Source organism: Cinclus cinclus, chromosome 1 (assembly GCF_963662255.1).
Source record: "Cinclus cinclus chromosome 1, bCinCin1.1, whole genome shotgun sequence".
NCBI classification, from domain to species: Eukaryota; Metazoa; Chordata; class Aves; order Passeriformes; family Cinclidae; genus Cinclus; species Cinclus cinclus.
Genome location: NC_085046.1, coordinates 43,639,836 through 43,782,943, shown reverse-complemented (window position 1 = coordinate 43,782,943; position 143,108 = coordinate 43,639,836). Strand labels below are relative to the sequence as shown.

The following is a 143,108-nucleotide window of genomic DNA, read 5'->3' as shown; positions in this document are numbered from 1 at the left end:
CATATTGCTATAATAGCTTTGTAGGCAAACTACTACCACTTTCTTTTCTATGAAATATATTTTTTTATAAAATACACACACACAATTTGTAAGGCTGGGCCTTAAGAGTTTTTTCATTCCCTTTCCATTGTTTCACAAGAACTTGGCTAACAGAAGTGTTTGACAGAGTGCAGGATTATTTTGGGAGGCAGCCGAGTCAGAGATCTAAAGTAATTTCATTTGTGGTGGCTACAGAGCATGCTGACTTGGCCTGGTATAAGGACTATCAGACTCAAAAAAGTTCAGCAGAGCTTTCAAAAAGTACTTTTGAGAAATGGTCAGTACTGGAGGAAAAGATGATGGAACAGCTACTGCCCCATTGTGCTGGAGAGTTCCTGAAACAGACATGCAGCCAAATAGCTCTGCTTTCAGGCCAAATGGAAATGCTTCCATGTATACACAAAGCATGTAGCACAACTTGGCTGGTGCTTCAGCACAGATGATCACAGAGAATTGAAATGAGGCCTCAATTAAGTCCATGTTTGAAAAAGTATTTTGGAGCTACTTGAATTGGGACGTACTGGATCGTAGTACAAGAAAGGCCCTTGTCTGACATGTCATCTTGACAACTTCAGAGACAGAGACTCCAGAAAAACATGTTTCCACACAATGTGTCATTGATGTGAAGCTCTCCAGCTGTACTCATTGCACTGTATGGTGTCATTTGATAAGTACAGAAAAGACATTTCAAATATCTCAAGAGAAAACTGGATTTTATTGAGGAAAAGAGAGAAAAAAAGGATGTAGAGTCTTGCTGTTTAAATGAGATTCCTTCTGGCAACATTTATTAAAGTACAGTCCTGTACTTTGGAAATGTCTTCATGTTACTGTAAAGAATATTTTGATCCATTGCAACAGAGACGGTGAATTGCAAGACAATTATACTACAGGGAGTCAAACCCAGACCCAATGAATCCTGTTTCACAATTTATCACTCAGAGGACTGCAGTTCCTGTGGCATTTTACAACCAGCCCTTTTATTAATTATTTGCATTGCAGTGATGAGAGATCAAGGGCACGCTAACTGAGTCACTGTATATTTCAAATTCAAAAGAAGAAATAATTCTTGCCCCAAATATCTGAAAGCTCTGCAAATCTATGCAGAGGGGCTCCTGAAAAATTGTGTTAAGTAGAAGAAAATATGCAGCAGAACTGTCTTGCAACTCAGGTCAATTAGTCCATGGAAAACAAACAAGGAAGCATCTCAGTATCTGGCAGAGCTTTTAACCCATGCCCCAGGGGAAGTTCTCCAGGCCAGCTCCCCTCTCAGTGCTGCAGCTCTGCATTGCACCCAAGAATGCAGAAACCTGTGGTAAATCTGATCCTGTAGGAGAGAATACTGACTGTCCACACCAGTCTTTTGGCCAAGACTGGAGTGTCATCCATTTAGTCTCATCACTTGCATCCAGCAGTGCAGCGAATTTCTTCCCAGTACTTTAATCTATTCTAAAGGACAAAACCACTCTTACAAGGAGCCAATTCAGCTGAGATAATGAATCCTACATGACACAGTTTAGTATTTAATAGACATAACACCATCTGTTCTAGCTTTAAACAATAAAATCTGAGACAACAGAACCTGAAGCTGCAATCATTAAAATAAAAAAAAGCAGCCAGAGGCAGAGGAAGGAAGTGAGTGAAGACATTCAGTACATGCGTAGAAAATGATTGCAGGGGAAACTCTCTCAAGTTACTCTGCAAGAGAGAGCATATATATGCCTTCTGTATTCTGCACAGCATGTAGCTATATTTTTTCTTGTGTTTTAGAAGCAAACCAGTGGGGGACAGAAGGGAAAAGAGCTCTATCCTGAAACAGTGAATCTCTATCAATGCTGATTCCTTCACAGCAAACAGAGATTTAGAGACAGGCCTTTCTCTGGTACTGGAGAGATGATTAAATGCAGTGGGCAGGACAGTGCTTATCTCTCTGGGCAAGACAGGTCTGAGTTGGACCTAGGGCTTATTTCCTGCTAAATCCAGGGTCTGCCTTTTCCACAAGGCATGCCTTTGCCAGCAATGCAACACCAAGGGGCAGCAATGTTTCTGGAACCAAGAACAGTACATTGAACAGGCGCAAGATAGTATTTCTTTTCTGCAGCTTTTCTAGACACCTCTGCCAGTGAGCTAAACCAACAATTTGACTGTTTTCACCAACCCTTACCCAGAGTGTCTCTTGTCAAATAGTTATAGCCTGAAGTAGATATTTAGTTGTGTTTGAAAAGGTAAAATTACATTTCACACTATTTTTTCTAAGGAAAATTTTAAAGCTGAATAAAAGTCAACCAAATAGATGGTCAGTCTTTATGAGTATGGATAAGACATGACTGTGGAAAGGTCTGTAAGGATATGCAACAGAAGAACTAAGATTTTGGATCTGATTTTAAACTTATGTCATTTTTTACCTTCCTCCGATGACATGTGTCAAAATCAAGAACATAGCTACTGTCAGGAGAGTTAAACTCATGCTGTAAAAAAACAGCTGGAATCAGCCTCAGTGTCTTGATGTCTCACACATTCAGTTTACTCCTATTTAAAAACAAAAGAATTATACTGTGAAAGCTTTGCCAAGGGATTCAGAGGAATACCGTGAGAGTAACACTAGAAAAGGGATATCAAGATCCACTTTAAGAGGAGCTGTGAACAATTTTTGTTGAAATACCTGGGAAAGAAAACCAATGAGCCATCTGAACAGCTGTCCCTACACAAGAAACACACTGTAAATAAATAGCTACTATATAGTCCTCCATACAGTACAGAGAGTTTGAAATAGAGTCTTATTCTCCAGTTAAATCAGCCTAACAGTACTGAAAGCCCTGCAGCCAAGCCTATTTGTACAATTTTAAGAACAGCTGAGTGTCAATTTTGTTTTTTTTTATTTTTTGATTTTCTAAATCAATCTAAAACCCTAGTGAAATTTCATTTGAAGATTTTCTCAACTTGGGTCTCAAACATTCGCCATAAGGATTTTTCTCTTTTCTATATCCCTCTGCACTTTCTCCTGGAAGTCCTCCCTGCCTCCTTGCTTGAAAGGTGTTTTTTTGAAGAGTGTCTTGGGTCACCCCACTTGCCTAGAAGAGGTGATCCTAAATCATATCCTATGCCGGCATCACACAAAAATTCAAAGACCGGAATCGATAAGTGAATACTTGCCCTGTGCTGTCATTATAAGGTATCTAGTGCAAACACAGCTGCCTACATCAGATTCTGACAAGATGGTCCAGACATATATTTTACTTACATGCCAAACACATTCTCCAAGGAGGTTGTAACTTTTTTTCATTATGTCTTTCGTCTTGAAGCTTTTTCTAAATTCTCTTTGCTCGCTGTTCTTTGGAAACCTGAAGGGGAAGCCTCCAGCTGGACTCAACCTCAGTAAGACATGCTGTGGGACTTTGTAACTGACAGGATCATGTGGAAACAGATGAGCAGCAAAATTAATTAGAATATGAGGAATATAATGTAAAAAAACTATGCAAGATGAGCTAACCTACATTTAAGAATGACAGATTCTGGAAGAATTAGCATTAAGTTAGAGCAATATCTTCAAAGATGGCAAAAGCTCCACTGGACAGATTTATTTCATTATTTTAACATAGTTTTTGTACATAGAATAACCTTTTCCTGTGAAGAGCATGTTTAAGGTGGATGCCAAGCTGAAACTTGGATAGCACAGTACTGGTTTTGTTTGTACATCTGCTACTACTGCTCCTATTTACATGTTTTTGGTGAACATTTGACTTGCTTGCAATAAACATGATTGTTACTGAAGGTCTGGAGCATATGCGTCATGTCTATGGAGCTAAGTGGTGAAGAACTTGGAGCTTGCTGTGTGTACTTTCAAGCAAGCAATGAAATCCACTATTTCAATTCTGGCTATTGCCAAAAACATTATTTTAGTGAAATAATATGTAGTCTTTCCAGGCCTGAGGAACAAAAGAATAATCAGTACATATAAACTTCTTTTCATTTGCTTGTTTCCTTTATGTAGTTGTAACAGGACAGATGGAAGGCTTGCACTGATTAGCCAAGATAAAGCCATTGATATGCTCCTGAAGAGACCTGTTATTCTCTCATGTGGAAAAGAAAATATGCTGCTGAAGCATGTTTTCTTGCCATGTGTTGTGAAATCATTAATAAATTCTAGTCATTAATACTGACTAGATAAAGACAATCTGGTATTTAAATTGTCTTAAAATGCCACACTAGATAAATCTTATTCTGGTATTTAAATAATAACATAATTTTTTTATAACCTCTCCTCTGAGCTGCGCCTTGGCTTGGGACAGTATTGGCAGACATGTGAGGACCATGAGTGGTAGAGGAAAGATGTCCTACCCTGTGAATGGGAATATCTGTGGAACCCCAGCCACTGAGGAGCTGCCACCATGTGCCACAGAGAACAAGCAGAGTACATCCAGCATCCCAGTTCAACAACAAGTACCAGCAGGTACCAATATCAGCTCCTCTGTGCCACAGCTGATACCTACCAGGACATAGGGAAACATTGCTGCTGACAGAAAGGAGCGGTGCCTCCTTCAGGACTGTCCCTTCTACCCGGGCTGACATGGCTGACACACACAATGAGCAGACAAACCTGCTTCCTAGCTACTCTTGTCTTAGGCTAAACTGTGAGTAAACATGTGAGGAGTTATCCCATCTGCCTGAGGATACACAAAAATTGGCAAGGTTAATAACCTTTATTATTTCATGGGCAGGGAACCTCTGTTGATCCCTCTCTGCCCCAGTCAGTGAAGGAAGAGGAGATCCTTTCCAAAATGGAATCAGTTCCTTCTTTTGACCTTCATGTACAATTTCAAGAAACTTTCAAGGAATGTCCCTAGAATGAGGAGAAAACCACTTGTGACAATCTTTAAAAGAGGAAAAGAAGAACAACCTGTGTACTTGATGAAAAACCTTAACACTCTTCATGAGGGGTCAAGAAACAATAAATATAATATACATAAGGCACATGGAGTGGAGACAAATTCTATCTTATTATATGCTGAATAAGAAATTAAATGCAATTAACTCAGAAGCTTTGCTTAACTCTTTGTAGAGAGCTGGGGTTGTGTACAGAAGAGAAACTGCAAGTGCACCAATGAAAAAAATAGGAAAGCTTCACCCAGTAGTGGGGCTGTTCTTTTATTATCTGTTCCTTTATTATCTCCTGCACAGGTTTTGCCTGGGGTAGACTTAATTTTCTTCACAGTGGCTGGTACGAAGCTGTGCTTTGGATTTGTGCTGAGCACAGGGTTCATAATGTAGAGACATTTTTGTTATTGCTGAGGAGGGCTTGCACAGAGTCAAGGCCTTTTCTGCTTCCCATACTGCCACAGTGGCTGGGAATTTGGGGGTGTGTGGGAGGTAGAAAGAGACACAGCTGGGAGAAGGTGACCCAAACTGACCTAAGGGACATTCCAGACCATGGCATCATGCTCAGTGTATAATAAAGGGGGGAGGGGGGGAAGGAAGAAGAGGGGATGTTTGGAGTGATGGTGTTTGTCTTCCCAAGTCACTGCTGTGTGTGATGGGGCCCTGCTGTCCCAGAGTTGGCTGAACACCTGCCTGTCCATGAGAAGCAGTGAATTAATTCCTTATTTTGCTTTGCTTGTATGGATAGCTTTTGCTTTCTCTATTAAACTGCCTTGATCTCAGCCCATGAATCTTCTGGGTTTTATTCTCCTGATTCTTTCCCCAATCCTGTTGGTGGGGGAGTAAGTGAGTGGCTGTATGGGGCTTGGCTGATCGCTGGGGTTTAACCATGACACCTACTAAAATAAAGCTACCTCATCACATATAAAGCAAGCATATCTTTTTGGTTATTTGTGATCAGGCTCATTCAGCTGTCCATGCTTCTAGGAAATCTCTGACTCAGTCTGTTGGTTCTATATTGTCCTTATTGTAATTTGATGTGACTTCAGTTTTGCTCTCTATTGTCAAGGTAAGACCAGTGTGCTCTGTACATTCATCACGAAGACTGATAAATACTTTTCTCAAAAAAGTGTAGCTGTATTTCAACTCTGCTGCTGCATAAAAGGGCTAGAATCTTGTCTGTAAAACACTGACTTGCCCTCTGAAGAGCCCTCTCTTACTGCTGTGACTCTACCAAAGCACAGGAATGGAAACAAAGACAAGTTCAGACAGATGTATCAAAGCTGTAAGTAGGCAGACTCAAAGGATACAAACTCTGTCTGTCATATCCTTCAACTGCCTTATGGTACCTGTCACATAAAAGGTCAGTGTTGTATCAGAAATGTATTCATCATCAACTAGAAGAGTTTGGCATTAAGAATGCAGTTACGTTTTCTAAGGTAATCCTCAGTAAAGGTTAAATAGGTAAAAGAACCCCACAGGTACAGAAGTCTTCAAGAAGCAGTGCTAGATACTGCCAAGTAAAGTGGTGTCAGTAGCTGGAACTTCAGAACATAAATTTGACAGGTAGGAATAAAACTGAGAACTCAGGGCTCAGAGACTCAATAAAGCATTGTATCTGCAGGCAAAAATAAGAAGTGGAGAACTCTGTTCATAACAGTAAGAGGACCTGGAAAGCAGGAGGGAAGATAATTTAAAACTAGTAACTTAATGATGAATAGCCTTATCAAAAAGTGAAAAGCAGATAAAGACTGGCTCTCCAAGACTAGCTTGGAGATACGTCAAAAAGTGTTGCTTGAACAACTTCCAAAATGCTTCTATGGTCCCAAAAGGCATGATATCAGGAGAAACAAATAAACCAAATTAAATCTGTAAATATGGAAAAATACTCCAGGAAAAATACGAGGAAATATTTGGCAATCTTTGAAGAAAAGCAAGAAGTGCAAAGCAAGAGTGATAGGACTTCACAGCAAAACACAACTGAAAGCTAGTAAGAGGCTTCCTTGATCACAGAATCATTAAGGTTGGAAACAAGATTACCAAGTTCAAGAGTTCAACCTTAGATCACCATCTTTCAACTGGACCATAGCTTAAAGTGCCATATCCAGTTGTTTCTTGAACAACTTCAGGGACAGTAGTGGTGTTCCACTACCTCCTTGGACAGTCTGTTCCAATTCCTGACTGCTCTTCCAGTGAAGAAATTCCTCCTGATGTCCAACCTGAACCTCCCCCCGCACATTTTGTTGTCTTGTCCTGTCTCTGGTTGTCGGGGAGAAGAGGCTGACCTCCATCTGGCTACAATCTCCTTTCAGGTGGTTGTAGAGTGTGATAAGGTCATCCCTGAGCCTAAGCAACCCCAGCCCCTTCAGTTGCTTCTTATGTGATTTATGCTCCAGAGCCTTCACCAGCTCAGTTGCCCTCTCTGGACTCACTCCAGCCCTTCAATGTCTTTTTTTTTGTTGCAAGGGGCCAGAACTGGACACAGTGCTTGAGCTGTGGCCTCACCAGTGTAGGGGGGAAATCACTGCCCTGGGCTTGTTGGCCACACTATTCCTAACACAGGCCAGGATGCCATTTGCCTTCTTGGCCACCTGGGCACACTCTGGCTCACATTCAGCAGCCGTCGACCAGCTGATCCTTTTCCACTGTTCAGCTTTCCAGCCACTCTTCCCCCAGCCCGTAGTGCTGCCTTGGATTGTTGTGACGCAAGAGCAGGACCTGGCACTTGCCCTTCACGAGCCTCATGCAATTTGCCTCGGCCCATTGACCCAGATAATGGAAGGTAATATACATCTGCACTTGTGTTAAGGAGAGACTGAAACACTTTCTCCCCTGGTAAATGACTTTATAAGACAGACAACACAAACATCCAACATTTTGTTCCTCTTAGTGACTGTACTGGAAGGAGAGAAAAAGCAATAAAATTTGACACAACAGAATAGTTTGCCATGAGCCTTTCAAACGACAGAAAAGCCTGGAAAGACAAGGGAAACCAAACCATCTTTTTGTATGAGCAATCCCTGCTAAGAGAGCATGGACAAGGAGTTGCCATGCAGGGGCACAGACACAGGAGGGAAGCTGCTGGGGAACAGTGATTTAAAACAGTTTTTACTTCTCCAATAGTCACATATAAAATGGGGGCACTGCAGTAAGTTGAGAGCAAACACTGCTGGCAACAGCTCTGCCAAAGAGAGGAGTGGATGGTCTCAAGCCAATACAGCCATATTCTCCTATTCCTGGGGAAGGGGACTGCGGGAACATCAGAGCAGTGGAGGAGCTGAAGCTGCCCGCTGCTGCTCCAGGCAAGTGCTTACACAATTTCACCTCAGAGGAGGCTGTGCCCACTCTCTCACTGTGCTGGATTCCCATCACCGTTGCCTCAAAGCACTCCAGACAGGAGCTGCTCTCCAGGAGGCAGAATAACATCTGCTTAAATTGCCAGCGTTTTACTGAACTTGTAACACAGCAGGCAGGAGTGCACGGGGAGATGGCATTTCAGTCAGAGGATTCACTGGTTGCTGGGACACGGCTTGGCAGGGAGCACACACACCTTGCCGAGGAAGTGGCCCGGACAGGAAGGACAGGTGCAGGCACCAGGCTCTCCCTTTCCAGGGTTATGCAGCAAAATCATTGTGGGTGCTACAGTGGGGCATATCTGGTAAATATCAAACACGGACCTGATCATCTTTTCCAGTAGAAACTTTTGCTTTTGTATGAGTATAAAAGTACTGCTAAGAGAAATTGCAACCCAGAAACATCAATTTTGATCTGAATTGCACAGGGTTGAAGCGAGACCAGAATTTGTGTTCATTATAAAATTCTTGCATTTTGTTTTTTTTTTTTCCTGCATGAGTTCTGTGCAGCAAATTTCATCCTATGAAGAAAGGCAAACAGGACACAGAATAGAATACCAGGACTAATTAATGGGTTTGCATGCCTCCAATTTTCAGGTACCAAAGTCTGAAATACCTTAAAAGGTAAATGAATGATTTTAAGAAACAGCTTTTAGTGTGTCCTTTCTAGAAATCAGATTTCTTCACAGATTTTGAAAATAAGAATAAAAAGATCATTCAAAGTTCTTGAAAATCTTGTTTTTAATGTCATCTCTGTGAGGAATAGTCTCAGTTAGCAAGTCTCTGAAATTGCAGCTTCAGTCAAAGCAAATTCCAGAGCAAAAGTTAAAATTTTGTTCACACTTCTGAATATTCAGTTACACTGATGTCACAAAAACTCTGTCCTGCAGACAAAAGGACTAGATCCAGGGCTGTAACCCTGGTTATATGCAGGCTCCTACAGATATGTGGATGACTGAACTCATGACAAACTCTATCAACGAAGGTGTAACTGAGGATACCTGTGCCAAACCCACAGGTTTTAGGAACCAGCAGGTGCCAAAATGACAAAGTTTTTGTCTGAAGACTGCATGCAGCTTTGAGCAATCACTGTCACTACTTTAAAAACAAAGATTAGACCTGCAGTAGTGGAATAGCAGACTTAAAACAATTACAAGAGGCTGCTGATCTGGAGTAGTTCTAAAAAGCATTCAAACGGGGATGTAATGTAAGCTGCCTTTGTGCAAAATTTTATTTCAAGGGAATACAATGCTTTTACTTTATAGCATCCTGTAGTCATACACCCTTTCATGCCAAGGGGCATTTGCTTTATTTCCAGGAGATGCCAGAGAGAGAGAGAGAGAAAAAAAAAAGAGGGGAATAAAGCTTTTAAGCCTTCAATTTCACATTTTCCAGCCTCCTTTGTACATTGTGTTTCACTTTGACACAGCATCATTGATGACAAGGAACTGGCTCTCACTCTTGCTGCATGCCCAGTTCTCTGCACAGTGATGACAGTAAATACTCTGGGCTACCCCTCCCTTCCTCCAGCAGCCCAAAGCTCTGAGATCTAGAGGGAATCTGTTTCCTAAAAGGCAGTGAGAAATGTTCTTCAATAAGGATGCTTTCCCTGAAGCAGATCCATCTCTGACAGCATCATAAGGCATTTCAAATGCAATGGGTACCAGAGTTGCTGTCAAGAGTAATGCCAAAATTGTTCTGCCTGAACCAAAATGAGAATGAGAAAAGAGGAAGGAGCCAGTCTCTAGACATGGTCAGCACACCCCATCCAAATCCGAAATGATCTGTGCTCAACTGGACAGCGAGAGTCAAATTGGCAGTTTATCTGTCAATTTAGGAGCTTGGGGTCAGTTTAATTTGACTTTAGCAGTTCACACATGGGCACGTCCCCATGACCAGAGGGCCAGGCATTTGACAAGTTTAATGCCACGGAAGGAAGCACAGAGGATTTTTCTTGAGTTCTCAGCAATCCCTTGCCCCAGTAAAAGCCCTTTTTATCCCTGATCATGGAAACACTTTGAAAACGCAGCCAGAATATCAGAATTTTCAGATCAGGTGTGAAAATAACAGCCTCTTTTCTCTAACGGCCTGTGAATCTAGGCTAGGCAAGATAAGAGATTTTATTGCAGTGCAAGATTAAATAAACACATGAAGTTAAATGTTCCAAGACAAAACTACAGTGAATGAAAATACAATCACATCAGCAAATTGCCCTAATCTGACAAATTCAACAAGTCATCTAGGCTTCAGTTAATGCTATTGCCTCTTCAAAATTAGCATGATGATATTTTACAACTGCAGTAGCCTCAAGCTGGTTTAACCACTGTTGTTACTGAGCTCCAGGAGCCTTGCCAAGAAGCTGTGACCTTTTGTTTACTCATCACTATTGACATGATTGATGTCATTACAGAACTGGTCCCATTTCCTGTCTTCAACATGAGATGTTTGGCTCTGTACTGTACCCTCTGACACCTGGCATGGAAAACAACCAGCTACATGCAGTGCTTTAAAATAACTTCAGCTGACATAATTGCCAGGTAGTTAGAGTGTCTCCTCCTGCCAAGGAACTGGAGTGTCTGCAAAGATCAAGTCCTGCTGTTAGGCTGGGCATGACAGTGAAGACTCTGCTTTGTGCATGATCCCCCCTTGGAGGTGGGTGTCTGAATTTGAGAGGTGACAGACAGCAGAAGACACAGGCACTGAGCCAGCAAGAACTGATGATCTTTTAAAGTTGGGTTTGGCACTTAATAAAGGGATTGTGAAAGACTCACTTGAAGGAAATAGTCTGGAATGGAGAAATCCTGAGCTGTTTCTCTTTAAAGAATCAAAGAGACAGATGGGAGTCTCTTACAATGGCGTATATGGAAAAGTAAAGAGATCTTCCAGAAATACAAGTCTGCTGGACGGAAAAACTTGGAGCCTTTGGAATGCTAAAGGCTTGATATTTCCATATATCCAAGGGAAAAAGAAGTGCTCTCTGAAGTATCCACACCAAGACAAGGAAGAAGCCTGTGGGAAAGCATTCCCAGAGGGAAGGAGGACACATCATTTGGCCTGCTAAAACCAAGGATGCGATAGTATGGGATTTAGAGCCTGAAAACATTAAGGAGTATCTAGAAACGATCCAAAAATCTAAGATGAGATGGTTTTGCCATTTTCCAGACAATCATGTTAAAGAGGCAAAAGCAGCACAGTGACCTCCATCACTGGAATTTATGCAGCAGTACGTGGAAGAAGAGCAAACAGAGTTTGTTTTTTCTTTGAGAAAGGGATGAACAGAAGTTTGAGAAGAAAGCAGAGAACAAAAGAGTCATTGAAGATAAAAAGGGGGATAACATTTAGCATACATTTAGCAATTCCAGTTATGTCAGACTATATTTTTGTCTTTCTTTGATAAAAAAAATATTTTCTAGATGAAGGAAAATGTGGTAACTTGCATGCATTCGTTAAACCGCTGTGGAGCATTAAGACATAAACTGAGAATTAATACAGGAAATTTCAAGTAATTAAAGTGACTGCAAGCAGCTGGGCTGAAGAAAGGCCAGAGGTCGATTATAAGAAGAATTCACTACTGATCAATCTTTTCAATCTTTTTTTCTATTCATATTCATTAGTGTTTTCATTGTTTACATTGTGCAATCAGCACATTTCTTACCAAGATTTCAAAGTGAGAACTCACAGTTAGTAAAGATGACAATTAGAAAATTGTCTAAGAAAAACTACAGAGCCCTGGAGGGAGAAATAATGGAAATTTAATTATAAAAAGTACTACACTGTGCACTTAAGTGCCATAGTGAATCAGATACTTCTCAGTTGGATGCCAAGAAGAATAGGGAAGAGGGAGCTGGTTTACAGTTGCCATCTAAGGCTTGGTTTGTTCTAGCCATGAGACAGGACAGAGCAGAAACACATCTGCCCTCTGGAAAGAGGAGTTGGAAACACAGAGATTAGCAGAACAACACATGAGTATAAACTGGCCAGGAATAAATGTAATTTGGGGACTAGAGCACACTGGTGTTAAGGCAGCAGCCAAAATTAATAAAATAAGACAAATTATTTGGACTACTATATTTTCAAATTTAGAGCACTTACATGATCTATAAATATTCTATAAATCAGCAACTGTGGGGGCTGCAACCATGCACAGCTCATTGGAGAATCTGTAGTAGTTATCTGCACTCTGATTTCCCCTTTGAGTTGTTGAAGGTTTCCTCTGGAATTACTGTATCTTTCCACATGTAATCCAAACTGCCTGAAAAACACTACTATGCTGAAGTGGATCTGAAAGTGGGAATTATTCAATGTGGTAGTTTGCAATGGTAAAGGCTCAGGCCTGTGGTTGTAGAGTCCTGTTTTACATGCTAACTCAATCTGCAAGTGGTTGTCCCAACATCTCTAGGTCAGGAAATGAAAGGAAAGACATAGGAATGGCTGTACAGTGTGGGACCAAAGGTGACCCAGCTCCTCCCAGAAGGTTTTTGCTATAACAAGTGCCCAAGGCAGAGTGCAGAAATAGGGCAAGTCCATGGAAATGCTCCACTGCACGGTCTACTGGGAAGCAGGAACTGAGGCAGTCTATAAAGGAGATAAGACATGGAAGATTATCCCTTTATACAAGGTGATAATATCCTGCCCTCACTGGAGTCACTTCCTTGTCCATTAGCTAAGCTGAAAAAATGCCATTGAGCACAAACTGTGAGTTAGAAAATACATTTGTGACTATAGTCATGGGATGCTGCACTGTGACTTCCCACATAATTTATTTCTCCTGTCCCCAAGGCTTTTTCTCACAGATGCTGTTCACAGAAATTAGGGAAACTCCTACCCTAAAACTGTGCTACTACATGGTATATAGCTACTTGAATTTCTCTATATTATTTCTGTAAGAAAAATATGAATAAGTTACAACAAGTTGACCTTCTTGATAGGATACTATCAGCTTTGCCTGACTCCTGCTTTGTTAAAAGTGCAAAGGTATTTTAGATTTCAGATAGTCCTAAATATGAAATTGTATTGGGTTTAAGTAGCAAGGTTTTGGTAGTGGGAGGCTTCTGAATTACTTCTGTGAGAAGCCACTGGAAGCTTCTCCATGTCCAATAGAGCCAGAGCCAGTCTGCAAGATGGACATGCCACTGCACTTATCTCAGTGCACAAGGCTTTTGTTCTTTTCTCTCCCCTGACCAGTTGAGGAGGGGAGCAACAGAGCAGATTTGATGTGCACCTGGCATGCAGTCAGAGTCAACCCACCACAAAAACAAATTCACGTAGTTTTGCATTAAGATCCCATGCAGATATGAAGTAATGAGCCCTCAGCACCCTGAGCATATTTCCTTTTGCACTGTAACACTGGAGTGGAGCATACTACTGCCGACCATTTTGAAAACAAGTAATTCCATTTCCACAGCAATAAATGCTGCACTGTGCAAATCTGAAACATATATCCAATGCAATTATTCTCCCAGGTGTTCTGTAATAAAGGGGATTATTTGAACTGCTGGCCTCCCAGGCAAAAACACCCCCAATTTCCTTGACTGTCCTGCCTGGTTCTCTTATTATCTTTGCTCTATTCCCTGAAGAAATTTAGATGGAAATTTCTCTAATTCATAGCAATGTACTGGCAAGTTGGTAGCAGCTCCTGTCAGTAGTAGGGATAGAAATCATATTGATTTAAACACAGATTTTAGATTTATAACACAGCTTTCCAGTGTGCAGGCAGCAGGAACATAGCATGTAAGAGGAAAATCAAAGCTGATGGCCCCAGGAATGATGCTGTTCCAGCAACTGGCTCTTTGCCAACCATCAAGACAAAGGAGAGGGGAGATCTTCAGTAAAATAAAGTATAAGGGAAACTGGAAAAGTGTATTAGAGAAAGCCAGACCCATATTCATCATGTACACAGTAAACAGGCTGAATAACAGGAATTTCTATGAATTTCAAGTAGGTGCAAAGGTTCATCAGTGGATGACTGGAGTAACAGAGTTCATCTATCAAAGCCTCAATTACTCCCAGTTATCCAGGAGGGGGTATAGTTTAAATATAGACTGATGCTGGCTTCACGTCATCTTTATACCCCCTGTGTCAGAGGGTTTGTTTTTCTGGCAAACTTGACAGCTCTGTAACAGCAAAAATGATGCTCTCCAAAAAAGTTTGGATGGGGGGATATGTCATTGAGGCTCTTCTGCGGCCTGAGCCAAGGTCAGCACATTAGAAAGACCTGGGGAGGCTCAGAGGAAGCTGGAAACAAGCACATGTCCATAAAAACAAACAAACAAACAAACAAACAAACAAACCACAAAAATATATTAATACATCTGAAAAGTAATTTTCCTAGATCTGCTTTCAAAATCAGGGGAGAGAGGAATTTTTAAATCTCTCTATCCTGTCCCTTCATGTTTTGGCACACAGGGAGTCATCTCTGCCCATGGTGTCAAGGGATCCCTCTACTCTGGAGGGGAGTAAGTACAAAAAACAGCTCGGTACACTGTCAGTTGTGAGATAGGATCAGACTGAGTCTTTTGTAATCTCTTCAGTGTGGTATTTATGCTTGTCCTGCTCCTCAGAAAGAGAGCACCAAGATCTCCAGGAGATACTCAGTCCAGGTAGGCACAGGGAACTGGAAGAAGGAGCCCTGCACTTAAAGACCTCCATCTTCCTCCAGACTGGTGGTGGTGTCTTTTCTAAGATAATGAAAATTATTGTGACTCATAATTTTCATGGCTGGTGCGTCCTAATTACAGGTGCCTGTTTGTTTTGTAAGCTCATTGCACTGAATTACATCTTAGCTGGAAAGTTACCATTTTTGTCTCAAAAAACAAAACCAAAAAAATTCTGAAGAATCAATCAGTCTCCCACATGTTTGAAACTCCTCAGCGGTATCTTTCTGGAAATTTAAGTAGTTGTTGAAAAACAGTGTAAATCACTAAGAACAACAAGAGATATTTCAGCTGGCAGCCCTGCTAGACAAAGGTAAATAATGAATGTGAACTCCTGACTATGAAACCAGATGTTGTAGGGGGCACCAGAGTTCTGCTCCTACTAGAAAGAAAATGGAGGCAGAATACAACATTTCCCTTCAGTGAGACTGGAAGGACAAATCAATAGAAATATTCATATTCCTTATGAAATAATCCCACTAATAAACATAGTAAACTAAACCCCCTCCAAAAAATATGACCCCCCCTCCCCCCCATAAGAGTTTATGCTTCTAGTCACTCATCTGGAAATAAACCCAGATTTCTGGATTTCTTTTGCCAACCCAAAATAAGACAGATGATTTAAAGTAATTTCTGACTTTATAAGGTTTCTAAAGTTTCTCCTGACACAGATTTGCACCAGCTCAGGTATTGTTGGCTCACGCCAACAAAAGCTTATCTCACAGAATTCCATCAGCCTTCAGCAGGTTGCGCATCAGATGAGGACCCAGCTGTCTCTGAGTCACATTAATTACTTAAAACTATGACTAAAAAATCCAGCTTGAAGTTAAACTTCAATCTGCAGGCTTTTCCAGCTCATAAAACTAGTTGTCGCCCCCGAACCCTGTCAAATAAATGGAGAGCAGTATATGTGATACTATACTCAATATCTCTACTACCTGCACAGTCCAAGGCCATTTTATGGCCTTAATGTTTCAAAGATAACAAACAAACAATTTGTCAAATGTACAAAGCTGACTGAGCTTAACAAATTTCACAAGTTGGAAACTAATTCCCGATAGATTCACTGCCAGCATCCCACAGTTGTAGATGTCGCATAAACAGTCAGACTAATCTGCAGTAAATCTGTAGAGTAAAACAGACACCATTATGGGACTAAGACATTGAGCAATAGCTCATATCAGGTGTGTATGCATGCCCAGGCAAATTCTTGGGAAAACAACCAGATTGAAAATGTGTGATGATCCCATATGCTGCCATTTCCAGTGGTCTCCTTATCGTAACATCTACATCTTCACTGGTGCAATGATCAGACTGTGTCTGCTGGCTCTGGTGTGACTCCAGGCCTTGACATCTGCCTTCCTCAAAATTCCCAACTCCCCACCTTGTATATTGCAATCTGACAACATTTAAAAAAAAAAAAACCAAAAAAACAAAAACAGTAAAAACAAGTTGATTATGATGGGAAGGGAAAGAAATCACTTCTTTTCCTGAGTATTTTGGTGTTTTTTCCAAGGTTGTTGTTGAACTACTTTGTAAACTGCAGAGATTAAATAGATCCCTGGGGTTCCCAGGTGTGAAAGATCAGCACTACTGAAAGTAGCTGAGGGAGGGAATGTTCACAAACTATATCCTGTCATCATTAAATCATTTCGCTGAATACATCAAAATGCTAAACACAAATATTTACATATAAATCATTTCATCTCTCTGTGTTGCTAGCACAAATACACAAAACTTATGAAGAAATTTAACAGGTCCCTCCAAGGTTTCTCCTCCCAAAAAAATAATCAAAAAAGAAATTCACAATGAGAAAAAGCTAGCTCATAACCTGAAACATTACTGAGCTGTCACACCAGCAGCTTGAGTTTATAAACAAGCAAACCCAGCAGTTCAGAGCAGCATGAATCACCTCTGTTCATCTCAGTGGGGTATAAGCGTCCCCTCATTAGTAATGAGCCACTAATACAATAACACTGGGAATTATTTCACTGCTGACCAAAGCAGGACAGGTGGGAGCAAAAAACGTATGTACTGCATGACTTACTTGGAGCAATACCTTATTTTGGCACCATGGTGATGGAGAAATGCCAGCTCCCAGGTGATCTCCAGAACATAAGGGAGCTAAGTCCACAGCTCTGTGAAGTTGTGCCAAGGAAGAGCCTATCTCACCTATCCCCAAACAGAATTTTCTTTCTCCATAGGGAGGAATTCAGAAGTTCAGAACTATAGGTAATTACCATGATCATCTGGGTCAAATTCTGGAACCCCTATAATCCTTATGTTGTGATCTGTCTACACAGTCTTTACTGCTGCCAGCAATCTTGACCAAGACTGATAACCTTGCTAATATTTTGGTTACGATTCCCAGCAGTACAGGCTTTGCTCCCCTCAAATAAAAGCAAGGGTTACAGAATTAGCCCTGCAGCATGGCAGGATAAAGCCTCCACCTATTTAAATTAAGGTATGGCATTAATTTGTCAATGCACAGGGCCCAAGATGGGCAGGAAACAGCACAGAGCACCCACAGAGATTTTGTTTTCTTGCAGAACCCATCATGTCCGCTCTTGTAAAACCTACATGACAAAAGAGGACCAAACTCCAAACACACAGTGCAGATTTTAGGCAATTATTGATTTTGCTATTCAAGTAGAAAGAGCAGTTCCCATGGCAACGAGCCCATCACTCCCTATCTATGGCATCGCTTGCTCTCATAACATGAGCTCTTTATTTAAAGAAATATGTATATTCACAGAGCTGCCCCTTGGAGACTGATTTCCTTTCATTTCACCCTGGCATAAGTGATGAACCACTCTGCATCTGGCTGCTTGAAACCACACTGCAAGCTTTTCCCACATGTCACAGTTTTCACAGGGAGAGCAATGGTTGCAGCCTGGGGGTGGCTGGCTGGCTGCCTGCCTGCCCCAAGGGGTGACCACCCAGTGGTGCTGGGGCTGATGCTGTTTGCAAAGCACTTCTAGGTGAGCCATGTCAGGGAGCACCCCCTTGTGCTGCTGAGTGCTTAGTGAAACCCTTCTCCTTTTGTATCAGCACTGCACAAGGATAGAGGTGCCACCCCCAATTTGTATTAGCTGTGTTGCAGTGAACCTGGCATTGGTGGGATGAAAGTTTACCTTCACAGTATTTCTTCAACAAAATAAAACAAGTAATTAATTAACTAATTAATTAAAAGTGGTATCACATCATCACAGAAAATTATGGCAGTTCTGATTAGGAAAAGTAAAGCATTTGTGATGCTTTCATCGTTTAAAATAATGCCCTGGCAGGACAGGCTGGCTCCTTGGAAGGTGCAAATCAGCACAGCTACCTGCAGTTTTAAGAGCAGTCAGGTTGCACAGGCTGATGAGCAAGCTCCACATCACAGAAACAATGCTCAGAAAAAGGGGAGAGAGCAGGTTGTCTTGGGGTGGTTGGCAGGGCAGCACTTGAGGAAATCAGGTCACACCACAACCCCTGGCTGACAGAAGGGCTTTATGTTCATCATGTCGCCCTCTCCATGCTGGGAAAGGGGAGGAAAAGGTCCAACCTGCGCCTGTGAGCAGCACCATGTCTGGGTGGCAGCCCCATGCAGCTGCCAGGGAAAGCATTTGGGCTCAAACAAGAAATGTGAGAAGCACATTTGATTCACCTGAAAGTTGAAAGCAAAGTCTAGTCCAGATGCAAGATCTGCTTTCTAACAATTAGCCGTTGAAAAAGAGGAAGTGGGGATTGGTGTGTCAGGGCAGAGAAAACCTGTGGCTGGGATGAAAAGGCAGATCACTTTGCTTCTGATTACACATGGGAGGAATATAGACATACAGACACTGAAACCAGTCACTTGTGAGCAGGGTCTTTCAGGTGACGTTCAGTCTCCTGGCAAAATTTTATAAAACAAGATATTCCCAAACTCTTTTCTCACACAGCTCCAGGCCCCTTAACCATAGCCTTGTGCATCCTTGCTGGGGCTACCAGTGCCTATGCGAGCAGGACGCTGGCCCTGGCTGCATTTCCAGCTGTGGTATCTAAGGGATTTGCAGCAAGATGTGTTCAAGTCTTTGCAGATCAAAAGAAGCATGGTGTGCACAAGCCCAGCCACTCATCTGAGTTACAGACAGTGGCACTGCAAGAGGTGCCAGGAACCTGGACAGGGGGACCTCAAACCAGGCACAGAGGAAGGAGGTGAAGATACCCATTTGGAAGATGATAGAGGAAATCATGGAGAGAATTACAGTGAGGGGGATCAGAAAGACCTTGGCTTGGAAGAAAGAGTGGTGTTAGAGCTGGAAAAAAACAGTGGCTAGACTGAGGAGAAGAATAAATATTAAAAGCAACAGCTGAAGGAAACAGATCAATTGGAATAGCTGGAAGTGAAAAGATATGAGAACATCAGACATATTATAGTGCCGAGCCTCTAGAGATGCAACAAAGACTGATAAGACATTAATAGATTTCAAAAAAATAAAAAATAAAAAAAAAAAGAGTCCCCGAGAGATGTTGGATACAAGAAAATATGATGTGAGGAATCTTTTTTGCTTTCCTATGCTAGTGTCCAGGTCTGTAAAATCCCACTCAATACAATGGAACATCTATATCACAGATACAACTGGTTCAAGAGCATTAGTAAATGTGAAGTAAACCAAGGGGTGATAGAGGGTAAGACTTGTACTTTATCAGCCCAATAATTCAGCAAAGACAAAACTGTATTTCCACTACTAATTTGCATTTTAGTCAGTTAATATAGCTGAACATATGGTCCTAAGTCATGATAAAATTATTAGAAATAAGACAGGAAAGAAAGTCACTGATGTCTTATATCATGCCCTGCTTATCTAATTCCACTGACTACTAGCAAAACTTCTTTGTTTACCACCAAGGCATAGAAGCTTGAGGTTCTTGCTATTTTGCTTCCTTTCCTCTTTCCAATTTTCCACTGATTTTCATGGTGTTGAAAGCACCATATCACATTTAAGGATCAGCCTATAGAGAGGCATTAAAGATGGATGAGAGAATTATATCTTTCTTTACGGCAGGATGCTTTTATAGGAATTATCAAATCTTTTTCCGTATTCATTTTTGCACCTGCGCAGAATGGCTAATGAGGACTCTGAAATAAATTCTCTGGGAATAACTGTGGGCATCAAAGTATTCCATACAGAGCCCCATCACATCACAGCCAGCTGTTGCCTACTGTAATGGAAAGGGAGCTGTGCAAGACAGATATCCATCTACATAAGAATTGCCATCAATTTTATGCAGCCAATGTAGGAATAACAGAAGGCTTCTCCCTGCAAATATGATCGCTGCACTATTCACAGCAGAAAAGGGCATGAGGGTTTTTTTTTTACTTCATTACTGAACAAGCCTGGGATACAATAGGAAAATGACCTTGACATCTCTTACAAAGACATGCAAACAACAATAAGCATCCTTGATGGCCACTGCCTTATTCATGCCTTTATAGTGCAGAATTGAGAAAGACTCCTCTAAGTATAAAAAGGAGTAAATAATCTGTTTCACAATCACATTCATTAGGATAGAAAGAAGGGGATTAAAAAGTAGACATTCCTGATATCTAATCTTAGGAGAATGGATGACTCTTTCTGTCAACATAGAATTATTCCATGAATTAGTCATTATGGTTCAATTGTGTCCAAATATGTAAAGCACAACCTTCTAAGTAGACTAATTTTCAAGCTTGCTCCATGGCCCTCTGCTTCAATTTACCACATAGTCCTAGATTAGAGGAAAATTTTCCTTGGTGAGGTGTAGTGGAGGACACCATGTGTGACAGCAGTGTTTGTCTCTTTCCTCCTGCAAGAGCAGGGTGCTTCTTTCACATGTCATGGGATTGGAAAACTTGACTGCTTTTTCCATAGCACAAGTTCAGAAAGAACAAGATTGTCTCCTGTATTGTCGGAGAATGAGAGAGAAAAAGACCAGAGAGGATGTGAACATGCCGGGGGTTAAAATTTGAAAGTTCTGATCTTCTCCAAAGCTGCTCTGAGTTTAATCCACTGTTGAATGGCAGCCCCAAGCGTCAGTGTTCTGTGGGGATGTTACAATTCATATGGTGGGCAGTTTAGTCACCCACTTAAACCAGGCCATGACTAGCAAAAACACCACAGGGTTTATGTTCAAAGGTAAGCCCAAGACTAAAAACACAGGCACTTGCAAGGACCAGGGAACTGTGCACCCATAAAGTACTCTTCTGCTGTGCCTTCCCCAGGCTGTTTCACTGTCTCAAAGCCCAGCTTGAGCTGCCACTGCCACAGAAAGTTCCCTGCACTGCACTTCCTAGAGCAGAGGACTCCCATGTTCCTTGCCATCACAAAGGACCCGACTTGAAGGGGCCAGAAAAGTTGTGAAGAAGGTGGGAAATAATGCACTTATGAAGACAGCAAAGGCATATCTGGAGAGAAGGAACACCTGAAATTGAAATAAGCTGCGAACATTTCTATGCACACCAATGAAGAAGGTTGCAAAACAGGATGATTCAGGGTAGATATAACAGGACACTCCTTCTGCACACATTTGAAAGATTTTTTATTAATTGGAAAAAGCTCAGAAAATAATAATTTTTTGAACTCGCAATTTGTAGATTAAATCTTTTGATGAATGCAGTTCAATCTAGAAACTGTATCCAGAACTTCATCTGCATCTGATTTGGTAAAAGTCCTCTTGGACTCACAAAGAAAAACACACATACATTTACAGATAAACCCAAACTATCAGGCAAAAATGAAAAGAATGTATTCATGACAACAAGATTCATCCCAAGTAAAGACTAAAATGAAGGAGAAAGTTTTTTTCCTACAATGATTGATGGAATAAGGTGGCTTGAAACGTGCTGGATCTTAGCTGTGCAAAGTCTTTAGATTTCAGGAAAGAGATACTTGAATCCAGCCAAAAATGTAGGCATTCAGTTAGAAGTAAAATGAAATTATTTGACCCACATCACATAGAAAGCCAGATTCAAGATTCATAATTACTTGTCAGCATTTGACATGCCTGTCTCCCTGACGGTCAGGATTTGGACCTCTGCCAGAAGAAATTCTTCAGGGATGGGAGGTCCTGAGGCTCTAGTTGCAGTGGGAAACCCCCTGAATAGGGCTACAATAGGACTTTTTATTTTTTTAGCACCTCTCCATTCATAGATAATAATTTACAGCTTTGCAATTGTGAAAACCTGTTCACCCCTTAATGATCTGGGAACTACCCAAAACGAGGATTTCTACCATCCCCACAGATACTATTTCTAAAAGTCATCCTATGCTAGGTTTATGCAAGTTTCTATAGAAATGTTAATTTTTTTCAGTCCATGGTAAGTCTTCTTTTTGCAGTAGGAAACCAGATACTAACTGATTAATAGATATTAGCTGTTTAAAAGACAAGCAATGTGAGAATGAAGCCAGATGTCTGTACTAGTGAATGCACCAAGAAATGAACTTTTAACCATTGATCAGAAAATAAGACAACTTCTGATACTTTCCCTAAGGCAGAGGTCAGACAAGAAGCAACACAGAAATTCCAAGATTGAAGAGCAGTTTCTAACACGAACTGGAAAAGCAAGATTATGGGGGTGGACACACCTCTCTGGGCTCTTTGGTTCCTAAGCTGTGTGTGGGAATATTTGATATTGAAGATATTGATACTTCAGAACTCAGAAACAGATTGCCACAAAGGTGCAGGAATAGAGCCCAAGACAAATTAACAGATGCTCTCTCCTTTTTCTGAGTCCCTCGGGGCAGGCAATTTTGGATTTAACTGCTGAAAACACAGTTAACCATAATCTATTGCCAGATGCTTAAGAATTGAGTGGGATTCTCATGGAAGGGTTTCCATGGAGGAAGATCAGCACACAACTTTGTGAATTATGTGCCAGTCAGCAGGGTAGCAGCCTCCTCCTGGGATACACAAATCAAAGGTGGTGGGGCAGAAAGGTGGAGGCTTCTGCTAACTTCAGTCAAGATTGCTGATTAAAAAAAAAGGAAAAAAAAAAAAAGAAAAAACCCATATTAAGTAAAAGCACTGCTTCCTATACATTGCAAAACATAGGAAGATAGCACAGAGGTAAGAGGGATGAAAAAAGTCCTCTGCAACTGGAAGTCAGGAGACCAGCCAAAAAAGTGGTTTGTGTTTGCAGAGCTTCTTGAAATCCACCAGTCTTCCCATATTTTAAATCTATGGGGATTTTCCCTTCCCAGGGAGCTAATTAAACTACACAGCATGTTTTGCTAGATCAACAAGAAGCTTTTATCCTTTATGGGACTATGAAAAACTCCAAAAAAGCCACACCATCACAAGCGAGTGCTGCACAGAGAGCACTGATATTGCCAGTGTTGTGTAAGGCCAACATGCCAGCACTTCTCAAATGCTTTTCCAGGCTTTCAGAGTTCTTTTTTCCCCCTAATTCCCAGTTTCCATACATTTCCACCTGATGCTGATTTTTTAATTTTCCACCCAGCTGACCAGTTGCAGGCACAGCCAATACTGCTCCACACGAGGAATGTTGCCACTCCAGGAGTATTTATGCAATAACCAAGAGAATAATTATGGATCTCATCTGCTTAAATGCAGGTAGAATCGGAGGAGGTGGGTCTGTAGCCACGTAAGTTTGGGAGGATAAACAATTCAGAGGGACTTCTGTGCTGCCTCCTTCCCTCTGGGAAAATGACCCAGTCGTGTGCCAGCAGCATCACAAGCTCAGCCCCTTGAGCTGGGCAAGTTCCCTGCAGACCATCCCCCTCCAACATCAGGAGTTGACTAATTCACACTATTGTTTTCCTTGGCAATTTTGTCCTTCAGCATGGTCAACGTTGCATTTCAAAATCTGCCCTTCTTGCTTTGCTGTACATGACCTTGGATGTTTCATCACAAGCTGCCCACATCTTAGCCCTGAGCTCAGCATTCAGAAAAAGACCAGGATACAGGCAGTGTCCATGGGAAACTTGTGAACTACAGATGAAATCTGTATACAGCCTGTGCATACAGCCTGAAATCTTTCTGCTATGTCCCTGCAGCCATGGGGCAGATCCTGCCATAGTGCAGCTCAGCCTGAACCAATGCCAGCAATGGAGGCTTCACAGAGATGCTTAGATCAGACTCTACTGTCTGTATGGCTGGGATAAGAAGGATGAAGTGGGATTTTTAAAGAAATCTAGTCTTTCCAAGGTGCAGTGATGGACCAAGACACATGGTATAGAAAAACAACTGATGGCTGAAATAATTCTTGGCTTAGGTTAGTTTTGTAATTCAGAAATCTTGCCTCTCACTTCAACCATTCTCTCTAATTAGAGATCAGAGGGCCTGGCCATTAAGAGTGACAGTAATTTTTCAGACACTGGGGGAGGGAAAGGAAGAAAACCAGGATGCAGCAGGATTCTTTCCAATAATTTCCTCTTTTCTTTCTCTAACCCTCAAGTTCCACATAGAAACTTCTCCTGAGAAAGAGATGTGCCTGCATTAAATGCACTGAACTACGATCAGAGGTTTGCTTTTTCTCTGTTGAGAATAAGGAAGTGCCTCACAGGCCATTTTGAAATACTGGATACTGTAATTATTTCTATTCCATTTTAAGAATAACACATCAATAGTCAAGCAGCAAATACTCCCTCCACAGTAAACTGAAGGAAGAGCCAGATAGCTTGTTTAATATTCAACACATCAACCAGGAAAAGTGCAGCCAGAGAGAAAAGCCTGTGTGCATTTCTGCTAACTGTCTTGAAAGAAGACAGAAGTCAGACACAGGCCACATCAGAGGTGCCAGCAACGACCCAGAGTGAGTTCTGCCCAGCCAGCTTGCAGAATTCCATATCCTCACTGCCATGGCCCAGCCAGCCTGCACCTCATCCTGTAGCACAGTGTGGTTAAGGCAGCAAACAAACACATGATCAGCTTTCCTTTCTTCTGGGGAATGAAGGGGCTTCCCTGCTTCATATGGTGTTGGGAAGTTAATTTATTGATACTTGTAAGTGTACAAAAACTGCAGGAGTTCTACAGTGCTTAACAAGAGAGCTAACACCTCCACTTTTCTAGACTGTACCCAAAGCTGATTCTTTTTGTGTTACCACTTATTTAAATTCCACCCAGGAACCTTGACCATGGCTTACCCTAATGCTAAAAAAATGGCCTGGCTGAACTATGGACTTGAACATTTGACAGTGATTTATTAATGACATCTCCTAAAAACACCGACTGAACTCAAACCAACATTTCCTCTAACCCTGGTTGGCCAGCATTTCTAAACTAGACTTGTCTGGGGAAATGCATGGCTAACAAAAGGAGGCAGCATGGGTGTCTGGATACAGACCTGGCCAGGTTTCTAACACTGAATATGAATGGTAATGATCTACTGTTCTTCAAAACGACAGGATGATTTATACTTTCTGAACCTCTAGGCATCATTGAGGTCATCATCCTTATATATGAATCACAACCTTATTTCCACATGAATGAAATAGATATATATATATATACACAGAGAGATGCACAGATATATGTATATATTCACAGAGCAAGGAATCTGCAAGAACTCAGAAGAATAACCTTTCTGTTTTTCAGTTCTGTGACTCTTGAGAAGAATTTCCAAAGCATTTCATGTCACAGCAAGTTGGTTGAACATGTACCAGAGCTCTCGATAAGAAGCTCAGGAATAAATAAATTCAGATAAAAGGACAATGTGTCCCACCACTATGAAACACAAAATTGAAAAAGCCCAGAGGTTTCAGAAGCCCCATAGGACATGCTTGTGTCCCTACTACTGTACATGTATGTCTCTGCTAGTGTTCATGCTTCACACTGCGGATTTCCAAGTGCTTTGTGCTCACTGTGAAGCTCACTGCAGAACTCTTTGTGATGGTGTGCTTTCCTGTGACTGCTTTCATTCTAGCATAACATTTTAACTGAGAGCAAATTAACAAAACAATACTCCATAATATCCTTATTTCCAGCAAGTAGTACTGAGAAGCCAGTAGGAGCCCCAGCATATTCTTGCCTGTACTCCAGTACAGTGCTATGATACATGGGCTTTTGTAGCATGGGCATTGTAAACTGTAATTGGATATTGATGGATTTACTTGTGATCAAGAAGTGCCATTGACTACCGGGGGAGGTTCTTCAATTCAACTTCTATGACCTAGCATACACTGGCCTTTTTCTGCTTCAGTCTTACATACATTAAAATTCTGGCTTGTGTTAGTCAATATAATATACACATATGCCATTTACCTTCCATTAAAACGAGATGGATTACAGATTCTTAAAGTCAATTTCCTATTTCCTCAAAGCAATCTTCTCTTCATCCTGCCCTGCATCTTCCAAAAAAATATACATTTAGAAACAGATTCTTTTCAAAGTTTAATTTTACAGATCATGCACAAGTGCTTGTTCTGATTTCACACAGGATCTCTGTTGTGCTTTCAACCTCTGCTACCAGTTTTCATGCTTGCAATTTTTATTTGTGAAATCGAACTGCTAAAACCATGCACAAGCAATGCTTGTGTGCCTCAAAACTGAGAGAAGTATATAAAAAAAAGATCCAGCAAGTCAATCTTGTAAGAAACTCAAGGGAGTGAAGAAGAGCAGACTGAATTCCATCCTGACAGCTGCTGCTGGTGGTAAACACAGCAAGGAAGTTTGCTATGTGGAGAAAAGGTTGAATTTTATCTGTAGGGACCAGAGAGGGCCCTTCTGACAGGTAGACCAAGATGTCTTTTAAGGTGTGAATCTATTCAACCAACTTTGGAGAGGCCTGAAGATTTGAAAACAAATATCTTCCTTTTATCTGGCAAATATCACAGTTTATCTTCCTTTTATCTTGTCTGAAAACTTACTCATCTGTTAATGATATTCTAATTTTCCTTTAAAAATGCCTTGACTGTTTGACTTTCATGGATAGTTCACTACACAAATCTACTGCTGTAATCATTCTCTCTCCTCTGCATTTATAACGTTGTATCCATTAGATTTGCATATATATATATTCAAATAGGCACTTGAATCTCTGAGTTTCTTGACAAAGCAATCTAATTTTTTTAATTTATATATTTTATTATAATAGCACCATTTCATTCCCAGTAAATTACCAGGTTGTTTTCAGCTAGTGCAGTAATACAGTTCAACACTATTTCTCTGAGAAAGCAGCAAGAATGCTCCCTCTACCTCCCAGTGTAACAAAACCCGCTTGATACAACACCAATTTGCAGCATCTGGGGGAGGCAGGGGTCAAAAGTGAAACCCCACTGAAGGGGTACACTGCCATCAATGAATATATTGACTCAAAAAGGCACATAAATTTACTTCTTGCTTCATCTAGGTCTGCCTTGGTTGAAAAGTCAGTAGTTTGCCCTCCTGGGTCAGTGTTGGAGCTGTGGAAATAATCAAATACCTCACGTACCCAAGGACAACAAGGGATCCATTGGCTGTTACTCATCCGCCCCAGTGCCCCACCAAAGATACAGCCAGGAGTGACAACACGCCTGAGGTATTTGCATTTTTAGTTCACTCTACTTTAACATCTCCTTTTGGTCAGCACTGCTCTCACAGTAGATGCTGCCCCTCAAAAAGGTGCTGGGAGTCAGTGGAGCTCCTGGCCCCGAGATGATGATTCCACATTCACTTCTCCAGATACCTCTCTGGCCATGGTCAAATACTGATAATATTGGATAATAATATTTATAAATGAAATTTTTGCTCTACCTAGTTTGCATTCTCACCCCGACCTATTCAGCAGGGAAATGTCTTAATAATGGTTTTAGGAATTGCAATTTAATAAAAACAGGAATTTGGTCCTACTTAGAAATCTGTAGCAGGAAGAAGACATGTTCATGAAAGCAAAGGTGAGATGCAAAACCTACAAGCAGGTGTGGGTAAAGGAAAAATCTGGGAATTAGAAGACCAAAGCTGAAGACATTCATTAACCTTTTCAGACTCCTAGTTTAACACCCTGCAGGCTCAGTTTCCCTATACCAAAACAAGAATAAAGCTAGATTTCTCCTGGGGTAAATTTTGCTGATATTTATGTACAGAAATACAAAATATATGAGCAGCAGTATTCTTGTAATTTAAAATGCCACACACTGAAAATTATTTTAGCATAACTTAACAGGATAAAAATTTGAGTCTTAGGCAAACCCCAGAAGGATTCTGAGTTTTGCGGGTCAAAATTAAGGCCTTTCAGATCTTTTTCAAATTCATAAAGGCATGAGGTTTGGAGAAAACTCTTTAAATTCCTATAAAGCCAAAGAAAACAAACAGTCTGGTGCTCTGGGGAAACAGGAATAGGTTTCAGACTGGAAACAGCAGCTGTAATCAGCATTTTTCTGTGTCACATACACAGAACCCTGGCATCCTTTTTGCAAAGAAAAGGAGGGTTTAAGAACTCTAGCCCAAAGTAAAGGTTTGGATTATACAATTTGGATTATCAAACCCTCCTTCATGCCTACAGAACAGTTCCCATTAGCTCACAAGTGCATTATATTTTACAGTAAGACTGTTCAGGCTGAAAGGACACCTCAGGATATCTAAAGTTCAACCCCTTGCTCAAAACAGGGTTCAAGAGCTGTTCAGACTAAGTATCTTAGGACTCTGTCCATTTGGTATTGATAGATGCAGTTTAATCTCTCTCTTCAATGGCTAGAGCAAGTTAATACTGATTTTGACAAGAGTCCTGCAGTCATAGCAAGCAACTAAAAACCAGAAGGCAGGTTATTAAGGCAAAAGCACGACTGTGGATTGACACTGTAAAGGAGCACTTGATAACAAATTGCCTCAGGAGCAGGCCAATGCAGTTAAAGCGAGAATAAAAACCAAAATCCATTCTGCACTCCACACACAGATTAATAATTTAATCAACAGGGGTTTGTCTTGTTTAAACAACTTATCTTTCAAACCCTCTTATTTGGATCTTCATGGAGTGAGTTCACCTGATCTCAATCCCACTCAAGGGTGACTTAACAAATTGTACAATAGAAGTTGCTGATCAGAGAAGCACCCAAAGCATGGAGTTTATGTGACTTAATAAAATTCAAAGCATTTGGGTAAATTTCCCCTTGTTACACTACCACATGAGCCAAGTTTCACAGCAGTGGCTCAGTGAAAACATTCAGGCTGATCTGCTGACTGAACAACAAACATTTCTTAGGAGTATGCCAGAAACTGTTTTTACCAGTCTAAAGCCAGCCTGTTTCAGCTTCCAGAAGATCGTGAATTGCCCCAAATGGTGACACAGACCAAGATGATGGAAAGAGTTGCTTGCACACGCCTGCATTCAATATTTATTTTAAAGTTTTGCAAAAAATCCAGTTTGATTGTGGAACTGGAAGCCTCATCCATACCAGCTCAATTTTAGTTTTAACACTTGATTTACCCAACTCAAAACCTGAATCCTCCAGAAGGTGAAGGCAATTTATATATTTGTAAGCTCAAAAGAATGTGAACATGAAGCCATGGCCATACAGTAGGAGAGGCATGCAGATACATTTTACATTACACATTATATTCATTACCATATACACTCTATTAATGATAGCCATGAAGTTTCAGCACATAAGCACACACAAAAACACATGATCACGAATATATAGGCACACACACGTTATTAATAATAGTAACAAATTACCCTCTTCTTATTTCTCTAAACAAAGGGAGCTTCCTCACAAATTATCTTAAGGGAATAAATGCACCAGCAGATACACAGCAACTTTAAATAAACCCCAGATAAAACCAATAACTTCTCATAAGCCAATTATATTTGCCACACCTTCTGGGCTAGCAAAGGACAGACTTTTATAATTATATTTTTCTTAGTCGCTATTTAATAATACACAGTCATTTTTAATAACAAGTATGGAAATAATTAACATTCAAAAATCATGTAACCTGTTAGTGATTTTCTATCTTTGCTACTTATTAGAAATTTAATTTGTTCACGAGACTGAACAAAAAATGTTTCCACTGAATTTAAGGAGCATTCTTCTATGAATGAGACTCAAGATGTTTCTGAAGATATTCTGGCCTTAAGATTTGATACTTAAGTGCATTTGTAATACATTTAAAAATGAGACATCATAAAAGCAAATTGGAATAATTTAGAGACACAGTCCAGAATTTTTCAACAAGGGCTTCAAGTAGCTCTAAAATAGATCCTTCCAGCATCACTAGAATTACACCAGAAATCAAAAGGGTATCATTTCTGGTCTTGTGTGTCATCTTGTGCTTGCACACTTGCATAACCTTATCCTCATATCTAAAAACTTTTCTATTATTGTGCTGAATTACTGACCTCAGATCCCAGGCTCAACCTTTCTGTGCAGACTGGCTGACTTGCTGAGCTCAGCTGTGATGGATGTCTCATCAAATCACCCTGCTGGGAAAGAACAAGTTTATTTTCTTCCAGCCCCTCCCTCAGTAGTCTGGGGCTCTTCCTAAAGATATTTCTGATAAATATTTTGAAAACTTCAGGTTAATAGTCCTAAGAAACTTTTTCATCTGTTTTTTTTTTTTTTTAACAAAGTGGCAATTCCAATCCCATCTCTGTTCTGTTAAGTACAGGAAACACAAATGTATAAAAATAGAAAAAAAAGAGAAAGAAATCAGATCCTTCAATAGCAATGTATTTAATAATAGCATTTAAAAGAAGAAGACCTAAAAACTATAGACTAGATAGAATATAAAAAGTCTTCTATTAAGGACTTACACAGTATGAAATTAGTATTATAAATGGCCTGGCATGTCAGTCATTTGGCATAAATGAAAGTTTAAGCCCTCAAATCCGTCTCACTTTCTTTACTTTTTTTTCCCTACTTTTGGGGGCTATAGCTCCAATTCTGTCTAAGAGAGCAGAAGATAGCCATTTCATATTTTAATACAGATGATGCTGATGTAGGAAGTCCTTTGGCTGTTGGCTCGTTAGCACGCTAGGAAATAAAAAGAAACACCAGTTTCACACAGGGCGAGCCCCCATTCGTTTATCAAGTGCGCTGCCTCTGCCAGAAGAGGCGGTGGAGCAGCTGAACCGGAGAATTTGCTGTGCAAAGGGGCTGCCACCAGAGGGAGGTCCCATTGCGCCCAGCTGGGCTGGGTCACCTCAGCCAGGGAGCATCCCCCGGCCGTGAGAGACCGGGAGCCGCCCTCCTGCTCCTCCTGCTTTCCTCCAGCCCATCCCTCTGAAATGCGCTCCCTTCCCTTGAGACATCGTCTCACCGCTCCCTGCCTGTGCCGGATCCGTCCGTGGGCTGAAACTCATTTTGGGTGCACATCACTCCCCAGCTAGAAGGGAACACACCGGGGGCGTGCTACAGGCGAGCAATCCTGCTTTCAGAGGGGCAGAAGGGGATGCAGCTCTTGTGGGCAGTATCTGTTCATCACAACTGCTCATCACAGTGACACCGAGGAAAAGGAGGAGAAGGTTAATGTAGCATGATATAAATGTACTAAAATAATCCCTTAGAATGCCAAATCATTGCAGTCCTCTTCCTCACACAGATTGGTCCTCTTTTGTCTCAGCTAGCTATCATGTTATGTGACTTCTGTCCTCCAACCTAATAAAAAAAAAAAGTGATCCAACATGTTTCATTAATATGGCTTTACAGTTCCAACAATGGCACAAAAGCTTGTGAGTTAGGACTTTTTTATCCAGTGTAAATCAACCATGTAGAGGGCCTTGCTATCATTTAAACAGAGGTACTAGTTCTGACTTCCAGTCACCCTGTTACTTCTTTTTGGACACAAGCAGTAACCTTCACAGGGACCATCTGATTCTGAAAGAGCATTATATTGAGACGCCTCAAAATCCTGTGCATCTCTGAGCCTATGATCCAGCAGAAGCCCTCGGGCTATCTGACACAAACCCGTGACTGGTGTGACTTGTCAAATCCTCATGCAAGTCATTAAAGTTTTAAGAGTTTGTAGCAGCAGAGGGTCTGGTGGCCGATGCAAATAAAAGCAGAGCTTCTCTGGGAGCTCTTAGGAAGAGGTTAAAGCATGCAACATCCTCCTGCCATGACTGGATTGTCAGGTAGCTTTCTTTCTGATTTATTAAAAAAAAAAAAGAACAACAACAAAAAACAAAACAAAAACAAAAAACAGAGATTCTAGAGAAAAAAAATTTTTTTTTTTGGTTTTTTTTTTTCCTCCCACAGAAATCATCTCAGACCCAGAACAAAAGAAGGGGGAAACCAGCAGCAGGAACCCCTCTGTGTCTGGAGGAGCTGGATAGGAGTCAACAAATAAGTCTCAACTCCTATAAAGGGTGCTCTTCTGATCTTCTCCTGCTATGACCTTCATCTATACCCTTTCAGGGACCTCCTACTAAGCTGAGGGGACCACGCTGAAATTTTCCTCCAGAAGAGCAGGAATATGAGGCAGAAACGAAGGCCAGCAAAAATGTTCCTCAAAAAAACCCCTCCTACTTCAGAACTTGTGCAAAAACCATTCTCTTTTCTAGTTTTGAACATATGCTCTCTAAAGCACAAATCTTCACATATAAATCCTATATGATAAAATCATTCTCCATTTAGGTCCTGCATTACTTATTTCATGCTTTAAATTAGTCCAGAAATTTGTTGCTTTAATAATTTTCTCTTCTTGTCCTTGGAAACTTCATGAGAACTTCATTTTTGGGTTTCATTTACTCTGCATCAATGGAGTAACATGATAGAAAAAATGTTGTGTTGCCTCCATTTCCTCCATAAAAGGAGTGTGGGAGATGGGTAGGAATGCCTAGATCTGGTTAGAAACCAGAAGAGTTTTTCCAGTGCCACTCAGTTACTTGTGCAGTGCCAGGTTCAAGGGACCATTATACACACCATTTTTTGGATGAGCAAGAGCCTGTTCTCCTCAAAGCCTGTCCCCAAAAATGTCAGCAATGAGGAGGGATGATACAGCAGCAACACACACTATCTGACAAGCACCAGTGCTAAACACCTTTGTGTTGTGCTTGGAGAACACTGACAAGCTCACCTTGATCCAGAATGTCTCCAAGCATGTGCTCAACCTGAGATATAGAGTAGGTGAAGATGGAAATGAAGCTGGCAGATATTGCTTGTGTTTTGCATTAATCTGGGGTCTTAATAGCTGCAATCTTTCCCACAAGGCTGCTGCAAATAGGGGGCTCTAATCTTATACAGCTGGGTGATATGAGCACGTTTGAAAGAAAAAAAAAATCTTTACTGGTTCCTAAATGACAAGAATCAGTGGAAGACTATGGAAGACTGAGGGGCTCTGTCCTGTGACTGATCTGACATTCAAAGATATGTCTCTGAGCTGATACATCTTCAGGACCTGCTGGTGCCCATCTTCCCCCTGTTTTGGTTTAATTCTTTCTGACAGGGCACCTGAATTAGCAGTTCTGTGGCAGTTCTTCAGCTAAAAGAGGCTAATGGCTAACAGAGCTTGTTGCATTCCTTCACAGCAAATTCCCAGCTGTATCTTGACGTTATCTAGTAACAACAGGAAGGTAATAAAAATGCAATGGTTATGTCTCTGAGGACCCTGTGCTCCCCACCCTGGGTTAGGATTACACAGATAAAGCTCATTTTCATGGGCCAAGCACAAGATAACAAGGCACTGACTTCAGCATCCCCAACACCACAAGATTAATCTTGCAGAACTTCTTCCACTGGGGCTTTGTCATATTTGCAAGTAAGTTATGCCCACCTTGAACAAAGAGCATAGGGCATGTATTTGGCATCATTTTACTGTCTTCACTCACAGTCCAGACCTACCATTATCTATGGGAACCAGAGGGTTATTTTCAAAGGTTAGCATGTAGCCCCTGTTGGATTTTCATGGCTTCATAAGAAATTTGTTTTTTCAAAGTTAAGTTCAGACATGGTCAAAGGTCAGGTGGGAGCTGAATCCCACCTGATTCATAAAATCCATGAATTTTATGAAGCATGCCTGAGAGACCCTGGAAAACATTATTATGGTAGGTTTGGGTTTTTTTAAAAGAATTCTGTTTTCTTTAACAGTTCAAAAGAACCAAGTAAGCATTAGGAAGTGATCTCTCACTTTTAAATGTCTTTCTCAGATACATTGTTAAAGTTGGCTCCACCAATTCACTCGTTTTAAGTTCATCATCAAAATATCCACACATAGTTCAGGTATTATTATTATTATTACTATTATTATTGCCCAAAAACCCCTCTCAAGTAAAGATTACTTATAGATGATATGAATATTGAATAAATGTAATCCATGGATTAATTAGCTAAAGCCCTATGTTAATCAGAAAGCAAGAAAGGGAGAAACACTAGCTCATTAAGCATTTACAAGTATGTTGTATGTGCTTCCAGGATTCAGTTACCCTCTCTCCATAACGCAACTGTTTTTTATTTAACACTTGGATGTGTGAGAGACACCCAATGTCCTCATATGCTAAAACTCAAAATTGTCAAATTATATAATGTTAGTCATCACCAGTGTGAGGAGAAAAACACTAAATAACATAGTAAAAAATATTTGTGCTACAACTCCATAAATTGCATACATGTGATATTGACATAAGTAATAGCTGGATTCATGGCTGTGCATTACTTATTCACACTTTGTGTGGAATAACTCAAGAAGTAAAAGACCCATTCATTAATCTCCTCCCCCCAGTCTATAATCCTAAAAAATCCTAAACCCTACAAGACACTCGATCCTCTTAGGAAAATCAGGCTCTTGAGCTGAGGATGGTGGTGTGCTTGGTGCTGAAGCACTGCTGATGAACTCCCCATTGTATTGCTGTGCAAGCTCTGGTGGGCCCTGCACGGTTCTGTCGTCTGTTTGATGGACACAGGCATGTAAAGTCCTCGTGTGCCACCTCTCTGGCAGCCCATGAGGCATCTTGCTGCTCTCCCAGGCCTGCCATGCTGGAGTCTCTTTGGAAAAATTTTGTGTATATTTTTCCTTTAATGGAGTACCTTCTACCATCAAAGATGGGTGTCAAAAGAATGTGAAGTGTATTTTTCTTCACACATAGCATTTCTTAGAATATCCCACCATAAGGTTTTTTTCTCCATGGATAATTACATGTTGCAATATCTTTTTTCCTTTATTTTTTTTTTAAACAATGCTATTCAGTGTCCACAAGCTACAAGCAGACTGTCACAGGCAAAGCCAGCCCAGAGGTACAGCATGATCTCCACCGGCCTAATTCTGGGGGAAAATTACAGATCTCTCTCTGCGCTTACCAAAAGAACAAGGCAAACAAGGCTGGCAAGACAACATAAGCATTTTTTCAGTTTTTCTTGGTCTCATCTTACATGACACCACTTTATTGTACTGAATTCTACTCCTCTGCTCCCCAGGCTCTGCTGCCCAGCCTTCCTCTGCATCACAGCCTCTAGCACAGCCTGGTCCACCCCAAAAGTGGCGTGGCTCTGCAAGTCTGCCACATGTTCCCCCAAGGACATATACCACAAAGAATCAAGATTCCAATGTTTCTCATCATGCTTGTGTGGCTGCACATCAGCCTCAGGGGGACCATCACTTCCAGAGGAGTCAGACAGCATCAGATAGAACAGGTTATTTATTTCTCTTGAGACTCTAAGGCAAAGGGAGCAGTACGTCATATGCAAAGTGTCTGTTGCACCACAGGCTGAGTTGGAAAGGTAATATAGGGATTTCTCCTTAGGGGTAAGTTCTTGGGCAGACACTTTAATAACACTCCTCATTAGGAAATAACTGCCAGACATTATGCAACTCCCTCCTCTCCATGGGAGGGAGTCCAACAGAGTCAGAAGCATGAAAGATGAAGGTTCCTGCCTATGCAAGAGTGAAAAGCTGCCACCCAGCCTGTAACAGTCTCATCATGATCAGTCCCACTACCTTTGGCAGTGTAGGTCCAGGGGACCAAAGCAACAGCCAAGCAGAGCTTATTGCAAACATGCTCATCCATCCTGACGTGTTGCTTTATGGGAACAATGTAAAACAGCACCCATTCCTGCTCTGTCCCATACACTGGCACCCCTCAGCTGTCAACCCCACTGTGAGGGGAGTGCAGGGGAGTCTTATCCCCCCATGTGGCAAGGGGTGCCCAGGGCCTCTGTGACTGCTGTGGAAACACCACACCTTGCCTCCACTGCTGTGAACAGACTGTAAAATCAAAGAGCAGGTGTTTCATCCCAGGGCAGGAGACAGAGGCATTATCTGACCACACATTTTGGTAGTAAAACGAACTTGCAGTCCCCATCACTTTTCAAAATCATGTACTTGGTACCTATGGGAATGCCAAGTGGCACAAGCGGCTTTGGAGCCTGTGGCTGTCCCAGCTCCCCATGCAGATCATAGGTGAATCACCAACTCCATGGTGGAGTAGAAACCAGGACACTCAACTCTGCCAATGAGATGCTCAAATAAAATGTCCTTGAGCATGCAAAAAGCATCTGAACATGCCTTGTGGAAAAGAAGGGGTAAGGTCCATGGAAGGACAAGGGGTTATGGCTTGAAACTAAAAGTGGGTCAGTTTAGATTAGGTACAAAGAAGAAATACTTTGACCATGAGGGTGGTAAAACAGTGGCACAGGTTGCCTAGAGAGGTGGTAGATGTCTCATCCCTGCAAACATTCAAGGTCAGTTTGGACAGGGCTAGGAGCAACCTGGTCTACATGAAGATGTCCCTGCTCACTGCAGTGGAGTTGGAACAGGTGGCCTTTAAAGGTCAGCTCTTGCCCAAACCATTTCTGTGATTCCATGAGGCAGAAGCAGTGCTATCACTGAGCACAGTACTGGGGAGGGTGTGATGAGCATCCACAGCCCTTTTGCCTCCTGCCACACGATTCTTCAGAGACTTAGTCTTCATTTAACTAGAAGATCCCTAAATCCTCTGTTTGGGAAAGAGATGCTTGGGACTGAGGCAACTGAAGTATCTTGCAAAAGATCTGTTCCAGTAGCCTCCAGCAGCTGGGAATTTCTCCTTTTTTCCTGGCACAGTATTAATTCAATGACCTAGCAATCACACTGGAAACAAACCACATCAACATATTGAGTTACAGGTGAAACTCATTCACTGGGAAGACTTTCAAAAGGCACTGTCACTGTCTTCAGACACACTGTCTTCAAGCCCACTGATGTGGGGAACACACAGTGAAAATGCCCTGTGCAATGAACTTGTAGGGTTAGAGCTGTTAATAATGTATGGGCATATACCATACATTATGTATTAAGCTCAGGAGAGCTGAGCTAAAGTCAAACACAGATTAAACAATCCATGGTGTTGGACTTCAAGTACTTGAAAGGTGCCCCTAGACCCACATTCAATGAGATTGAAACAATTCAATGAGAAAAAGAGATGGAAAGAGGTTCAGGCTGGCATGTCCTCAGTCAGTACGCCTGAACCAAAGCAGGAGTCATCAGTGCATGTCAGTGATGCATGATCAGCCTCAAGCTGATCTCCTAAACAGTCCTCTCCTTCAGGAGGGAAGGAAGGAACTAACACTCTCCCTATTAATCCTTAGAAAAAAGTCATTTTTTCTGCAGTATGTTTCACAGATGGTGTGAGGGTAAGCTCTCCTTTTGGGAAACCAAGAGAAACCCCACACCAAGAATGCACCCTTGGGTGCTCTCTGCAGAAGCTACAGCTGAGGCAGACAGTGCAGGTTTTACTCTGGACATCACTCAAACAAACCTATTCTTGGCCCACTAAAAAACTCCAAGCTGCAGAATGCAATACAATACTTAGTGGTTCTAAAGGACTTTCCAAATGAGGGTCTCACATTAATTAATTAAGCCTCAGAGCACCTAGAAGGAAAATCTATCCTATTTTACCAGCAAGTGCAATGAGTATGCAAAGGTCACACAGAATAGAGGAGCAAAGGAAAGAGAGATCCTGGTATCCTGACTCCTGACTCCTTGCTGCATCTATTAGCTCATGAGTCCCCTCCAAGGGACACGCATGGAGGACAAAAGGTGACCCACATCTGTGTCCCAAGAGGCACTGGCTGAGAGATTTAATAAGATGCGGGAGAATGACTAACAGGGTTACACAGATTGTTGCAGGTCAGTAAAGAATATGGCATTAAGGAAATTGATCCTTTGAAAGCCTCCAGCCACATGCTTATGTCAGAACCAGACGTGACTTGTGTCTGTGTTTCATATGACACCACCAAGTACCCACCAAAGGGCTTTCCTTCATGTTTAAATAATGAAATGCAATGTAATGCCAACAGGTGCTTTTTTCATGGGGAGAAGGGAGAAGACGGGAAAGTGTTTGGGTAGGCTGAGGCAGAGCCCAGGTTTTCCCTGCCTCTCCGACCCCTCCCTGTCCTTATGGCTCATGAACAAGAGGTCACTGGCAGCTGGATGTGCCCATCTGTCTGCAATGCCACGGAGACGAGCACATGGGTACTGGAAGAGGAAGTAACTTGTGTATGACTGGGGTGTGTGTGCAGCACAGCAGCTACAGTGCCTGGGCAATAGACAGGAGGCTGCCATGGGGAAGAAAAAGAAAAGTACTCTACAGGTCATCCTGGAAGATGGTTGGTATCACTGTGAGACCATTTTGGTTCACATGCTGCCAAATACTTGACTAAACCTCTTGGGGCTTCCTGAACACACCACTTGCATCTCTCAAAGATTTCAATTTCAGTTTGCTTTGGCAGGGGACTTTTGTCAGACTGCCAGACTAAAGTAAATATTAAGAGCATTGCAGTGGGGAAAGAGTATAATTCTATAATCAATAAGGGATATTCTGCCAAGCTCAGCTGGAATTTAAGGGTCAGCTGTGTAAAGCATCACATTCCAGCAACCAATGCAAACAACTCTTTGTTCTTTGTTTTGCAGCCGGAATAGAGTTTGATGGAGAAGTGGAAACTGACACAGAGAGTGAAGGTAATGTAGAGATTAACAAATGTGGTCTTGTTTGAAATACAAGAGGTGATACCTTTTCTTTTTCTCTCTGACTTATGACTTCCTCTACAACACAAACTCTTTCACGAGCTACTTGCAAGCAAGCAGAATTTTCCCTTGGGGTTTGACTTATAACAGTAATATAACAGTAAACCATCATTCTTAAGCAGTCTGTCACCTTTTATCCATGTTCCCAGAGTCAGAGGCTGTCAGAGCCCACACCCCTTGGGAGTCAGCCCCTAGTAAATCAGGCACTACAGTAAAGCACCACCCTGTGCAGGGCTGGGGCTGCTTTGCACTATACTGAAATCCTGCTTGCCTTCCCTGTAATGCTTGCTTAGACCATAATATACTGGGATCTTCATTAATCATGGCCACAAGAAGATAAAGATGAAAATGGGTTGAAGGGACACTAAGGACTGTGAGGGAAATTGGGAAAAGACTGTGACAGGATTAACAACACCTTTAACTCTGCATGTATAGTGTATGTAAAGTGAGAGAGCTAGGAGGTAAGATCATAACAGCAGTGGATAGGTGATACAAATGTAGTTGTTACTGCAAAAACAGTTCACAACTGAGCGAGCCTGTATTGCTCATAGAATATGAAAAGGTAAACAGCAAACTACTGGGATTTTTTATTTTTTTTTAAATCATGTCCACCTTTTCCATATAGGCAAAAGAGGCAGTAAAATAAAGGTAACAAATTAATGCTCCATATTTAACCTAATACTTGATAGGCTGCAAATTTAAAAAAAAACCTAGATCATTAGCTATACAAAATGAACATTTTCCCAAAGAGAGCAGGTGGTCCTTTGATCTAGGTGATTGACCAAAAGTTTAGATGGACCATTACATAGTAACTGAAACCTGCATAATTGCTCCTGAGAAATTATTTGGAAGCTCCTTCTCATTCCCAGTGTCAAATGCAACAGCAACTGCCTACTAATTTTTTACCACTAAAACCCAGAAACTATTTGTTTGTCATTAATTTCTAACATTTCACCAAACCAAAAATGCTAATACTAAAATTCTTTTTTGCTTCTATTTTTCTCACCTTTTGGGCTACTCATTTTACACTCTGGATCCCATTCCTTCACAATTTCCTTCTTCCATTATAATATCTCCAACTCTTTACTTTCATCAGCCAAAGTTTTTGGAAAATAAGAAGCCAGAATACTCTGGAAAACCTACTATTCATTTTAACATGCTTGATTATGAAAGAGACAGAGAGACCTGGGGGCTTTTGAAATTTTTTTCCCCCTTTCCATAAAATTCTGTAATTAAATCATGCTCCACTTCAATCCTTTAAGCTGGAAGCATTTCTGACTCCTGGAAAGAGGAGGTTTTTAGTTTGCAATGCCAGTAAGAATTGAAATGTGTCTCAGAGACTATCTGGTCTTTTTCTTCTCTGAATATAAACCATCCAATATAAATAAAACTCAGAGAAAGAAAACTGGATTCTGCCTGTGCTGTGCCTTTTCTCTCTATAAATAGAAGAACTCCATTCCCAGCCTTGAAAAGTAAACAACTTTCAAGGACACCACATCAACAAGCAAACTACACATTGTGTAACAGGCTGCAATTTCTGTTTCCTTTATTCTGATGTGTTTACAGGTCAGGGAGATACCTGTCTGTGCTGTCTGATGGATGGGCTTTTGCATTTGTAACGAATTTCCAGTTTTCTTATGGTCACATATAAGACAGGGATGTGCTAAATCATGCTGTCTTAAAAGGGAGTTGCACAACCAAAGAATTCCACCTGGTTCTTGGACAGGGCACAACACAAAGCCCAACAAGATCAACAGGCACCTGCTCTTTGAATTTGCCAGGGTTTGCATCAGGTGCCCTAGCTGCCCACGATCTTCTGATGAATCTTTATTCTGTCAGCACGGATTTCCCAATGTAATTGTTTTTTATCACTTGCAGAAGATGAAGTAACTAACAAAAAGAAGAAAACTAACAAACAACCCCTCAGGGAAACTGGCAGAGCAAGCAGACTTCAAAGCAAAAAGCAAGAGAAAGACATAGAAGAAAAAGAAGACAAAGAAGAAGATGAAAGCAAAGAGGAAGACAATGACAGCCAACAAAACAGAGCTTCTAGGAGAAAAAATTACCAAAGGAGAAATGGAGATGGAAAAAAGGCAAGAGAGGAAAGAAGCCAAAAGAAAGACAGAGGCAAAATGGCTCCTAACAAAGATCAAAAGGAGTCAGGAAACAAAGAAAAGAAAACAACGAAGAGAGGGAAGGAGGGGGAGAATAAACAGAAGAAAGACAGGAAAAACAGGTAATTAAAAAATCCTTGACTATGGTGCCTTGTTCAGACTGGCGTCAATATTGACATGCCAGTGGCATATGGATCAGAATGGCAAAACCAATAGACTGCAAATAAATTCCTGCTCTCCTAAAAGAGGCACAGTGGAAAACTGTAAAATTCCACAAACTAAACTGTTCTCAACCAGGATCAGGTCTAAGCATGAAGTAGAGTCTTAGTACCTACAGTCAGGGGTAGAAAAGCACCCCTGAAAAAGGTACCTTGAGAAATTTGGGTGTGGAGACTTGTTTTTTTGTTTGGTCTATGGAAACATTCAAGTTAAAATGGATCCCTTGTGTTTTCAAGTCTCTTCCTCTTCTTGCTAGTCCCAACCTTCAATTTCTTCCCATATCTTCCATTGTGTTATAAAGGCATGAAAACTATTTTTCCAGAACCATCTCTAGCTCTGGTAGCTGTAGGCAATGTTCAGTAGCTGAAATATGGCCCAAAGCAAGATAATTGTAGTGGGGTTCAAATTCCCCCTCATTATCCTGGCTGGAAACAGCCCTGCTGTGAGAGTGATGGGCAGGGGAATCGCACTGAGCCAGGGGATGTTGGGGCACTGTGCCCATATCGGAGTGGAATCCCCAGGACCAGCAGCAGCTTTCTTCCCCCAAGCAAGACCTTTCCTCTAAATCCCTGTGAGTTTTTCTGTGTCCTTGATTTTATGTGTCTTCCAGTACTTCTTCTTCCTCCAACTCCTCTGATGAGGAGTCTCTGTCAGAGGAGGAGCTCGCAATGCTGAAGGAGCAGGTGGAGCAAAAGAAAAAACTGATTTCCACAATGAGGAACAAGCCCTGGAGGATGGTGAAGAAGCTCTCGGTGCTCAGGTACCCATCAAAATGGAACCCCCCAGTCCTGGGGTCTCTGCTGACTGTTGTCAGATGCACTTGGTATTTCCTTGAAATTACATATTTGCTGCTGCTGTAATACCATAGTATCAGAAAAAGTGACCAGCAGAACCTGGCCAGCCTGTCTGGGTTCAAATGATCAGAGTTAAAATGTGCAATCTGATTTTCAGCCTCTGTAACCAAAGAACAGACAAAGTGCAAATCTGTTCAACTGATACCCACAGCCAGGACATTCTACCCTCGTATTTAAAACCAAACGACTCACTACAGTCAGTCTACTTGTTAAAGCAAACTCCACACCCTGGCTTGCTTATTCATGTCTTTTGTTAGACAGAAATCAGAGCAGTACAGTGCTGTGTTAGTGCGCAGTCCTGAGATACAGCTTCTTGGAAAAAATGCTGTGTTATTTTCAAAGGTTTATGGAGCAAAGGTAAATCTGCCACTCAGCCCCTGGGGAAGGTGGGAATAAGTCAGGCAGCAGCAGAGACCCCTTAGTGCTGGGCAGTGGGGGACAGTGGGGCAGAGCAGACCAGAGAAATCAAAACCTATAGGTTGACAGGGAATGGCTCATAACAAACCATTATGCCCTGTCAGGGCAATGATTCAACTCTCAGCTCTACTGTTCAAGGAACCTCTGAAAACCCTTCTTGGCAGGAGAGATTTCAAAATAGCATTGCAAAGCACACATACATCTCCTTTTCAACTAAAATCCCATCTATGTTAAAACCCGACACAGCCCCACAGGGAGTGGTGATCCCCCTGCTTTGTGCTTGCTGAGAGGTTTCTCAGAGCTGCAGGGACTGTGCTCTGACAGCTGACAGTCACCATGTGTCTCTGCTTCTCTCTTTTATGCCCTGAAGGCCAAGACCTGTTCTATCTTCCAACAAATTCAGGAATTGTGAACTCCGCCAAATATTTCTGAAAATCTGGGTAAAGGTCTGTAGCAGGGCAACTGTGTTAAAGCAGCTTTTCCACCTCACAGCTATGTTATGAGCCTGAACCCATAGCAAATAAATTCTTATGGCCCTAAAATTCCAAATTTCTGTAAGAAAACAAAAAAAAAAAGAGCAAAGCAGGGTTATTTCTAATGCATTTTTTCCTTGTGGTGTAGGATCCTGACTGCAACTCTACTTAGGATCATGTTTGACAATGTACCTCCATACTTTCATCTTATTTCTGAGCTATAGCAATCATCACTACCTAATGAACCTAAACAAAACTGTTGCGTTGCTTCTGCAGGGGTCTCCAGAAAGGCTATCAGCATGCTTTACATTCATTAGATATTTTTGGTTGCATAAACTCAACCCTGAAAGAAGAAATTATTATCCCCACAGAAGAGGGATGTAAAACACAAAGAGAGCAAAACAATATGTTCAAGACTTAGAAATCTTCCTTTAGGTTTGCAAATGAAGTCACAGGTGATTTTCCCAAGGTTACAGGCTGACCTAGCCAACTATTTATACCAAGGAGAACTCCATCTTTCCCACAGGCTTAGGATGGCAAAAAACATCCCATCTCCTGAAATTTAATCTCTTCTTGTTGGCAACAACAATATACAATATAATTTTATTCACAAGCTCAGCATACTCAGCATAACAGCATCTACCTAGACTATTTTCTCTGTAGTTCCCTTAGATATCCTAATGTAAAACTAATTCCATTTTGCAGCTTGATTTTACTCCTGACTAGCATACTCATTCCTCTGTCACTGTGATTACCCCCTTAGGCTGTTTGCACATCTCTATGTTTATCCTGGGAGGTGTTCATAAAAGGAAACTCTGCATCCTCTTAGAGTTTATTTCACTAGGCAGTATTGTTTTTTTATTGACCAATGCATCAGGAGAGAGAAATTATAACAGGCATGCAGATTGAAAGAGCTCTGCAGCAAGAGAAATGGGCACACTTTTAGTTTGCACACAGGGAGAAGCATGGAGCAAGATTTGGGGCACTAACAACACTTAAAGCTAATATAAAGCATCTCTACACGAATGTGGGTGCTTTAGGGACCTGAAAGCTAGTCCTGGGTGGGTGTCTAACCTCTAAAGGACACAGAAACTGACCAGCAGATAGCAGGTGGGGAGAGACACCAAGTCCCCACCTTCCTACGAGCACGGTTGCTTATCCCACTGGTGCAGGCAGGGGTGAAAAGCTAAAGATCCCTTTGCTGTTTTAATAACCTTGCTTATTTTCCAATTAGGGAGGCACAAGATTTTGTAGAGAAGTATGAAGGAGCTCTTGGAAAAGGAAAGGGCAAAAAGTTGTATGCATATAAGATGATGATGGCGAAGGTAAGTGCTACAGTGATGTCAGGGCAAGGCTTGGATACTCAGTTATGTATTCAGCACATTTTTATATTTATTGACCTCTCTTTTGTGAAACAGGCACAAGGAAGTCAGAATAAAACTTCCTGCCCATATTAAAAAAAATACTAGTGGGCTTCAAATCTATGACTATTGCAGAAAGAACAGGGGGAAATTTATCCCAACCTGAACCTCATTGTGACCTTTCCTGAAGCAAGGGAGAGTTTACAGGATCAGGGAAAACCATGGCTTTCTGGCTGCAATCTCCAAAACCTTGATAGGTGAGAAAAGATATCCCTAAAGCAGAAAGAAGCTCTGCCAAACTATTGTATTACCCCTAGTCTTGTAAAATTTCATCTTCTCCAATGATGAGGTGATAACAGGGAGAAGGATGGCTGTGTTTTGAGACTGAAGTTGGTAGCCAAGTTGCATGTTGTCATGGAGATTATACTGAGAAGTGCAAAACAGAGCCAGACTTAAGATTATGAAATCGATGGGAATTTAGCTGCTGGCCTGGTGAGGAAATATTCAAGAACAGTGTTTTATCAAGCTAAATTTTGTTTTAAATAGAGATTGTTCTGAAACAATTCTTTCAGTGCAGAGCAAGGTCTGAATTTTCTACCCCTATATAATCTGATCAATCCATAGCATAACTGCAGCTTTCTAAAAGCCTGGAAAGGTTAAAACTCTTAAAACTCAAATCATAAATGTGAACAATTGGGGGGGGGAGGTGGATTTTTTGTTGAAGGGAGTTTCTGAAATAGTCCAAAACATAAGATCCAGCACAGAGTTCATGCTTTGGACTTTACACTCACACCTAACCATGCTACCAAACTGATATTAGAAAGCCCTGCTTCAGAGAAGCCCCCTCTTCACACCTCTTTTCTCACTGCAATGTTGTCTTGTTTCAGAAATGGGTGAAATTCAAGAGAGACTTTGAGAATTTTAAAACTCAGTGCATTCCCTGGGAGATGAAGATAAAGGAAGTGGAGAGTAAGTTGAAGGTGCTGTGTGCTGGCAGTGGGACATTTTCTAAGATAGCCTTGTCTTTCACACAAACAGTGTTCCAGCTTCCTGGTCCACAGTCTCCACTCAACCTGGGCATCAGTGCCAAACAAGAAGCACAGACCCCCTGGCAGCAATTGTGAGGACTGTTGGGAGGCTCATGGGAAACATTGGGGAGACCTGAGGGCAAAGGGTTGCTGAGGATAGTTTAACCCTCCTAAACTCCTAACCGTGAAATGTCTTCCATTTTAAGGTCACTTTGGCTCCTCCGTTGCTTCCTACTTCATATTTCTGCGGTGGATGTATGGAGTAAATCTTGTCCTTTTTGGGTTAATATTTGGACTGGTTATAATTCCAGAGGTAAGTGCTTAATTCTCCTTTCAGTAATATCTTGCCCTTTGCTTGACACAAACATGACATTGACAGGACAAATGCCTTGAAACAGGCATCGCTTTAGAAAAATGAAATGCCTGAGGACAATTATTTACAAAGACTTACTGACACACAGGAGCAGAAGTTAGATTGATACCAGGAGACATAAAATGCTATAAATGCTATGCCTGCCCATCCAGCAGCTGAAACAGGGACTCGGCAATCTATCTAATTCAAGGCCAGTTTTACATTTTGACTAAAGTGAAGAACATGACATTCCAGTCCCAGGCACAAGATCCTTTCTGCAAGAGCCACAAGAAATGGATTGTGCTCTGAAAATAATTAAATACCCTCACTTTTGGGAGCTCTGAGGGGCATGGCCATAGGGCAGCAGCTATGGCACGACCCCTCAGGGAAAGGACAATTTCCCAGCACTTTGCCAACTAACACTTGCCTGGGAAATAACCCTTTTTCATACTTCCATTTCATATGATTCACAAGCAATTGTTTTATTTTTAGTTTTTCTATTTCTCAATCTTGGAGAATGAAAAGGATCTCATAGCCAACTTTATATGATCGTTTATTGAAGAATTTTTTTAATGTAGCCATTACAGCTCTGGCTAAATTACTCAGTGCAGTATTTAAAGGCTGTGCAATCCACAGACAGTGGCATCTGTTCTGTTCAATGCAGAATTTTATGGAGCAAAAATGCACTGCAGAATGTCTCCTGAGGACCATGCTTTTGTTCTCCTTAATGTGCTTGCTCACACTATCGAAAGGGAAAGCTCTGTTTCCTCCCAGGATGAGGAGACATAACCATTAGCACTGAACAATATGAATGTGTTTGGTTATGAACCACGCATACGGCAGGAGCTTTCCTTTCTGAAGCACTGTTACTCACTGCCTACTGAGCTGTTACAATACGGAGAGTAGCTGGGCAATAAACATTCAATCATAAATTATTTTGATTGTAATTAGATGGCCCTAAAAAATAAGTGATAGATGATATGCTAGGACCTTTCTAGGCTATGAATACTAATCAGATATTCTGGCAGAGGCAGCAGTCAGCTTGTAAATATAGTAATTCTCCATAGCCCTTGGCATTCTCTGTCTGGACTGCTGCTCCAGCTGCAAGACCTGCTTTGCATGGTGCCATCAGGACAGGCTGTGCCATGAAAACTATTCTTTGCATCTTTTTGTTACCTTTTCTTACCCAAACCTAATTGCCTTTACCTCACCTTGAGAACATCTTTCGATTCAGGACTCAAAAATACAAATTATACTTCAAGCTTGACTCAGTGCTCTTGACTTTCCTCAGAGGAGGAGTTCTGCCTAAATAGATGAAGCTAATCCCTTTACTGCATTAGGCTCATGAAGTTCAAGCAAAGAACTCCTTGCTAAACTAAGGACATTTCAACTGCAGCTGTTCACTGAAGGATACAATTTCTCCAAAAATGATTTCCTGTGCAATGGATGTGACCAGGGAAAGGGAGGTCCTCTGGTTATTTGCATGAAATGAATACTAAATATTAACAATACATTTAATACTGTACATTAATAAATATACTTAGTGCTAAATATGAATATATATATAATGAATACTAAATAATTATAAATTAATGCTAAGTGCTTTTTTTAAACTGCTACTCTAACATTAAGAAATAAAATATATTTCAAAATCAACAGAAAAGGAAAACCAACCAAAAGCAAACCAAGATAGACTCATTAAGGAAAAAAAACCTCTTTGGTGTTTTGTAGTATATATGAATCACTGTTATTAATGTTCTCCAGGTCCTGATGGGAATGCCATATGGGAGTTTGCCAAGGAAAACTGTACCCCGGGCTGAACAAGCAACAGCTATGGATTTTTCAGTTCTCTGGGATTTTGAGGTAAGCACATGAGTGTTAATCATAAAATACCTCCTAAAACCCCTCAGAAGCTAGTGGTGCTAGAAGGATGAATTTGTTCTAAGACAAACCAGCGGAGCACCTATTTCTTCCAGAAGAAGTCTGGAAAGCATTTTTTTGCAACAAAATATTTGTGGGTGCTCTGATTTCTGGCCAAAACAGCATGTCCACGTACAGACACCTGCCTATAGATTTGAACCACCCCCATATACAAATGTGCTGACTGGCGTACATGACGTGTGTGTAGACAAAAAAGCCATTTTGCTTCCAACTGGAAAGGCAGCAAGCACCCAGGTGAAAGGCTGGAGCTGCTCCAAACCAGGTAGAGACTTCAAGTTGCAGACCAATTCACAAGCAGGGAGTACCTTGCCAGACCACTGAAAGTGATTGGGAAGGGGATTGCTCCCCATTCCCTGCCCTCCCTGTTCCTCTGAAATATTTGCATGAGCCTGAAGTGACAACCAAAGTTTAGGGCTTGCACCCAAAGGAAAATCCCAAGTTTCCAGCCATCTCTGGGTGCTTGCCTGCAATACTAATTCACCTCCCACCCCAGTTACTTTGAAAATTAAAGACAAGGGGATTAAGTGTTTTTAGATGACAGCCCAAGCAAAGATATATGTGCAGGGAGTGAAGACTTTCGGATGTAACCAGTGACTTGGGATCTGACTTTCAAAGTAGTTACTTCTGGAAATATTTTTTTTAATGCTTCAGCACTGGCCCACATGCTACAAGCACAGGACCACATGTTACAGTCCTTCCATAAGGACTTCTTAGCTCACTTCCTTGAGCTAAAAGAAAAATAAATAAACTGAACCAACCAAATAAAAAACAATGAACTAAAACCAGAAAGCTACTTTAAAAAAAAAAAACAAAACGGATTATTTAAACTAGTTTAATTAGAAAGGCTTCACTTACTGGTGTCCAGGAATCTGCCAGGGCCAGGTCTTCATTTAACTCCCCATAGTCTGCTGAGGATCCTTTCAACTCTTCCTCTCCCAGCACCTTCCCCCCACTGCCAGAATCCAGAATTCAGAGGTGAATTAGCAACATTTTTACTAGCAATGTAAAGAATGAAAAGCTAATTTGAGCAGTGCACTTTAAAAATGCAAGAGATAGCATTTAAACTCATTGAGCCAGAATTAAAATAAAGCACAAAATAAAATCCCAAAACAAACAAAAAAAATCTGATGGAGTGTTGATAAAACGCAACTGCTGATTTTCTCTGTGAGGTCATAAATAATAGACCTATCATTAAAGAAACTTGTTTCTGCATGAGGCTGTATGATTCCAGGAAAAGCTTACTCTCATGACCTGCCAGTCTCCTGCCTCTGGTGTGGTGCACACATCTACATTCTCCTGCTGTCACTGAGGTGTTGGTTGTCTGAACCCCTCTTCTGAACAGATCCCCATCATTACCCATTCCCTTCCTGGATGACATCAGGGAGAGATCATTCAAGCCCGAGAAGCATCTCCAGCTATGGGGAAACATTGTACACCAACATTCTCTGCAGCCAGGAGATGTCAAATAGAGCCCTGTGCAGAGGTTTGCCCTTTGAAAATGAATAGATGCTTATGCCAGCATTCTCCACAGGAGAGGTTCAGGGGGAAATATATATCAGAGTAGGCATAAGTGAAGAATCAATACCATTACCCTGAAAAAAACCTTTCAGGAGAGAGGAGCTGGGGAAACGTATGCTTTGGCAGGAAAGAGGTCACATCATGGATTTCTAGAGGAGCAGAAAGGAATAAATCTCACTTGGACATCAGACACCATGTCTCACAAATGGAGTTTAAATAACATACTGGATGATGCGAGCAGAGAAACTAATTTTTCAGTCCCTGGCATCTGATGAATCGAGAAGACAAAGATTAGGAATTACAATCTGAGAAACAAACTTCACTTGTACTTTCCAGGGACACTATATTTGACAAGGCTTTCTTCCACCACACCTCTCCAGCAGACATTGTGTGTCTACACAGGCTACAAGCCCCAGGCAGCCACATGTGTGCCAGCCACAGGCTAGCTACACTGGTAGAAATACACAGAGTGGTCCTGGACCTGTGGCACAGTGCTTTGTGCAGGGCAAAAATGCAGCTTCCGTGGCACCTGAGGGTAGAAAAGCTTTTATTAGGTTAGGAATAAAAAGCCTGAAGTCTTGGGGGAAATTAGTTTAATTGGTCAAGCGAAGGTGGTCGGAAAGAAGAAAGGCCCAGAAAGGTCGTGGGAGCTCCATCCCTGGAGATTTTCAAAGCCCAGCTAGACATAGCCCAGAGCCACAACAATTCCTTTTGCACTTAGCTCTGCTTTGAGTGGTGGGCTTGGCTAGACAGCCTCCAGAAGCCCCTTTATGTGTAAACCTTTCAATGTCTCTAGACAAGTTCCATTACACAGGCTCTGATACAAGCTTCAAGTTAAGTCTTTCCAAACAGAGGGGAGCTTGCTGAACCATCATGGCCAGACTAGGTACACTTAACTTAGGAGCTGAAAGACAAGGAGAAAATAATAGAGGAGTACAGTGTGCAGTGATGTAAATGTGGTAACTGTTTCTGGGTTCCAACACAGTGATACACATCAACTTGGATGAGATATGACAGAAAAACAGGGAGAGATTGCTAATGCAGATTAGGTGATTTGCACGCTCATTGAATGCTTAACAGATTGCACAGCAAAAAATAGATCTGCTTGAGACAACATGATTGATATTGTGTCTGAGCTCTGCTTTCCACAGGAAAGTAATGCTTTGATTTCACTCTTTAGTTATATTTGCTCTGCAGGTGGCAACCAGTGAAAGGAAATAAATCCACAAGGCATTGAGCATCAGCTGCCTCCTACCTGAAAGGAAAAGTTTCATATCATGGTAGGAAGGCCCTTTGCTACAGCTTTTCTACAAGATCTGAGTGTTTGATTATTGGCTTAGAGAAGCAGGTGGGCTACAGACACAAAGAGGAATAAGGATGTTTTTCTAGGAGGGATGAAAGAGTGATGAATCAAAACCACATTTTAGTTTTAAGCCACTATCCTCTGATATATTCTCCCTCATCTTACCTCTCTTAGGAAGATAAACTCTTAAGAATATGGCTTTCAAAGGTGCCAGGGCAGCAAACAGAACCAGACCCTAAAAACTTTTCCAAATTGATTTTCCTTGTTTTAAATCTTCTGTTTTCTCTAGAAACCCCTTTCCTGCAGAAAAGCTGCACAGCTTACACAGGATTGTTTTTGCTTTACCTTCAGGGCTACATCAAATACTCAGCACTATTTTATGGCTACTACAACAACCAGAGGACAATTGGCTGGTTGAAATACAGGCTGCCAATGGCATATTTCATGGTTGGGATCAGCGTGTTCGGCTACAGCCTGATGGTTGTTATAAGATCGTAAGTGCAGCTGACATTGTGCCCTCTTGAAAATCCACCCAGACGTGTTTCACAGCTGGGTTCCCCTCCATGGGCACCCAGACTTGGTCCAGCCTTGGCTGGATGGCTGGGGGAATGTGGGGAAAGAGGGGCATGTGCCTGCTGTTTTCATGCACTCGTCCTCCCCATCCACCACCCTGGATCTGGTGGGAGGGAGGCACCTGGGCACTCCCCTGCCTCATCTGCGTACTCACATGCACTATTCTGAACCCTTCCTACTCCAGCCATCTTCTTCCTTCTCCTCCACTCCAGATCTCTTTAACCCTTCCTCCAACATTACCACAGGGCCATCAACCATGCAGATTTTGTACATGAAGGAGGATTTTCCTTGCAGTATATTTGAAAAGGTTCCTTTAGCAGCTTTCATTGCAAAATAAACATGAGTCCCACAGACAGTCCAAGGGCTGCAGAAAAAAGCCAAGTGCTACACAATACAATGTATTTGTTCAGTCCCTAAACAATTCAGTGGAGTTTGAAAGTGGCTACAATTTCTGTGTCTCTTGTCCCCAAACACCAGTCAGACTCCCACATCCTCAGGGCACTAGGATGCAGCCAAAGCACTTGTCAGTGCTGTAATGGTCTCTGCAAAGTTAAAAAGAAAAAAAAAATAAGCCCCTTTATCTCTGCCTGAAGGACATGGCATGAAAAGGTCTTCCTTTTCTTGGAAGAAAGGAAAAGACCATGGATTTGTATCGCTTGCTGAGACAGGCCATATTGCCATGCAGCAGAAAGAGCTTCTTGAACCTTTGGCTGGAGTGGGACATGGGGATTTGCTGTACATTTGCCATGAAATTGCAGCATCTCTTGTCTTGCCTTCCTTGAGGGACTAGTGCTAGGAACTCTACGGGGACTTACAGAAGGATTTCAGGGATCAAATAATAGAGGGGAAACAGCAGAAACCATATCTGCTCCTATGCTGATTAACAAGAGTAATCCTTTTTTTCTCTCTGCATGACCTGCTGCAAGTTCTTTGGCTCTAGCGTTGTGCAGCAAGTGAAATCCCACTAAAACTTTGTGCTGCAGTGGGTGTACTGGACAAGACATGGGAGTTTTGATAAAGTTTAACTAACTAAAGGTAGACATAACCATATACTGCAGCCTAGGACCCAGAAGCACCATAATTAGACTTTCTTCAGGCACCAGCTGGACAAAGCAAACCTTAATCTCCTTAATCACCTACGCTGGTTTTTCTCTGTATCACAATTTTTACAGAAGAACTGTATAGCCCTGAGAGTTGACAGTTTAGACTGAAGTCCCTAGACCGAAAGTCCAATGGCTCATTTTTGTCATTCCCAAACCCCAAGAATGGTTCACCCCATTCCATCTTACCTGAGCTTTGCAAAGCCGAAGGGGACGTGGTGGCTCTGTGGAACACTGTCTGACCTTGTCACTGCACACATCCTTACACAGGATGGCACGCAATGTCAATGAAAGCACGGCAGATGGAGATGATGACAACTTCATTTTCAGCTGGAAAATGTTCACCAGCTGGGACTACCTCATTGGCAACCCAGAGACAGCAGACAACAAATTTGCATCCATCACCACCAGCTTCAAGGTAAACCTAACTGTCCTCTACTTGCTCCTGGAGACACTCCCAGCACCTACCAATGGCAGAGATTTAATGGGAAATCTGGATACCTACTCAGCATCTCTCCATATGAACAGGGCATGGTGCCAATCCATGGCAGCTCCAGCTTCTGTGACTGCTTCCCATAACTCTCTTTTTTTTACTTTTAAAAGAATTTGTAATAATTTAGAGCACGGTTCCCCTGGGATATGTCAGACTCTTTGCCATTTGATATCTTTCAATTAAACCAAGAGGCCTCTATGAAGCTTAGCTTGAATTTAACCAAAACTACCAAGCTGGATATAGCCAGAATAGCAGAAGATTGCATTTCATAGGGTGAAAAACCTTGTGATGTTGCCTTATGCTTGGTGCTGCAAGATATCCATTCCAATTTCTTGAGCATCCCTGTTTTTTCAGGAGTCTATTGTAGATGAGCAAGAAAGCAACAAGGATGAGAATATCCACCTGAGGAGGTTCCTGCGGGTTTTGGCCAATGTCCTCATCATATGCTGCTTGTGTGGGAGTGGCTACCTAATTTATTTTGTGGTGAAACGCTCCCAGACATTTTCCAAAATGCAAAATGTTGGGTGGTATGAGAGAAATGAGGTAAGGAAATTTTGTTTCCAACCTTCTGTTGGGGTAATTTGCTTTGACATCAAAAATTAATTGCCACAGGTTGAGGACAACATCCAAGGCAGGGGGATTCCCTACCAAGACCCAGGAGTCCCCTTCAGTACCTTTGCACTTTTAGCTGCAATGCACATTGATCTCACTGAAAGTTCCTAGGGCAAATTAACAACTCCTGCAGAGAAGGGAAAATACTCTTATAATAAAGCACCAGAAAAGTCAATGGCTTTTCAGCACTTTCAGCATTGATCACCATCTTAAGAATTGAGTTGCATTATAACACTTAAAAACTCTGTTGTACTAGAAATCTCTCTGGGTATTAGAAATGTCCATAATCAGACATAACTCTAAAATCAAATCTTTGTCACCCACCTTGAATAATGGGAATAAAATTTTAGAACCTGCAAAAAAAAATTTCAATTGTCAAAGTTTTCCTGTGTCTGATTTTGGAATGAGAAATTAAAATCTTAAAGCTCTTTATATACAGCAAAAAAATATTTCAACCTATGGAAAGGTTTAATTTCAATGTCTACTGTATTATCATGTATTTATATATCAAAGCCAAATTAAATTCAAAGCCACGCATTTTAAAAGTTCCTTCAGAAAACTTTAGAAAGATAGCACTTGCTTACAAAATGCTTTCATTTATCACTACAGATTTTTCCCAAAGAAAAATATCTTACTAAAAGACATTTAATGTCTGATGTCACCCTTTCATGATGATAATGTGAGCTCTGAATAGATATAATACTGGGTACTGTTACTTCTCCCAGAAAGAAAAGCACAGATAGGAGTCAGAGACTGCCTGCATCTGTACAGACACAGGCCATGGTCTGTAGGGCTATGAAAAAATTTAGAGCCTGTAAATCATGCCTGAGCTAACCTTGACTGACCAGTGACCTCACTGACCACAGTACAACCTAGTATCTGACATGATAAAGAGGAACAAAAATACCACTGGGACATATCTTCTTGAGCTGCAAAACTGAGATCTTGACGTGCTTCCATTCAAGTCTGTAAATGCCTTCTGCAAAAGCAAAGGTTTTGAATGTGGAAAAGATACATTAGCATTGACTAATTCTCTTTGTGCACACAAGCCAAGTCTTGTGCTTCCTCTGAAACTAAAATAAGAACCTTGGAGCTGATGCAAGCAGTACTGCAAGGTACTTGAAGAACCTAAATATTCATGAGTCTGGACTGACAGGGAGCAAATTCTTTGGAGCTCATCCCTTTGAGATAAGAGCAAAAGTGTTCCTGCAAGAGCAAGTAATGCAACCTGGCCCTGAAGTCTGACGCTGTGCTGCCTGCATGCCAAGGAAAGTCAGGAACTGAGTTTGCTTTGACTCCCTCCCCTTTATAAATCCTTCAGAAATATCCAACCAGTTGCCGGAAGCTCCTGCTCTGCTCACAGTAAGATAGTCACTGTTTTCACTATTACGAGTTATCTCGTTTTCCTCATGTGGCAGGTTGAAATTGTGATGTCCTTGCTGGGCATGTTTTGCCCTCCACTCTTTGAAACCATCGCTGCACTAGAAAATTACCATCCCCGCATTGGGCTGAAATGGCAGCTGGGGCGGATCTTTGCACTCTTCCTGGGCAACCTCTACACATTCTTGTTGGCCTTGATGGACGATGTCAACGAAAAAGTAAGAGCTGAGCCAAAAAACCATGGTCAAATAGCATTTCCCAGATTTGAGGGTGAACATCCCCTGTCCCCACAACCAGCAGGGACAATCACCCCTTCTGGAGCAGGTGCTTGCTCTGTCCCCAATCCTCTTGAGCAGTGCCTCAGGGAGACTCACCAAGCAGAGTCTCTGGCTTCTCTTTACAGCCCTGAAAAGAGTGTAGTCATTGTCTTGCTATAATCCCAGCATGTTAGGGTAATTCTATTTTTTTCTCCATCTGACACTGTTTGCAATTTCTATTACTGCAGACCCTGAGGATACAGTTTATAATTCTCTTCCCCTGCCTCCCCTTTTTAACATTATCCTGGTAGCATGTTGTGGGCAGATAACTGCAGGAAAGGATAAATGTCTAACTTATCCACAGAAAAAAATTACTCTGTTTTAAACTGAGAAGAATTAGAGGAATCGAGGCAGTTTGCTCTGCCCTGAAAAATTATAAATAATGCAAAGGAGGAGGACTGGGTGAAGGTTATGTCTGCATACAGCAGTCTTGAAGGAGGTCTGACACCTCCATGTGCAGGGAACACGTTGCTTGTTCCCCCAAAACTCATGGAGCCTTGATATGCCCTCAGCTGCTGCTCCCCTGCTCCTGGCAAAAGAGGAGTTTCTGCGCTATTGCCAGCACTGCAACTCCATTGTGGACAGTGGATAGATGTTTATACAAGGGGTAGTAACTGGTAAGGAGGAGGGAGGAATTCAGTGCCTTGGATTTCTTCCATGTTTTCTATTTTCTGATGGTTTTTGCGGGGGGGGCGGGGGGGGGGGAGTGGTGTCTCTCCATTGCAGCTGGCAGAAGAGGATGTGGTAAAAAACATCACACACTGGACACTGCTTGGTCACCACAACTCGTCTTCAGGGAATGACAGCACTATCACCCCACCTCCCCTTGACCCTGCAGATGTGCCCAGGGGACCCTGCTGGGAGACAACTGTTGGCATTGTAAGAAATTCATTATGTAGCAAGTCTGTGTTAGTTTAGGATGGTCCATTTTGTTTTTCTCATTCATGTCCTTAACATTTTCCAGGCTTGAAGTCTTCTTCACAAACAGCAGCTCTTTCTACCACTTCATACAGCATTACCAAAGCAGTACAAGCCCTTGGCCATGGTTCTTAAGCCATGGTGATGAAATCCTCAGCTGGAAGCAGCCAGGGCATGCACTCACAGCTCTGAGGCACTGGCTGTGAAGAGCACAAAAGGTCAGGCAGTCTGCAGCCATGCCTGCCACATGTTCAGATCATGACTGTGCCTTTGAAGCAAACCTCTCTTCTCCATTTATTGTTGCACTTGTTCCAGAGAGGTTTTGGTGGAGGCATAAAACCCAACCAGAGGACACACCTTGAGGGAACTCCTGACATGTCTCATTCCATAATGCAGCATGAGGCCATGGGATGAAAGTAGCATTAGGCAAAAGTAACCCCCTTGAAAGGCAGACAGGATGGCCTTCAAATCTTGAGAGTTTCACCACACAAATCCACCCCACAACATTTACCTGGCACCAAGAAGATCTGCAGCCAGACTGCACACAATTTAAGAAGTAAAAGCAGCTGTTTACTGGCTGACAGAGATAGTTAGGGCTTGCAAGGCTATGCATTCCTGTACACACACAATGTATCTTCAAAAGCCAAGTGGTTCTCAGTCACGTGGGAAAAGACCAGCCACTGTCACCCCTAAGAAGGAGCTGATCCTTGGTGCAGCTGACCTGTCATTCAGCAGATCTTTGCTTCCCCCCCCTCCCCATACTTTAAAAACCTTTCTTGTGTCTTTCCTTTCAAATTATTGGGCCACAAGTTATTTCCACCCTATGAGTCTTCCTTCTGCCTGCAATTTTATCTTTCTTGTCTTCCTACCTCCTTTCTCTACACTTACACACAGCTCATTTACAGCTGAACAATTTTTCTTGGGAGTCCTCATAAAAGATACAGAGCTGAGCCATACTAGAGCTATGCCAAATCAAAATTACTGAGACATGTATATATTTTACACCAGCACTAGTGCAGCATTAGCATTCTGCTCCCACTTTCTGTGCTTCCACAGCATGCAGTGCAGTCAATAATGCCAGCAGCAGCTATCAGGTCTAACAGCTATAACAGAGCTCATAGCTCCCAAGCATAAAGGTAAAACTTAGGCACTGCACAGCGTTTGAAAACAGGCAGGGAGTTTGCTCAAGGCATGCTTTTCTGAAGATTACTGTCATATAAAAACAAATGGCTAAATGAAAAATAGAGTCCTGAATGTGCTACTGAAATTATAGGAGTTAAATATGAGGTTTCTTCCTTCTTTTAATTTGCAGGAGTTCATGAGGCTCACTGTGTCTGATATCCTGGTGACCTACATAACCATTCTGGTGGGAGATTTCATTCGAGCTTGCTTTGTCAGATTTGTGAATTACTGTTGGTGCTGGGACCTAGAGGCTGGATTTGTAAGTATCTTATAGCTGAGTCAGTGTCTTATAGCCAAGAAGATCAAATTAATTTAGGGCCATTTGGTCAAACACTACAAATGAATTTTAATTATTCCAATGGTTGTCTGGTCTTGCCTGATAATACAATTGGTGTACATAACCTATGCATAACTTTTCTGGGTCAATCAGCTCCATCCCAGTAAGAATTCTAGAAAAATGCAGTTCTCCTCCCCATCTGAGATCTTTAAAACATGAAGCTGACTTAAAAAATAAATAATCTGGTGTTCTTCAGTTGTTATAGCCCCAAAACCTTGAGCCTTTCTATATCCCTTTTCATTGCCCACCCTGCAGGCAGGAACCTGCTCTTCTCACAGCAGCATCTTCTGATTACTGCTGGAAGCTGGAGTTTCTTCTGCTGTAGTGGAACAAGGAGCATTTCCTTCCCTTCTCATGTGTGTAACACACAACATCACTGGGCCCTTTGGTATTCCTAAAGGGTCCATTACCAAAGCAGTCAGTACTGGAGCTGCACAAAACACAAAATAAGATAATGGAGGGATGGAGGGAAGTCCTTTGATTCGCATGAGAGGAAACAAAACCTGACAGATTCCAACAGAGATGAAAACACCTTGCAAGATTACGAGCAGATCAGTGTACCCACTGCCTAGCTGTGATGTTGGGAGTGTTCCCAGGAGTAGTCTGGAGAAGAACAAAAATGAGGGATTTGGTCAAGGAAGAGCAGGCAGGGCACAACAGACATTTTGCTGCTCGTGGAGCTCTTTGTGGTTCTTCTGAGGGAGGCAGAGGGCATTTCCCAGGGTGGCCTAGGGAGGTCCTCCCAGGAGCCAAGCAGTATAAAAAAATTATAAAAATTGCTTATGCAAAGATCTAACTCAACCATCTAAGCCATCTACCCCTAACCCAGCCAGGGACACCAGCACATTTTTAAATGCATTTTTCTAATGCAGAAAATGAATAAAATTCTTGTTTAAGCCAGCCTTCTCACATAGGAATACTCAAGGCAGAGGACAGCAGACACTGATAGTTGTCTTTATTTTCATACAAAAAAAAGAGGCCACTATTAACCTCTAGCTAAAGATTTAAAGTAGAAATGGACCAGAATTAAAAGAACAAAGAAACATCCATCCCTTCCCAAATCTGTGAGCAGTCAGCTAAGCAAGACTGACTAGGCTCCCCTTGAGTTTTCATCATGAAGCACAAACATCTTAAACTTCCACTTTATGAATTGCTAAGAATATTAAGTAAATGCAAATGGCATGAAAAACAGAAATACCACATAGGATATTCCAAAGATATAAGAGCATCACTTACCATTTCTTAGAAGCCTGTTTTCTGCATTGCAGTTTAAAAATAAAAATATTTTTTCAAAATTTTTCAAGAAATTTCTCAATTTTTTCATGAAAAAAGTTGTGGTTTTTTTCGAGAAAACATAACATAAAAATCTTTACCCAAAGTTTCATCTGCCAAAAATCACTTGAGTTTTGTGAACATGGAAGTAGCTATACATAGAAGAAATAGCTTCATTATAGGCAAATCTAACAAAATAATAATTTATAAATCAATAACTGCTGCCAGTAGATCAGCCTGTTCTGGACCTGCCACCATTACCACCTACATCAGATAGCTAAAATACTGCTTTATATACAGCAACGTATCAGCTAGCACAGAGTAAAATGTCCCCTAATACCCATCAGGCCATATATTCCCTATCATTTCTCTCCCTTTGCCCTGTGTTTCTGTTCTTCAGCATCTTGGATCCAGGGACACAGACATAATCCAGCATAGTATTTTCCTTCCAGCTCATAATTATCACGGCTTCAGGATTCAATATTTTACCAGGGTGGAACTGTAAGTCCATAGCCAGGCACCAGCTGGAGTTTAAACGCAGTCCTGTGCCATGCTCACAGCTGGTGTCATATAAGCAGGGAGAGAGAACCCCAGAGCAGCTCTAAGCACCTCAATATATCTTTACAATTTTCGGGAAGCCAAGAAACAAGCAGCAGCCCACAGCGTAGCAGCTCCAGTTCTGCTTTCCTCACACTGCTGCCAGTCACCCAAGCAGTGGGCACACAGCAGGAGCCCTCCCAGGAATGCCTGCTTGCCAGCTTTAAATAAACATCATTCACCCAGCAGAAAACAGTATCAACAACACACTTTTCTTTCTTTCCCCATACAGCCATCCTACGCAGAGTTTGACATTAGCGGCAACGTTTTGGGTTTGGTTTTCAACCAGGGCATGATTTGGTAAGATATTTCCTCTTTTTTATTTTTCACATTATTTAGAAAACCTGCTAGTGGAGTTAGAAAGCTTCCAAGCCACCTAGATAGACCTCTGGTTTCTATTTTTTCTGACTGATTGGCTTTCTGTGCTTAACTATATAAGTGGGACTCTCTCCACATTCACATAACATTTTCCAAGCCATCTCCAAGAAATTTTTGTCACAAACTGAAACATTTTCTTTGTGACCCCTGAGAAGTCTTTGGCCTTGCTGGTCCTCAGCAAGGGGGACCACACCATAACCTGTGGGTGCAGATGGCTTCTACTGTGGAGCACAGGGGTAGCACCCATCAGCCTTCATCTGTGAACAAACTTGCCAGCACACAAACACCTCCTTTTCTGTTCTTGAAAGGAATAAACCTTCCAGTCTGTCAAAAAACAGTGCCTGTCTTTCTCTTTTCCTTTTCAGGATGGGATCCTTTTACGCACCAGGGCTCGTGGGTATAAACGTGCTGCGCTTATTAACCTCCATGTATTTTCAGTGCTGGGCTGTTATGAGTAGCAATGTCCCTCATGCAAGAGTCTTCAAAGCATCCAAGTCTAACAATTTTTACATGGGATTGGTGCTGCTGATCCTCTTCCTCAGCCTCCTGCCTGTGGCCTACACCATCATGTCCCTGCCTCCCTCGTTTGACTGTGGACCTTTCAGGTACTACCAAAACACCAAAAAGGATATTCTTGTTCTCTGGTATATATGAGAACAAAATTTTCATTAAGTTAGAATGACTGGACTCCAGCAGAGTTGGTGAAGTGTTTACATCCTTAGCAATGTGAGGCAAAGGGTCACATCCAGTTATGGGGTGTAAATAATTAGCTGTGAGCACTGAACCTGCTCCTGTCTTCTCTGCTACATGATTCCCAGTGTTTTTCCAACACACACTGATGAAAGCACCAGAGAACAGCAGGGGTGCGACAGCAAGGCACAGAACACAGTAAAAGAAAAAAAAAAAAAAAAAAACCTGGAGCACCCTAAAGGCTTTTTGGAACATTGAGGAAACAAAATGAGTCAAAAGGATGGATTTTACATGTTGACTTTAGTCAGCAAATAGCAGGAAACGGATAGGAGTGAGCCTGTAAAATGGCTGCGGGCTTTTTTTTTGTTTGTTTTTTTATGCTGTGGGGCTTTTTTTTTTTTTTTTAATTAGGACAGAATCAGCACTGCACAAAGCGTTTAGTGGACTGGATTAACGTGCCAATAAAGTCTAATTTGATTGAATAACCCCACTTCCTGGGCCTGCTGAATCTGACTCAGCAAGGAGCCAGCTTGGAACAAATTGTTCTTGTAGATGCACTGTTTTAGGTTATCTGCTTGCTGACGGAGAATGACATCAGAAAGCAAAAAGACTCAGGGGGAAGGCAAGAGACCAAAATACCCTCAGTTCTATAGCAAGGACAGGTGTCAACGAGTAATGTCAGAAGATCCGACAAGTGACTTGTTGCACGCACACTATCATTTGGAGATGACTAATCTGCAATGTGAAAGAGCTATTTCAATTCCCAATCAACCCTTCAAAAGCCACTCAGCCTGATTCAGACCCTTGGCAGCTCGAATGAAAGCTCAGCTCTCCTGAGCTCTTGGCAGTTCATGAGGTTGGGATATTGTTTATCCAAGTTTTCTTTATTGACTCTCATCATCAAGACAGAGAGTCCAGCACCTTCCTAACGGGAATCCCGCAAGCTCCCAGGAGGCACCAAGCCTAAATAGGAGGAATACCACTGTTGTGGTTGAATTCCCAGACCCAGAGATGCTGGGGAGAGAAGAAGGTCAATTACATAATCCAGCCCTTAACAGATTTGTTCTTCTTTCATACTTCCAGATGAGAGAATACTCTCATCTGCTTTATCAATCCTGTTTGAAATTACACTTTCACTGAGTCTCCTATTAAGCAATAATCACAGCTTGCTATTTTTGTCATTATTTAACAGCTCTTCAAGTTGGCTCATTATTTCAGAAAGCTGGAATTTGCATATGGAAAGTCATCTCCACCATGGAAAGGCCATTCTTAACAAGATATTCATCAGAAATATCTGGATACTGCAGTCTGTAGGGTTTTATCTATTTCAGAGGGGTAAATAGGACTCATAAAGGAGTCAAGTGTGGAATTAAATGTATTGACTCCAGGAGCAAGTTAGCCTAGCAAAGATTATTTGCATAATCAATGAGGGGAGAGAGGAAGGCAATGAATGAACTGATAGATAATTTTAAATAAAGGTATTTTAAACTCCTTGGTGGCCAACAGCAAGCTGATGCTCATTAAAAGGTGAAACAAGCTGATTAGCACCATGAGACTATGAGGCATTTTGTCCCTCCAGAAGATATCTACACTCCTTAACTGGCCGTTTGTCTTTCCAGTGGAAAGAAAAGGATGTATGATGTCATTCAAGAGACCATTGAGCTTGATTTTCCACTTTTTGTTGCCAAGATCTTCAGCTATGTGGCAAATCCAGGACTGATCATACCTGCAATTCTGCTCATGGTGTAAGTTTTTCTTGCCATATTATATGTCTGGCTTGTGGGAGAAGGTTGGGAAAAAAAAATCTGGGATATTAGTCAGGTCTAAATACAGCTTCTGCTGAGATAACAGCATGGATCACAGCAGACACATGCTCCCTACCTTCCCCTCCCCCCTTACCTTTGCCTAACCCAATTTCCTAAAATTTAATTACCTGACCCAATTAAACACAACTTTGTGGATGAATTACACTGCTGACAGAGGCCTTATAGATATCAAAACTGTCACAGCTTCCACATGAAAAATTTTCTGTAGCCAGCAGGAAATAAATGGACAGTCTCAGCCTGGTGCCTTTTGGAGAAGCAATTTCTGTCACAGCTGGTGGCATTTAGAGCGCAGCCAAGACAGGGCATTCAAAAATTACATGTTCCAAAATCATGAAGTGTTGTGAGCTTTGTTTGGGTTTGGGGGGTTTTACTTTTTCATTTTCCAAATAATACATCAGGTATTTGTTTTAGTGCCGTTTGATCATTTCAGCTTTGAAATTAGACTTAAATCCCCAGCACCTCCAGCAGTACTAGGATTAGTTCTCCTTTTTTTTTAAAAAAGATATTTTTGGCACTGTTCTTGAGGTTTTCCAAAGCTATCAAAATGAGTAGGAGGGCTGTGGCCAAATGCTGGAGGCAGTTCTGAGCACTTCAGATTAATCAGTGGGAGACAGGGAGAGATCTGGGGTGCCTGTTACATACAGAGATCCCTGTTCTGACTCTTTCTGGGGTATCCACACACATTGGAGATGAGCCTCTGGGCTGATCCATCACAGCTGCCCTTGGGCATTCTGATGCTTCATCCTGCATAGCTACACTGAAGGTAATGCCATTAAATGATATCAAATAAAAGTTCTATGCAAAGTTATTCATACAAACAACTTGAGAAAAGTCCTAATTAAACTGAAGATGACATGTCACCCCTCTACCTGCCTCAAACTACTTGTTCATTTTAACTTAAAAAGGATGATCGGGTACTGTAACTTGTGCAGGCAGATCCTACACCTGTATGAATCAGATCAGGTCTGTGCAGGAGACAAGAACTCTCACACCATGTCCCTAGTATGGCCAAGCATATTATTGAATTATAAACTCTCTTCCTGTGGGCTTCACAGCAGCACTGGCAGATAGTATTGCAAACACAAAATGAAGACTGCTGGACCACCTTTACAAAAGGGCTGCAGGCCCCGAGCCCTAAGCCCATCTGAGGCTTAGATGCAATCCTCAAAAAAGCTGATGGTACAGAGTAATACCTTTGAAAATAATGGGTTTTCTCCAGTGACAAGCTCCTACCATTTCCTCCACTGACAGCTGGGAAAAGTAACATCACAAATTCAGTTTATTTGTTGAAGAGACACCTTTTATCATCCCTTTCCAGCAGTGGCCATTCCCACACTACCGACTTACCGTCAGTCCATCTCTCCTTGAGACATGGTTTTGTCTCTGTCCTGATTCCCTTCTGAGAACTGAGAGATACCTTATGTCCATGTTACCTAAAACATCCTCACTTTCCACCCAGATACACTGCCTGTATAGCCTGTATGTATTGCATACTTGCGATTTCCAGCTGTTCAGCTCTCAAGAAAATCACAGTCCTAAGGAAGTGGCTTCCCCCATGGTGCCGGGACCACTCAGACCTACGGCCCCTTGGCAGTAGCTCTCACATGCCCTGAGAGCATTGGGTGTCTTGCAGAGGCACTGCTTGTTATCTACATACTCACCTTGCCTGTGATAATCCAGACAAAATCACAGCAACCAAACAAGATTGTTTCTTAAGGCTTTGGCCCTTTTCTCTTCACCTCTTCAGTCAAGTGCCCAGTTTCATGCCTTGTCTAAAAATCTTCAACTTCTGCTGTGTTGATGACTGGCAGACCGGGTTAAGCTGGAGCTAGTCCTTATGATGAACCCACCCACTTTTCCAACAGTTCGAAACCAGGAAAATGCAAAAGCTACATTTAGTCCTGATGAGCAGAGAGCCAGAAGCTCTCAAAGCAGCAGGCAAGGCAGCCTACAATCCAGCCTAACTAAAAATAGCCTCTACAAAGAGCAACAGGTGGATTGTAAATGGACAGTCTGTTGATTTTGATTGCAGTCTCTCAAAAAAAGTGTTTTCCACTTCTATGGACTAAATTAAATAATTTTCTCTAGCCATGACAACCCCTTCTTTTTTTACCCAGGTGCAATCCAAAATGCATCTTCTATTTATTTCGGTTTCTTATCTCCTGGTTCCAAACAATGTTGGGGTCCAGTGACTGACATGGATGTCAAGCTTACTGTCCTGCTTTTAACTGCCCAAGGACAAGGGAAACAGGAAACACAGGGAAAGAATGAAAAATATTGTGCCCACAGGCACATAACCTAATCCCACCCAGGCTGAGTAGGATTTCAAGCTGTGGCCTGCAGATCTTCCTGGCAGAAGACAGAAGCATTTTACTGTATCAAGAAGGGGTGAAAATTAAAATTCCTATTCAGGCTAGAAAAGGACAGTGACACACACTATCCCCAGAAATGGGAGAGCAATCAGAGAAGAGGGGTGCCAGCATGTCATGGTTTAAACCCACATGGAAATTAGGCACTACCCAGCTGTTTGCTCAACCTCTTCTCTCTCTCCCCAGTCATGGTGGAATGAGGAGGAGAATCAAAGAAAAAATTGGAGATTGAGATAAAAGCAGTTTAATAATCAAAATAAAAATCAAAGTAAAATATAGCAATAATGTTAAATGATAATAATAAGGGAAAAACAGGCGACACACAATACAGCTGCTCACAACCCACCGACTGATGCCAGACCACCCCTTCCTAAAGCCAGATTGGCCCCTGTTAAAGGTAACTCCTCTGTTTATACACCACGTATGACGTTGTATGGTGTGGAATATCCCTTTGGTCAGTCCAGGTCACCTGTGCCACCTCCCAGTTTCTTTTGTGAACCTCCTCACTGGCAGAACTTGAGACAAAAACAAAGGTTCTTGCTCAACTTTGGACAAACAAGAATTAGCAAAATGAAAACATCAGTGTGTTATCAACACCATTCTTATTCACAGCCCTGATTACAAAGTAGCATTTTCTAGACAGTGAGCTTGATGACATAGAAAATATAAAACTACCACACCTTTACAGAAGAACAAAAAGAAAAAACAATTTCCAAGAGGATTTGCAGGACAGAGAGCCCAGATGACCAAGACTGACTTTTGGGTTAATGTTAGGCAAAAGGAAGCAAACGTGTTTCCTCTAGACAGACCCCTATAAAAAGCCTCAAGAAAGGCAATTCTAAGCACCACTTCCTGATCTTCCACCTGTGAACACACACACCAGTACATGGTGCTTTGCTGGGCTTAGAGTCAGGCACTCAGCTGATGAAATCCTTGAGTCTGGTTTGAGGTTGCTGAACCTGGGCTGGAGCAACATATGCAGGTTATGAATGGTCAGGAAACAATTTTCTTTCCCTACCCTTTTTTTTTTAGCCTTTTGTAAGGGAATTTTCTACTATATTTAACATAAAAACAACCACAAACAAGTATAGCAGTGAACTGAACAGCTGGTACTTTTCCTGGGAATAGCTTGGAGTCACTGAGCAGACGATAGCTATAATTTAGAAAAATAAAGGCACTCCACAAAAGCAGGAGGAAACATTATTTTACTATCAAAACATTTTTTTTACCAAAATATTACTGGCTGGTGAGTGTCAGAGGTGGCAAGACAGACCCAGATGCTTAGGCATACTTTAAAGCACAGCCTCCCTGTGTGCCAGAGGCTGGCAGCCAGCATGCCCTCTCCCAGCCCCGTTTGCCTTTCAGTTCCCTCCAGCTTGGCTCAGTTTTCCCCTGGCTTTGGTGTGCCCTTTTAGGAGAAGACAGGATCAAAACAAAAGCCCGTGGCTCTGCTCCAGCCTGGCTTCTGCTTGCCCCCAGTTTCTGTCTCTGCTTGTTCACAAGGGTCCTATCCAGGGATACAGGATGCAGCTGGTCTGGAAGAGGGGGAAGGAGGACTGTTCCTTGAGCACTGCTTTTCAGGAGAGGTGTCAAGGCCCTATTCTACCACTATTTCCCCAGCCTCCCAGTTTTTCCTGAGGCCCCTGTGTTACCTGGTGGCAGTTCCATCTCAAGGCTGGTGCCTGGTTCCCCCAAGGCTGGTACGAAGGAAGTGGAGAGAGCCCATGGCCAGACAAGGTGGAGGCACAAGGGCAGGCTGGTCATTCTACTTCTGTTGGAGCAAAACTGATCTTTGGATGGGCTCAGCCTGTCTCAGCTAATCATGCCACAGGCAGCCCAAATTTTCCTAAACCTTGAGCTTCAAAAAGAAGCTTGGAGACAGCTGGCTGGTGGGAAAATTATGAATTAGAAGGTAGGCAAAAAATTATATGTTCTCTCCTAGTGAAACTTTCGCTTTCCTCTGATCCAATCTCTATAGCAGCATGTTTTCTTTTTTAGCCTCACCATCTATTACCTGAATGCTGTGTCTAAAGCATATCAGCGTGCCAATGCAGAGCTGAAGAAAAAAATGCAAATGGTAGGTACTGACCTGTCAAAACCACCTTTGAAATACCGTGCACTTCAATTTTGACAAGTAGCATATGCTTTTAAATCACTCTTCACTTCTGAACACACTAGTGACGCAAGAAGATGATGTATTTTATGCCTGTTCAGTACCCTCTGATGGCATTTCATGTCTGGATGCAAAGAGGTCACATTGTCACTTGTTATTTTGTCCATCAGAACTATGGTTGGTTTTCCCATAAACTGTGCTATGTCCAAAAGTTACTGCAAAATTCAGGTAATGCTTTGGTGTCTGAGATTTCCCAGGAAGAATGACAAGCCCATGAAAACCACAGCTAGATTTTGTACAAGCTGCAAAGAGACATAACTAATAATATGGCAATGACATTCTTTTTTTACCACTGATTCTCCAAATGCCTTACAGAGAAGACTGTTTCTGCTGCACGCATGGGAAAAGCAAGATAAAGACAGATGCAAAAACTTGAACTAGCAGGGTGGGATTTGCAGCTCATAATATCCAGAACTGGGAGAGGTTGCAACATGTAGAAGACTATAATAATACAAGGATCCCTGAACTATTATGAACTGAGTCTGGCAGGAGAATACCTGCAAAAGCAAGCCTCTGTTCAGAGAATGCGTCTCCATGAGAAACAGCAAAGGTGTACTGGTACCAGGGCTTATGCTGATCTGGCAACATCAGTTTCCTCCAGAGTTTTTCTGGTGGGTCTCTATCCTGTTGCTGTTTTATGTGACATAAATGTGCCCAAAATACCAAGTCTTGCATCAGGAGAGGATGTGATGTTGTCAAAGGACTGGTATCAGCCATTTTACTGGCACAGGACAGGATCCAAGCCAAGGAAGCTATGCCACATAAAGCAAAACATCACATAAAGCAGAGATTACTGCAATGTTAAAAGTGAGGACGTGAGTACTGAGAAATGAGACTCCATAAATTACATTCAAATACTCAAATTCAGAATTAATCACTCAGGTTAAAGGAAGTATCTTGGTGCAAAGGGTATCCTTGACTACTGCAAGAGTTGAACATGTGCTACAGCGTACTCAGATTTTGGGGCACTTGGTCTATTTCATGCTGTACAACTTGGCTGTACCTGCTGTACAATCAGGGCTAAAGGGACCACAAACCAGAACTCGGCACTTTCCAGAAGTTCAGATTCCCTCTACCATCCAGAAGAAAATATTTTGCAGCCTTAAATGTACATAAGTAAAGCCAAAGACAGCCCTACAGCCCATCCCTGTGCTGCGGTACCCTCTTTCTGTGGCATTTATCCCTGACATCCTCTCTCACAAGAGGCTCACCTTTAAAACTAACCAATATACCAGAGAGGATAGATTGGTAGCTGAAGCAGCACATAGACATCCTGATAGACCTAAACCATGTTACTAGCAAGTGCTTTGCTCTAACAGGAGCAGAGCCACTGTTTTCTAGTCCTGCCTGGGGTGTACTGTCTTTCCTTGAAATACTTGATCACTGGACCAGGATTCAGCACCTCGAACTTAGCAAAGAGATTCATTCATACCAACAAATGCTTAGCCAGGAAAACACGGCACCAGGCCACCATTTCCCAGATTAAATCTGCATTTTTTAACTAAACTAAATGGTTTTTATTGATGCAGCAACGCAAAGAGGAAAAAAACAAGAGAAACAACAAAGCCAGTACCAACCCTATGCTGCAAGATCTGGAGGATCTACTTACAACAAGTACAAAGACTGAAAGTCCTCCCAAACAAGCAGAAGGTAAAAATTAAGCCATCTCCCCATAGCACTTCCAAAAAGGCTCATTTAGCCACCCAAATGACTGACAGGATTGAGAAACTGGAGGGATACACCTTATCAAGGTATTGGATGAGTTTAATTAGCACAGATTTTGTCCTTCTCACAGAAATCCACCTGCCAACAGACACGCAGGAAGGGCACACTTTTAGACTGGATTATATTTCACACAGGCTTGCCACAGTGGGAATTGTAATACAAAATTATTATTCATATCCCAACGCTTAACCATGCTGGTCATGAAACCAGCAATTTATTCTGGGAACAATGTTTAAACTTGGTATTGTTTCAGGTCTGTCGTGTTGAGTCAGACCTTTTCTTCCTGAGTAGAGCTTTTCATTGGAAAATTCATCATGAATGAGGCAGAAACTTTTCACAGGATTGGGTTAAGTCTTAAGGTAAATAAATGAATGCTCTAAACTCTGCTGTGGGGTCCATGGCTGGGCAGAAGGAACCAGGAGGAGGCATTAGCACCAGGATTGGGTTATTTTCAAAGAACATGGATCCTCCAGGTGCAATCTCAACCACCATCCGGCTCTCAATTGTGAAAACCACTTGAAAAATTTCAATTTTATCCTGGTACAGCTAAGAAAAGCAAACTAGTGCTACCATAACCCCCTTGAATTCAATGGGCTGAGACAAACTGGAAGGTTCAGGGCAACCCAGTACAGATACTCTCCAAAGCAGACTCTAGGCATTAATTTAAATGGAAATAGTGCTGGCAGTGTTTTGAGTGCACTGAAAATAAAGATTAAAATCAGGAATTACTCACGGCCACCTCATGCCTAGAAGTGTACCAGCATGGCTGGCAGTATTACCTTGTCTTATAAATGCATCAGTAAGAACCTGAAAAGAGAGGTTGGGCAGCAGAGACATGTACTGGCTGTTGAGTGTTGGGGGGAATATTCATATTCCTGGTTTCTTCACTCAGATGCTCAAACACAAATCCCCAGGCACTCTGCACAGATAGGAAGCCACTGGGGAGAGGATGAAAGGCTGTGTTTGCTCCTAAGAAAATAACATTCATAATCTTTGCTCTAGACAAGAAAACGGAGTCTCTGAACGGAACTGGCCCTGTTGGGAAACCAGGCAGAGATGTCCTGGCTGGCAGCCCCATGGCCGGCGGGAGAGGAGCAGCATTCACCCCACCACCTCAAGTGTTTGTGACACAGCCACAGACACTGGGCATTCGGGCACCCTACCCTGGCCAGCCCAGGCCATGGGAGCACCCCCTGGGACCAGGCCCTGGAAGAGGGAGAGGGCAGCCATGCTACCAAAGGGCTGCTCGATAACCTCAGCAAAGTTTCTCCTCTCTGACATTACAATAGAGGTGCTGCATGAACTGTTGTAGTTTTGGTAGGAAATGATTACTGCATGCTTGTGGTGCTTGTGGACATCCACGTGTGGTGCTCTGTATCTATCCGACAAATCTCTAATACAGATTTGTTTACCTGGTAGTACTTCCAAGTTGTAACCCCCAAAGGCTGTGTTGATTTTGAACTCAAGGGAAATGGGAGGTGGTCAGAACAAAAATCAGCCATGATGTTGCTGAGCTGCTTCACACAGGATGCAGCCCTGTGGCCACTAACAGCAGTGAACTTGCTCTGTGGAGCAAGTGCTTGCCAGCACTTTCAAAGGCTTCTTTAATTAATAAAAGTGGTGTGATTTTACCTGTCATTTAAACAGAGGTTTGTTGTGGGTTCTTTCTGTTGTTTCTCTGCCTGAAGAATTTAGCATTCTTACAAAATGTTGAGTGTCCCTGCTCAGCCACAAGGCAGTTGCCACTAGGAGTAGAGGATTCCTACCAGAGGGGATTTTGTCAGCTCCATTTTGTCCTTTGTGATAGCTTTGTTACAGTCTACCTCCTCCAAACTTTCATCGTTTTGTTTCAATCTCACCACCACTCCACTCCTCTTTTCACAGTTTATTGACAGCATCTTGCACCATTATTTCAGCCTATGGGTATGATTCCCAGTCCAGCAACACCACCCAGCACAACTGAGAGACTAACAGGGCTTTGGCTTAGATGCTGATTATAACCAGTTAGAAATTCCTGCTGCAATTTAAGAACAGTATCATTCAGATCTACAGGACTTCCCAGGATTCTGTGGCAGACCTTCTCTGGGTTGACCTGCTCTCTTATACTTACGGTTTCTTCCTGTTGTTGACATAAACCCACCCTGGCCAGCTTGGATCTGGTGTTCACATGGGTGTTGCTCTTCATAAAAATGTCTATAAAAATAAAAATTATTCAATGAAACCAAATCATAACCACAGATAGTAACAGTTCTGCTAAAACTGGGATATTTGGATTTTTTAAAAAGTCCTCACTTTAGATTTTTTCCTACTAAATTCCATAAATCTTGTGAAATGCTACATTCAGGACAGGAAACTCAATAACTTGTTTCTCTTCCATGTCTTGACAGAGCACAGAGCATTTGACCTTCAGCCTGGGAATGCCCACCTTTCAGGAGCTGGAGAAAGGAGTCCAGTTAGGTCATACGTGAGGTAGACTGGGAAAAGGATTCAGTCTTTGAGGTCTAATACAAGAAAAAGTTTTAGACATCTGCTTTTTCACAGAAATTATGAGCTTAAATATTGTGCTGTGCTTATTTTTAGATGGAGACTTAGCTTGTTTGTTGATGTCTGTGCTTTATAAGAGACGCCAGAGCCCTAGAGAATTACTTCCAGGAGATGCAAGTGAGAGACAAATAAAAGGAGACTGGAATTTCTTCAAAAATTTAATCATTGCATTTTGATTTCAAATACAGAAAAGTCAATGGATTGTTTCTAGAAACACAACAGCTCAAGGTCGATTTGGCTATTCCCAGGACACTGCTGTGGTCAGGGTTGGTCACTCTCCCAGGGAGCCTCCACCTGAGAAACTGCTCAACAGATTTATTTCCTGGGCTTGGAAGGACTTTTCTCTGATCTGGGTCCCACAGATAAGGTCTTGTCTTGCCTATTTACTGTGAGAGTTGCTGACACAACACAGCTGTGGTGAGCTCTCTGCAGAGACACCCATTCACCCAACTGAAACAAAATCAGATAAGAGAAGGCCTTTTCCAGGAGACATCCTTCCTGGAGGTGTCCATAGTGCTCAGAAAGTGCTGGGGGAATGTGTTCCCAGCCTGCTAACCCAGAAAGATACCACAGAAATAGCATAGTGCCCTGATTTCAGCACAGCCTGTCTGCCCTGCAGACTCTGGTATCTTAGGGACATATAGGAAGAGCACTCTCCTCCTCTTCACTCCTCAGCTCACACTGAAACACAGTTTGGAAAGGGGAGAATGTGGCTTCAGATCTCACTCACCCCTGCTAGCAAACCAAAAGAGGCTGGAAGTGTGTGTGTGCATACATGTCAGCACACATATAAAGGCAACAAGAACCATTATGAAGAAGCCATAAAGAACTCCAGACATGTTTTGAAAACCAGAGAAACAGAGGCAGACTTAGACCAGATGAGTAGCTATTACAGGATTTGGATATTCTCTGAATCAGACCATGCTCCATATGGAGCATTCCAAAGCACCATGTCATCTCTGGAGCACACAACTGCCCATTAGCTAATTCAAGGCTTGTTTATCTCTAATTATAATACATTAGGTTCACCCATTGATCAAGGTGTTTTGCAAGTTGAGAGACTCCAGGATAAAAAGGTGATATTATTATCAGCCAGACAATTCCTGCAGACCAGTGGCAGCTCTCTTCCCCGACACAAATCCACAGTGGTGTACTCTGTCAGAGCACAAGAGCTGTGAAAGAATGTAAAAATGCCAACCCTCAGTCCTCATATTGGCTGAAATTATTATTTGTCTCTTGAATTTTTGAGTCCATTTACCAGTTTGTAACACGCAACTGAAGGTTAAACTTCACAAACTCACTGGAATACTCAGTAGTGTTTGGTTTCATTCCTAGTTTTCTATTGTTAGAAACAGCAAAAAGCCCTTGTCTGAGCATTGATTTCCAACCCCCCAACATTTGTTGAAGGACTGCATCTATCTCAATCTTCTTCCAGAGCTCAGTGTAACTTCAAGGGGAAAGGGGGAAAAAAAAAATCTCAGCTTGCATTCACAGATGACTGGAAGAGCCCTCTGCACTGCAAATTGTTCACATCTTGTGCTGCCACTAACTCAAATGCTGCAGCCAAGAGGTTTTGGTAAAAGAAAAAACAAGGAAATATCTAAGCTTGATTATTTTATTATTCCTCTCATCAGAAGTTTGTTTTTAAACAGGCAGTTCTCATGGGCATCAGTTTTTAGATTGCATGGCCTGCCAGAGCATCTGTACTGTGTTACTAATGAACAGGCATCTCAGCAAAATAAAAAAAATTTAAAGGGCAATTTTGCAAAACACGTGGCTATACATGAGCTGTGAAGGGGATAACAACATGCACTCTTCTCTTTTAGGGTTGAAAACATAATTCAGACATTTCTATCATAATGTGCTCAGCTGTATACAAGACAAGTTGCTTTCTGCACTCTCAATGAACAGAAAATAGTAGACACCATTAAACAGCTTTGCTCATAAACCCAGAAAAGAATGCAAAGAATACACTGATTTTGTATTTGGTACCAAGGCACTTTGGCTTCTCTAAAGCAGAAAAGTCAGCTTTTTTGCTGCAGAAGGACAGTAAGTTCTTTTCAGAAGGGAACCTTGAAACACCTGAACTTGTATTTTCAGGCAGCTTATATGAAGCTTTCCAAGGAGAGAAAGGGAAACAAGCACTGCATGCCATCACTACTGACAGCATTCTTTTCCCTGATAACCTCACATATTCTAACAGTCAAGATCATCTTGAGCTTTCATCCTCTTCTCCTATAGCTAACCCTGCACTATAACAAAGCCATTTATCCCATTTAGCCACATTCTGAACCTCCACAGAAATAGAATTGTCACATTGCTTGAAAATGTGAGCTACAGAGATCTTGTGTGTCATCCACTTCTGTTCTTTGGAATCTTTCTCTGCTCATGGACAAGGGAGACGATTTCCTCATACCAGCTAATAAACCAGAGCTCTGGGGATGGATTTTTAGTTTGTCTCAGGGTGCTGAGAAGGGTTTTTAGGTGCACATCTAAGCTAAAGAAACCTCTCACCTACAAAGAAGCTCCAGACACTACAAGAGCTATTGTGGAGACAAGGGCCACAAGCTGCACTGGCACCATCACCAGTTTCTCAGACCTACCCTAAGAAACTTCCTCTGACAACTCCAGGCAAGAAAGACAACAAAAATTACTTCCTAGAGAAAATTCCTGATGATGGAGACTGGGATTTTATCAGTTTGTCCTACCCCACAAGCTTGAGGAGCCCCATAAGCTCCTGTCTGGCTGGGCAGGAGCTCAGCCAGTGCCAATCTGGGAACGTCCACCTTCAAGAAACTGAGCAAAGGAATCTGGTTAGGTCAGACATAAGGCAAATTCTAAAAAGATTCTGCTTTAAAGGTCAAACCCAAGAAAAACACTTAAGTATCTGTTTCCTCACAGGAATTAAGAGCTTAAATACTTGTGTTGTGCTCATTTCTAGAGAACCTAGCTCTTTTCTTGATATCTTTGGCTTGAGAAAGAGACTAGAACCTTAAAAAAGAACTCCCAGGAAATACAAGCAAGTGACAGATAAAAGGAGACTTCAGAATTTCTTCAAAAATCAGGTGGTTGAGTTTTGCTTTCAAATACAGAAAAGCCAAGGGGCTATTCCTAGAAATTGCTGCCCCACTCAAAGGAGGACATTGACAGACTGGCACTGAGGGAAGCCCAGTGAGGCAGGACCCCTGCCAGTGTCAGGAGCACCAGAGCAGCTTCTATACCAGTGAAGATGCACTAAGAATTAATGCAATGTCCTGTGGGCCCTTGCCTTGACCCCAGCAGGCTGTGGGTACAGCTGGTCTCCCACCTTCCTGCACCCCAGCATGTCCAGACCCCTCTCTGCAACCACGTGTCAGTGCTTTTGTTGGCACTGAAACACATCAGACAGGGACCTTTGAGCCTCAACTCACCACCTCTCCAAATCACATCCCTTCAAAGCAGAAATGTCCTGGTTAAAAAAAAAAATAGTGCTTGCCAAAAGACTTTAAATTAGTGATTCCCCCTTTTTGATTCATGTTGCAGGCAATGTTATCAGCTCTCCAGCCTGACAGCCGTGGGGATTTTTTTACTCTCTGTCACGGTTTTCCAGCCATTTGCCTGAGCCCTGAGGCAGCAGCTTGTCCTTTGGCAGGTGGCAGCCCAGCTTCATCTGCAGCCAAGGCTTTATCACTCCCAAATGCTCAGATTCAGTTTTTCCCTGGGGAAAAAAGTAGCTCTGAAACCCCAGGATTTCTAGGTCCTGGCCATTTCTCACACAATGTAGTAATCAGTGCTGAATCAGAACTCAGCCTTGTGTTTTACATGGACTATACCAACACAATGCTGTGCTGAACTAATGCAGGGAGATTTGGCTTTGCTCCAGTCACAGGGCCCAACTCCCTGGGGCCCCTTCCATTCAGGCATCTATAAACATCCAAACCCAGTTGTGAGCATTGTCTCAAAATCTTAAATTGGTACCACATGGTGCTACTCAGAGAATACCCATGTTCTCCATGACCTCAGCGTAGGCCACCAATCTCCCATGTATCAGGAGACAGTGTGTGTATGCATGTATCCACACAGGCACTGAGATAAAGATGTGTGGATTTTTAAAATGTTTCAGAGTTGATATTATTTTCCACACCACTACTCCATGATTGACAGCAAAACTAGAAAGCACTGAAGCACAGAGATCTCTCTGCAGCTGGTGCTCCAAGAACGCAGGTGGAGGGAGGAGAGCTGACAAGCACTCAGGGATGGATGGATGGATGGATGGATGGATGGATAGACCCTTTTCCAGCAGGCAAAGCCTTTATGTGCATCAGCATCAAACCTCCATGGGAAAACCCAATGGACAAAAGTCACTTGAAGGTGGCATAAAAGCCAATGGGAGGAGAGGCACAGCCACTGAGTCTTCTCCACCTCCTGGGGATCAGACCCAGGCAGGAAAGCAACAGCAGGACACAAGAATCCCCAGTGCTGATCTCAGCTGTGCTCCCCGAAGGCTCATTCCCAAGGCAACAAGAGTGGGATTTAGCATTCTTTAATCCAGCTCAGAGAGCTGGGAAATCAGGAAGGTAAGAAATTCAGTAGCTGTGTACATGCCTCAGGGCCAGCATGGGTGTAAGGGCACACTGCCCCCACCACTGCTACACAAGGCAGTGAAAAGGATTTGCAAGGAAACAGCTGCAGGATATAAAAGCAGGAGAGCTTCTCCATTAGGAACCAAGCAATGCTTGCAGAAGCTGCCAGTGGCATCTCTCTATTGGCAATGTGGGAGGGAGAAAAAATAACTTCATCTCAGTTGAAAATAAAATGAAAACAACCATAGCGGCACAGCACTGTTACCTGAAGTGCTTGAGGACAGACAAACCATCACAGTGATCAAGTGTACAGATCAGATTAGTAGGAGGTGGAATGTTATTTTAATGGTGCTACTAGCTCATTTTTCCAGGGAAGAGCAGCTGCAGAAACATCCCAAGCAGCTGTGTCCTCCCCCCTCCTCCATTCTCCCTCCCTCAAAGCAAAGTTGTTTGGGGGAGCCAAGGCTTTTCCTACAAAAGCCTGCAGATCCAAACCTTCCTCTAATCAAGAAACATTTCACACGTATGGGACTTCTGGGTTTTTTTGGATAGCAGCAGCATCAGTAAATAATTCAGTGCCTTGGCAGAGATGTAGGAACTTTAAAATATGAAGGCTATTATCAGATTTAATTTAATAAGGTACCTAGAGGGCTCAGGGCCAGGAAGACAGGATAAATACCGACCAAAATAAAAACCATGCCTTCTTAATTAGCCAGAGCACTTTGCTACAGCAGCTTGGACAGACCAGCACAAACACTGCCTGAACACCAATGGAGCTTCACTGCCACAACAGCAGTACCACAGCAGCTTGCATGTCCCCTAGCTCCATCAGCAGCTGCTGCAGATGGAAACGGCTCCAAGGACAGGGCTGCGGGGCTTTTGCACAGGGGCCTGGCAAACTCAGCTTCTGCTCCCCAAGAAGACCCGCAGTTTTTGAAGGAAAAGGCTACAGAAGCATTTTGATACTACATTTGCAAATATAACAAATGAGCCATTGGCAAGGTTTTCCTCACAAGCAGCTGCACCTCCGCCCGTGGAAACTGAAACTCTCCACAGCTTCTGCTCAACTTTCCATACCTCTGTCATCATGCCCACATAGGATGGGGTTCTGCCACAGCAGCAGAGAGCCAATGGTGGGGAAACATCTGCCTCAGCACTGCCCTGAGCATTGACCCGTGGACAAAAGCAGCTCCCTTGCACAGGAGGAGTGGAAATCTGTTGTAACCCATCTCCAGGGAAAGCCCAGTGTCATGCACATGCCCTTTCAGCACTTTTTATCCTCCTCAGCACCTATGCCAGTAACATGGAGGGTACATAGCTTTTAAAGACCTTTAGCTGGCTCTGAAGAGCTGAACTAGTCCTGCTGGAACAGGACAAGTCACCACCTGGGTATGCAACACTCTCATGGTCCCACTGAAGCCAAGTACTGCAGTTGAACTGGTTGTCCATCAAACAGCCAAAACCATCTCAGGGCTGGGGATGACCCAGACATACATTGTTCACAGTACTCCTCCAACCCAAAGTCCAGGAGGAAAAACAAATCTCCACCTAAAATAAAGGATTTCCTCTTTCCTGCCACCACCAGACCTCAAAATTCAGAGGAAAGAATATGGAAGTCAAGGCAGAGCCTCTGAATGTAACATCTGTTTAAACTATTTGTGAGACAATTGTTCCACCTGGCCTTCCAGGTGAGAAGGGAGCCTCTGGGCAGTTTTGGGGGCTCCACAACACCCATATGCATCCTAGAGAGCATCCCTTAAATCTCATCTAACCAGGAAGATATGCCAAGAACGCGTTTGCCACAGGGGTCCCTATAGTACCAGCAACACATTGCCTGAACAGCTACCACATCTGCTGAGCTCACCTCAGCCTAGGAGAGTGAGGAGGCAGCTGCTCTGTGCCTGATGCCCACCCTGCTCCCTTCTGGCTTACACTGCCCCATGGGAGGCACTCAGTGCTCACCTGTGTATTTTGTGTTGCAATTGTATTAACAGCAGAAGAGCAGTGCCTACCAAATGGACACTTAGAAGGGAAGGTCAATTCACTATTCTTGTAATGATAGAATATTTAAAATAAAATTTAAAGAAATACAAAAGCTTGACACTTACCTTAACAGAGCAAGTTCCATCCCTGAGATCCCAGGGGAGAAGAGACAGCACTGACCAAAAAAGAATGGCTTCACAGAGCACTCATCCCATCCTGGGGACCATGCAGAGTTGATAACTTGGCATATTTTAAATCACAAGTCTCAGATTTGACATTTTAATTACGTTCCTTCTTCTATATTCAAGGTATGGTTGAGAAATCCCAGTTCGCATTTTGAAACAATAAACACAAACATGTAGCTTTCACAGAACAAAAAATAAAATTTAAAATTAGCATGGGCAGCATAGGAGTCAAGGAGAAATCCAAGACCGGCTTAAGGAAAAGAATTATGACTTAAAATTTATCTCAAAACTTTTCAAAGGGCTGAACCCTTGAAATCAGAAAATCTAGTTGCTAGACTTCTCAGCCCTCCTGAAAGAGCTGATGAAGAACCAGCACACAGACAAAGTGTGTTTGCCTCACAAAGCCAAAAAGAAAAGCCAACAGCATTTTCACTCCTATCCCACACCAGTCCTTGTGAGAAAACGGCAGGAGACACTTCAGTCCATGGCACCTGGGGCTCATAAGACCTTACCCAGTTGGAAGTAGGAATGAGGCTTAAAGGAGCCTTCAGAAAAGATGCTGCAGAGAGGGAAGCGGTAGTGCCTTCTTTTAAAATAATTCCTCTCAAATTACAGCCTCTAACAGCAAACTAACAAGTGAGGGAAAATAGTTCACACACCTGATTCCCTCTCTGCATGTGCTGCTTAATTTTTTCATATATAAACAAAGCCAACAGGTGCAGTGAATTGTATACCTGGGAGCTTTGGAAATACTAGGGAGAAGACAAGCCATTCTAGAAAATGCTGGAAGCAATAAGCCAAACAGAAAAGATGAGTTAGATAGTTTCCAACATAGAGTTTCTTTAACTAGGAGCACTTGCAGACAGTGGCATCCCACACTTGCTCCTTTAGGGAAATTAAGATCAAGGTTTGCAGCTGAGCATGAAGGCAACAAGTTAAACACGCAGACGCTTACAGAAAAATAGTAGGGTTTTGATCGTTTGGGCTGTTTTAGGTATCTTATGGTCCCGCTGAGACAGCACTATTCTGGTACAGGGGAGTCAAAAGCCAGGTGAGGGGCAGCTTTGTACCTTCCCTCCCCGGGATGTCCATTCTGTCCAGCCCTCCCTGCAACGCTGCCAGTGCCGGCCGAAACGCGGATAAACCAGGAACCACAGCCCCATCTACTGGGCACTGGGAAGCCATCCCCACACTCATATTCCGCAGTTGGAACACGAGCAAGTCGGAATACGGCAAGGCTCCACCGCCATCCTCCTGCCACCTGCCAGGTGGGAGCGGTGCTGGGCTGTTAGCCCGCTCCCGGAAAGCCCCGTCTGTCACCATGCCGGTGTCTGAGTGGAAAAGTCTGGTAAGGGTCGTCCTGACCTAGGTCAGACCCAAAAGGCAAACATTCAGACCATCTCCTTCGCTCTTAGCATCCCCTGGGCTCTCAGGAGGTAAGGTAGCGACTGCTTTGGAACCAGATCCTTGGGCAACGCTAAGAAATTCAGCATTCCAGGTGAGAACCTGAGGTTCACAGCAGCTTTCCAGTCTGTACGGCTGCACCCTAACATTCCCAGCTGCAGTGCAGGAAGGAGCAGTGCCAGCTTGCCCTGCTATGGCTTGTCACAGTCTTCGGCACAACGGGCAGCTCTGAGTTTTGAACTGTGTCACACCTGTTGTGCTGAGCTCTCTGCTTTGTAAAACCCTAAACCTGACCCACATACACGGTGGGAGGGTGTATAGTCCCACTGAGCAGCCAAAATGTTACTTCAGTCCTCAGCATCCAGCTCTGGCCATGCAATAGACCCTGTTCCCTCCTTCTGAGCTGTTAAAACCCAAGCCCTGTACTAAGGGTAGTGGGCACAGGTTGTCCCCTGTGCACTGTGGTACCCCTTGTCCTGCCCAAAAGTCACCAGCAAGACTGTACCAAAATGAAGAGTGAACTGTGTGACTCAACCCTAGGAACCCTTCTGCATGTGGTGCAATGGCATTTAGCAAGAAGAGAAAGATTTTCTACCAAAGCAGGTTTCTCTAGCCATCAAAGCCAGGTTAGGGAGCCATAATTTCAAAGTATGCATCCTGCATACTTTTAGAATATATTTTATTCATGCTTGAACAGAACTAATAAAAGCAATTTTGTAGCCAGTGAAACAAACACTGACAAAAATATTTAGGACTCTTGTCACATGAGAACACATACCAGGTAAATTCAAGTCTTTATTAACACTTCATGAACTGAGGGTTTAAGCAGCAGCCCAGAAAAGATGTGTTCTTTTAGATACGGATATCAAAAAGGTATCTTCATTATGTAGTTTTGTTCCTCAGTAACTACTGAGTGTCCAAATGAACAATGTAAAATGAAAATCACATGCTTCTGAAGTTGGACAACAGAGAAATGGCAGTAAATATTCTTAAAATCACAAGTATTAAAAAAACAAAACCAGTTTCAGAAATCAGCGCCCCATAAAGCAAGAAATTAAGAAAATGAGTGTTGTGACATAGTAAGATTGTACCCATGCCCAAGGTGTTTCTCACAGTCTGCCTCTTTGCAGGGCTGATGACCAATCATGTTCTTCATTCCCAGTGCTACACACAACTGTAACACTTTTCTAACTTTGCCTGTCATACAGACTCTATGAAGATCAGGTTATCACCAACTCTGAGGCTTTGTGGTTTTCATAAGCTTTAGGCTGCAAGGGCTGGGAGCTGGTAGTGTCAAGCACTGGCTAGAGGAAAGAAACAGCCTGAAATGCTGGCTGATGTCTCTTTGGAAGCTGCAGGGCAGCAGGGACAAGCTCCAACAACACCTTGGTCCTACAGCAATAATGACATAAATCTGGAATATTTTTCTTTTTTCTCCCTCTGCCAGGTCACATATCCAAGATGCCATGCTTCATCTATCCTAAGGTACAAGATACACAGCTTGGGGGGTGTTGCATTCATGACAATTGCACATTTACTACCTGCTTAACTCCATGTAGAATCTATCTGCATCAAGATGCCAGTAATCCAAGAAAAAAAAGATTATGTTACAAGATCCACTCCAACTGCATTCTCAAAGTTCTGGGTGAGGAGGAAGCCTCCTAACAGCCATGAGGTGAATTCATCACACACACCTCAGTTTCCTTTGCTAACTTATATGGTGCACTGATTTTAATAATCAGGCTCACAATACGAGTATATCATACTCCTAAAACTCAGCATTAACAACCTACAGCAATTCTGACAGTTTCACAAAGCAAAACAGACTGCAGATGCAAAGATCAATCTCTTCAGCTGTGCCTAAAACCCTTTGCTTCCTGCAAAAGAAAAACCTTGGTGTAAGCTGACAGTACGTAGATACTAAAAATACCGTGATTACCTGGGCAAAGAACCTGGAGAGGAAAAGGAACATCTGTGAATGGTGGCATATAAATTAGGGAGGGAACTGGAAAACCTGTACATATGAGACATTCATGGATCACACAGTAGCATACTGGCAAGGACTGCAACAGCTCATTTGTCCAGAGGGGGTTCTACAATGCTCAGCAACCCCAGCCAGCTTCCTGTGGAGAGCAACTCTGGAAGGCTTTCCTAAGCACGCCTGGCCCATTCAACCCAGTTCTATCAACCCAAATCAAATATAAAGAGGTCACAGAGAAAGGAAACACTACGACAACCCTCAGTGGAAACTGCCACTATAGAGACCTCCACCTAAGCCATTTTGGGTCAAATCAGATCTATTCAGCACAAGTTACAAGTTGTTTGATGTTCTTTTTCAATACCAACACTGAACTTGCAAAAAAAAAAAAAATTGCAATAATGAACAAGCCAGTGTCTCAAGGATTTGCTCCTTCCTCCTCTCCCTAATCCTCTACCACTGCCTCAATAGATTACATCTGCCAGGTGTTTGCCACAGGGGAAGCTCTGGCACAGGATCTTCTGCTACACTTTTGCTGCTATCTCCACTCCTGTGCAGAGACTTCTCCTACCTTGTGCCTCTGGCATGCTGAGGATCATAGCCTTCCTGCATTGAGCCCTCTGCTGTCACAGCCAAGGCTGTCTTCTTTTCTAAGAGGCTGCTATTCAACCCCTCTGCAGTGCTGCAGGCAAACGAGCTCTCCCATTCTATCCATTACCCCAACAAGGTGATTCTGAATCCACATGCAGAGATTGCCACTGTGCAGATCCACCTGTCACTGCCAGTCCTCAGTAGTAAGAATGACAATCATCAAAATGATACTTTAGGAAACACTTAAAACAACCACATTCCAGTAACACACCAGGAATATTTCAGCAGCAATTACTCAGAACCGGATGATTTAAAACACACCATCTTCCACACAGGAGCAGTCTTAGGATTTCTACACAATCATTAACAGGAACACATTCACATTAAAGAAGTTACACAACTGAAACATCAACAGTAACAGCAGAGATTCGATGTAGGGAGGGTAAGAATGTGCTCCGAGTTTGGAAATTTTTTATGTGGCAGAGTAAGAACAAAGCCCAGTCCAACAAATCTTTTGGGGCAATCTCAGGTCTGAGGAGTCAATCAGCAGGTGCTGCACAGGCTGTTCTTAATCCAGCTACAATGCACATACATAATCACAAAATGACCAGGCTCTCGACACACCCTGACACACAAGTGACAGGCCTCAGGTGGCAGAAGGGGCCTCCCCCTGCTGCATTCTGGAAAGTACTGGAGGATGTGCCACAAGCACAGGGCTCTTTCAGGAACAAATGGTGAAGTGCTCACCTACCTCTCAGCTAAATGCCCGTCATTATTAACAACACCTTTAGTCACCTTGCATGTAATAGGTAAAGACAAGAGGAAGAAATATCAGTCTCCTTTGGAGAGATACTGTGCAGTAATATGCATAACTTGCTTTAGGTTTTTTTACTGCTACTATGCACCATTACAGTAAAATGAAATGAGCACACATGCCAAGAGAAAACATTCTTTACAGGTTGATTGGCAGTGCTGAACATAGAAAAAGGAGCACGTGTGACCACACCAATATGGAAAAATCTGAACCATCTTCACCTCCAACAAACAAAACCCCATTTCTCTTGGTGGAGGATCTACCTCCCTTTATTGCTAAAAATCACAGCAATATAATCCTCAAGAATTAAAGCAGATGAATTAACATGGTGTTTTTTTCCTGAAGATTACAGCAGTGTCTTTGAGGAAGGGACTGGCAATGCTAAAGCTGTGATTCCATCAGAGGAGCAGCTCCCACTCAAGTGCTCTGTTCACCACCATGTACAGTCAGGCCACCTCCCACACCTGGTCACCAGAACCTTCTTCACCCTGCAAACTTGTGAAACCCGGGGCAGAACAACAAAAACAGCCCATTTGGGTGGACCCAGACGGGCTGCTATAGAAAAAAGAAAAACCTAAAGCTAACCGCTCTGCCTCAGTCACCACCTACCTCCTTTCCTGTGAGCACATGAACTGCTCTCTCCTCACCCGAATAGAACCATGGAAGGTGGAAATGTGAGACCAGCCCGACACTGAGACAGGAGGGGCAGGCCAGCAAGCTGCTGCAGGCAGGGAGAGAGCCCACAGCCCCCAGCTCCATTTAACAGGGTGTAACAGACAGGCTGCTCTTGGCTAGGACTGTGCCCCATGCTACACACGTCATCAGCCAACAACTTCACAAACACAGTACCAGCACAGTGTGTACTAAACCAGCCTTTATTTCTCTCACAGTACAAGAGAGCTGAAGTTAAGACCATTCCGTGGCAGTGCCAACCCACTCAGTAGCCTGGGCTGTGGGAGCTGCTGACCAGTCCTCAGTGGCAGGCTGGGCACTCCAATCCTCTGCAATCACAAACAGAACACTTAGTGCTCCCCAGCTCCTTCCACCCACAATCACACCCCACACCCCTTCCCACAGACACCTCCCCAAACTGACCTGTGGGGAACTGCTGGATGGGCACAGATGGGACCTGCACTCCCTCAGACCAATCTGCAACCTCAGGCTGAGGAGGAGCAGTGAATTCAGGTGCTGGGGCTGTCCATTCAGTTTGGAATTCCTCCTTCGTGACTGCTTTCTCAGCAGCTGCTTGCTCCTCCTTTTCAATCTGCAATAAAGAGCACAGCCTGAGTCTCCCAGGAACATGACCCAGAACACAACTCTTACTATCACATACCAGACAACAGGCACCAACTGGCAACACAATTAACTAACTACGACAGTAGAGTGTGAAGTGCCATCATTATATTAGCAAAACCTGTCCTTGAGAGCAGACAGGACCACAGCACAGGAGAAGAAGCAGAACATCCCAGAGACATACTCCCTGCCATGAGGCTCCTACCTCCTCAGGATCCCTGTAGAAGTACAAGTCAGGCATGACTTCCCATGGGTGCTCACGGGAGATGGTGCCACGCATGCGCAGGACCTCCCGAGCCAGCATCCACCACATCAGGCCCACTGAGTGGGCTCCCTGGAACAGAAGAAAGTAGATAAGAGTTGCTAAACCTTTGCAGAAGTAGCAGAAGACTTATTTGCACCCCATCCAAGGCTCATGCGTGGTAAAAGACATTACTCGCCAATGGCAGACTTAGGTACCTGAACTTGAAAAAAGGGCAACTTTTCCAGTTCCCGGTGACATTTTCAGGTCTCTGCAGAAATCATGAGGCCATTACAACATGGCCTGAAGTAACTCTCCTGTTACAGAGTTTCACATTGCTCACCACCCCCACTTGAATCTCATCCAAAAGACAGGGATAATGCTCACCACACATTTAAGAATGAAGGGATTGAAAACTTGACAAAATAAACAAAGATTACGCACATCCTCACACGTAGCTTACACTAGTTTTGATGACCGACACCTAGAGAGAGATCAAAGATAGCTTCTCATCTTCCTAGACTTTATCTTTCGGGTGATTTCTGGCAAGGTAATGTTTCAGAGCAGTTTCTCCATTAGTTCACTTTATCTTTCATTTATATTCATGATCTGTGGCAAGAATGACTATCAAACTCCACTCACTGGGCCACAAAGACCCTCATGGTGTCAGCGAAAAATCCTGCCAGGTTACTATTGCACACGTCCTACACTTGAGAGTTCCTTGGCCAGAAACCAGCCTCAGCTCCAAGCTCCAACTGTGTGCAGGTTATTTTCTCCTCCCCACCCACCTGTAAGAGGCATTAATTAGCTCAACCCCCTGAGATACATGTGAGATACAGGCAAACCCTCCCTTGCAGAAACAATCCATCTTGGAAGCTCAAGACATGCTCTGGAGGAAGCTGCCTGGAATGCCACAGGGAAGCTTTACCTTGTTATTGCAGGGAATAGCAATATCCACATAGCGCAGCGGGGAGTCGGTGTTGCACAGGGCAATGGTGGGGATGTTGACGTAGGATGCCTCTGTCAGTGGCTGGTGATCAGCCCGAGGGTCTGTAACCACCAGGAGCCGAGGCTCACGGAAAGCTGCCTGGATCTGGTTTGTGAAGGTGCCAGGAGTGAAACGCCCAGCAATAGGAGTAGCCCCAGTAGCAGCAGCAAACTTCAGAACTGCACGCTGTAAAAGGGACACAGCAAGGTGAAACAGGAAAAGTGCATTTCAACCAAGCCAGCAAAGTGCATTTCGGCCAGGTCATCCAGGCACTGTCAGTGAACATGCATGAAATTTAACTGAACTACTTGTTTCCACTCCTGTGAAAGCAGGGCTCACCACCTCAGGAGACATAATGAAAATGTTACTGAAAAAAGCTACACCATGAGTCTGTAAGACCATATCCCCCAGCAAAGTAGTAAGTTGGGGATACATAAAAAAGCCTTCTCTTCCCCTGAAGTTATTGGCAAGATCTACTCCAAACTCTCATAATCAAATAATGGAAGGGGGAGTTAAATGAAAAGCTTACAATAAAAAACAAAGCACATTTTCTTCCATTATTTCTACATGTTTTCATTATTCAGGAACTTCAAGGAACTACATAAAAACTTAGTAAAATAAATACACACAAACTGAAGCTGTGTCCATTGAAACTGCAGTTGGCAGCTCTTATTCAATTGCAACAGCTTCCAACTTCTCAGGCATATGGCAGGGCCTACTATCAAACTCCAATCCTAGAGGGAGCCCCTCTCCTGGTGTTAGCGAAAACCCTGCCATCCTTTGCTGTTGCACACTTCCGACACTTGAAAGCTCATTGGCCAGAAACTGACCTCAGCATCAAGTTTTAATAGTGTGCAAATCAAGCCCACCCCAAGCTTTTCCTTCAGAAATCCACCCCTGAATCTCCCTAAACATTTGTGACCTCACCTGCAGTTACCTAACTCCACTAATTAAAGGTTATCACCTTCTACAATAGAATGTTTTGCTAAAAATGTAGAGTCAAAATCACAAATATACTGGTTACTATACCTTGCTCAATAACAGAAAATTTCTTCTTTGACAACTTTTGTATCAGGTGCTTTTCTGTCCCCAGAAAATCAGTGCCAATTATACACAGTAGTTCTGGGAGAAAGGGGCCACCAGGGGACTGACCACTAGTATGACAGAAATCCAACAGGAAGAAGGATATGGAAGAAAAACAATTTTATCAAATGCCCTGAAATGGGGAGCAGGTTTCAACTTATTGTTTCAACCTGCTTAAGTGGAACACAAAAAATGTTTAGAGTTGAAACTGGTGTTCCTGCCTATTATTGCCAAGCTGTCACTGGCAGGCAATGATGCATGGCAAGGGAGTCCTGCTCCCAAGACTGCAGGCTTCCTGATGTCCATACCTGTCCAGTGTTCCTGGAAGAAATGACGCTCACATCAGCTGGGTTCTCAATGGCAACAATGGCACGAGCTGCCAGGAGCAGCTTTTCCCAGGTCCTCTTCAGATTGATGATATAAATACCTGTTGGCATCATAAGGCTTTAGAACAACCAGCAAATCAAGATCCTGAAACAGGACAGCACTTCTCTGCCATTACATCTGTCACACAGTTGTGGTTACTCCAAAATTCATAACATCATCAAGGTTGGAAGAGACCTTCAGGATCATCCCATCCAACTGTTCACCCAGCACTGCCACTGTAACCACTAATCCATAACACCATGTATCATAACCCAGGTCCCCCTTAAAGGCAACTGGGAAACCTATTCCACTGTCTGGCCACCCAAGCAGTGAAAATTTATTTCACTGTCCCATCTTTATCTCCCTTGTATTATCTTATGGCCATTTGCTCAGCTGCTCTGACTGTTGGCAGGCAGAAGAGGGTGGCCCCTCCTTTCAGACAGTTGTAGAGAGTTGTGAGATCCCCCCCCAGCGTATTCTTCTCAGGACTAAACAAACACAGCTCCTTCAGTCATTCCTGGTGACATTTTCTAGACCTTTCAAAAGCTTTGCTGCCCTTCTCTGTATGTGCTCCAGCACCTTAATGTCCTCCATGAAATGACGACATTCTAGCCTCATTCTAGCTAGTGGAAAGCTATTTCAAAGAAAATTCTCCCCTTATGGTTTTTATGTCACACTCTTCCAGCATGTAGCATCAAAAATCTAGGCTTGGTATGAGTTTTAATCTTTTAACAACGGGCAGCTCAAATTGAAGACTAGCACAAACAAGGAGAAAACATTGAGATACTAAAACCACTTTGTTAATACAGTCAAGAACCAGCAAAATTACCCAAATCGGCTGCGAGTCATTTACCAAATTTCAAGATCAATATAGTATAGAACTGGCAGAATTGTTCCAAAATCAGTATTTTATTCTACTTGCTTGAGTTAACACTGTTTGGTGTGCAAAGGCCATGGAGAAACCATGCTAAAGAAATAAAGCACTAGCACTTAACTGCTTCTCCCAGTTGTGCCCACAAGACCCCAGCTGCCCAACCCGGGCCACCCATTCCGCCTGTTTACCATCGCTCTTCCTTTTGTAGATGTACTGCTCCATCTGGAAGTCGAGGTTGGTACCTCCCAGATGAGTCCCGGCAGCGAGGAATTTGAGGACATCCTCCTCCTTCATCTGCAGGACATCAAGGCCTCCGGACATTGTGGGGTTTCCCTTTGGAAGCAACGACAGGGAACCTGCGGGCACAGGGACCCAGATCAGCCCGGCGGGAACGCGCCACGAGGTTCAGCCGCCCCCGCCGCCATCTTGGGCCACCTCCCGCACTATATTCGGCAGGCCTCGGCCCTCTCTACGGCCTGGCCAGGCCCGGCCCGGCCCGGCCGCCGGCATTGCGGCGGGATGCACAGTGCTCCCCCGCGTTATCGCAGAGCGGGGAACGCGTCCCGCGCCTCCCCCGCGCCCCCCACCCGGCGGCCCCGACTCACGCTGACAACGCCGTGTGGAGGCCCGGGCGGCGCGGAGCCGAAAGAAAGGCTGTGTCCGCCTGCGGTCTATATATAGCCTCGCCAGCCAATAGGGTGTCTCGGAGGCGGGGCTCCGCGGTGGGGGTGGGGCCGCGCTCCGGCGGCGCCTCCCCGGGATCCCCAGGCCGGGCGCGATCCCGGCTGTGCTCGCTCCTCCGGCCGCTTCTCGACACTGATTCTGAATGAAGTTTGTAGGATTTGTGGGATTACGAATTCAGAGAATATAAATAAAAAGTGGTGAAGGAATGGTCTGCAGTGTGAGTCTTGTGAGGTGCGGCTGAGGGAGCTGGGGGTGTTTAGCCTGGAGAAAAGGAGGCTCAGGACGGATCTTGTTGCTTCCTACCACTCCCTGAAAGAGTGTGTAGCCAGGTGTGAGTCGGCATCCTTTCCCAGGGAACCAGCAACAGGACAAGAGGACGTAGCCTCACACCAGGGGAGGGTAAGGCTGAACATCACGAGGAATTTCTTCCCAGAAGGGGCGATTAGAGACGGAGATGGGCTGCCCAGGGAGGTGGTGGAGTCACTGTCCCTAGAGTGATTTAAGGAAAGGCTGGACCATGGTCTGGTTGACACGGTGATGTCTGGTCATGGCTTAGACTTCATGACCTCGGGGGCCTTTCCCAGCCGAGCTGATTCTGTGGCTCTCTTCTGGGACTGCTTCAGACCATCCTGTGGCTTCTGCTCCAACCAACATCAAGGCTGTTTTGAGGTCCTGAAGTGAAAAGAAAATGAAGATTTATTTTAAACATTTTACAATTCCATTTTCCTGCTGAAATACATGTTCTTGGGAGCTGATGATTATTTGATCAATTGTATTTAGCCTCCAAACTGCCTGCTGTGGGGAGGAAGCTTCTAAGGAGCTGCAGCATCTTCCTGGCACCTATTCCCCCTCCCTGCAGGGGCCCTGCTCTGGCACCACGCGGGAGAGCTTGGGCAGCCACCGCTGTCCCTGTCCTTTGGAGAAATAACAGTAAGAGCAGGTGAAATTAACACTGAACCTACACATTCTTGTTCTGCAGTAGACAATCTTGCGGTACTTAACCCTTTTTTGTGTGTGTTGTTGGGTTTGGGGGTTTTTTTGTTGTTGTTTGCTCTTAAGGAACCACAGAATGTGATGGGATTTAAGACTCTTCATCGTCTTTCTCATCTTCCTTGTCCTATTCTCGGACACAGGCCTGAGAAAGGAGTTTCTTGGTAAAAAAGAAAAGTAGCAATGCTTACTTTACTATGCTTGCTATCATCAAGATCTGGATTCATTTCTAGACAAAACACTATTTCCAGTGCCTTCTGCAAGTGAAAATTCATCTTCACATCTTTCTGGCAGCAGTGCTTCTCTAGTTTTCTCCTATTTTAACCTCATAACCACTTCAGTGTGTCTGGGCCTGGACTCTCCTGACAGTCCCTTTTCAATGTCTGAGCTCTGAGTTATGCTGGGGGTGATTTGCTTAAGTAGCAGGTTGCAACATCATCACATGTAAATTCTTTGTCTCCTGGAAAATGGCTTCGTGCTTATTAGATGGTGTTCATTAGTGAGATTACCAGATCGGTTTTAGAATATTCTGTAGGAGAGTAATTCAAACGTTTGCCACATGGTGGTGACAAAGTCGGTAAAATGAAACTCGGCACCAGATCAGTGAACTCTCAGCAAGCGCGAACGATTATTGCCAGAGAGATTACAGACATCTGTGGCACTTTGATAAGTGCACTGTGGACAGTGAGAGCTGACCTGATGGAGCTCTGTGCAGCCTAAGGAGACAGGAGCAGTGTGGATATTAGCTTGAGAGGGAAGAGGAGAGATGGTGGTGATGTCAGCATGGCATTTAATGTGGATTTAATCTGGAGAGCTTTTCTGCACACAACTGAAACCCAACAGTATTAAAAGTGTATTTGAACATAATGATTGGAAATTAAGTAATGAATATTGAAGTAAATATGATGTTGTAAAAAGAATACCACTCGTAAGCATTGTAGAATCCTCTGGCATCTCCAGTACTTAATTTATTTCTTGTTATACTTCAGGCCCTTTCTGGTAGACCATGAAGTCCACAGTCCATGAGAAGGCTTGGAAAAGTCATGAAAAAGCTTGTCAGTAAAGTATTTCTAATTATTTTCTTAAGTAACCTAAAATCTTGTCTTCATTTTTAATCTGTGTGCTGAGACAGTTTAAAATAGATCTGTTACTACTGGACATGTCCCTCAGGTGAAAGTGTATCTGTCTTATCACCTGTTTTAGACAAGGTTTCCCTGGTCTAAAGTTCACACCGAACTCTGTTACACAATTACATGCAGAGCTGCTGGCAGCCCCTGGGAATGGCCTTTCTCTGCAGCAAGCAAACCCAGGGAAAGGGGATTTGAGCCACCAGTCGTCCTGAAGTGCCAAGAAGACTCGGAAGCATCACAGAGCTACCACCAGCTTTTGGGTGCTGCATTGAGGACCTCCAACGGGTGCCTGGGGTGGTCACAAAGCCCCAGAAAGAGTATATTCCAGAGAGCCAGCCCAGGCTGCAGCACAGAGCAGCAGCCCTTGCCCAGAAGCCTCTGAGCAGGGGACCGTACCAGGACCCCCAGTGCTGGGAGAGAGGACTCCTCACAGGGCTGCAGAAGAGGCAGTGTGTGCTGCCAGAACAGCTCCTACACTGAAGGGGTTGGGTTGTTTGTCTGGGGAAGAGGCTCAGGCAGAAAGTTTTCATGCGGTATCTCCCCGCCAAACACAACAGTGGGTGGTACCCAAGAGGTGGTGTGGCATCCCTGGAGAAAGCAAAGAATGATGAAGATCAACCCACTTTCAATGAAACTGCACTAATATTACTCTGATTTCCTGTAAATTCCATTTTGGGTTGTGTTTCAAAGGCTTTTCATTACTTCTTACATGATTTGGGAAAACATACTTTGGCATATCTCTTCCCTTCTTATTTCTAGTTCTACGAAGTTAGAATTGCTTAGCACATGTTACAAAACTTGCAGAGGTCTCATTTTAACCTCTTACTGGGATTTTGTAATTTTTTCTATAACTCCTTAATGCATTAATAAAAACTCCTAAAGCATTTTACAGTTATAAAATCACAAATTAAGAAACTGCAATGTGGAAAATCAGCTTGCTATTTTGAAATAAGTGCCAAAGCCAGAAGGGATAAGCATATTCAAGAAACCCACACAGTGTATGCAAAAGTACACATATATATCTGTCTGTGTGGGAGGAGGAATTTTTCTGTTCAATTCTGGTGTCAGCGCTTATGTGTGGCACAAAACTCATTAAAAAATAAAAAAGCAAGAAAGTGTTGGTCCATTTTTAATGAGAAATTTTTAATGAGAAACTGTAACTCTGTTTTGTTACAACCACAGTGCCTTTAAACTTTCAATCTTGCCCACCTTCTACCACCCAGAGGGTTATGGAGCTTGTCTTCTATCTCTTCTCACAGCTGGGGCAGCCACCAGCAGCATGGATAGCAACACCCACTACACTAGATGGTTCTTCAGAGCAGCAGGAGAGCTCTGGGGAGCCCTGTGTGCAGGAGTAAGCACCAGCCCGGGCCTAACTTGCTATCAGGAACCTGCACAAGCAATTCACGTTCAGCTGGCACAAGGCTGCACCTCAGCACTCTCTGGCAGGTCTGTTGCACACAGATAAACCTCTATGAAAATTGCTCCATGCAAGAATGTATCATCTAAGCAAGAAAAGAGAGAGGCTTGGGATCTTCACATCTGGAAGATGCACATCTCAGTATCAACAATGTTTTGCTTCGCACAACCTGCCTATTACTGAATCCCAGGACCATACTGTGACAGCAAGAGGAGATGCCAGCAATCTTGCATTCCCTTGCATTATAGCTTGCAGGAGATAATTGTGTCCCAGGCACAATTTCTGGTCCCCTGCCGAGATCCAACTGCCTGAGTAGCCAAAATGTGATCAGGAGCAAAAACATGAGGAGACTAAAAACAGTTTCTCCCCAGAGAGCTTAAAATCCACCATCCTCAAGGCAGGTATTTCACTAGCTAGTACAAGAATTCAACAGCTATCTGTCTTTACACACAGCAGGCAGGCAGAGGAAGCTGTGTAAAATACAATATTCCCCACTGCTGTGTGTTTTTTCCATTTAAGAGAAGTTGATTTAGGCTGTACTAGTACAAACTGTATATATACACCACATAAAAAGAGAATATTCCTTGCCTTTTACGGGCTCTGAACACGTGCAACAGTTCTGTCCTCTTGGAAAACTTCATTTGTCTTCTTAAGCCTCTATTCCGTCCAATCCCTCGTGCATTTAATCAGTTTGGGGCTTGTTTCTTTGGGTTTTTTAAAGAAACATTGAAGAGATTACATCCTAATTTTAGCAACCAATTTTTAATAGAAACATATAATACACCTTTTCACATAAATATTTTATACAGACAAAGAACTCACAATATTCAAAGCTATGCAATGTTTCCAAGCTCCAGTTCTGTTTAAGACACTGAGAGAAAAAAAACTCAAATAAATAATCACACAGGAAGAGTGGAAACATGAAGTTTCTAAAGCATGAAAAGCAGACTGTTTCTTTTGTGTCCTTACAACTCACTTAAACACTGCCTGCCTCAACATGCCAGCCAGCTGTGTTCTTAAGACACAGCTGCAGGGGCAAGTAGAGACAGTGCACGATCACTAACAGTGCATTGCCAACAACAGAGGTCAGTCCAAGAGCAAGCCAACTGCAATCCTGAAGTGCACAGAGGGAGCACACCAGTGTCTCCAAGCTAATATGGCTTTGGAAATTATTATCTGACAAGATTGTTAAATTGCTGGCTTGATGCAGGGAGGTGATTAAACAGCTCTGTCCAGATCTTTTATTTGATTTACTTTACCTTTAGGCTGTACAGTGACAATTTGTTGTTAAGCAGAAGCATTAAACCGCAAGGGCAATACATCCAAACTCCAAATCCACACAACTGATTGATTATCTTGACTTGCTACAGCTATTAAAGAGTAACTTTAATAAACCACTTCAGAAACAGAATGTTTTTGAAGAGGGGAAAAGGGTAGAGGACAGTAAGGATCAGAGCTGAGAAACAGTCTTATGCCTGACCATGTAATAAAGCTTTCAGAACAGTGAAGCAGAACTTCAGGCTTTCCCTTCCCCCATATGACACCCAACAAAAGAAATAACAAAGAGAAACAAACAACAAGCTTGCACCACAAAATTCATTCTCCCCAACTCACAGGCAAACGTTTGGATTTGCAGCACCAGTGGTAGATGAAACATGGTGCAGTTTAGATTCCCTGTTTCTTAAACTCAGAGGAGCCCAGGTGAATCGACAAGCCAAAAACCATATAGTTCTTCACTCTACTCCAATAACAAAGTACCAAAGCAAGAATAGAAAAATTTTCCGAAAGAAAAAGCTAACACTGCTTTAGGCCTGATTCCAGATTTTTAACAACCAATCCCACAGCAGATCTTAAAACATTAACACATGGGAATAATTTCTTTACTTCTGTTACCTGACCACGCAGGAGTACAGGAACATAAAAGCCAACAAAGTGTTTCTAAAATTCAGGTTTCTGATGAGGACCTTACCTAATTCCAGATTACCTTGCATTCTTTGCTTGTCTGCCTCTTAAAAATGAGCTTAAGTTTCTGTCTGCACAGGTTGGACATTGCTTTGCCATTGCTAAATCAGGAACAAAATATGTGAGAAGCACCTTGCAGGTGACTCCACACACTGCTCTTGCCTACCACAGCCCAGGATGATCAACAGATCCAACCCACACACCAGATTTAAAAAGCCCCAAAGAAATTTCAGGCTCCCACCACAATGCTGGTTTCATCCCATACATAGAGGAATAAAGGACAAATGAGGCAACTCATCTAATTGCCACCTTATTCCACCAGGTCAGCAATCCTAGACTTGGTTCTCCTGCTTTCTGTGTCAGTAGTGCTCAGGATAGCAAACAAGCAGGATGTGCAGTTATCATGGTTCCATGCACTCTCACAGGTTTTGGCCACTAAAGGCAGAAGGAAGAGCAAAAGAAGGGAAGAGGTGTTCACATTTATGATTAAGCAAATAACATGCCACATGCCTGATTTGATGCAGCAGTCTATTGCTAACATGTAGAAATGTGCACACAGAACCCTCCACCACCATTCTTGGAGACTCCTGCACTGTAGAACAACAGCCTCCCCTCACAGATGGGCTGAATCTAAAAACAGGCAGCACTTTCCAAGCCCCCAGCCTGTCCTTTTACATTTCACTCAACTTTTACACAACTTGTCAAGCCTTCTTGGAATTGAAATCTGGTAAAGAATACTTTTAACAACCCACATCCCCTCTGCTCTTGCACTTGGAAAGTTGCCTGGGCAGGTAGTGATTGTCCAAAATACACCCTAAAATTTATGAACAGGTACGTAGCAGTGGTCGTTCATACAGCTACAGTGTTGTACCTTCATATTTAGAGACAGGTGCTCTGGTTCTAAAGTGAATTGCAATAATAATTGAAGCTATTCAATAACAGATATTTAAGAAAATAAAGGTCAAAGGTAAGTATTCTGCAAGGCACACTACAGAACAGGATGCACACTTCCAAGCCAGCTTCATGGCTATGCTAACAGCTGCAAGGGACCCAACCACAGAGGCACAAGTGAAGAGGAGAAAGGCTGTACCTGGCACACACTGTGAGGTCTGAGTAACACAGCAGGAAAGAGTAAGAAGGCACAGAGGATGAAAAGTGTATTTAAACTCGGGCATACTCAAACATGGACTACCTGGTAAGAGAGAAGGATCCGCCAGGAAAATGTGAAGGGTCTGTGTGGAGCCCTAAGGAAGTAAAAGGTCCCTGCCAAGAACCCAAAGGGCTCAAACTTTGGAGAAAGCTTGCGGAAACAGCAACCTCTTCTTCCTAAATCAAAACATACTCCACATGTAGTCAGTGATGTTTTAAGGGAAATCTGAAGTGCCAGTATCTGTATCAGTTTCCACTATACATTTACGCATTATGAACCATGGCCCTAAAGGCTACATCTAAGGACCACTTCACACTGAGGGCGTTGATCAGGGTTAAGGATATAAGGAATAAGAATCAGGGATAAACAAACAAGCAATAGGAAGCAAGCAAGTCTCTATGACAACTGCATAAAAAATCCCCAACAAAACCCACTTGAGTGTTCCTGCTATAGTTAGACCAGCAGCAATTTTTTTTTTTTCAGAGAACAAGTAGAGCTTTGGTAACAATTCTAAAGTGCCTTATGCTTCTTAATTCCTGTGCAAACTCTGCTGTAGAGGCAGAAGGACATTTCAAGAGTGTTAAGATGCTCAATCACATAATAATACATAACACAGCAAGGCGGTTCCAGTTACTTTCTCTGTGATCCCCCACAGTACAAAAGTAGTGGCAGAGACCATGTTTGTAGCTTTTCCTCTGCACTTCATTTCTCTTCCACCCACTCCTGCAATATAAGCATTATGAGACAGATCCAGTTTCCCATTAGGGCCTAGTGTTCCCCTGTGAACATAAAGCATATGAGGAAGGAGGAACTGTATCAGATGATGGTCACTGTGGTCTTTCTGGCCATGCCAGCAACAAACAGGCTTGCAGGTTCCGCCATCACTGTTTTCTCCTCGAATGCTTTTGCTCTAATACTGTCTCACTGCATAAAGGTAGTGAGCACAGATTTATTTTTAAAAGAGGCTTCTTAGCATAGCTACCAGGCTGTGAAAATCCTACCATTTCCCATGGCAGTCTGCAAGTGCAGTCCTTCTGGAATGCATTGATCAAACAACGCAAAGATCCAATCCTTTCTTTCCTCTACTTGCCAAAAGGCCCAATCCCCTGTCTCAGAAGGGCTTTCTTCCTCCTGGATGAGGAAGGCTTTTTCCTCTGTGGAACTGGGAACTTCTCAGTGCCAGTTGTTCACAGCAAATGGAAGGAATGAAGCTGGTCCTTTCTCGTGCAGCTCAGTCAGGACTTCAAGCCCATTTTTTCCATCATCTGTTCATATACTGTCCATGCCATTGCTGCCATCAGAGTGCGCCTGAGGGCTCGGGGCACACCACCTCGGAAAAAGCCAACCAGCCCAAAGTCCTGCAACAGGAGATAAACAGCAATTCATCCCAATCTGCCTGGAGGGTTTTAATTTCTCATCATTACATGGACGAGCACAGGATGTATTTCAGCACAGACCCAGATCAGCCTCTGAAAGACCCAGGTTTAAATAGTGTTTATTGTTTAGGAAGAACCTGTAGCAGTGCATTATTTCAGGGCTACCCAGGAAAGCAGGAAGAGCTGTGAGTGGAAAAAGGAAGGCCAGGATGGAGACAACAGATAGGGAAAGCCACACTCAAGTCCAACAAAGAGAAGACAAGGGTGTAATCATTTCCAGACACTACAGGAAAATTACTAGTCTTTATTTTAGAGCTTCATATTTACAGAAGTCTCTTAGCTATTCTGTAAAAACCTGAGATTTCTAAGTAGTGAAGTAAAAAACCATTATGATTTGAGAAAAAAGAAAAGGTACATAAAAATGCATACACAAATAAACAGATTACTGCCTAGGAATAGAGTTCAATATGGAAACAGACTGAATCTGCCAAGATCTCCCCTCAGCAGAAAGGGAAAAGTGGGCTTTGACTACTTCATCCTATTCCTGGGATGAAGACCTGGACATTTATTTATCTTTTGATGTCTAAAGAGCAAATAATTATTTTGTAGGTGGTTTGTATCTGAAGCCAACATTTCCCACTGCACTCTATAGTCTTGGCCTACCACAGCATGACCTCCTTCACCATTTCAAAAATGCCGACACTGAATTGTCCAACTGCAAGAGCAGATGAAGCACTGACACTTGTTCACCTTCTTTAAAAGGCAACAACTTCCCCAGCATAGCTGTGCTTTGAGCCAGGGGATGAGAAATGAGGATGTGGTTGTGCATAACAGAAGGGATTCACCTCACCTTGTAGATAAAGGCAACGGCCTGGCTAGTCCTGTGGTACTTTTGGGGTGACAGCTGCATGTGTGTTTTGATGACATCAGCAGGCTGTGTTGCCAAAGAGGCCAAGATTCCCGCAAAGATCCCACAGCCAAAATTCAGCAAGGGCACGAGCACTGGATCCAGCTGGTCTGTAACACAGCAAAGGGAATGCACTCAGACCCCATTCAGGCCAGGAACACTCATTCTGCATGACAAAGTGAAAGCTATTGAATGATGAAATCAACATCAGACCTAAAAGAAGTTAAGATTCATGCAGCTAGAGAAACCTTTCAAGGGGAAAAGTGGCTACTAGTCAAAAGATAGTACTATGGAAAAGTCTCGCTTGCTGGGGAAGTGAATTTGAGAGAAAATCAGTAGAGAAAAAATTGTACAGATGTTGCCCCAGTGAGCTCCAGTATTAGAGAAGCCCCAGTTTAGTGGAAACTGAGCATTATACAAGACAAGCAGAAGTAGCAAGCAGTGCTTAAGGCACCCTGTCTTTCAAATGTTCACTAATCCACTTAGGCATCAGTCTTCATGAACACAATCAACCAGTTTAGGGCCAGTCTCTATTTCTGCACCAACCTCAGCTATAGGTCTAACAGTTCTCCACAGGCAAATGTGAGTGTGTGACCCAAAGCCCTACAGGAGACTAATTTAACTTCTGAGGTGGAGGGCAACAAGCAGAGCACGCAGGCTGTCAGCCACAGGGCAAGATCTGAGAAGAGGAACATTTTCCACTCCAGTCTCCAATATTCAGCCTCACCCTGAGGTGTCAGGTTTTTGGTCTGTGTGTAGAACATCAGGTAGATGCCAGAGAAGGGTGCATCCCGCAGCAGTGTTGCCGTGAGCCCACTGAACATGCCACGAGCCCCTTCAGTCTGATAGATACTCTTCAGGGCTCCATACACACTCCCATAGCCAAATCTTCCACTCTGCAAGAGCAGAAAAAGGTCAGTCATCCACATGCCAGGCACAGGTCGAGGAGCCCTACATACACCCTGAGAATATAATATCCAAACAAATAGCAACACAGAGGACAACCCAAGACAAAAACAGGGTTTCACCTACCTCAGCCTTTAAAAGAATCCTTCAGGAAGCTAACATATGAAAGATGCTACATAAACATTGTATACAACTGAAATTTATAAATCTTAGGGTGAATTCTTGCCTAAATATAACTTCCTGCAAAATGTGTGAACTGAGGTGAAAATCAGGACTACATTCCTGGCTGTACCCAAGTGGCAGCAACCTTCTCTAGGCAGGACTTATTTTGCATTGCAAGGAAGGTCTGTGACACCATTAACATGGGACTAATCAGAAAGTCATACCTCGTATCGGGTCTTCACTACAGTCACTGGCAACATGCAAATCCCAGAAACAGCACGAGCGGTGGCACCCAGAAAGACTGACTCCAGGGCTGTGGGTGAACGGTCCACAAGAAACTTTTGCTTCATCATGTACAAAGTGCTGAAGTAAATCCCAACCCCCGGAATACATCTTGCAAAGGACTTCAGGAGAAACAGAAGCAGATGAAGAAAGAAAAAGCTTACGTAAGACAAAACATACTACAGAACTTTTCTGAAACTGTTAAACTTGACAGTAAGCTTTGTAGAAGACAAAAATACCACAAAAGCTAACACTTTGAGGAAGGAAGCACTGACAAACAAGTGATTCAAATGATTCCAGGATTTAATGCCCTCCTCAATGGCAGTCTTCTAGGAACAAGATATTCCAGACCAAAATGAAGTTCCTGCAGTTGCCACACCATATTTGCAAAAGTATTCAAGTGTTCAGCTGCTCAGGAGCACCATAACCAAATCAGTGAAATTCACAACATTAGCTCCTTAAAATAGGATGTAATCTAAATCAGTGGTTTCACTCATAATTGCACAAGAGTTGGCCATTTAAATTCAGGCAGGCATAATTAGCAATAAGCAGTAAGTTTATTTATCTACTTATTTTTACAAGTCAAACAAGCCACTTACTGCAGAGACACCTTTCCAGAGCCCCAGAATACTCTCAGTACGAACAACCCTAAAGAGCAGTGTTACCATCCCAGCACGACCAGACCTGAAAGAAAGACAAGACAGGAACTGAAGAAATCACCTGCTTCTGCTCCTTGGCAGATGTACTCCACAGCCACCCCTTTCACTCGTATCTCTGTGCATTGACTCAGCATCTCCAAGGTGCTCTTCCTCATTTCAGTCTGCTTTTCTTGGTCACTCTTTCCACCACCTTCTGTATCTCACAACTTGTAACACCCATTACCATTTTTTGTTGCTCATTCCCTTTGTTAATAGCAGCAGATTGTAGGTTGACTACACCAAGCTGCATGCATGAAAAATTATTTGACAACCATACAGGATTTTTTTCAGGCAGAGGATACCCCATGAAACAGCATGGTAGCCACTCCAGCAAACACCAGTCTCTCAGATGAAAACAAATGTTGAAGTTACAAATTATTCCAGTAATATTCACAACCACAGACATTTTTGCTCTTCTGGAGCAAAACAACAGTCCTTCCCCATAATATAAAAACATACCTCCTCTTTTAGAAATACTGATTTCCCAAATTACAGCTCTGAACTCCAAGCCCCAGCCAGTAAATAAGGCAGAGACCTATGGCAGAGCACCTCCAGGCCCCCCACGCAGAAACATCCCCCTCCTCTCACCCATTCACGGTAGGCTGCAGAGTTTGCAGGCGGGTTTTCAGCAGGTCAAGGGGTTGGAAGAGGAGCGTGGAACAAGTGCCACTGATGGAGCCACACACGAAGGCCTTTAGGACTGGATGCATCTGGAAGAGGAAGAACAGAACTTTAAACGAGCATTTAATTAATGGTACAAAAGGAAATATTTCAGCTGATAAATCACATCTTATAGGAAGGAAGCTGAACTGACCCCAGATGCTAAGGACAGCTGCCTAGGGCACAAGCAGCTTTTCCAGACCTTTTCTGAGGCTAATCAAGTTTCATTTGTGGCTTTTGGTCCCTCTGCTTTACCTGGGAGAATGTTCCAGAACCTCGCTGAAATTCGATGGTGGGAAAGCGTTTTCCGAGTATCAAACGTACTAGCAGCCATCTGCTCACCCTTGGCCACGGCAAAGGAAATAGGTGTCCTCTTCCCACCTACTACTTGCCGCAGTCCCACCCACCTGCGCTGGCAGCACGTCCATCCCTTCCCCCCCACCCCCGTGCACCCCAAGGCTCCCCCGCTGCCGCGGGCACCGGCCGGGAGCGCAGCCCAGACCCAGGCCCGGCCCAGACGCGTTCAAAGCGCTGCACGGCCTGCTCGACTGACGCTGTCCTGCCTACCCACAGCGCCTGCCGCCGCCGGCACTCCTCGGGAAATCATAAGGCACGAGGCACAAAGCCCACGGCAGGGTGAAGATTTTTTTTTGTGTTTCCAGAGGGTTTTTTGTTTTTATAAACGGTGTTTGCTAATGGAGAACGAGTTTATGCGCCCCTCAGCGCAGCGGAACCACGGCAGATTAGAAGCAGCGCTGGGCACACTCCAAACCAGAAATGGTTTCCCCGAGTCCGCCCGGACCCACCGTCACGGGGCTGGGGCTGCACCTGGCCCCTCGTCCCCCCGCTGCCCCGAGGCCGCGGAACACGACGCAGCACCCTGAGGGGAGCGGGGGCGCAGCGAGCCGCCCCTCGCCTCCCACCGCGGCGCTGCCCCGGGCTCTCCGCGGCACAGCCAGCGAGGAGGGCCCGGCCCGGCCCTACCTCCGCCTCCCGGCCCGGCATCCCAACGCCGCCCGCAGCTGCAGAGCGCGGTGGGCGGTGGCGGCGAGGCCCAGCCCCGAGCCAGCCCCGCTCCGGAGCACCGCCCCGCCCGGCGCATGAGGCTCCTGTAACTCTTCCCCCGCCGAGGCCCCGGTCAGGCGCGGCGGCCGGCGGCCACCCCCGCCCCAGCACCCTTCCTTCCAGCCGCCTCTGCCCCCGGACTGCGTGTTGGTCGCGGCTTTTGGACGTTCTGCAGAGAACCGTAGCACGTTAAGGGGATGAAATGGATCTTGGAATTTCATCTAGGTCCACCCTCTCCGCTACGGGGAGGGACACCTCTCGCTAGATCACGTTGCTCAAGGCTCCATCCAGTGTACTTTGAACGCTGCCAGGGATGGCACATCGACAGCATCTCTGTACAACCTGTTCCAGTGTCTCGCTGCCCTTACCGAAAAAAAAAAATCTGAATATCTAACCTAATTTCTTCTCTTTCAATTTAAGTCTGCTACTCCCCATCCTATCACTGCAATTCCTGACAAAGAGTCCCTCTGGCTTCCCTGTAGGCCTCCTTCCACATAATGGAAGGCTGCTATGGGATGTCAACACAACCTTTTCTCCAAGATAACAGCCCCAGTGCCCTCAGCCTGTCTTTCATCGAGAAGGTGCTCCAGTCCTCTGATCAATTTTGTGGCCTCATCTGGACTTTCTCCAACAGTTCCATGGCCTGAAGCTGGGAGCACGAGAACTGTACTCAGTTCCAGAAACTGTACTCTCTATTCAGCAGCTGCGCCCCAGGGTGCTCCATCAGACATGGCCAGTGGGAAAGGTCAGCTCTTACTTGACAGCTTTCATGTCTTCCCTCAGTTCACACCTCCCACTTGCCTACAAACCAGCTTCCTACAGATACTGGGCTGTTCAGAAACCTGAGATGCACACTGATACATCCTTACCGCTAGTGTCTCCACTTGCTCATCCACATTCTGGACCCAGAGCAGAGGAAGGCTGGCTTTCCAGAGCATTGAAGAAGTGAGGCACCAAAATCAAGTGTTTCAGTATTAGACCTGTGCCAGTCCTGAGACTGGAGCTTCACTTTGCCTGCAGAGCCAGACACTGCTTATCAACAACAAAACTGGACGAGCTGGGAGGAGCAAGTTATGGGTTTGGCAAGTTGCTTTTCTAAGAATTGCCATGCCTCGGCCAAATAAGGAATGACATGTCCAGAATGTCATTTCCTAGGAAGAAAACCCTGTGTGCAGCAGTAGCCATTCTGCACAAACCACTTCTTTTCCTGCGCTCACTTTGCCTCATGGCAGCCCTGGAAGAAAGAGAGAATATACTTCTCTGAGAAAATGTAATGCAGAGGCTAGCAAAAGCACTTCGTTACAGACTCCCTCTTCCCTTTGGCAAGCTCTTCACTTGTTAACCAGTTCCCTCCCTGGGTGAGTGAGTACCTTTTATTTCATTAACTGACTTTGCCTGCTGACTCATGGCAAAGATCAGCTCATTCCCTTCCCTTCCCTCCTGGTGCTTCTTTCCCTACCTCACGTCTTGCTCCACTGTGCACCAGCACAGGGACAACATGCATCATCACAGGCTGCATGAAAATCTCTGCTCCACTGCCTGGAGCTCCTCCTTCCCCTCCATCTTCACTGACTGTGGACTCTGCAGGGCATTTCCCTCACATACTCTCACTCTTACAGCTGCTATTGCACACTGTTTCTGAATCACAGAGGCACTACCAATATCACCAATGGGTTCAGCTTCAGCCAGCAGCAGGGCCATCTTGGAGTCGACTGGAACTGGCTACTACCACCACTGGGGCAGATTCTGGCACCTTCTCACATAAGGCAGCCTTGCAGCCCCCTTGCTACCAAAACCTTTCCGTGTAAACCTAATGCATCATCACCTGTTATACAATTGATTATATAAGGAAGCTGTCTGGGATATACGTGTCATTTTGAAAAAGCTCCTTTGGCTATTTCTTTTGGCTTGTTTCTGGCTGTTCTGGATGGGACTAGGTAAGTAGATAATTTAGAGAAATAAATTTTATTCTAGTAAGACTGACAAACTCAAGTGGTGCATTTCAAATGTTTCTGTGTGGACCTGGGGATTATGTGGCTAGATCCTCTCCCTCCATATCTTTGGCTGGAGCAACAATTGACATTTTTGTATTTTCCTGAAGCAAAGTAGGCTGCAACAATATTGGCCAAATGGCATGCATCCCAAGAAAGAGCTCATCCAGCACGAAACCCTGGAAGCAGCAGCAGTCTCCAGGTTCTTATCTTGCTGTGGAAGCGTTTTCTTCCTTAAAATAAGGAAGAAATTATGAATGAGGAGGTGAAACAGCACCGCTGATCCCACACATCTCTGTCGGGATGTGGCTCAATTCTGCAGGAATGCCCAGCAGAGGGAGCCGCGTCCCTTCATGTCGCTGTCCTTGTGCTCTGATGGCCTGTCGTCTTCACTTAGACGAAAGAGCAGAGGCACAGAACTGCCAAATTCCCATTTGGTGGACACATCTTTTTCCACATTGAATAATTCCTGGTTGTATACTTTGCCACTTTAGCAGCAACAGAGTGGTGAATGCCATTTTAAACCTGTGTAAGGGCAGTGGAGATCAAGCTTCAGCACAGCCAGCAACTGATGTCATAGACAGGTAGAATTATAAAATAGAAAACTCATAAAATTAGGCCTTGCTCTGCTAAATTAATAGCTGGCTTATCACTTCTTCTAAGTCCAACTAATCTGTTTGCAAGTTCCCATGTGAAAACAGTCTTGGGAATGAGAGTTCATTAACACAACAAACTATTCCTAGGTGAAAAATAACTGCACCTGGGTAAACAATGGATTTGTCCCATGAGAACCATTGAAAAATACATACAAAAAATTCAAGAATAGAGAGATTTGGTGGACAAATAAAATACCTTTTACTAACCAATAGAGTAATTGGCAAGAAAGCTATTAACAAATTAAAGTTGCACACAAGGTCTGTAAAAACTATATAAAATGAGTTGTGTGAATAAAGAATGGGCTCTTTCTGCATGAAGAAAATGGAGTCTCAGCTGATTTATTACAACAACTGCCAGTAACACTGCCTGCAACAGAAGAGTTTGTTTCTGGTTTTAATTCCTAGTTTCAGGCATTTTAAGGGTTAAGGCCCAGCAGAGCTTGTCTGTCATGGCTTGACTCACACAAAAAGTTTTACTCAAATGTCACACTGCCCACCGCAGCCAAGGATAGCCATCCACTGCCACACATGCAATAGCTGCAGATTTTCTAGTTTCCCAGAAATGTATCCCTCTGCCTGTGGAATGATGGTGAGTGAAGGTGGACATCCAAAAGGTTTGAGAAAGACAACAGACCATTCCACATGGGGATCTCTAGCAGCATGTCTGTGGGCTGATGCCCAGTGAGGTGTTGTTTGTTCTAAAATGAGCAAAAAGGTGATGTGACTTGCCTGAATTTCAGTAATGACATTAAGCTCTAGTGAGGAACAGCAGTATTTAAGGAGATAACACACACTTCGGTGTTGTCTGTTGCTCAGTAGTGCTGCTCTTTCCCCTGTATCTTGTATTGTGGGGAAGTCTGGGGACAGCTGTGGGTTGGAAGCTGTGTTGGGTCTGGATGAGGTCACATAGGGAATTCAATGCTGTCCAGGGCTTTATTTCAGTGTTAGTCTGTGAGAGCATCCTGCAGCATGTGTGTTCTGGGAAGAAAGGTTCAAATGTACTTGCCAGTGTTAGGATTACAGTTGGACTCAATGGTCTTAAATGCTTTTTCCAACCTAAATGGCTATGATTCTATGATTATTTCCCTTAGGTATTCCTGTCTGTGCTTGGGTGGGTGAGGGGGGAAGGTGCATTCCAAGGAAATATGAAATGTTAAAGGAAACATGTGGGCCTTTGCCATCACTGGCTATTGGCAGCATTGGACCATCTCCTTCAGCCGTCTTCACCAAAAGTCCTTGGAGCAGAGGAGAGACAGCACTATGTTATCTCTCCCAGACAATGGAACTGCAAAGCAGGGACAACAGGTGGGACAGGGCATGCAGGTGGGAGAGAGGGGCAACAGGAACACTTCAAAGGTGTGCAGGAAATTGCAGATCTATTCTCCTGAAGAATGTAAGGACTCAAAACGAAAACGTTGTGATCATACAGAAGATAAAGCTGATATTTCCGTTCTGTATGAGTTCAGCCTCTATTCTGAGGCTTGGGGTTTCATACATCTTTAATGTAACACAGAGAAAAAGCTATTTTAGGACTGCACACTGCTACAGTAAGGATCTTACCTGTGACTTGGCATTGCAGCATAAGCTGAGATAAATACTGCCAACCTATATACACAAAGGTATGCCTGCTTCTTAAAAATATGTGATAAAAAGACAGGTCTTTGCACTTTTTCAGACACAGTGTTGGATTATGGAACAGAATTTGACATACCTCCTGGGCGGCCATGGCTCTGATGACATATTGGTGAGTCACTCCCTGCTGGGTTGCTCTCCTGCAAGCCAGGATCACTAGCACATCTTAGGGGTCCAGTTTTTCCTAGGGGAGTACAGTACCTTTGTAACCTAGGGGCACCCCCTATGTTACCCTATGTGGGGTGGAGATGAAGGGGATTTAGCAAAAAATCAGTGTCATTGCTGTTCTCTGGAAAGAAACCAAAGCACAGGGTGAAAATATCTTTAGCTGATGACACTGTGCTTGTGGAAGAAGACTGCCCTTGAGGCAGTGCTAGGAGTGTCCTATGGAGGACATCCTGACAGGGATACTGCTATCAGTCTTCTTTAATTTTTTCTGTCACACTGCCCAGGGATGTGGTGGCTGCTGCTGGGGGGTGGGTGAGCTGCAAAGGGCTGGTGAGGAGGAAGGGGCCATGTCACTAATTCTGGTGTATCCCATTTTGGGCACTCAGCTAACTGGAAACAAAGCTTTTAGGAGATGAGTGTTAACATGTCAGTTTCTCCCTGGGCCCTGCTCTGTTTCTCCTTTCAGAAGGAAACATAAAATATGACACCAAACCCCATACCAGGGCTCTCAGTCTTCTGGCCATGCCCATGTCACTGCTGGTTTGAGGATGTTCCCTGTCTCTGGCCTCAGTGCCCCACTTGGACTCGGGCATGGGCCATGGCCCCATTTGGAGCCAGCAGGAGAATGCTGGTAACCTCTACTGCCACAGCTGCATTTTCCTTGATCTCCTTTGCCCCTGTGATGCAAGGATCTCATCCTAGGTCTTGCAGGGGATGGCCAGTCGCTTGTGTTCATTCCTCATTTGCATCTTATACCACAGCTGGGGCACACCTCTTTTGTCCTCATGCAGCTTGGTGTGAGCTGACTCTTGCCTGGTATATCTACTAATGTGGGATTTGGCTCATATGAATTTCATTGTCCTTGAACAGGTGAGTTACACATCACCAACCCCTAACTCCCCTGCAGCCTATGAATATGCCTTCGACTACTCAGAACTACACATCCTCTGCCATCCTGAAAGTATTCTGGTATTTGCATCTACCTTATTTCCAGTGCTGTACTCCATACTGTTTGTGGCAGGCCTTGTGGGAAATGCTTTGGTTGTTTGGATTCTGACAGCCTTCATGAAAATCAAGACCATGACTGACGTGTATCTGCTGAATCTGACTGTCTCCGATCTCCTCTTGGTATTCTCCCTGCCCTTCTTGGTTCAGTACTCCATTGTGAGCCAGTGGACTTTTGGAAATGCACTGTGTAAAATCATCAGCTCAGTTTACTTCATTGGTTTCTACAGCAATGTCTTCTTCATAACCATCATGAGCATCGACAGGTACTTGGCCATAGTCCACTCTCTCCATGTTCAAGGGATTCGGACAACTGCCATTGGGTTTATCACCAGTCTGGTTGTTTGGACAGTTGCCATTTTAGCATCAATACCAGACTTACTTTTTTTCCAGGAAGTAAATGACAATAACCAGCTTAAGTGCCTCACTCACTATCCTGATGGCAATAACAGCTGGAAGACTTTCAGTAATTTTGAAGTCAACATCCTGGGGTGGCTAATCCCTGTTATTGTCTTAATTTTTTGCTATCACAGCATCTTGAAAAACCTGCAGAAGTGCCATACCAAGAACAAGTACAAAGCAATAAAACTGGTTTTTATTGTTGTCATTGTGTTCTTTCTCTCCTGGACCCCTGTCAATATTGTGCTGTTTTTGGACTCTTTGAGGAACATGTCCATCATTGATGACTGCCAGACACAGCAAAGGCTAGACCTAGCTGTGGAGCTCACTGAGGCACTCTCCTTTGTCCACTGCTGCCTCAACCCAGTCATCTATGCTTTTGTGGGTGAGAAGTTCAAGAAGCATCTCCGTGATGCTTTCAAAAAATCTGCATGTTTTCTGTTGAACTGCAAAGGCTACAGGGCTTTCAGTGGGCGCAGCCTGGACAAGCACTCCTCTCTGCACACAAAGTCCTCACAGTTGTCTTCTTTTGGCACTTTGTTGTAGAACTGCAAGTCCAAAACTATCATCCTGGACAGGTGACATAAAATTGAGAAATCCTCAACTGGACATCCACAGCCATGGACTGTTTGAGCAATCTTTTAGGACATGAAAAGTGGAAAAAAAAGTGTTTTTGCTTTTATTGTGGTTGCTTTTGGTGTTCTCACTTTTTAGAGGTTTGTTTTCTGTTTGTTCTTTTTTTTTTTTTTAAATCATCCTTCCTTTCCCTAGGCACATCCCACCTTGCTTGCTTTGTGAAATTACCAGCAGATTCCCACACTGCCAGAGCAGCAGAGAGAGGTACCTTAGAAACATATCCTCCCCGCTTCAGACTCAGTACTAAAAGGAACTGTTTATGTTTCCAAACCCTAGACACTTGGCCATTCTTTCCCCCATCTCAGCAGTATGTGTGGGCTTTGTGAGTAGGGATGGAAGTCTCAGCAGGAGTAGGAACCTGCTCTTTGGAGGGAAACGGTGTCCAAGATTAAGGGGTCATGCCAGGGCCTTGCTCCCAGTTGACAGATCTGAACAATGCTTCCAGCCCCAGAAGAGCTTAGTGAATGAGAAATTGGATAAGCAACCAAGAAATAAATGCTGCCCATGTGTTTTGGTAAAATCGGTGTGAATTAATATTTAGGTATTATCCTGACTCCCCATCTGCTACCAGGGCCTGTAGCTTCTTGGCTGGAAGGGTTTGAAGCTGTAGCTTACAAATGATGCTGTGGATGTCAAGGAACAGCCCCTATGGGAATGAACGAGTGATGTAGAAATGGATGGAAAAATTGTTACCAGGAAAAGGGCTGAAGAGCGGAAAAAGTAGTGGGTGTGAGCTGTCACATGTCCCCTTCAGGGGACTTTCTGAACATTTTTGAACTTTTTGAATTGGCAGCTGGTGTGCCACTGTGGTCACTGCTCTTGAGCAGGCAGCTGGGGTTGACATTCCAGTTACTGTTCCAACTTGGAATGACTGATTTTATGTATGTGAATGGCTACCCATTTGTACAGATGTATCTATTTGTGTCTATATATATAGAGGTATGTACATATTCGTGCATATCTATACTTGCCCATGTGTGTTTATATACACAAATACACACATACCCGTATTTATACATACATATACTTTTATATGTACAAATATTGTTAGATAAATGTAATGGTTTTCTGAAGCTTTTTGTTCTCTTTTATTTGTCCCTACAAGATATCGCCATATTTTAAGTTTTATAATAAAGATACTGTGTACAGTATAATTGCACAGTCTTTACACCTGAGGAGCATGTTTCATCATTATTGGTGTCAGCACCTGCATTTTTTTCTGTCCTGGACAGATCTACACAACTGATAGTCCTTCCAGCTGCCTCCAGTTCAGCTGCTGCCTGGCTCCCAGCAGCAGGATCGCTGCCTGCTGCAGCAGTAGTCTCTATCCTTTAGGTGCCTTACTGCCAGCCAGGCTTTTTTTAGATATGCAAATCCTCAGGTTCTCTAGAAGGGGTTTCACAAAAATTCAGGGCAAAGCCAAAGGGTGGTGGGCAAGAGGCTGACATCAACTCTCTCCCCAGCAGATTCACAGCATGAGCCCTCTAAAGCACAATTCACTCAGCTGAAGCACAAAAGATGGGAATGATTTCTGCAGCCTCAACAGCTTCACCCTGCGTCCCTTGTATGAGTGCTTTGGGACAGGCGCTGGAGCCCATTTGCCCAAGCTGGCAAGATGATGGCCTTTCTCTGGTTGCTGAGCACGTCTGTTAGGGGATATCTCCCTCTGCTCAGAGGTTTCATTGATTACTGTTGTGTAGCTGTTGGAGTGAGGCTGTGACCCAGGGCTTCCCCACAAGGGCTGTAACACAGTGGCATGAGGGTAGCTTAAACATACAGAGCCTTCTTTGCAAAGTCTTTCACTTCTTGAGCTCTCACTGGGGGACATCCTGCCCTGCTGTTTTTACCTCAACACTGCTCACAAAGCCCTTCTAACAAGGAAGCAGGAGATGCTTTCTGTAGCTTAAAGGGTTTTTTTGCCAGAGGCAGCTGGCTTCTGTTTTATCAGCAACAGCAGGAGCTCTGAGTTGGACCTGACCTCAACTTCTTAATGCCCAACTGCTTTAAGCTGGTATTGCTGCCTTCCTGTGCAAAGGGAGAAGGTGAGACCCACATCCAGGGAGTGCTTGGCTGGCAAGAGCTACCCTGTGTTGCTCTGGGCAGCAGGAAGCATCCCTGTAGGTCACAGAGCTCCTCTGCTTTCTGAAGGGACAAGCCCGGAGCAGTCTGCTGCCCTTCCAGTGCCTGTGAGGGCATTGAGAGCAGAAGACATCTTCCTGTATCTATGCAAGCTGACAGACAGCGTGCAGAAAATGCCAAATTTTAGGGTTTTCCCAAGAGCAGGGAGCACAAGAAGCTGAGGCTAAAACATCCTGCAAAACCCCAGTGCCTGTTTACTGACTTGGATAAAAGGTACCCACCACAGGTGTTGTATTGCTCCTGCTTATATCTGCGGCTTACCTTCATATCCTGATTTTGCTTTTTCTTTTTGCTGAGATGATGTAGGTTGTGTGCCACTCTTCTCTTAGCTGAAGGATGCTCCTGCACAGAAATGGGCCTACATAAGCATGCATGAAACTCCTCAAGCCCAACTCCCCAAGTTAATTGTATCATATCCAGGAGAATCCTGTTTTATTTTCAGCCTGTTGAAAACACTTATTATATATACATACATATGTATACAAGTTATGAAGCAGCATGGAAATTATTGACTGTTCAGAAGAGGATCCAGAAAGGTGCCTTATGACAGAAAAAAAACCCCATGACTTTAGGTATTCTGTCCAGATGTAAAAATAGTTTGGTAAATTGAAAGGTGATTATAACTTTAGTCTGAATACGTTGGGTTTAACTGTTATGTGTGGGCTGATATTCATATTTGGTTAATATACCTTAAATGTTAATGTCCCTTAAAGGCAGCAAGTAATACTGGGCAAAGCAAAGCTGCTACTGTAGTGCGTCAGTTCTGACGCATGACTTCTGAGCAGTGTGCTTCTGCTCTAGGTAAATCTGTGTTTCTGCTGACTTTGCTGAAATGCCAAAATGTACAGAGACAGGTCACAGAAATCCCCATGTCAGAATAGCACTGATTTGGGTTCCTACAGCCTCTGCTGACATGTGCCTCATTCTGATCCCATACAGGTCTCTGGGCCACCAGGTGTCCCTGCAGATCTGCTGTGCTTTCCAGCAGTCAGTGCAGCAAGTGTAATGCAATGCTGGCATCAGCATCTGGGTCAGACTTAACCATGCTGAATGAGCTCTATGCAAGAGAAAAGTACCGCCAAGAAAACAACAGTGTCTGCTCTGTCACCCCAGCAAATGATTTTTTCCTCACCATGCTCCAATATCCAGGCAGATTTCCCACTAACATTAATGAATGTGTGACGTGGATGCAAGTCTGCATTGCCAAGACCTTTCTTCACCTGGCACCCTTGGAGGATGTGCAGTCTCTGTGATCCTCCACATGCCCGAGTTCAGAGAAGGTGTGAGTGTGTGTGCAGAATGTGAGGATGGAAAGAAAGAAGGACACAGCCCTGGCCAGACACAGATGGCCAGGACATTGCAAAAATATTGATTGCCCTTGGTGTTTGAGTCAGCACCAACCTTGACTGCAGCACTCAGCAAGGTGAAGAGACGTGTGTAGCAAGAAAGGTTTGCAAACTAGCTGCCTTTCTTATACAAAAAGGAATAGAGGAAATGGGTCTTGTTCCCTAATGCTCAGGTATCTAACTGGGCTGAGAGCAAAGGGCAGTGCTGGGTGGTTTCCTTGGGTCTTTTGTCTATTCTCACTGCAAGGCAGGCAGCATTTCCACTCTCCTCATGTCTGCACCTGTCTCTGTACCTGTGCACATCTTGCACCACCATCCCTGTACATCTAGGTGTCCCCAGCGCTACACTGCCCTGACGTGTGCTCAGCAGCAGCCCTGCAGAGAGAGGAGTGGTGCTGTTGCAAATGTACCCAACGGCTTCAGCTCTCACAAGCAGCACAAGGACGGAAGGAGGGAGGCAAGGCATTTCTTTATTCAGCATTTTGAATCACAGCTTGCTGGAGTGTCACTCTACAGCCATTCCTTCTGGCTGGATGAGCCTGGGAGGGAAGGGATGTGATTGCCCAGCCAAAGGCTTCTTCCCACCTTTCTTGGGTCTTGCTGTTATTGTTGGAGCTGATCTCACAAGCAGGGCAGCCTGACGATGCACTCTGAGTGATCAGTGTAACTCAGGTACACCCTGAAACAGGCAGGTCCGAGCAACTCGCAGGCTCATCACCTCCCAGGGAAGGAGGACACCTCTGCAGAAGACCTGTTTGAGCCTCTGCCACCTCTCCAGGGCAGGACAGCAGCATATCTGTGTGACAGCTGGAGCTCAGGAACACAATGGGGTCACCAAGGCGTGTGTGAGCCTAAATACTGAACAGTTTCAATTGCCCTTATCCCTTCTGTGACATTTCTAATATGAGAATAAAAGTTTCTCTTAATTTTTGGTATCTGTTCAAGCCATGCTCCTTCTGCTTGTAGAAACTGCAAACCTTCAGCTTTCTGTGGCTCTTCTCTTCAGCAGCCCTCAGGATGAAACATTTTCAGCCCTAGACATAATTTCCCTCTTCCTCACTCTGGATAATTTCTGCATCCCCACCTTTTTAATGCATCTCTCACTGGTGGCAGGAAAAATGTGAAAGCTCAGCTGTCTTCTTACATCTCTGCAGAACAGTTGCATGAAGGGATGAGGCTCTCACTGCTGGGTTTTCTCTCAAAAGTGAGGCACAGAAATTATTTTTTTGTGTGTCTATGTGTGAGCACCTGGTGCTCATATCTGCACCAAAAGCTGATGGGTGGGCTCTGCTGCAGGATAGCATGGAGGAACAGGATGCCAGAGTGGCATGGATGCACCTCCAGAAGCACCTCTACCCAGCTGATAGAAAAGGTGAGAGCTTTGGAGAAATTAAGAAAAAAATATCCAGCAGGGGCCTGTGCAGTCGTAGCTATGGTGTGTGTTGTGCTGCTGAGCAATGCAGGGCAGCTTTGCATCGCAGAGCTCCAGTGGGACTCAGGGGCTCTATCCTGGGAGGTATCCCCAGGCCACTACTGTTCCCCATCGGCCCTGCAGAGGGGACTCCAGGGAAAATCTTGAGAACCAAGAGAGCCTCATTTCATAGAAAATCACAACCATCAGGCTTTCCTCCATGGCAGCAAAAGCAGAGTGTGCTGGGGAGAACAGCATTTTGGTCCTTCATGCCAGACATTTCTTTACTAAGTGCTTTAGTCCACAAAGCTTTGAACTTGCCAGTGAGGCTCTGCAAAACCCTGCCTCCCCGAGCTGACCTGGCAGCCTGGCCACAGAGCAGGACGAGATGCCATTGGTGTTGAAGTACCTCTGGTCTCCCCAGATATTGAGACAGTTTTCAAATTTGGAAGGCCACTCAGAGGGAGATGGAATAAAAAGAACAGGGTATTTTCCCCTCTTTACCCACAGTGTCCCTGCACATATATCCTTTACTCTTGATTTCTTCCTGTAAAATCATTGTGTGCCTCCCAGTTGGGAAAGCAGCACACTGTACCTAGCCTTTCCCAGGAAAAATCTCTCTGGTTACAAGGGATGCATTGTCTTTTTTTGTTTTAGCTTGGAGAAACAAAAGATGTTTTCCTCCATTGTGTATGGACCAGAATGGAAGTCTTTTCAGCAGCTTCCTCAGAATTTTTTATTCCTGAGCTGTCCTCAATACCAGACTGTGAACAGAGGCTGAATATGGAAAGCAGAGATATGGTTGATGTGGCAGTTGTCTTTCAGGTGGTATTGGTTTTGCAGTCACAGTGTCTGTGTTGCACTATGAGTGCACACCATGATAATGAGTAGCACTCTTATCTAGGTTTATCACTCACAGCAGAATACAGCAGAAAGCCTTTTCTGTCTCCTGGGGACATCTGCTGAGGATCTCCCTGAGTCAACTTCACTTGGTTTCTCTTTAATTGAAGTCTCCAGATAAAACCTGTGTGAGTAAAATTTGGCAAACCTCATTTCTTTTTGTGGGTAATAGCTGCCCTGTGCTTGGTTCCAGTTAAATTCTGGGCAGCACGGGAGGAAGAGATTGATGACCACCGTCAGGAAAACCCTGTTGCTAGGAGGCTCTTTCTACCTGGAAGCAAGCAATGCCTGGAGAAGCCTCTCCTGCTGTTATGTATGGCAAGTCCTGACCCCCCTTCTTGAGGATTTTGCCTGCAAAGATCTGCACCAGAAGTACTGTGCTGAATATTGGTGACCCAGGAGCAGGTGCCCACCAGGGTGAGAGTGGACATGTCTGTCTGGGATCTGCCCACATTTTACAGGTCAGCAGCAAACCAGCTTGGCATGAGCAGGTCCCCACTGGGGAAGCTCTTACTGGTCTATCTGTGCCTTCTTTACAAGGCTCAGGGAGGTGGAGGATGGAGGAACACAGCCCTTCATCAACCCCTGAGGTCATCGGAGAAAAATTTAGATTTCGGTGTCTTCTAAATAACAGCAATCTACAGGCAGGGCAGTGCTGCTCTAATAGTATCCGACTATCACTGGCATTGAGGAAGCTTTCATTCAAGTTTCTGAATCTCACACAATGAGAATATTTCCTTAGTACCATCCACCAGAAATTATCTTTCTGAGAGTTAAAAGTTCATCATTTTGGCAGTCATAGATCCTACTTTCAGGGTTCGGGGAGAAACCAGCCTTTTGATGTTGTCCTGAAAATAGTGCAGAGTTTAAAGGGCAGGAAATGACAAAGGGCCAGAGCAGTGGATTTTCAAAACTCACCTTTTTCTCTGACAAGTGCCAGCAGACCCACCTTACCCATTCTTTAAAAACAGATGTACTGCCCCTGCCTCAAATGTCAAGGGAGATTAAAATGCCTTCTCCCCAAAGGCAGAGTTGTGCTGTCTTCAGCCAGGCTGACCTAGGTGGGATTTTGGGGGTGAAGAGTATCTTCCAGGTTGCCTGAACTGTTGCTTCTGTTTGCCAGGCAAACATCTTCGTATAAATTCAATTCTGATATTTCTGCCAATTACATTTTGTATTTTTTACTGTGTTATGCTCTATCTAGCAAATGTTACATCCCCAACAGCTACACAGCAGTGTAATTAAGGTCGAACCATGGGCTTCCAACATCAATCAGATTACACAAGTGATGTCAACCAGGTGGGCCAGGACAAGAACCTGTGGAAATAATCAGGGAACTGACTCCTGGATAGGTGTTAGCAAGGAATAGCAAAGATACACTGCTCCAGATCTACATTTATTTTAATTGACCATCAGTGAGTTGTCTAGAGCTGTGGGGCTCCCCAGTGCCAGCCTGCACCCCACTTTTTACCATCCCATACCTGCAATCCTCTATGCTGCATCCTGCATCCCCACAGCTCAAAGCCCCTGCTACTGTACCAAGCTTGTACTTCTACACACAGTAGTGTGAGTGAAAAATGTCTCATTCTGCATACAACCGGGGAAACTAAGGGGGTGACAGCTTTGACATGCTGTTATGGCACTTCAGGCATTTATGTCTCTGTGCAAATCCTGTCCTCTGTAAGTACTTCTGTCCCTCTGAGTGGCTTCATCCTACTTCACAATTTCACAAGAAGCCAGCAGGACCCAAGCACAGCACATCAATATTTTCTCAGCTCAGCCCCAAAGCTCAGCCCAGGAAGCCAACATGTTCATGCAGGCATGAGCATTAGAGAAGAGGAAACATACATTTAAGTTCTAACAGGCTCAGCTTGAAGAAAACATTGGTTTTCAATGCAGCTATAAAGTAAGGTAAGAGGCAATTATATTTTCCCTATAATTTGACACAGCAAGATGAGACAAAATGGTGTCTCATGAACTTAAGGAAATTCTTCACTGCTTAGTGCTTGGTACCTAAATGATATTTAATTTGAGTAAAGATGATGTGGGTATTGTTTACAAATTGTGAAAGTAAAAAGGGAAGCACTTCTGTTAACGAAGTGAACCAGGGCAGATAAATTTTACTCAGTCACTAATTATTTGCGGCATCTTGTGGTAAGAGGAATATTCACCCTGGATAGAAATCCTCAAGGTTAGTAAATGCTGATATATAACAAATGTGCAGCATTAACCTAGAAGGACAGACCAAGAAGACATAGCCCTTCTACTTCATTAGAAGTTTTTTTGTTTGATGTCTGCAGAGATTCCACAATTCACCAGCCTTGCTTGCTTCTAGTTTTGGTCAGAGATCCAACATCCAAAACATCACTGGCACTGAAAGACAGCTCAAAGCAGAAAATCTGGTAGAGTCAATAGAAGGCATCTGATACAGACAGACCAGCAAGAGAGCAATGGAAATTAAAAACATTTGAAAACCCTTACCTTTATGTATGACATACTTGATTTTTATGTGACTCAGCTTTCCACAGAAAAGATGTTATGTGAAGATGTCTGCTGGTTTGGGTGAGACATCTGGATAATATAGCAGTGGCAACCTGCTAAATACTTGTGTGATATAAACACAGATCCACAACAGTGGTTCCCAAAATCTGGTCTGTGGGGGAAAGCCCTCTATGCCGGCAGTGCAGCCAGAGGCAGGGAACTGGATGGCAGGATGGAAGACAGCAACTGCAATGAATCAAAAGGGTTTGGGCAGTGAAGAAGAAGTCCAAAAGGGAAAAGAAAAGGCTAAAAATTGACAAAATACAATACATAATAAATTGAGAGTAAATCCCATAGAAAACTTGATATTCCCAGGAAGGAGCTGGCAACTCCAGAACTTGAATCTCATCCATACACAACCAAGAAGGTTTAATGTGCTCTGCTCTCTGAAATGATGGAGAAGATGATTTAAAAGATCTCCCACTGCTAGAGAGCCTTCTCTGATTTCTCAGGGATGCTGAGGCAATGTGAAATAATTAATCACAAAAAGAGGGTGGGGGCAGGAAGCAAATAGATGCTACAAAAAAGGGAGTGAGGCAACAGAGCCAACATTAACCATAAACAAGTAGAAACAGTGCTCATAGCTACAAATAAATTTGCTGTCCCTTCAACAGAAAATACAAAAGAAATTTGAATGCTGCTTCAGAAGAGAAGGCCTGGGGAAAAAATACTGAAGAAGTGCAGGTAAGAGAAAACATGGGCAAAATGGTCAGCTATACATTTAAAAAAAAAAAAAGTAGATACAGAGTGCCTGAACAAGCAGAAAGGGCAGATAGGGGAACTAAGAGGCTAGATTAAATACCTGTGACATATATTTTCCAAGAAAAACCTGATTCTGGCAGTCACTATCCAGTCAGCATTGTCAGATGACAACCCCAAACACCCAGTTACCTGGGGGGCAGGTCTTGGGAAGGCACCTACTCCTCAGCTCTGCCACTACTTCCCCAGCAGTTGAGTTAAAGTGCTCCCCAGCCTCTGTGAGGACCAAAATAAATACTGCTCTACAACAATATTCACCATTTACCTAATTTCTTATCCCTGGTTGATCCCTGGGAGCAGGGTACTGCCAGGAAATCATCTCAGGCTGTAGAAGCTCTGCAGAGGTCCCTTGCTTCTGGTCGTAAGATCAAGACCACCCTGAGAGACACAGATGCAAATTTCAGAACCATTTCATTTATTTTTGAACCTCAATTTTAACATGTGGGGGAGACATGGGAGTCTGAGTCACACTGTCAGGTCAGCTTTCATAAATGTATGAAGTAATTTCTGAAACAGCTTCATGTGCTCAAGACACTTGGTCATGGCTTGAAACTTGAACCTATTCCCTGCTCCATTATGGTTGCTGGCACCAAGGCTCATGCATGTCCAACCTGTCAGCCTCAGAGGGGTTTTGTCCTCCCCAGTGCTGAGGGAAGGAGTTGAAACCACTGAAAGTTTCATCTATAAATACACCGACAACCACGGGGGTGAGCTGCTAGGGTTTTGGCAGGGCTTTCCTTGGTCCCTGCAAACCACACACTGCTGTGGTGCAACTGTTGCTTCCAACTGGCTCACAGTGAGTCTTCCTGATGGGGCAACAAAACCAGCAAATGGGGAATGTTGCTGGTGGCAGGATGTGCCCAGGACATCTGGGCTCAGTCCCCTGTGCCTGCTTTGCTGTGGTGGTAGCACAAACAACCTGCACTGGTAACCAGCCTGACCAGTGCACTGAGAGAGCAAGGGCAAGATCTTGATCAAAATTATACCTCTGTTGTTGCTCTGAAAGACAGGTGATGAAGCCCTTGACATTGGCAGAAACATCCAGCAGGAAGTCCATGTTTTTGTGTTTTCGTTATAAACCATGAATACACCTAATTTTGATGTGATGGGCTAATATAAATCTTGTGCTGTGGTTACTTGTTGTTACCTCCAGGTGTGCATAGAGCATCACTGAGAAAGCACTTTCCTAAACTATAATGCCCTATGAAAAGGTGAGAGAGACACTAGGGATTTTGGACTCTACATTCTTTCCTCCTGCCTTCCATGATAAAAATCTGATCTTTTCAAATGTATTTTTTCACCAAAACTCATTGGTTTAAGTTTGTAGATTTACATGCTTCCCATCTTCAGCTAGTGCTGTCTGCTTCTAATTTAGTTTGTGATATTGGTGCAAAAACTGTAGAATTGGATCAGGGAAGTGGCATTTTTAAAAGTATCTTTGACCTAAATACCTTTGCAAAGGGATCCAAGGCCTCTGAAATATTTAATCATATTCTTATCACCAGTGGTTTTATTTGCTTCTATTTCTGAGTCATTTACTTATGACACTTTAAGTGACCTAATTCTTTGAAAGCTTCAGCATCATGTTTGTGCACCTTCAACTTCACCTTGAATTGGAAAATTCAATAACAAAGCATCCTAGAGAACTACTTGCTTTTAAAAACATATCCTCAAATTACTGGGCAAAGCCTTCATAAATTAAATCATCCAAATTGAAAAGCAATTATTAGGTTTACAGGAATCTGACGGGCTACAGAAATAGTCCAGTTGATCTGAGTATAAATGACAGAAGAAAGAAGAAACACCAAAAAAAGGAATTTCCTCACTTTAAACTTGTTGAGAAAGAACTGGAGGGGCAGCGAGCATGTGGCACTACTCCACACTCACTCAGAAGATAAGGAGGAATGAAAAAAGAACTGATTAGGTGGAAAAACACACAGGTTTCAACAGGGTGGCTATTTGATAGCAACATCCCCAAACTGTGCTGCTTTCTTTACACAGCTATCATGATAGCCTCACTGCTAACCCAACACCAGCAGCTGCTTCACGGTTTTCACAGGACCCTGCTTCCTTCCAGGGGTTGCATCCCAGGATTTGAGCTAGCTAGTGCTGGGCAGAGGACAGTTTAGCTTTTCAGTCCTTTATTACCAGAAGACAGTCATGGTTGTTCAGAGAATTGTGCCCCAGCCTGGTCTGCCTCTCTGCCTATCGAAGGCTGTAGGTGTTAACCCAGCACCCTCCTGCTGAGCTTCTCCACTATGTCGAGCTTAATCCATTTCCCAGACCGATACCTCCTCTGTTAAGACCCTCAAACATGCAAAAGTGTCCTTTTTCTGTCTGAAGGCTGTTCCAGTCATTAGCCTCTCACTGCTCAAAATGTTCATCTTATTCCTGTCTTGCATGTTTCTGGTTTGAATTTCCCTGCATCATGGTAACAGATAGTTAATCCCACTCAAATAATTAGCACGATTTTTAACACAAGCAGAAGTGAAATCAGGTGTTACCAGATTATGCCTGCAGCCTCTATAGCAAGCTCTGCAATGGAAAAGTCATCCCCCTTTTGTTCTTTCCCATCTGGAAGCTCTTTTAAAACCTGAGGGTTGCATCAGCTTTTCTTACAGTCAGGTTTCCTTCCAGATATGGCCCCACTGAGACATGATCCCCATGTTGAGACATGACCCATGTTGTTTAACTCCCAAGCATGTCACTTTGGTTACATTTGGCTCCATTAGGGCCAACGTGAATCATCCAGGAAGCCCCAGATTACTCAGACTGTCTGAATGACTCTCCAGTCCTGTAATTCTTTTATCACATGTCCCTGACAGTTCTCATTGCCAATGTGCTTTTAGAGGAATGATGAAAACACCAAAGAGTTTTGGCTTTCAACTTGCCATTTCCACAGACATTTTACAAGCAATATTCCCATTTTAGCAAGGCTTCCTCCATGAATCTCTGACTTACGAGATCTCTTGTCTAACTAGTCCAAATCCCATTGCAATGCTTTGTTGGTCTTGCTTTGGGCTGGAGACATGTGTTAACCAAATAAGCATGCAGTGCAAGTCAGAGCTCCAACTCACACACACAGCCCCCTTTTTCAACCTTGCAATCCCATCAGATGCCTAAACTAAAACTCCTCTTCTGTAAAGCCGCACAGATTTGCCTTAGCTGCACTCTGCCCCTTAACAATTTAAATTCATTTTGCCTGAGTTAAAGGTTAGGTTAGATCACCCCTTTCACCTTGCTTCCCACTTCAAAGGTCTGCATGTAGAGGTGGAATAGGGAGAATATCTCCCCACCTCAGGACTGAAGGAAAGTGAAATTTAAGACTGAAAGTAACTGCATTTGGTGGGATGTGCTTGCTTTTGACCCCGGCTATCTAACATGATCCCAAGTAGCTCCAGAGGCCATTGTCTATGAATGGAACCACCCTGCACTGAAAAATAAACTAAGTGAATTACAGGAACTAGCAGGGCGTAGGACTAGCAACTGGGGCCCATCCCTGGTTAATATATTAACTGTAAGCCTAAGTTTTGGGTGGCGTACCATCTAAACTGTGGGTAGAGGTGTCTGTGACAGTCTAATGATTCTGTGGTAGCTGCTTGGCTAGGCTGGTTAAGTTTTACCCAGAGTGCTATCTCACCCAATTCTGGTTATTTCCTTTAATCTCTTTTGTGTGTTAGAAATGCCACCATAGCTATAACATTTCATTTGGAGGTGCCTGAGCTCATCCCTATGTTCTTGCTGAAAATCACCAGCTGGTAAGAAGCAGGTGGGTGTAGCTGCACATGCAAAAAACAAGAGCATTTATATTTGGATAGGATGATGGCAGCTCAGATCTAAGGGTGAAAAGGGGATATACATACACCTATAGGGTTTCACAGAGGTTCTCACAAAGCCTACAGCTTTCCAGGGCCAGCTGATTCATCAGAACATTCAGTGTGCACTGAAAACATGTTTTGCCAGCATGAGAAAAGCTTGTAAGCATCAGAAATGCTGACTAAGGTTTAAAAATCTTTCTGAGGCTGAAATACCTTTATTAGCGTGTTGTGCAAATCTGAAGTGTGACCCTCTAGCAGAAGTCTGGATTTGGTCATTTTTTGTCACTTCTTTTAATTTGGTGGCAGAAGCGGCATCAGAGAAAGGCAAACTGTTTGTAGATCTCCCTCTTTTTGGCAGTAAAGCTTGTAACATGGCACTTGGCTGAAGTGCCAGGGATGACACCTGGAAAGATCAGATATATAAACAGGATTTGCTCTTGTGTTACCCAGCCCAGTGCCAATGTTGTTTGAAGATTAAAATGCAACTTCTGTTCCTCAGAGGAGTTTGCAGACCTCTCACAATTTCACTTCCCTGTGTATTACAAGGGGTGCACATGGTGGTTGGGAATAGCTTGGTTGAGAAACAGGGGTCTTGGTGTTGCAGACTATGGTCTTTGAGACAGCTATAAACATGATTAAGAGCAGAAGTGTTTGTGAAGAGTAGGGTGTAAAATCGATGGGGAAATCCAGAGAGAGAGAGAAAAGCGGTTGAGCAGTTCCATGAGAAGCAGAAGTGAATCTACTGTTTCTTGTAGTCAGCAAGGGAAAATATCTGGTGGAGAAACCTCAAAGCCTTGCTGTCCTCCTGTGCCCTCTACACTCTTCAGTTCACTCTGTTGCTTAGGTGAACATTTATTGTAAACATAAAAGAGAAAATTGGGTTGAAGCTGATGGTGAGAAACCTGTAGCATGTACTGCAGTGGACTTTGATAGGCAGACAGAGAATATCTGACAGGAAAGGATGCTGGATGGTCAGATTTAAGTTTCTCTCTTAAAGGTGCAATATAATTTCAACACATTATCCCTATCTGGCATGGGCTGGGTTTTGGGAGCCCTTAGAAATTTGCAGCCCACATACTGAGTATCATCAGTTTAAAGTAAGCAAAGTGGTATCAGAGGAGCTAAATATTCAAAAAGTACTCTTTGCATTACCTGTGCAGGATGAGTGTTGGTAGAAGGATATGAGTGACTGCTGATATATGGAATCCAGGAGCTAGAGAGTGAACAAGCCACAGATTGCCAGCAGATTCAAACGTCATGTCATTTTGGAAAGTGCAGTCCTTGCTTGCTCCTGGACATGTCATACAGAATCTTACCCTTCCTGTCGTTGTAGGTGCCATAGACCCCACAAGCACCCATCCAAGGGTAAAGGAAATAATTTTCTACTGTAGCAATAAATGTTTCTCATCAGTGAGCTAGAGAGGATTACTTGACTGAAAAGGTGTTTCAGGAAATATCCCAGCACAAGCGATATTTCTGTTTACTTCACTAAGGCCAGGAGTTTCTCCTGCACATAGGTGTAAATGCTGTCTGGTGAAGAAGATGGACAGCTTTCTCTCCAGGCAATGCCTGTTCAGAAGTCTGTGCAGAAGTCTGCCAGACATGAGGGCTAACCCCTGGTGGGAGGTGCATTTCCTTATATGTGTGATACCCTGTGTCCAACAGAGCACAGTGACTTCTGTGGACATATATGGAAATTCTCCAGACAGACAAGCTGCCTTTCTAGATATTAATTGAGCAAGCAGGTTAAAAACCAGCACAGCTAGAGGTTCTTAGAGAGGAAAGCAATGTGTGTTCCCTCTGTCCAGAGCAGGGATTTCACAAAGCACAGACAGTCAAGGCAAGCACCACTGAACAGCCCTCTCTGGATGACAGCACTTTTAGCAAAGGTGTTGAGGGGATACCAGCAAGCTTTGATCAGTTTTTTCCTCTTTGTCTGATGAGACTTCTGGTTGTCATACCAGGAATGACATGTCTGAAAAAGGAGCTGGCATGGCAGAAAAGGAGCTGGGACACTTTGCAGAAACAGCATGACCTCTGTTTGTCATTGCCACAGAGAAACAAGGATAGGACAGGACTTCTGGAGGTCTCTTGTCCAAACCCATGCACAGGACAAGACCAGGTGAGCTTCAAGTACCTCCAGGGATTAGATGCCACAACCACCCTGGAGCCCTGTCCTGGTGTTTGACAACCATCATGACAAAAATTTGTTTTCAATACATTAAGTAGTTATTTCTCATGGCTACTGCTATATATTCCCCTGAGAAAAGCTGTCTGCTTCATCTTTACACCATCTCCCTAAATGCCTGTCCTGCTGAGGCTGACAAAACCCAGTGTCTTTTCATAGGCCAGGTGTTCCTGCCCTAGCCAGTTGCTTCTGCAGCCCTCAGCTACCACAGCATGAGTGAAGAACCAGCTGTGGAGCAATGAGCCCACAGAGAAAGGCAGAGGCTTTGCCGCTGCACTGATGGGTGCAGTAAAAGCTCAGTGGCAAAGGAGCTGGAAGGGTTGACAGAGTGACACATATTTGGCACAGGAGATTTGGTGTACCCTGGTGCTTTTGCTGCACTCAGTCTCAGAAAGGAAGGAAGATATCAGGATGGGACTGCAGAAGATGATGGGTTACTGAGGTTATGTAAGAGGTCTCCTGCTCATATCTGTGTCACTCAATAGGGCAGATAAAGAGATGGCTACTCTTTATTTAGCTCACCAGTAGAAAGTAAGTATCTTATTTGTAACTACTGTCAGCTTCTTCCCCAGCACCAAATCTTTTCCTGTTTGTATCCCTTTAACTCTGCTGGGCTGTCAGGCAGGGCCTGAACAGACTCCGAATGAGGACTCAGCTCCCAGTTCAACTGGACAGATACAGCAAGAGCCACTCTGCCCATGGGTGTGCCTGCCTGCTGCAAATAGCTTTCCCCATACTGTGCCCATGCCCCAGAGGTACCAGTGCTGAGACAGCTTTTTCTAAACCACTTTTCCTGTGCAAACCACAAAGATGTTTTCGAGAGTCTGCAGGCACTAATCATTAGGGTTTGAACATTCAGATTTAAAAAATATTTTTAAATTGGGAGCCTGCGTTTCCAGCTAGCACAAAAAATTACTGTCTTTAAGATATTGCTACAAAATAATAGGCCAGAACTTCACAGCCTACACCACAAAGGATGCTCTGGCAATGAGGCATTAGGAGAAAATGTCTGTATGGTCACAGTAGCTACCCATGGGGAATATTGTTGTAGATGTAACCATGTAACAGAAAACTGTCTCACATATGAGGAAATCTTTATTTCATGTTGAATTTTGCATGGCTTATTTGAAACAGAAGGTATAAAAACTACTGCTGTTGATGAAATGTGGACCTGCAGGTTGGGATTCCAATCACTTAGCTCTAAGTGTCAGGAGTCGGAGTAGCTCTACACCACCAGCACCTACCACTGAGCAGTGTGTCCATGCTTACCTTATACTTGGGAAAAGAACTTTCATTAGTGTGGTCAGCGTCCGGAAAGCAGTCTGTCTTGTCTTAAAGCAGATTTGGCCTGACCTCCCTTTGATGAGGATGCACTGCTCTTTGTACTTTGTCTGTAATGACTATATCTCCCACTAATAGGAGATATAAATATCTCTATTAGAGACAGCCTATGGTCACTGAACCAAGTCCCTTCTATTCAGGCATTGGGGGAAGAAGTTGGCATAAGAAGGTGATACTATGGCCAAGGGGTAGTTATTAGTCGTAGTTTTGTTATCACTGACCTTTTCTTTCAGTCTCAGCTTTAACAGGCTGGTTTGGCCATGTTATCATCTCCCTGGGCTTCTGCACAGTTTCTCACACTCACTCTCTTTCATCTCCTACTGCAAGACCAAGTAATGGATACATCCAAGCTCTTTACCCAGCCAGGGAGCAGACCAAATACAACAACATCTGCACTCCTATAGGATTTTTGACTCTTTACAAACAGAAATCTTTGCAGAGACACCACATCCCAAAGGAGAGCAAATGAATTGACAGGTACTCTGGGTTTTTGGGTGTGCAGACCAGTGAGCCCAGAGGTCACACACCTGCACTCTATACTCTTTGGATTCAGCCAAGGTGAATTCCTGCCTCCAGCCTCACAGCCAGAGCAGGAGCAGTCACAAGATGCTTTGTTGCCTGAGGAAAATGGTCAATGTATTTTCTCTTCTTTTGATCATAGGATGATTTTTAGAAAAGCCTCATCAAAGATACGCTTGCTGCCAGCAGTGATCCAGCGCAGTCTTGCTCCTCCCTTATCAGCAAGCACAGCACAGGCCTGGCCAAACTGCATATCTTGCCACCCTTCAAGCCCAGGGTTAGCGAGTGGGGGAGATGGGGCTCTTGGGGTGTTGACAGGCACTGAATCTGTTAAACACCTACTTGTGAACTGTCGCTTCCTGCCAGGCACTGCCCACAGACTGGCAGAGCGCCTGCATTGCTCATGGTGCTGCTGTGCAGCATGCACAGCTCAGCCAGATCCCAGCTTGCTGCTGCCCCTGCTGCACTTCAGTAAGTAGGGGCTTATGTGACAGCCCTTGAAATTTTCATTTTTTTCCCCTTACCTTAAGGGGTTATTTTTCAGTGAAGTACATGCAACATGAGAGTCTGGGCTTTTGTCATAAGCACCATCAGCTCCCCAGTAATACTAACCTCATTAAAATAAATAATGACAAAATCCCAAAGCATCCCAAGTGCAGTAACTCAGTATTTTACCACAGCACATATAACTCTAATGTTATTTTCTTTACTCTTTCCATTTTGCCTCTAGCCAGCAAATTCAGCATGACAGAAACATATGCAGAAACCACACCTGAATACGTTTACGATGAACATGCTTTCTCCTGCAATAAAACTGACATCCAAGAGTTTGGGAAAATATTTCTGCCGATATTTTATGTTGTGGTGTTTGCTCTTGGCCTCTCAGGGAATCTAATGGTTGTTTTTGCCATTGTGAAAGGCAACAAAAAAAGCATCACTGACATCTATCTCCTGAACTTGGCTGTATCTGACCTTCTCTTTGTGATCTCCCTCCCATTCTGGGCATCCAACACGGTCCGTGGATGGACCCTTGGGACTATCACATGTAAAGCTGTTTCCTCACTGTATTACATTGGTTTCTTTGGGGGCATGTTCTTTATCACTGTTATCAGCATTGACAGGTACTTGGCTATTGTCCGGGCAACTTATTCTCTGAAATCCAGAACTGTAAGATATGGCTTTTTTGTAACCTGCGGAGTGTGGACAGTAACATTTTTAGTGTCAATGCCACATTTTGTGTTCTCCCAGCTTGAAGAAAATGACTGCATTGCTGTCTTCCCAGAGAAGCTGGAGAACATCTGGCCAGTGTTCTGCAATATGGAGCTGAACACCATTGGCTTTTTCATCCCAGTCTGTATCATATTCTATTGCTATTGTGGGATCATCAAAACCCTCCTGTCCTGCAAAAATCAGAAAAAAGCACGAGCCATAAAATTGATCTTGGTTGTGGTGGTGGTGTTCTTTCTGTTTTGGTCCCCCTACAATGTACTGATTTTTCTAGATACTTTAAATCACTATGAGTTATTCACAGACTGCAACCAAATTAAGTCATTGGACTATGCAATGCACCTGACCGAAACCATTGCATTCAGTCACTGTTGTCTCAATCCTCTTATCTATGCCTTTGCTGGAGAAAAATTCAGGAAATACCTTTATCATGTTTGCTTGAAGTACTGTCCATTCCAGTGTTTCTGTGGGCCCTGCAGTCACTACCAGGTTCCTCATTCAGTTAGTTATGCAGAAAGTGTGGTGAACAGCAACATAACCCTGAACACCAGCGACCAGGATGCTTCTGTCTTGGTCTAAAAGGCTCTGGGAAGGAGAAATGTAGCAACACGTGTCTCCTGCAGGGATAGCAACCATTGAGTTGTTGCATTTACCTGTATGAAGAGCCTTAATGGCTGCACCAAATTACTGACATGCCTCTAGTTAAGCATTAAATATTCTAAAACAGTAAAGATTTTAAAAACAAAATCAGTACAATATATCAGTGTTGGACATGGAATGGAATCAAGAGCAAGGAAGAGGGAAAGTAGAAACAAAAGGAGCGCTCTGTGCCTAGAAAAGGAGGTGGACAAGAATTTAAAGGTCGGGAACATTTTAAGCAGTTCCATCACTGGAACTTGTGCATGTGTCAGTGTATGTGCATGTGATAATGATGTATATAGACCTAAACTCACTTTTATAAGGGAAGAGAAATCTCTTTAATGAGTGATGACTGACTTTTAGGAGTGGGTAATAGTTTTGATAAAGGGATGTATTTTTGATGCTATATATCAATAAGGAAGTGATTTTGTGTTTATTGATTGCAACAAATATTTTTAACAGTGCTTTCATATGAAATAAAATTCCACTGTATGAAAAAAAATGAGTTATTTCTGAATATGTGTTTAGTGTCACCTGCTCACTCTGTGTTTATAGCATGCAATAATCACAGCAAGCATCTCTAATACATCCTTTAGGATTAGAGATATGCCAGTGGGTGTATCTCCTGATTTCCACAGGCTTGACCACAGCCAAATGCCAGAACTCGGGGGAGCCCTTCACTCAGCACATCCCCAAGGGCTCTGGCCAGTGGATATCAGCACCATCTGGGACAATGGGAACTGGAACTACGGGTTTGGATATCCCTGTGCGTGGTCCAAATATAGCACAATTAAGCTGGGCACGGTAAGTCCCTGCCTGTCATCCATACCCTGCTTGCCACATGTTGTAAACACCAACTGTGTCTACACTGTCACAGACAGTGGCTTTGGAACAAGGTAACCACTTGCCCATACTGCTTACCACAACTTTCCTTGGCTTTGGGGCCTCTCCCAGCACAGCTGATTTCCCCAGGGGAATCTGCAGCTGTACCCAGACTTAAAGCATCCCAAAGGACACATTTCCCATGTGCATTCCACAGCCTCCAAATATGCTTTTTACTTGTGCAGGAACAATGCACTGATGACATGAAATGTCCATCAGACAACTGAGTCCTTTACCTGGGCATCCCTGTCATCATCTGTTATAAAAGCAAAGGAGAATTTGTAGGCACTGTGGACTTGACTCAGGTGAGTGGAAATAGGACTGTTGCCAATAATGAAGATGAGATCATCTTACAAGGCAAAATCAAGGACCAAATCTTACAAAACAAGTCCAAGGCAGTGGAACCCTCTTTCTGTACACTGATGGAACTGGTATTATGTCAAATCTGAAGAAACACTCCCACTTTTGAATTAACACAAAAAAGTTGTTTCAGACTGTCGGGGGAGGAGTAGGGCCTTTCCTTATGGACCTTAGTATCACCTTGTTTCCTAGAAAATGTGGCAGAGAGTGTGTCCATGGAGCAATTTTCCAATGCAAATAATTGCACAAATATTCCATTTTTTTTTGCCACTGAACATTCATCACAATTTACAGTAAAAAAAACCCAATCAAACTGTGTTTTCATAAAACTCTTTGTTTTTGGTGGAAATGTAATCTCTGTGATCAGTTTTGTAATTTTCAGCTCTAAGTGGACTTCCAGACTCCAGACTTGCTGTCTAAGATTAAGTGTAGCATGAGTGTCACTTGAAATTAAATTATTTTTCAAAATTCACTCTGTCTAATCAAGTGATACAACACAACTTGTTCTGTCCCTACCTCCAAGAAAGAGGTATTTTAAGAAATTGTATTTTTACAATGTTTTTTAAAGAAATGCCAAGATGTGCAGAAAGAAAGAGGAAGGCTCTGAGACTAAACAAGAAGTTATCTGTGTGAAGTCAGCCTGAAGACAGTGGGTTGCCCAACTGAGCAATGCAATCGTGCTTGGTTTATTTAACTTCCCTTTGATTTTGCAGACAACGGTGAGTTACTGAGTGCGAAGAGCAAAAGGCACCTTTGAAAATTATCCATGTGCCTTCAGAATGAAAGGTGGAAACCCAGAGATTGATGCCAGCTCTCCAGGAATGGAGAGGTGTTTTGCTGCTTTTTTCAATTTTCCCCTGAAATTCTACGCATGACCAGCGCAATGCATCCCTCTCCTTCCAGATCCATCCCCCTCCGGCGGGGCAGACTGGCTACTGTGAGTCAGACTGCCTTGGCAGCCCTGGGTCCTCTGCAAGTTGCAAAAAACCTTGACTTCCAGGTCAAGGGCCCCTCCTGAAAACCTGCACTCCTGTCTTCTCTGCCACACTGTGCTATGGAATACTTCCAAGGATTGTCAGCATAACATTGTCAAGTTTTATGCCATGTATTTGCAAGTTATTTTGATTGCTATTTATTTTCATGGTTTTGTTGCTCAATAGGTGAGCATTTGTATGAGATTAAAAAATTCAGGGGGTTTCCAGGTGTTTGGCTCCACAACAAACTGCTAGTTTATACAGGTTCCTCCTCATAGGAGCAGGTAAACCTTTGGAAACTCAAGTGACAATCAAAATCACCATTTTCATTGTTTATATTAGCAGGAAGAGTATTCTTGTAATTGTTCCCTGAAAAACTTCAGCCTCCATCAATCATACCTATGCTCTGAGATCAGCAAGTAGCAAAATTTACCAGGTCTGGGTTCAGCTGCAAGCTGAGACAGGCATTGCTGCTCTTTGCTGCACTGCACCTTTCAAGCCTGACAGAAAACCCATTGATGTCTCTTTAAGAACTGGACTTTCAGTTAATTGTAGCCTTTACTTAAAGATACAACTTCTCTTTCAAAACCTCTGCAGCAGGAAACTGGTGTTTTCTAGCTGCCTGGTTAGTTTACAACCTGCAAAGACTTTCTATGTACTGTACTAAAGATCCATTTATCCTTAGACTGGATCAACACATCCCTGAGGACCAAAAACATCCTGTTCCTACCCATTGCCCATGAGAAAGTAAGCCACTCTTTCAGCATGGCATAAAACCTTTTCATCTGCCATAAATTAAGGACAGATGCTTGGTTACTTAGCAAGTCACAATTTACACTTGGAAATGCACATACACTTGTTGTATCTATCCATTGAACAGCTTTTAGTTGTGCAAAAAGGAGGTGAGGTAATCTCTGGGTTTGGGGGGTGGGTGTTGGACTCTGGGGTTTTCAGGGGTGATGAGCTATCTTTGCATCCTCATTTTTCATTATTAACTTTTTTTCCTGTTTGAGAATCATAATGACACTTACCATAAATCTTTTCCCAGCTGGGTTAAAGTTTGAGGAACCAGCAAAACCTGAATCCAAATTTCCTCGGCAGGTTCATGACTATATTTCACATTCTAATTAAAAATAGAATGAACAAGACACATATTTAGCTGAACTGCTGGCAGTGAGATACATAGACATCAGTATTTTTTTACATACCACTTACCACCATAAGTGCATCTTATTCAAATATTACAATACAGTTCCAAAACAATAGATTTACATTTCTTCTTCCTTTTTTCTTCCTTTCTTTCTTTTTTTTTAACCACTCTGGATTCTAGGGTTTCTTAACAAAAAACATATACAAAAAGCTTAGAAGTGCAGCCCTTCAAAGCATCACATCAGAATTTGCTAGGAAATTGCTCAGCAATGGAAGCTGTCGTTTTCAACACTGGCACCAGAAGGAGCCTGTCACTACCCATGTATTTCCTTTGGATTCAGCATTTGGTGGGAGTGGATTTGAAGTCCTATCCCCGGGTAGTCTGAAGATTTAATGACGTTCTTCACAGAGGAACAATTAATGAATTAATGGGTTATGAGTTAATTTCTGTCATTTCCATTTTGTCTCTCTAACCTTTGTGAGGTTCCTCACTGAGATCTTGTGAGTGACACAAGACCCTTGTCTTAGCAGGACAATGAGCGCACAAGTCTGATCCATGCAAATCCCAAGTCCTGCTATCACTTAACAACAAATAAGAATTTTTCAAAGAAAATCTGAAGTTGTGTTATCTCTACCTACTGTTGCTTTTTCAGGTCCCATTTGGTAATGTCTTTCCTCTGTAGTTATAGCCCAAGCAGGATGCATATTTTCTGAAGGCCATTAACACACCACTTCTAAAATACCCACTGAATGAAATATTTTCTGCATTAAGAAGACACCTAATCCTGCTCAAAATTTTGCTCTTTGCAGTTCTGATGCCTTGGGTTTTGGCTTTTATATTTTTCAGATTTTCTGCTGCTTAGTGTGTAACTCTGAAGCTTCATGTTAAGTGTTAGTAAATTCTCTTCACAGGGTAGTCAGACAAAACAATTGCTTTTCAGCTAGAGAATCAAGGACACCCATTATCCTAAAAGCATAAACAACAGTGAAGGGGACCAAGCCAGAGGGCTGAGATTTCATAACCTGGGGCTGTGGTTGGATAATTGACCCCAATATGTGGATGAACCAAAACTTATAAAAGTGTAAATCTTGTGCTCAGGATCCGTCTTGGATTTGATTTGGTGTAGCCCCAGCTGGGCTCCTGCACTGCCCAAAGTATATCCTGTCAATAAATACCTATTTTATTCCTTTTGCCCTGTCTGGTCTCTGTTCCAGGTCAGCCTTTCCAGGCCCCCGTTCAGTTTCGTAACTCTGTAGGACACCTGAAACTCTAATGAAAATCGGTGTCATCCAAAGTTATTATTTTGAAATTCAAGTTCAGCAATCAAAGCAAAAACTGAGAAAAATTTCTAACTATCAAAAATTGGTTGCTAACATTTAACCACATACATACAGTTTCTGTTGAAGTTAGCAATAATTCTGCTGCCACTTGTAAGCAGAACTTCCTAATTTACTTGGTAGCCACTATAAGAGCTTGGTTGTCATCATACACACCCAAACCTCAAGATCTGCGTTTTACAGAGCCAGTGTTAACACACTGTTTTCAATATGGAAAAAAGAAAAATCCACCAATTGTTCCTGTCCAATTTTGCTTGTTACACTAATATGCAACAAAAAAAAAATGTTAATACATTGCATTTTTCATTCCTTTTCCTAAAGAAATACTGTGAAATAACTCCCATTGGACATGAGAAAAATGGTTTGCTTTTGAAGAACAGTTTGTATTTACCACATTTCTAATCATGGTATTTCAATCACCAGGAAGGAGCACATGAACTTTGTATCACTGAAGGCAGAGGTTAGTAAATGGGATAGAGAATACAAGCAAGGACTCTGGCACTGCTGTTTCACTATACAGGGGGTATAATCCACTTTCCAACTGCAGCTCTCACTGGAACAGTCTGTTTCCCACCCCACTCAGATTTTAAGTCTCTGATAAATTGAATGTATGTGTCACTGCTCCATATCCAGCTGCAACACAACAGCCCCACAATACATAAGTCCAATATCCCAGGATAATGCAGGCAACTGAGAAGCTCAATTTCTCCCCTGAGGAGTTCACTTTTAGCCCATAAATTGCTACATTGAAATGAAAGCCAGCGCCACCGAGAGGCGTAAAAATGTCAGCAGAGAGAGCAGTACTTGCAGGGCACAGTGAGAACGCTCTGAGGAAGCAGAGCCGAGATGGCCCCGCGCACCTGTGACAAGACAGTTCCCCCTGGTGTCAGACACGAGCTACTGTTCCCATCAGGAATCACCTGAGCAGGGCGGTTCCTTTCAGGTAAGAGCTGCTTGGAACCCCGAGCTGCTGCTTCAATTATTTTTCCAGTCTCCAGCCAGGAAGGAGCGAGCCAGAAGGAAATGGCAAATCTGAAACGCACCTGGAGCAGGTTGTTGAACCACCTTTGGCCACAGCCCTTTGCCACCCACTTTGACACAGGCAATTGCTGAGCAACACAGATCCCAGTTTGGCCATAGCTGGAGCAAAAGGCAATGGGAGCATTTCCCACAGAAAAATGGGAACCAGTAGTGCTAATGGCCTCTAACCAGCCAGGGATGGGGAACTGGGTAAGCATGCCCAGGAATTCCTTCTTCAGCATTTCCAAGGGACATCATGCTAGGCCTTCTGGTACAGATGAAAGACCTTCACATCACTTCTTGCCTTGGGAAGATTGTGTCTGAGGAGCCTCAGAGCTGGGTTCGCTTGTTTTGCGAATGGAAATTAAAGCTGACTAAAATTTACTAGGTCTTAACCCCTAAATGGCTTCAGAGCCCCTTTGCAGTGAGTGTCTGCTCCCTCTTGGGAGTCCCCCTCCCCCTTGGACTCCTGTCTTAGAAAATAGCTATCCTCATATTGTGATCAGGTTTTTTTGTTTGTTTGTTTTTCTTCTTAATTTTTTTTTCTTTTTTTTTTTTTTTGTCAAGGGAGTCCTCATTTGAACGTTAAGGCTCACCCTCACTCGGCATCTTGTTTCGTTCCTTTCTCTTGGTCCCATTGCTGAGCCTTGCTCTCCAGATCCTCCTGGTAGTTCAGGTTTCAGGGGGCTACAGTGAAGGAATGGAGAGAATTCAAGTTAATAATAAAAACAACACAGATTGGCTGGGCCAGGGATTACAGTTCAAGTCAGATTCAGAAGGTGCAGCTGTAGACAGTGCCATGCATCTTTTTGCAGAAGGCTAGCAGCACCCGGAGCCAAATATTTCCAGAGTCACCACACCCTCTCACTATCTCACTATAATCACACTTGCTCACAGGACCCTCTGCCCTAAGCTCACTCCATCATTCCTTCTGCCCATCTTTAGTGTCAGTTCTTTCTTTGCATTTCCAGAAGGTGGCATTATTAAACTCCATTGGACCTGAAAGTCATTCATGGTTAAAGCAGGGCACCCCAGTCAAGCCAGTGGAGTCACTGATGAGCAAGTATAGAGTGTATGTTTGTGAAAAGTAAGAAGAAATTAATCACTACATTGTGCTGACGGAAGAAACATCAATTTCTCCAAGGTTGTATTTATTTGCTTGAGAGAAAATGAAAGTCTGTGGATGTAAAATTAACTACAAGCAGTTTCACCAACAATTCACAAAGCACATCAGAATGCTCTGTGAATCACAAAGATGACAGAGGCACTCCAATGAAATCCTTTTGTTGTGCCTGTCACAGTCTCATTTTGGTGTCCTGAGTGGTTTCCCCTGCTACTAAAAGTGAACTGAATATTATATAAGCTGGCTGTACAGATTATCTTGAATGGGCCTTTCAGTGAAACAGCTTTTCCATGGGATAGCAGAGTGCCTGGGCCTTAGAAAACATAGAAAGATTAGTAATCAGTAAGACTCTTTCTCACCCTTGATCCTCTGCAAATTCTTTATTTTTTTTAACAAACCTCTTTTATATTACATCTGTTGTGGGAGGAACACACGAGGAGAGACTTTGAAGATGTAGATGTTTAAGATGCCAGTCATTTAATAATCTTTTAAAGGCTACCAGGAACTGAAGTGTTTGAGACTTGAGGGCACCAACACAAAGCACACAGAACACAAAGCCTTTAAGTCTTTAGGCCACACTGTCATCCTTCCTCTGTATTTAAACTCATAATAATAAACAACAAAGTGGCCTGAGAGCACTTTTGCTATTCACCACTGTCTTGTATATATGTGTATATATATATATGTGTGTGTGTATATATATATATATATATATATATATATATATATATATACATACATATAATTTTTTTTCCAGAAAGACCAGCCTTTAAGAAGATGTCATAGTTATGATTAGGTGATAGCTGGGACATTTAGAAAAACAAATAATTAAATCTCAGGCATCAACTGCTCCTTAGAGTGGAAACCGCCCAAATTTCTTACCTACCTGTAGAAATAGCTTGGTAACATTTAACAGATCACTGAACATGACAAAGAAAGCTCCCTGCTGTGCCATTTCACATTTAAGAAGAATAAAACTCATGTTTTTTACACCAGTGAATTTATTTTAAGTAAAATTCAGCATACAAAAGGACTACTTCTGTCATGTTTGAGGTGAGAAGTTTCAGTTCTTTGTTTTTAATGAGGAGTTCTGCCTTCAGCAGCTTTGCAAGCACAGCATGTAGAAAGAAAGCAAATTAGACTGACAAAAAGAATGACTGACACAATTCACAGAATCACCAGTGGATACAAACAGTAGAATGCACAGGGCTGGTCCACTGAAAGAAAAAATGATGAGGGGAATTGCAGCTTAGTGTTGAACAAGGAAAAGATGCTTTTGGCTTAAATAATTTCCTTGTCAGCACAAACAGCTATCTTAGCCAAAGGGAATTCATACATTCAAAAAGATTGAAGTAAATTGTGAGTGAATCACCTGAGAAACAACAACAGTCTCTAAAACTAGGAAATTGCTCATATTATTTTTTAACTTCTCTCTCAGATTGTTCTCAGTTTTGCTGCAGTAAATTTGGAATGCATTAAAAATTACAAAGGAAGAAATAGTGCAATGAACTGGTAGCACAAACACTTTGCTAACAAGGAAGGATGTGAGCTACAAATGTGCAAACTGTAATCCAAACTCAATTGTAACAGAAGAACCCCACAAGGCCAGACCATGCATGAAGGAGCTAGCCACCTGAGAGAGAGGTTGATTTGATGAAAAAGGTAAATGTTTGTCCATGTGTGACAGCCTGGATCCTGCGCCAATCCACACAATCAATCAAAATACTAATTCTTGCAATAGTTGTCCCTTTTTATTTACTGTCATCTGCTTCTCTCAAGGGCCAGCCTTTTCCAAATGAGGGCTTGTCCAAATCATCTGTCCCTGGCCAGCACTGAGATCAGACAGAACGGATGGTACACTGCCATATCAGTGGTACCTCACAGCCTACTTAGTGAGTTAGGTAAATGTCTATCTCCAGTCCTTCCTCGGGCAAGACTCCTATGCCTCCTGTAAAATTACAGATTTATATAAGACTTCCCATAAAAAGATGGGAGTGGCTGAAATAATATTTTGTTGAGAAGCAAAGTTTTTTATGGTATGTTGTTCCACTTTTTGCTTTTATTAAGTTCCTTCCTGTTCCATTTAATGTGCCCCCTCACACACACACTATCTCATACAAAGGTTAATCTCCTTCCAGTCAGGCCAATCAGGTTTGGTCCACCCCTGTGCACTCATGATTTATTTGATCAGTGCCATATATCCTGATACCATTTAGTACAAAGGTAATATGACCTTCTCTTCCCCTGCAACCTTTAGTTTTACAGCAACATCACTGAGAACGCATCCCCCTTTCCCCATAATCTTGCCATCTCCTGCCATTCTCTTTTACTTAGTCTCTGCCAGGTTCTCCAATAAGCATCTGAAAAAAACCAGGCTGCTATGTGTTACAAGGGGTCCTCAGAGCTCCCCTCCTGGAGACTAGAGTTTCCACTCTTCTTTCTCTCCAAGAAATTGCAGGACTCAGATCACCTTTCCACTTTTTTCTGCATTGTATCATTTGCTTTCTTTTTTTCCTGTTTTCTCTCCAGTTTTCTTTGCAGGCTCTCACAGGGACTCTGTCCATTGGTAAACCATCAGAAGGTATTTCAGGAATTCCTTCATGTCTTCTTGATTTTTATGAACTGGCAGATATATTTTTTTAATCTTCATTTTCTGGAGTTCATACATCATACGTTTTCAGCACCTGAAGTTGTAACCATTTTTCTCTTTTTTTGTGGGTGAGCATTCCTCTTTCTGCAGAAACACTCTTGCTCAGCCTCCTTAAAAAGTCAGCCCTTCCCATTTGGCGACTTACCATGAAGTGAGTTGGTAATATGGCAGGTGCATTTGCTACTTGAAAACCTTCTAAAGAACGACTGGGAAAAAGGCACTGTGCCAGGTAGGTGCTTTCTTCAGCCTAATGCCATATGGATCATTCCAAACTGGAATTCACATGGCTGCAGACTTTTTCGCTGCAGATGGCACACCTGAAAGACCAGAAGCATATCTGAATTGTGTCCTGTGTGCTAATGGCAGGTCTCGAAAGACTGCTGATGATGGTCAACATGTCTTGCAAAATGTTGCTGCTGATGGGAAAACAATCCTTAACCAAACAGAGTTCTTATAGGGTCAAGGGAATTTAATATCTGGATTTAGTTCTATCCACCTCTTCATCTGGAAATCAAGAAAAATGATCACTGATGAAATTCAAAGAAGATACCTAGTTTGATAGAGCTGAAAATAATGAGTGGGATGAGTTAAGCATGCAGATGTATGGTGCTTTACTGAGGTGAAAAAAATTACAGCCAGTACTAAGAAACATCAATGCCTAAGAGAGCATTGTAAAGAGCAAGAGGTGTTTTTTTCCTGAAAAGCAGGTACTCAAAGAAAGATTTTCTGTCACAGTTATTGTGGCTAAAGAGCTGAACTTGTGGCCCTAGTGCAACAACATGTCAAAGAAGAGATTAATGAGCCCTTACAGAGACAAAAGAAGAGCAAGAGGAACAGCTTCTGTTTTCTGTGAGCAGAGCTGATGAAAGGGGTACAACAGTCTGCTTATCTGACGTCAATATCCTTTAAGGACTGCTAGTAAACTGAAGAGAAAATGTACGTGATCTGCAGACCAATAACCTGTACTGGAGGAACATCTCCCAGAGACCGATTTAAAAATCTCTACAGATGCAGCTTGTGAAAGATAACTGTCAAGGTCCTTCCCATACAATTGTTTTATTCTGGCAAAACCTGAAACCAGTAGATCCTGCATCTCATGCTGTCTTCACATCAAACTTTTCAGCCAAACATAAGTTATTGGGCAGTATAACTGAGGCATATGAGATATCAGCAAACAGCATAACTGAACAAAAGCTATACCTGTGTCTGGAATAACACCAGAGATTGAACAAGTAAACATATAATCTCTTGTGGACAGAGATTTCTGATTCTTCCTACTCTCACTACCACCTTCTGTAGATTTCTTGTTTCTGCTTCTCGTCTTTTCAGTTTCTGCTGATCACAAGAAAGCAGGCTCCCCTGTTGAGAAATGGCTTGTACTTCTGCTTGGATGGTCTTTTCTGGAAAACAGAGGAGACCAGCACGTGCCAGCTGCCAACACAGCTGTTCTGTAGGCAGGATTCACAACCATCCTACTTGACTACCATATGTTCTCTGTGTTCTTCCTTTTCAGGATCCCCCAAAAGACAAATAAGGCCCATATCACTCTCAAGAGAAATTCACAGAAGCTGCTAAGCTTCCCGCTGTGACAGAGAGCCACAGTAAACCTCAGCACCATGCATGCTCTGTCCTTAGAGCACACATGCATGCACACATCCTACTTCTCTTTCAATATTTTAACCACTGTTATATTTTGTGCTGGGCAGTGGTAGGAGGTAATTTGCTGTATATAAAACCTGCAACAGAAAACATCAAGCCAAAAGGTAGTGTGAATTAACATGCTGTCACATCTTTTTTTAGTAAGGTAAGTAGGAGTTAGGAAGATCAAACAACAGTGATTAAAAGAAGCCTTCCCTACATTAAAATCTATACAGCTTTTCTTCTACAATTACATAATGCAACTTGAAAAATCAGCTATCCATCAGAGAAGGATTAGAAACACACTTCCCCCACACACACCAAGTGCCTGCCACCCTTCTGCTCACTACAGGTGATTCTTTGATTTTTTTTCCCCCCTGAGATTAAGAAAAGAACAAGGTTTGAGTTGGATAGCGCTGGGTGACATCTATGCTTAGTGACATCAGTTTTAATGATTGCTGGATGAGATGAAACTGCTTTAACTCAGTAATCAGTCTCCAAGTGGAAACAGTGATTTTTTTAAAACATTATGTGTTTAATTCTATTTCTGACTTAAAGGGATTATTTCTGATGAGCCCTGAAGAGAGAAGTACTTGTGATATAATCTAAGGAAGTCAAAGCTTCCGTTAAGAGACACAGCTGCTAGTCACATCTGCTTTTTACAGCTGGTAGATACTGCTGTGTAGGTAGCACCTCCCTGGCAGAGCTACCTGAAGAGAAGCAAATGATTCTGCACCCTTAGAGCAAAGAACATTCTTCATATCATCTGAGAAGAAAGGAAGACAAAAGGTAAAATTCATAAAATTCAATTTCTCACACATTCGTGTATCATGTATACTCATGATACGTGTGAATGTAATGCTTTTTCATTTACCTTTTATAACTGCTCAGGTAATTACTTTTGGCAATTTTAAGAATTCTTGCATCATCAGAAGTGGGTGTATTCTGTGAGCATATGTTTTTAAGTATTCAAATATATTAAGTGAAACCTAGATTAGATTCAGTGTGCAGTTGTTGCAAAGCTGTCATTTCTACACCATTGGTGTCAAACAGTTCTTGTAACTTTGTGACTTGTAAATGAGATTAAATTCCTCTCTGTGTAGAATGGAACAGAACTGTAGGCTGGAAAGGTGTCATGCTTGGGACTACACACAGCAGGTCTCAGATTAATGACAGTCAGTGTTTGCTGGTATGTAGCAGCAATACACAGGGCACACAAGTAAAGCTAAGAAACTCCTCTTCTGCTTTCTATTCATAAAATGAAGACGGGGAAGAACATAGCTCAGGCTTAGAGATCAGATATGTTAGGCTAAAAAAATGCCACTTGTGATGTGAATAATGTACAAAAGTAAGAACAGAACTCAGACTTGAATTTCTGGTATGTTAGGCTAAAAGAATGATGCTGTGATGTGAATAACACATAAGACTCGTAAGTCAACAAAATATTTGCCCTGTGTCCAACTTACATCAATTAAAACTCTGTCTATTAGAAAAGAACATACATATGAAGATGACAAATTCCTGTTATTCATTTAGCCACTGAAAATAAGCACTTTTGAAAATAAGCACTTATTGAAAGCTCATGACAGCTTTCAGTAAACGTAATTTCATAAGGAAAGTCTGATGTATGTTTGTCATTGTATTCATATGGTGGGTGACATATGCCTGATGGGAAAGGTAGGTGAGTGAAATTCTGAACTGCTATGAACAATGAGTTTGCTTTTTAGTTTGTTCTACATGGAACTTAACCCTCTCTGATTTGACACCTGTGGCCCACATCTTTCATTCCCATGCTTTCCTGTCATCCATTTGAACATTCCTTTGTACTTGACATGCAAGTTGCACAGAGCTGCACGGATTAAGCACATGCATGCTAAGGACAGTACTTTGTTCAAGTGTGCACATGCATCCATCCCATAATGCTTACATAATATCTGAGAACCTGCAGTGAATCGTGTGCCGAGTTGTGAGTCAGTCACTTGTGATTCAGGTTTGTGGAGTAACCACAGGGTGTTGACGCACTGAAAGTCACTGACATTTTTATATTCTTCCCTTCTCAGAACTGGGGGAAAAAACATGAGTTCTTCAAGTACAGAGTCCCTTGAAGTTGAATTCTCAACCTTTTATGACTATTATGATACTTATTATGATGCTCCAAAACTATGCAGTAAAGAAGGCGTCAGGAGGTTTGCAGCCTCCTTCCTACCTGTTCTGTATTCCCTGGTATTCCTGGTCGGGCTCGTTGGAAATATTCTGGTCATCGTGGTTCTCTTAAAATACAAGAGGCTGAAGAGCATGACTGATGTGTACCTGCTAAACCTCGCCATTTCAGATTTGCTCTTTGTTTTATCCTTGCCATTCTGGTCTTATTTCTCAGTAGACCAATGGGTTTTTGGAACTCCTTGGTGTAAAATCATTTCGTGGATCTACCTGGTTGGGTTTTTCAGTGGGATATTTTTTATTATGCTAATGAGCATAGACAGATACCTGGCAATTGTCCGTGCAGTGTTTTCCTTGAAAGCAAGGACTGCCTTCCATGGCTTGATTACTAGCCTTGTTGTATGGCTAGTAGCTCTTTCCGCCTCAGTCCCTGAGCTTGTATTTAGAGAGTCTTTTAATGAACATAATTATACTACCTGCAAGCTGATATTTCCAGGCAATTTCACAACCTGGAAACTTTTTTCCACTTTGGAAGTCAACATTTTAGGGCTCCTAATCCCTTTTATAATTATGACATTTTGCTACTCCATGATCATTAAAACATTAGTTCATTGTAGAAATGACAAAAAGAATAAGGCTGTGAAGATGATTTTTGCTGTCATGATTGTGTTTTTCTTTTTTTGGACTCCCTACAACATCGTTATTTTCTTACAACTGCTGGAATTTATGGGAGTCTTTAAAGACTGTCAAGTGAGCAGAAGCCTGGACTATGCTTTCCAGATAACTGAAATCCTTGGTCTTTTTCACTGTTGCCTCAATCCAGTCATCTACTTCTTCATGGGGGAGAAGTTTAAGAAGTACCTGAAGATGCTCTTCAAGAACTGGCAGTTACCTGGGTATTTCTGCAAGTGGTGTGGAGTTCACATCACTTACCACCCTGAATCTACTAGTTCATTCCAGACACAATCTACAGGGGACCAAGATGGTCTGTAACACATTTCAGACCAGCCACTGAATTCAGCAGCAAGCAAACTGACAACAGCGGGAAATTTGAAAAGCAGGAACTTTGAAAAGCTAAGCAAATGCAGACACATTTAACAATAAGTTAGTGCTGGATAATTACTTACTTCAGCTTTATTTGTGCCTCTAGATTTTCTGAATATTATGACAGAAGATGTACCAAATGTGGAACATGGGAGATGGACATGCAAGGTTTCTCCGCTGTGATTACAAATCATTGCTCAGCTCTGTGCAAAGCACTGCACTGCGTGGCTTCCTTTTCTCCAGCATCAAGACATTGGCCTGCATGGAGGGGCAGAGGTGAGACAGCACCATGTCATCAGCACATGCACTTGGAAAACATATTCACATATTCAAGAAAGATGATTATAACCATACTTTTTTATTCTGCAGTTGATCTGTGTAGGACTTGCTCACCTGTGACTCTTAGGCAGCTATTAGCAGTACCTGCTGCTTTTAGATGTATCATTTCAGGGCGGATGATATACCCCCTGTTATTAAGAAAAAGGACAAAATATATTCTCTATGTGCACAAAGACACAAAGCAAAGCCATTACTTTTCATTGTAGGGGAGTTTTCTCTCAGGTTGACATATATGCCTATATGTAAGTGTATATATAGGCATTTTGAATTATTTTATCACTGTAACTATGGATAGTAATTCTGTATTTTAATTAGTATAGAAAATATTTTGAATATTTTTGAATAAAGGTGTTTTAAAAAACTTATTTTCCAGCACGTGTGAATAAATTCGAAGCATCTTGGTTAAAAGTATATATTTTAAAATTAATGTCCTTTCTTCCAAAAGTATGTAACCCTAAGACTCAATTTTCATTCACTGGAGATGCATCTGGCAAAACAAAAGAAAGTAAAAGCAGAGATTATGTAGAAAGGGTCTATCATAACTTAGAAACCACCTAAAATCCTTGCATTTGATAACAGCAAAATGCAAACAGTGTGATACCCCAGTAGCCGCTCACAGGATATTAATTAATCAGAGATCTCTAACAGGAAGGAAACTCACACAGCAGTGTTTAGATTTTGGCACAAAAATTATTTTAAAAGAGGCAAAACATCAGTAATGGGGTGGCAGAAAAATTAAGGGTTGAAAGTATTAGAAAATATTTCTACTATGTTTTTTTTTTTTTTGCTGGACAACAAGAAATCAGATTACTTATTACAAATCAGATTAATTATTTCCTTACACTGTCAATAATTAAGTGCCTGCTCAGCATTTAGCCAAGGCTGAAAAGAGTAAACAAAGCCTTAAAATTCATCAGGAAAGGACCGAAGAAGAAATGTAAAAAAATTGTAGTGCCATTGTACTCATCACTCTAAATGAGAGACATAAGTGGAAGCTCATCTCCATGTGATCTCTCTCATGATACAAAACTGAAAATAAAATGCAGTACACTTAAATCTCTCACACACATATCATAATTTTGGGAATGCAATACCATTTGCAGTTTGCAGAAGATGGCATGCAAATATCTGCATTAATGCAGATAGTAGTAATAGCTGTGGAAGACGAAGTAAGAAATAGCCTTTATTCCCAAGAAAAAGACTATAAATTCTTAATACTCAAAACCTTAGAAGCCTCTGCATAAATCACTTGGGTAAAACTGATAGAGTGGGTTATGTCTTTTTTGAAAAGGAAAAGGAAGACAAATTTCAAGTGTGAGGTGCTTTAAATTCTCACAGATGTCACTGAAGCCATCATAATATCCCAAGGTGGCATAGCACATCATTCTCAGATAGTGATGCTGATAGCAGAGGCACTGTGAACTGCTCAGCTATGTACTTGTCTGGTGCAGAGACTAACCTGGAAGACAGACAGATTCCCCTGCAGCTTCTTTTTTCTTTGTCCTGCCCTGTGATCCCTCCAGTCAGCAAGAATGGTCCTTGCTTTCCAGACTAAGGGAAAGGCTGCCTGTGCTAGCCTGGAAAAAAATGATGGTTAACAAGGAAGAAACAAGCTGTAGAATCTTGACAGCTGTGATATAAGAGACATCCAGGGCAAAGAGTGGTATGAGGGAATGGATTGCAGGCTGGTCCAGGTCTGGGCAAACTCTGTGGTGAGGGAGGATGCTGAATCTGGTCACACTGGAATTAAAGGGGTGCACCCAGCAACCATGCAGCCATGCCACCAACAGAGCCAATGTAGAGCTCCCCCTCCCACACAGAACTCAAGTTTGTCTCATGTCACCAACTCGGCTTTGTGCACATTTCCCTTGGTGCAGAAGGTGCCTGGTGCAGCCAGAACTGCTCCCAGGTGAATGTTGTCTTGTTCCTCTGTGCCAAATAGCCTCTTCCAGTTCTCCCAGTAATATTCACAGCTGTTCAATGCATGTGCTGGATGAACAACTCAGTTGAAAGCTCTGAGCAACTTTGCTGTGTTGGGTGCAAAGAAGAGCTCATGTTAAATTGATGGGTTTGGGAATGAGCTCCTGGGGCTGGAGCTCATTGAACATGGGGGGCTTCCTCCTTTGTCACCTGAACAAACCCCTTTCCCCCATGCATCAAACTGCAGTGGACAATGCCACTCCTCTTTTGAAGGAGGGCTTTGAAATCTGCTAATGAGAAAGGATGAGATAATAGTATTAATACAGACAAAAATAAAGTGGGGATTTTCAAAATGTCTCTTGACAAAGGTGTTATTTTAGTGGAACAAAAGTTCCCAGCAATGAAGAATGTGTGCACAAATCCACCAAACCATGAAAGAAAATTGATAGACATTTGAGTGAAGCAGAGCTGATTTATTCTTAAAGCCACATTTTTACATCGAGGTTCTTCAGAAGGCCACTCTGCATGCTCTCTTTAATTATGCTAGGCAGTCATAGAAAGGTAGATGAAGGGGGAAATCAG

At 43.0% G+C, this 143,108-nt stretch overlaps 6 protein-coding genes and 2 non-coding genes across 17 annotated transcripts; 4 read left to right on the top strand and 4 right to left on the bottom strand.

Annotated features, from left to right (window-relative positions):
* Positions 1-38,330: 38,330 nt before the first annotated feature.
* TMC2 (transmembrane channel like 2) lies at positions 38,331-69,569 on the top strand. The gene is made up of 20 exons (XM_062496882.1): positions 38,331-38,376; positions 38,681-38,728; positions 40,673-41,030; positions 41,738-41,887; positions 44,106-44,196; positions 45,120-45,201; positions 45,467-45,573; positions 47,377-47,475; positions 50,726-50,868; positions 52,318-52,465; positions 52,895-53,083; positions 54,571-54,750; positions 55,576-55,728; positions 57,080-57,208; positions 59,388-59,455; positions 59,899-60,138; positions 61,843-61,968; positions 66,417-66,495; positions 68,121-68,241; positions 69,319-69,569. Exons 1-20 carry the CDS (start codon positions 38,331-38,333, stop codon positions 69,567-69,569), a joined length of 2,808 nt encoding a protein of 935 aa, XP_062352866.1.
* A 13,667-nt stretch (positions 69,570-83,236) lies between these two features.
* On the bottom strand, positions 83,237-87,964 carry RPSA (ribosomal protein SA). Its single transcript, XM_062509559.1, has 7 exons — positions 87,828-87,964; positions 87,411-87,578; positions 86,291-86,409; positions 84,840-85,085; positions 83,876-84,004; positions 83,473-83,641; positions 83,237-83,378 (listed from the first exon to the last, which is right to left on the bottom strand). Exons 2-7 carry the CDS (start codon positions 87,541-87,543, stop codon positions 83,284-83,286), a joined length of 891 nt encoding a protein of 296 aa, XP_062365543.1. The 5' UTR covers positions 87,544-87,578; positions 87,828-87,964; the 3' UTR covers positions 83,237-83,283.
* Positions 84,519-84,677, bottom strand: LOC134054511 (small nucleolar RNA SNORA62/SNORA6 family). The gene has a single exon (XR_009934045.1). It is a non-coding gene; the product is annotated as a small nucleolar RNA SNORA62/SNORA6 family (small nucleolar RNA).
* LOC134054506 (small nucleolar RNA SNORA62/SNORA6 family) lies at positions 85,601-85,758 on the bottom strand. Its single transcript, XR_009934044.1, has one exon. It is a non-coding gene; the product is annotated as a small nucleolar RNA SNORA62/SNORA6 family (small nucleolar RNA).
* Positions 87,965-92,188: 4,224 nt separating the features above from the next.
* On the bottom strand, positions 92,189-101,634 carry SLC25A38 (solute carrier family 25 member 38). Of its 4 annotated transcripts, none has more exons than XM_062509523.1 (7): positions 101,484-101,634; positions 99,478-99,599; positions 98,791-98,875; positions 98,134-98,313; positions 97,569-97,737; positions 96,785-96,951; positions 92,189-95,916 (listed from the first exon to the last, which is right to left on the bottom strand). In XM_062509523.1, exons 1-7 carry the CDS (start codon positions 101,550-101,552, stop codon positions 95,794-95,796), a joined length of 915 nt encoding a protein of 304 aa, XP_062365507.1. In that variant the 5' UTR covers positions 101,553-101,634; the 3' UTR covers positions 92,189-95,793. The 4 variants fall into 4 exon arrangements, with proteins under 4 accessions (XP_062365507.1, XP_062365516.1, XP_062365524.1 ...); XM_062509532.1 differs by having other exon boundaries at positions 100,356-101,593; XM_062509540.1 differs by having other exon boundaries at positions 99,478-99,619; positions 101,484-101,501.
* A 43-nt stretch (positions 101,635-101,677) lies between these two features.
* LOC134054024 (C-C chemokine receptor type 8-like) lies at positions 101,678-108,286 on the top strand. Of its 5 annotated transcripts, XM_062509455.1 has the most exons (4): positions 101,678-101,972; positions 102,234-102,551; positions 104,937-105,005; positions 105,932-108,286. In XM_062509455.1, the coding sequence occupies exons 3-4, from the start codon at positions 104,952-104,954 to the stop codon at positions 107,009-107,011; spliced, it is 1,134 nt and encodes a 377-aa protein (XP_062365439.1). In that variant the 5' UTR covers positions 101,678-101,972; positions 102,234-102,551; positions 104,937-104,951; the 3' UTR covers positions 107,012-108,286. The 5 variants fall into 5 exon arrangements, with proteins under 5 accessions (XP_062365439.1, XP_062365430.1, XP_062365448.1 ...); XM_062509446.1 differs by lacking the exon at positions 102,234-102,551; XM_062509464.1 differs by lacking the exon at positions 101,678-101,972 and having other exon boundaries at positions 101,985-102,551.
* LOC134054051 (CX3C chemokine receptor 1-like) lies at positions 104,982-126,434 on the top strand. Of its 3 annotated transcripts, none has more exons than XM_062509511.1 (3): positions 104,982-105,005; positions 116,053-116,122; positions 124,794-126,434. In XM_062509511.1, exon 3 carries the CDS (start codon positions 124,808-124,810, stop codon positions 125,867-125,869), a length of 1,062 nt encoding a protein of 353 aa, XP_062365495.1. In that variant the 5' UTR covers positions 104,982-105,005; positions 116,053-116,122; positions 124,794-124,807; the 3' UTR covers positions 125,870-126,434. The 3 variants fall into 3 exon arrangements, with proteins under 3 accessions (XP_062365495.1, XP_062365486.1, XP_062365478.1); XM_062509502.1 differs by lacking the exon at positions 104,982-105,005 and adding an exon at positions 114,780-114,808; XM_062509494.1 differs by lacking the exons at positions 104,982-105,005; positions 116,053-116,122 and adding an exon at positions 121,999-122,137.
* A 12,705-nt stretch (positions 126,435-139,139) lies between these two features.
* Positions 139,140-140,216, top strand: LOC134046412 (C-C chemokine receptor type 4-like). Its single transcript, XM_062496870.1, has one exon. It carries the CDS (start codon positions 139,140-139,142, stop codon positions 140,214-140,216), a length of 1,077 nt encoding a protein of 358 aa, XP_062352854.1.
* Positions 140,217-143,108: the final 2,892 nt, after the last annotated feature.

What these genes read in the sequence shown, in the direction of transcription:
- TMC2 (XM_062496882.1), top strand. Translation starts at nt 38,331, where the DNA reads ATGGGGAAGAAAAAGAAAAGTACTCTACAGGTCATCCTGGAAGATG. An exon ending in AAGAAAGACAGGAAAAACAG is followed by an intron (nt 41,031 to 41,737) that starts GTAATTAAAAAA and finishes TGTGTCTTCCAG; the next exon opens with TACTTCTTCTTCCTCCAACT. An exon ending in CAGTTCTCTGGGATTTTGAG is followed by an intron (nt 47,476 to 50,725) that starts GTAAGCACATGA and finishes CTTTACCTTCAG; the next exon opens with GGCTACATCAAATACTCAGC.
- RPSA (XM_062509559.1), bottom strand. Translation starts at nt 87,543, where the DNA reads ATGTCCGGAGGCCTTGATGTCCTGCAGATGAAGGAGGAGGATGTCCTC. An exon ending in CTTCCAGGAACACTGGACAG is followed by an intron (nt 85,086 to 86,290) that starts GTATGGACATCA and finishes TCCCTTTTACAG; the next exon opens with CGTGCAGTTCTGAAGTTTGC. An exon ending in TCTACAGGGATCCTGAGGAG is followed by an intron (nt 83,642 to 83,875) that starts GTAGGAGCCTCA and finishes TCTTTATTGCAG; the next exon opens with ATTGAAAAGGAGGAGCAAGC.
- SLC25A38 (XM_062509523.1), bottom strand. Translation starts at nt 101,552, where the DNA reads ATGCTCTGGAAAGCCAGCCTTCCTCTGCTCTGGGTCCAGAATGTGGAT. An exon ending in TCTGGAAAGGTGTCTCTGCA is followed by an intron (nt 98,314 to 98,790) that starts GTAAGTGGCTTG and finishes TTTCTCCTGAAG; the next exon opens with TCCTTTGCAAGATGTATTCC. An exon ending in CCGTTGCCTTTATCTACAAG is followed by an intron (nt 95,917 to 96,784) that starts GTGAGGTGAATC and finishes CTCCTGTTGCAG; the next exon opens with GACTTTGGGCTGGTTGGCTT.
- LOC134054024 (XM_062509446.1), top strand. Translation starts at nt 104,952, where the DNA reads ATGGAACAGAATTTGACATACCTCCTGGGCGGCCATGGCTCTGATGAC. An exon ending in ATGGCTCTGATGACATATTG is followed by an intron (nt 105,006 to 105,931) that starts GTGAGTCACTCC and finishes GTCCTTGAACAG; the next exon opens with GTGAGTTACACATCACCAAC.
- LOC134046412 (XM_062496870.1), top strand. Translation starts at nt 139,140, where the DNA reads ATGAGTTCTTCAAGTACAGAGTCCCTTGAAGTTGAATTCTCAACCTTT.